Genomic DNA, 140,718 nt, shown 5'->3' on the forward strand with positions numbered 1-140,718 from the left:
AAGTGTCACTTCATGTATAAATTGGAAATCATACAAATGCCAGAAAAAGAAAACAATTTAACTCATTAGGTATTAATTTCAAAGCTGTAGGGGAGCCGGCCCCGTGGCATAGCGGTTAAGTGCGTGCACTCCGCTGCTGGTGGCCAGGGTTCAGATCCCGGGTGCGCACCGACACACTGCTTCTCAGGCCATGCTGTGGCAGCATCCCACATAAAGTGGAGGAAGATCGGCACGGATGTTAGCTTAGGGCCAGTCTTCCTCAGCAAAAAGAGGAGGATTGGCATGGATGTTAGCTCAGGGCTGATCTTCCTCACCAAAAAAAAAAAAAAAAAAGCTGTAGGGATGGAATGAATTATAAACTGTTTATGCTACTGCCACAAGGCGGCGCCACTGTAGCTGGGAAATGACCACATTCTGCATCATTATTGAGCAAATCACGCTGTTGTTAGCATGCTTTGGACTCTAGCAAAGGCTTTTCGTGACTATAGAGCTGTTCTTTTGCCATTCATTGTCATTATAAACCACTTAGAAAAGCTATGACAACATCATTCAAGGATTCACGAAGTAGAGATGCTAGTGCTGAAAAACACTCCCCCAAATCAATATCTTTGGAGTGGTTATTGGACGTGATGAAACACCACGAAGAAGACCAGCCACCTCCGTGACAGGTGGTCCTGTTAATATAGGAGAGGGCCTGCGGGCAGAGATAATGCTGCAAAGATACAAAGCAAAAGCAAAAGCAAAAATAGGGTAAAGTGGTTGTAGATTTATGAGCTGTGTGAGCGCATTTCTTTGCCCACTTTACATTCATTCCTATGGAGAAAAAAGGATCTTGGAATACAAAGTTTTGAATCATGTGAAGTTTACAGAAGGCATCCTTCCTGAAAAATGTAATTTCCCTGGACCTCCCAGCTATCCTGGCATAAATATGGCTCTTGGAGCCTGCTCCTGGAAGGGGAGTGTTGTGGGTTGAATTGTGTCCTGTGAAATAATAGACAATATATATTTAGTCTCTGTCCCTGGTTCCTGGCACGGAGCTCCTAAAACTCTTGTAATTTCCTAAGTGATAAAAGCACCAGGAACACTTTTTGTTCAAATATTTGGTTGTTGACCCTGGTTTCTGACACAAAGCTCCTAAATACTTTGGAATTTCCTGGGTGATAGGAACATCTTTTGTTCTAATAAGGTAATGCTTGGTGGGCTCCTGGATGAGGGCTGGTCACAGGAAAGAACAAATCATCAATAAAAGCTTGGAGCTTTTAGCCCTAACTCCCATCCTCCTGGAAGGGGAGAGGGACTGGAGATTGAGTTAATGATCAATCATACCTACGTCGTGAAGCCTCCATAAAAATCCCAAAAGTATGGGGTTCAGAGAGCTGCCAGGTTGGTGAACACATCGTGTGCTTGGAAAGTGGTGCACCCTAACTTCACGGGGACAGAAACTCCTGCTCACCGGACCCTTCCAGACTTCACCCTCTGTGTTTCTTCATCTGGCTGTTCATCTGTATCCTTTATTATATAATAAACCAGTAAACCCAAGTGTTTCCCTGAGTTCTGTGAGTCATTCTAGCAAATTATCAAATCCAGGGAGGAGGTCACGGGAACCTCAATTTTATAGCCAGTCAGTCAGAAGTACAGATGACAATCTGGACTTGTGATTGGTTGGGGGGGACAGTCTCATGAGACTGAGCCCTTAACCTGTGGGGTCTGCACTAACTCTAGATAGTGTTGGAATTGAATTGAGTTGTAGAACACCCAGCTGGTGTTGAAGAGAATTGCTTGGTGTGGAAAACCCATTTACTCGGTGTCAGAAGAATTGTAAATGTGAGAGTAAAGGAGAAACACACGAGTGTTTTTCCCATATGTGTCCCCTAAAAAAGAGATATTGAAGTCCTAACCCCAGTACCTCGGAACCTGACCTTATTTGGAAATAGGGTCTTTTTTTTTTTCTTAAAGATTTTCTTTTTTTTTTATAATTTTATTTATTTATTTTTCCCCCAAAGCCCCAATAGATAGTTGTATGTCATAGTTGCACATCCTTCTAGTTGCTGTATGTGGGACACGGCCTCAGCATGGCCGGAGAAGTGGTGCGTCGGTGCGCGCCAGGGATCCGAACCCAGGCCGCCAGCAGCAGAGTGCGTGCACTTAACCGCTAAGCCACGGGCCAGCCCTGGAAATAGGGTCTTTACAGAGGTCATCACGTTAAAATGAGGTCATTAGGGTGGGTCCTAATCCAGCATGACTGGTATCCTTATGAAAAAGGGAAATCTGGACACAACAACAGATGTGTGCAGAGGGAAGACGATGTGAAGAGACACAGGAGAACGCCGTGTGAAGGTTGGCGTGATGCTGCACAAGCCAATGAATATCTGGGGACACCAGAAGCTGGAAGATGCCAAAGATCCTCCCCTACAGGTTTCAGAGGGAGCACGGCCCTGCTGACACCTGGATCCAGGACTTCTGGCCTCCAGAACTGTGGGACAATACATTTCTGTTGTTCCCAGCCAGCCAGTCTGTGTTATTTTGTTATAGAAGCCCTTGGAAACTAATACAGAATGTCAGCTCAAGACCCAGAAGTATCTACCACAGTAAGGAACACAGAAACAGCAGCAAATTGCAAATTAGGCATAAGCGTGAATTTTAGGCCATAAAATAGTCATTTTTCAGTGCTTACTGTAGACAAGGCCCCTTGCTATCAGCAACACGCTATCCTTGGAAGATCATGGGCCCAGAGCTAGATCCGGACTCTATCTCTATTAGGCTGTGTGTTCTTTGGCCATTGGGCACCTCAGTTTTCTAAACTGTCAAATGGGCATAATAACCTAGTTAATCATGAGAATTAAATGAGAATGCATGTGTATGAAGATGAGCACTTGGTAAAAGGTCAATAAATGTGTGCTGTTAAGCGTTGCTATTTACAATCCCATTTCCTATTATCCCCATTTTATTTTATTTATTTATTTTTTTTGTGAGGAAGATCAGCCTTGTGCTAACATCTGCCAATCCTCCTCTTTTTTAGCTGAGGAAGACTGGCCCTGGGCTAACATCCATGCCCATCTTCCTCCACTTTATATGGGATGCTGCCACAGCATGGCTTGCCAAGTGGTGCATCAGTGCACGCCTGGGATCCGAACCAGCGAACCCCGGGCCACCACAGCGGAGTGCGCACACTTAACTGCTTGCACCACCGGGCTGGCCCCTATTCTCCCCATTTTAAATGATGATGAAATGGAGGCCCAGAGATGATATAAACCTTTTTGAGGTCACACAGCACCTTGGACATAGAGGGTGCTCAATAAATATTAATTCCTATTTAAGAGGGGTTCTTAAACATGTCACATCATTTATTATTATGCACATTTTTACAGATGAGGTAACTGAGACTCAGAGAAGCTAAATTGTCCAAGGTCACAGAGAAGTAGAAATTCCAACTCAGGTTTGCTTGCCTCCAATACCACAAGCGACATCCTAGGCAAGTTCAAAGATCGTCAATTCCAGGACTGAATGGAGCAGGATGAATACTAGCAATTGGTGGTCTAGGTTCTTTCCCACTGTTATTTCAGACAGGAGTTGTTGCCTGCAGCCTGCTGCCATTCGGGCTCTGTGCCTCAGGATAGGGCTTTGGAACATGTCCTGGCCATGGCCTCAGAAATCTTAGGTCCCAGCTCACCTGGGCCAGGTGATGATTAATGACTCAAGTCACCTCCTGAGCCTCAGGCTGCAGACAGGCCAGAGCCTCTTAGTTTGTTTGGTTTCTATCTCTACCGCACTCCAACAGGAATGTGGTGAGCTTACAAAAATACATCTAGAACATCAGTCCAGTCATGAGAAAACAAGACAAGCCCGAGTTGAGAGAAATTCAACAGATATTTGGCCGATACTCTTTTTAAAAGTGTCAAGGTCATAAAAAAAAAAAAAAAAGACTGAGAAACTATTACAGACTAAAGAGAAATAACCAAAGGCTTTGTGGGATCCTGGATAGGATCTTGGAACAGAAAAGGGCAGTAGCGGAAAAACTGGTGACATTTAAATAGAATCTTTACTTTAGATAATAGTAGTGTATCAATGTTAATTTCTTGATTCTGATAATTGTACTGTGATTAAGTAGGTATGCTAACATTAGGGGAAGCTGAGTGAGGATATAGAGAATACTATTTTTGCAAACTTTAAGTCTAATATTAGTTCTAAAAAAAAGTTTAAAAATTATATATATGTAAAAAACACTTGCTATATAAAGTATTGACCTAAGAAAAATAAATAAACAAAAAAAACCTGTAAGTAAGGGATCCATAACTTCATAAAAGGAAATACAGCTAGTGCAACAAATAAACAGTAAGTGGGTGGGGAAATAATGCAAAGTGAGGCATAAGGGCAGGAAAAATAAGATGAAGCCAAAGATAAGGCAAGGCCAGTTACAATTGTCAGAGGCTGACTTCAAATTTGGCTCTGAGCTTCCTAACAGCAAACTCCAAGAAAGAAACACGATTGGTAACATGGTTCACAACGTGTGTAAGAGAGAAAAAAAATTACACCCATACATGGGATCCTATGCAGCTCTTCAAAAATTATATTATGGAATACTTAATGATATGGGAAAATATTCATAATATATTAATGAATGAGAAAATAGCAAATCACAAAAAAGTATGTACTATATGAAAGTAGTGGGCCAGTGGATTATGCAAGCTAAAATTTGTTTTTCCTTCTGCTTGTATCAGTTTTCTATTACTGTGTAACAAGTTATGACAAATTTAGTGGTAATTACATTTATTATCTCACAGTGTCACGGGTCTGGAATCTGGGCGTAGCATGATCTTCTGCTCAGGGTTTCACAAGGCTGTAATTAAGGTGTCAGCCATATCACGGTTCTTATCTGGAACTCAGGATTCTCCTCCTAGCTCATTCAGGTTGTTGGCAGAATTCAGCTGCTTGTGGTTGTAGGACTGAAGTCCCTCTGCTTGCTAGCTGCCAGATGGGGACCACTCTCCATTCCCAGAGGCCACCCAGAGTTCCTTCCACTGTGGCCCCGTAGGCATTTCACAACGTGGATATTTGTTTTCTTCCAAGCCAGCAGGAATGCATCTCTCTGACTCTCTCCATCATGCTGGACCTCTAGACCTCCTTTTAAGAGTTCGCCTGATTAGGTCAGCCCCACCCAAAATAATCTCCCTTTTAATGAACTGAACTGATTAGGGATTACTTCTGCAAAAATCCCTTTTGCCATATAAAGTAACATAATCACAGGAATAATATCCCATCATATCCGTAGGTCTTGCCCATGCTCAAGGGGGAGTATTATACAAGGCTGTGGGTCATTGGGATACATTTTAGAATTATGCCTACCACACTGCTTATCTGCCGTTTTTTGTTTCCTTTTTATAATGCATATGGATTACTTGTAAAAGAAGGAAAAACACAATAAAAGTTATTAAAAAAATAAAAAGCAAATCAGCCTCTCATGAGAAATACAAGTACTGGGGCATAAGAGTTGTTTTTTTCATGGGTCTTCATAGAAAGGATGCTGTGTGAACCTTTGTCAGCTAAATCTCTACTGTAAAGACAGTCAGAGTTCCTCAGGGCTGTTTCTTATAACACCCTCAGTGCAGGACACTGTCTTTGTGCTAATGTGCAGTAAAAGTAATTCTGCAAGTGGCCAAAAACGACGGAGTCCAGTTTTTGGCAGAGGGGTCATAATCTAGAACTCACATGTAGCATTGAGGATAAGTTGATTTAATCTGGGGGATGAGCTGATTTATTCTGGGGTTCATAGATGTGCTTGGATGAGTCTTTCCATGAATCTCCTAAAACAATATGCAAAATTCTGTGCATGTGTGCATTCGTTTGAGGAAAGGGTCCACTGGTTGCATTGGATTCTCAATAGATTGTTTTTGACTCAAAAAAAAGGAACCATTGCTCTGCAGCAGGATTTCTTTATCTTGGCACTATTGACACTTGGGGCGGGATACTTCTTTGTTGTACGGGGTTGTCCTATGCCTTGTAGGATGTTTAACAGCATCCCTAGCCTTTTTTTTTTTTTTGTGAGGAGATCAGCCCTGTGCTAACATCTGCCAATCCTCCTCATTTTTCGCTGAGGAAGACTGGCCCTGGGCTAACATCCGTGCCCATCTTCCTCCACTTTTTTCTATATGGGACGCCGCCACAGCATGGCTTGCCAAGCAGTGCATCGGTGCACGCCCGGGATCCGAACCGGCGAACCCCGGGCCATGGCAGCGGAGCGTGTGCACCCAACCGCTTGCGCCACTGGGCCAGCCCCAACAGCATCCTTAGCCTTTAGCCATAGAGGACAGGCACACCATCTAGTTGTGACAACCAGAAAAAAAATCTCCAGACATTGCCAAATGTCCCTGGAGGGAAGGGACCTCACTTTGAGAACCACTGATCTTCTGGAAGAATGGAGGAATGAAATGTAAGTCAGGTAAGATCTGGATTAAAACAGTCCTGAATGCAAATTGCAGTTCTACCAATTACGATTTTCGGTAAATTACCTAATTTCAGCTTTATCCAAGTTCCTCATATATAAACTAGGAATATAATACAATACGTACCAAATAGGATCTTGATAAAGATCAAAAGAAATAAAGCATGCAAAATCCTTTGCAGAATACCTTAGATGGTAAGCACTTAATAAATGGTAGCTATTAATATTGTTTCCATAGTTGAGACCATAGTATTTCCTCACATTCTTCACTTATTCGTTCAATAGATATTTATTTTAACTGGTGTCTGTGTGTTAGGTCTTTTGTAACGAGCTCTATCTGAATTATTCCTTCTCAAACCCTTATCTGGTAGGTACTATTATCATCTCTGTTTATTCTTTGTGAATGGCACTTTTAATGCCAGCATAATATTCCATCACATCTATTTTAATTCTGGCCCTGGCTTCCCTTCTGAGATTCAGACCCATATGGACATCCAGGTCTGGATGTCCCCCCAGGAACATTAAATTTGGCATGTTTAGCCAATCAGCACGGTGCCTAGCACCTAGTAAGCTTTCCATAAAAGCGAGCTATTACTGGCCATCAATATCATTTTTAGCCCCTGCTGTGTGATCCACCTCCTCTTCCTACTCCTCAGTGGGTTCCCAGAGCCTCTTATTTTCTGTCAGCAGCCTTGGCCCTGGGTTAAAACCCTGATTTTTTGTCCCTGTAGGGAGACTATAGGAGAATCCAATTCTCCCTCCTGCAAGTAAGAACTGAAGCGATGAAAATGAAGACACTCCCACACCAAGCCCATATTGCCCTGAACAATCTTTTGGTGAGTAGACAGACATAATGTTCCACCACAGCAGCCCTGCTGAGCGTGCCAGCAAGTGACTCCTGGGGCCTGGCTGGTGCTTCCTGGTGCTGTAGGCGCCCATGGGGAAGAGCCAGACTTATGCTATTAGCATAGTTACAGCAAGTGTCTGCTGAGTGCTCCAGAACTGTAGTTCATATTTCTCCAGGCAGCAACAGGAGCAATTTGGAAGCCACAACCAGGGAAGCAGGGCAGTGCAGTGGTAATACCCAGTGGGATCACCCTGGGTCCCAGCTTGGCCTCTCATTATCTGGGTGACTGGGAGCAAGTGGCTCTGTCATGCTGAGCCTGTTTCTTCAGCTGTAGGGTGGGGACGATGCTAATGAGGGTTAACACTCATGGAGCCCTTACTGTTCAGTTAAAACTCATGAAATTGTCTTTATTCAATTATCTTAGAATTTATTTTTAAGTACATAAAGTTATAATCCCCCATCATACACACACGTTATAACCTTTGATGACATTTAAAAAAAATAAATGCACGTTAATGGTTCGAAAATGGAAACCACAGAGAACAAAATAAAAAATGCTTCCCTTTTTCGGCCGTTTTTGATCTACAAAAACAGCAATTTCATAGGATTCAACCTAGTATGCGCCAGCCACCGTTCTAAAGCTTTATATATATTAACTCACTTAAATTTTTCAACAACTCCATGAAGTAGGTACAATTTTTATCCCCCACCCCTTTGGTAATAATATTTCTCCTAAAGAGAGGCAGAAGGATCTGGAGGAGACTGCTGGCAACCTAAGCGGCCTCCACAACTGACTCAAAAGTTTTCGAGAAACATAGAGGTCAATAAATGTAATTAATTAAATGCCAAACAGGATTAGCCTCCGGGTGTCCGAAACACGACGTCCTGGGGCGCCACACACGGCGCGTACTCGGTCCATACAGGCCAACTCCCACGCCCCTGGACCAGTCTCTACGCGGTTTCCCAGGAAAGGCGCGCCGGGCTCCGCCGCCTCAACCAGCCTTGCTAGAGTAGGCGTACCCCTACGAACAAAAGCGTTCGGAGTGACTGCCGCTATAGCCACTCAACGCCGAGCCCAGGCCTCCGCCGCCGGTCAGAGCGGAACTTCCAATTGGTGGAGTCGTTCTGAAGAAGGCTGGACGGAGCAGGGAAAGTCCCGCCTTCCTCAGAGTTCTCAGCCAACCGTGGCGTCTGGGCGGAGGCCGCCTGTTAGGGTGCGCTGTGTGTAGCGATCTGGGGGGCCTGAGGGCGGGGCGGGGAGCAGGCCCGGGGCTGCGGGGAGGGGACGCTTCCCGCGGGTGCGCGGAGTGAGGACGGTGACAGCCACGCGCGCACGTGCGCGCCCGGCTGCGGCGCGGCCCCGAGACCTCCGTCGGCCGCTGAGAGGCGCCCGGAGTCTGGGCCGCCGCTGTCTAGGGGCTGATACACGGGCGTCCCCAGCGTCCTCGGCCCGAGTCCCGGAGCGCCGGGCCGTACCCGCCCCGTCGGTCCGCGCTCGCGTTCCCTGCCCGCGGCCGTCAGGGCCCGCCTCCCAAGTCCCCTCTCCGTTCCCGGGGCAGGGTCCTCGCGGTCCATGCTGGCCGCTGGGGGCCCGCGCCACCCAGACAGCTCCCGGGCCGGCCGGCCGGCCACCATGGTGGCTCTGAGGCCTGTGCGGCTCCTCCAGGGGGGCTAACAGGCCCAGAGCGCAGGCTTCGGGGCACGAGGGTCCCGGGCCTGAGCCCCGCGCCATGGCCGGGGCCATCGCTTCCCGCATGAGCTTCAGCTCACTCAAGAGGAAGCAGCCCAAGACGTTCACCGTGCGGATCGTTACCATGGACGCCGAGATGGAGTTCAATTGCGAGGTAACCGGCCGGCAGCCCCGACGGGCTGCGGAGAGGGGTAGCCCAGAATCCTCTCGCCGGGCCCCACCAACCCGGGCGCCCTTGCCACGGTGACAGTCGAGGTGGAAGCTTGAGGGATTCTGCTTATATCATCTCTGGGTATAGGTAGAGACTGCTAGAACCAGAAGGAACCATCTAGGCCCAAATCCTCAAATTAAAGATAATTGCTGCTTTTTTCAATTTTGGGTTTGGAAGCACTTCTTGAAGGTTTTCATTCATTGTTATTGCAAGAGGCTGGAAGCATCCGTGGTAGCGAATTCTAGTTTTCAGTGGCAGGTTCAGCTCCAGCTCTATAGAGGTTTTACTTCATTAGATAATATTATGTACCCCTGGTATTAAAAGTTGCATGTCATTTTATTGGAAAGTCTGTACTTGTTTCTCTTTTCCAAAACTTAAATTTTCTGGAAAAAAACTGTTTGAGGAATGAGATGGTGTCTGAAACTTTCTGTAGAGTTTCTATCATGATGATAAGTTATCATGTATTGAATACTTTCTAAGTGCCAGGCATTCATACATTTAATTCTCACAGCAACCCAATGAGGTAGGTACCCCAAACCATATATCTAGTAAATGGTGAAGTAAGGTTTTGAATCAAGCTCTTAGCCAATACAGTACTGCCTCTCAAGTAGTTTAGGTCCTTGCTACTCAAAGGGTGGTCTATGGATTGGCATTGGCAGCAGTGACCTAGGTGAGGGGTTGGCAAACTTTTCCTGTAAAGGGCCACATAGTAATTATTTTCAGCTTTTTGAGCTGTAGGGTATCGGTTGCAACTACTCACACCTCTTCAGCTCTACCATGTAGCACAAAAGCAGCCTTAGACAGGGTCAGCTTCCATCAGGACAGCGTGAGGAGCTCCACTGAGCTGGTCCCCTGTAAAACTGGTAAAAATTATTTGAAAAAACAGTAATTTAAACCCTCTGGAAATGGTCCTAAGGGCAAACATCAAGTGAAGAAACATCTTTTCAAGAAAATCTATCAAGGGGCCGGCCCGGTGGCATAGCGGTTAAGTGCTCACGCTCTGCTGCAGTGGCCTGGGGTCTGTAGGTTCGGATCCCAGGCGCGCACCGACGCACCGCTTGTCAAGCCATGCTGTGGCGGCGTCCCATATAAAGTAGAGGAAGATGGGCACGGATGTTAGCCCAGGGCCAGTCTTCCTCGGCAAGAAGAGGAAGATTGGCATCAGATGTTAGCTCAGGGCTGATCTTCCTCACAAAAAAAAGAAAATCTATCAAAATTTGGTAAGAAAGGTGAGAGTTTGTGGTCTTTGAACCAAGACTGCTACCACCCTCCCTGCTCCCAGCTCAGCAAGGTAGAAATTCCACTCTAGACTGCTGTAACCCAGAACACAGGGCTCCCTCTACTCCTGGCTCCCAGTCAGGTGGCTTTCTTCCCAGGAGGAGCAGGACTTCAGAGCTTCTCATCTTGCCCAAGGCTACTTGTTGCTGAGGCTAAGTCCTGGGTGTGTGAAGTTGAAAGATGGAACTTGCTTCTTCCACCCAGCTCCTACTTATGGAATGGGGGCTGTACCCTGGTGGCACACTGAGAATACTGGACCCCAGTTGTTCTTGTCCCTAACCTCAGTTTGTGAGATGGTAGTTCCAGCCAGGAGAGGCAAACTGAAAAGACTTCAGTTTAGTGTGTCCCCCATCCCCCCTTCCACCAAGGGCTCAGAGATTTTGCCTGGAGGGAGAAGCAGGCTTTAAAACCCTTGGTTTCTAATCTCTTCCCAAAGGTAGTGACTTCATTTGCAACAAAGCAGAGAAGTTTATGCTTAAGGGTACTCTCAGGAACAGTGGAGGTTTTGGTGAAAGACAATTGGGAGGACTTTTGTAGATCTAATGAAGATAACAGCCTAGACTGTAGGCTAAGTAGTTTGCAGGAGAGAATCAGGGAATAAGACAACTGGGAAGAGCCCTCTTGGCGTCAGAACAAATATCAAACACTAATTTCAGAAACTGTTTCCTCAAAAAGCCACCTTTTGATTGGATTACTTTGTAGAGCAAATTACACCCTGAGCATTGTTGAAAATAATAGAATAATATACCACAGTGAGTGGAGTTTAACAGCTGGGCATGATCAGGGAAGGAGAGGAACAGAGCCCTGCTAAAACCACTGTCATCCAGGGTGACTGTGGGCATACCCAGAGATGCACCTCCCTGAGGAGCAACAACATAGGCCTTAACACTGTATGAGGGAAATTGATTTCACTAAAACAGTCTCGCCAGTCACTAAACAAATAAACAGGCAAATAATAATAATAAGCCCTGGAGCGGGGGGGGGCAGTCCTCAGAGTTGCTATAATATGTTATCTAAAATGTCTAGTTTCCAATGAAAAATTATGAGGCATGCAAAGGAACAGGGAAGTATGATCCGTACGGTGGAAAAATCTAGCAACAGAAATTGCTTGTGAGAGCTACTAGATGTCAGATTTAACAAAAAAATTTCAAAGTATACATTATAAATATGCTCACAGAACTAAAGGAAAGCATGATTAAAGAAGTAAAGGAATATATAAAGATATTTTTTGCATCAAATAGAGAATATCAATAAAGAGATGGGAATTATAAAAAAGAGCCAAATTAAAATTCTGGAGTTGGAAAGTACAATGACTGAAATAAAAGATTCACTAGAGGGGTTCAAGTAGATTTGAACTGGCAGAAGAAAGAATCAGTGTACTTTAAGATAGATTGATAGAGATTATGCAAGCCAAAGAGTAGAGAGAAAAAAGAATGGAGAAAAATGTACAAAGCCTCAGAGAAATGTGAGAGATCATTAAGGTTACCAACATATGTGTGATGGGAATACCAGAAGGAAAGGAGAGAGAACAAATATTCAAAAAGATAGTGGCTGAAACTTCCTAAATTTATTGAAAAACAATAACCTATACATTCAGGAAGCTCGGTGAACTCCAAGGAGGATAAACACAAAGAGATTCGCAGACACGTCATATTAAAAATGCTGAAAGTCAGAGACAAGGGGGAAATCTTGAAAGCAGCAAGAGAAAAATGAGTTGGCACTTACAAGTGAACCCCAATAAGATTAACAGTTGACTTCTCAGCAGAAACTGTAGAGGCCAGAGGCAGTGGGATAACATTTTCAAAATGCTCAAAGAGAAAACTTGTCAACTAAGAAACTTTTATCCAGTACAGCTGGCTGTAGATGAAAAGGACATTTCAAAAATGAAGGTAAAATAAAGACTTTCCCAGATAAACAAAAACAGAGATTTTTTGCTTAAAGATCTACCTTACAAGAAATACTAAAGGAAATTCTTCAGGCTGAAAGCAAGTGAACTCAGATAGTAATTCAAATCCATGTGAAAAAAAACAGCATTGGTAAAGGTGATTATATAATTATAAAAGATAGTATAAATGCGTGTTTCTCTTAACTGATTTTGTGTGTGTGTGTGTGAGGAAGATCAGCCCTGAGCTAACATCCATACCAATCCTCCTCTTTTTGCTGAGGAAGATTGGCCTTGGGCTAACATCTAAGCCCATCTTCCTTTACTTTATATGGGATGCCGCCACAGCACGGCCTGACAAGCGGTGCCTTAGTGCATGCCCGGGATCCGACCCCGGGCCACCAGCAGCGGAGTGCATGCACTTAGCCGCTACATCATGGGGTCGGCCCCTCTCTTAACTGATTTAAAAAGTGATACTGTTGGGCCTATAATGTATAGAAATGTAATATATATGTAATATACTTGCCAATAATAGTGCAAAGGAGGTGGGTGGGAGCAAAGCTATAATGGGCTAAGGAAATGACTATAGATGGTAAAGTAATAACCATAACGACGTATTGTTGGGTTTGTAACCTTAATAGATGTAATATATATAACAATGATACTACAAAAAAGAGGGAAAGGGGGCCAACCCGGTGGTGTAGTGGTTAAGTTCGCGTGCTCCGCTTCAGCGTCCTGGGGTTCACGGGTCCGGATCCTGGGCGCGGACAGACATGCCGCTTGTCAAGCCATGCTGTGGCGGGGTCCCATATAAGTAGAGGAAGAGGGGCACGATGTTAGCCTGGGGCCAGTCTTCCTCAGCAAGAAGAGGAGGATTGGCAACAGATGTTAGCTCAGGGCTAGTCTTCCTCACAAAAAAAAAAAAAGAGGGAAAGAGAGTGGGGCTCTATAGGAGTAACATTTCTATATATCACTGGAATTAAGCTAGCATAAATCTGAAGCTGATTCTAATAAGTCAGGATTATATGGTAAACCCTAGAGTAACCACTTAAAAAGAAAATCTTAAATACATAGTAGAAAAATATCATTAAAGAAGTTTACATGCTTTATTAGAAAATATTCACTTAATGCAAAAGCAAGTAGTAAATGAGGACTAGAGAAACAAAAAAAGACATAAGACACATAGCAAACAAAAAGTAAAATGGCAGTTGTACACCAAATAATTAGATAAAGTAAATGAAATAGACAAACTCCTAGAAAGACGCTAACTACTAAAATTGACTCAAGAAGAAAGAGGCAATCTGAATAGACCTATAACAAGTGAAGAGAGTAAATTAGTAATAAAAATACTACCCACAATGAAAAGCCCAGGCTCCACCCAGTAGAGGTCCAGAGAGCTTCACCACTGAATTCTACCAAATATTTCAAGAGCAATTAATACCAATTCTTCACAAACTCTTCCAAAAGAATAGAAGAGGAGGGACCACTTTCTAATTCATTTTATGAGGCCAACATTACCTTGATACCAAAACCAGACAAGAAAACTAGAAACCAATATATCTTATGAATATGGAAGCAAAAGTCCATAACAAAAATACTAGCAAACTGAATCCAGCAACATATAAAAGGAATTATATACCATAATTAAGTGGGATTTATTCCAGTAATGCAAGGTTGGTTTAACATCTGAAAATCAATTAATGTATCATATCAATAGAATAAAAAACAAAAATCCACGGTCATCTCAGTTGATGCAGAAAAAGCACTTGACAAAATCCAACATCATTTTATTTATTTATTTATTTATTTATTTATTTATTTATTTATTTATTTATTTATTTATTTTTTGGTGAGGAAGACCAGCCCTCAGCTAACATCCATGCCAATCCTTCTCTTTTTGCTGAGGAAGACTGACCCTGGGCTAACATCCGTGCCCATCTTCCTCTACTTTATATGGGACGCGGCCTCAGCATGGCTGGAGAAGTGGTGCGTCAGTGCGCTCCCGGGATCCGAACCCAGGCCGCCAGTAGCAGAGTGCGCGCACTTAACCGCTAAGCCACGGGGCCTGCCCTCCAACATCATTTTATATTGAAAACACTCAACAAAAATAGGAATTAAAGGGACTTCCTCAACCCGATAAAGAGCATGTGTGGAGGCTGGCTCTGTGGTCTTGTGGTTGGGTTCGGCGCGCTCCACTTCGGCACCCTGGGTTCACTGGTTCAGATCCTGGGCGCAGACCTACATCACTTGTTGGCTATGCTGTGGCAGCAACCCACATGCAAAATAGAGGAAGATTGGCATAGATGTTAGCTCAGTGCTAATCTTCCTCAGCAAAAAAAAAAAGAAAAAAAAAGCATCTGTGAAAAACCCATAGCTAATATCATACCTAATGGTGAAAGACTGGATGCTTCCTCCATAAGATCAGGAACAAGACAAGGATGTCTACTCTTGCCACTTCTATTCAACATTGTACTGGAGGTTGTAGCCAGGATAATTAGGCAAGAGAATAAAATAAAGTCATACGTATTGGGAAGAAGAAGTAGAATTATCTCTATTCGCGGATAATGTGGTATTATATACAGACTCTGAAGGATTCCCTAAAAATTTATTAGAACTAATAAGCAAGTTCAGCAAGGTTGCAGAATACAAGATTAATATACAAAAATTAACTAATTCTATATCCGTGCAATGAACAATCTGAAAATGAAATTAAGAAAATTCTATTTACAATAGCATCAAAAAGTATAAAATACTTGGGAATAAATTTGGCAAAAGAAGTGCAAAACTTATACTCTGAAAATTATAAAACATTTTTGAAAGAAGTTAAAGATGATCTAAATAAATGGAAAAACATTCCTTGCTCATGGATCATAAGACTTAACATTGTTAAGATGACAGTATTCCCCAAGTTGATCTATACATTCAACACGATCCCTATCAGAATTCCAATTTACTTTGTAGAAACTGACGAACTGATTCTAAAATTCATATGGAATTGCAAGAGACCCAAGAAACAATCTTGAAAAAGAACAAAGTAGGAAGATGCACACTTTCTGATTTCAAAGCTTACTGCAAAACAATCATAATCAAGATAGTGTGGTACTGGTATAAAGATAGACATATAGATCAATGGAATAGAATTGAGAGTCTAGAAATAAACCCATACTTCTTTGGTTAACTGATTTATGACAAGGGTGCCAAGACCATTCTTTGGGAGAATGAATAATCTTTTCACCAATTGGTGCTGAGACAACTGGATAAGCCACATGCAAAAGAATGAAGTTGAATCCTTCCTTCACACCACATACAAAAATTAACTCACAATGGATCAAAGACCTAAATGTAAGAACTAAAACTATAATACTCTTAGAAGAAAACATAGGAATAAATCTTCATGACTTTGGATTTGGCATAGGATTCTTACATATGACACCAAAAGCATGAGCAACAAAAGAAAAAAATACATAAACTAACCTCATCAAGATAAAAAACTTTTGTGGTTTGAAGGACACCAAAAAGGTGATAAGAAAAAATATTAGTAAATCACTTATCTGATAAGGATCTTATATCTAAAATATATAAAGAACTCCTATAGCTCAGTAATAAACAGGCAAATAACTCAATTAAAAAATGGACAAAGGATCTGAATAGACATTTCTCCAAGGAAGATATAGAAATGGCCAATAAGTACATGAAAAGATGCTCAACATCAGTAGTCATCAGGGAAATACAAATCAAAATTACAATGAAATGCCACTTCACCACAATGGGAGCCAACCACTAGGATGACTAGAATAAAAAAGGCATATAATACCAAGTGTTGGCGAGAATGTGGAGAAATTGGAATCCTCATACACTGCTGATAGTAATGTAAAATGGATGGGCCGGCCCCGTGGCTTAGAGGTTGAGTGCGCGCGCTCCGCTGCTGGTGCCCCAGGTTCGGATCCCGGGCGCGCACTGTCGCACCGCTTCTCCCGCCATGCTGCGGGTGCGTCCCGCATACAGCAGCTAGTCTACTGGGGCTTTGGGGGGAAAAATAAATAAATAAATAAATACTTAATAAAAAAAAAAAAAGTAATGTAAAATGGTGTAGCCACTTTGGAAAACAGTCTGGCAGTTCCTCAAATAGTAAACATAGCGTTACCATATGACCCAGCAATTTGACTCATAGGTATTTACTCAAGAGAAGTGAAAATATAGGTCTACAGAGAAACTTGTACATGAATGTTTATAGCAGCATTATTCGTAATAGCCGAAAGGTGGAAACAACCCAGATGTCCATCAGCTGATGAGTGGGTAAACAAAATGTGGTATGTCAATACAATGGGATATTGTCTGGCAATAAAAAGGAATGAAGTACCAATACATGCTACAACATGCATGAAACTTGAGAACATTATGATAAGTGAAAGTAGCCAGTCACAAAAGACCACATATGATTCCATTCATATGCAAGTCTAGACTAGGGATATTGATAGAGATAGAAAGTAGATTTGTGGTTGCTTAGGGCTGGGAAAAGCGGGTGCGGGGATAGGGGCATGACAGCTAAAGGGTACAAGGTTTCTTTTTGAGGTGGTGAAAATGTTCTAAAATTGACTATGATGGGGCGGGCCCAGTGGCGTAGTGGTTGAGTTTGCGTGCTCCGTTTTGGTGGCCTGGGGTTCACAGGTTCAGATCCTGGGCGCTGACCTACGTACTGCTCATCAAGCCATGCTGTGGTGGTGTCCCACGTACAAAATGCAGGAAAGTGGGCACAGATGTGAGCTCAAGACCAATCTTCCTCACCAAAAAAAAAAAAAAAAAATTGTGATGTTGATTGCACAACTCTGTCAATATGCAAAAAACCATTGATATACACTTTAAATAGGTGAATTTTAAAATATGTGAATTATATCTCAATAAGGCTGTTTTTAAAAAAGCAGCCTTTGTTCAAATTAAAAATAATAGACACGACTTTGTTTCAATAAAACTTTATTTATGGACATTGAAATTTGGATTTCATATAATTTTCACAAGTGGTGAAATGTTATTAAAATTTTTTTTCAATGATTTAAAAATGTAAAAATCATTCTTAGCTCTCAAACTGCACAAAAACAAACAGTGGGTTGGTTTTGTCTTATGGGCCATATTTTGCTGACCTCTGATCTAAGTTACTATTTGATAAATGTTGTGAGGGACTGAGACTGACCGATAGGGAAAGGAATTTTGTATGATATTTCTTCAGCCATAATTTTGCCGTGAAAAATTTCTTGTTTTTTCTTCTTTAAACAGACCCCAAAGAGGATGGACAGTATTATCAGCAATAGCAGGATTTCTCAACCTTAGCACTATTGACATTTTGGCTGGATAATTCTTCGTGGTGGGGGACTGTCCTGTGCATTTTAGGATGTTTAGCAGCATCTCTGGCCTCTACCCACTACCCCACCCCAGTTGTGACAACCAAAAATGTCTTCAGACATTGTCAAGTGTCCCTGGGGGGAAATCACCCTCCCCTCCCCTTTCCTCCCTCACCCCACGACCACATAGAGAACCACTGATCTACAGAAAGGGATAATAGTAGCCATATTCAGAGAGGCAGAGTGTTATAGTGTAGAGTCTCTCAAACTTTACAAATAAATGACCTGAAGATCTTAGTAAAATGCAGATTCTCATTCTGTAGTTCTGCGGTAGGACTGAGAAATCTGCATTTCTAACAAACGCTCAAGTGATGCCAGTGCTACTGGTCCAGGGACAACACTGAGTAGTAAAGCAGTAGTAGAAAGTGCATAGGGTTTGAAGTAAGACAGACCTGAGCTTGAATTCCAGCTAAACTACTTAAAGCTTAGATAAGATACTTAAGCTCTCTGGACCTCAGTTTCCACATCAGTAAAATGGAACTAATATTACTGACCCTACAATGTTGTTATAAGAATTCATGGAATGCATAGTGCTGGGCAGAAAGGAAGGGACTAATTGGCCTAAAGTAGGAGCCTTGGGTCAACATGGGCACTGCCCTGTTGTGATTTGTCAAGCCATTGCATCTCATTGAACCTCAAATTTCCAGTAAAATACGTGTTTGTAAACGATGTTCAAATATTCTGTCGAAAGTAATGCTAGTTGGATTTAAGATCTCTGAGAAGCTGTTAGTCTTACTCTCTTGCCCTATTTTTATATTGTATGTTAATTGAGGAAGGTGCTAACGCAAGGAGATGGCAGATGCATTTTGAAAAAAAGAAGAGAAATGGTACTTGAGGAATTCTTGGCTTTATTGAGGTCAAATGTAGGTGGCTTTCTAGGAAGGACTCAATTTCAGCACCAGTGGTAGTTAACATATGAATCATATTACCTTATGCTAATAAGTTCAGACTTTTTTGCTGCAGAGATAGGGAAAAAAATCTTTCTTGCACTATTTGCTGCATTGCACAATTGGCTTGATGCTTTGGAGGATTTTTCCACTTGAAAGGTTTGATATTTGTCATTTTGAGAAAGTGGGTGCTGAAAGTAATTTGCCAGGAGGCTAAATGGTTATTTCTTATCTAGGTTGGCATTTTGCTCTGATAATTCAGTCTATCAGTAAGAAGAGCCAAATTTGAAAAATTTTCTCAAAATTGAGTTGTGAAAGATTCTAATACCATCTCATATTGAAAACAAAGCCACTTTCTCCTGTAGGTTGGCATCCTAAATGTTTTCACATACCCAAGTGGGATTATGATTGGATTAAATACCAGTGTTACAGATCATTCCAACATACAAGTGGACATGAAGTCGTCCATCACAGAAGAAACTCTTGAAAGGGGAAAACAGAAAGAACAACGCTGGTATTTTCAGTAAGATGTGAAATCCTAGACACTTCAAGATTTAGGCAAATGATTCCCTTCTAGGATGTAAACTCCAGAAGGGCAGCGGTGGTGATTTCATTGCTTGGTTGTGTATAGTAATAGTATTCTATATGAGGGCACTGAGAAACTTTTCTTCTTATTTCAGAAGAAAGACTGTTTCTGCCTTATCACTGGGCTCTCCCATGGGGTTTAAGCAGTGCCCGTGGGTGGCATGGGTGCCGCAGATCTGGGACATGGACAGTCAAGGGTGAGTGATGAAAGCAGTCATGCTGGTGAAGAAGGAAGCAGGGCATATACTGACCAGTGCTGCCGTCCCCTGGACTCCATGTCTGCTCTTTTGTGGGAGGAGGGGCTAGGGAATAGCAGTTATTGTGTGCCGGGTACCATGCTGAATGCTTTAATCACACTATCTCATTTGACACTCACAATGGAGACTCGTTTGTTTATTCATTCAGCAGATAGTTTCTGAACTATCTGGCAGTGAACACGACTTAGCAGTTATCAAGACCTATTTAGGATGTATGCTGTCTTTGGCTTCATTTTCAGAGGGGGAAATGGAGGCTTGGGCAGGGTAAATAGGCTTCTTAAAGTCCCAGTGGAGCCATTGTCTATTCCAAAAGAGAAAGAGGAGGACAGGGGCAGGTAGGTAATGGGAGAATAGGTGGGCACACCATCTAACTCAGTAATGATCAATGAGGCCAACAGTTGCTTCTTTGAACCTCACAAGGAGGCTTTCAAGTAAGTCGAGTAGGTATTAGCCCAGGCTCCAGTTTTTTGTGTGTGTGTGAGGAAGATTAGCCCTGAGCTAACATCCATGTCAATCCTCCTCTTTTTGCTGAGGAAGATTGGCCCTGGGCTAACATCCGTGCCCATCTTCCTCTGCTTTATCTGGGACACTGCCACAGCATGGCTTGACAAGTGGTGCGTCGGTCCGCGCCTGGGATCCAAACCTGCGAACCCTCGGGCCGTCAAAGCAAAGCGTGCACACTTAACCGCTGCGCCACCGGGCCGGCCCCAGGCTCCAGTTTTCTAGTTGGGGCTGTTGAGGCAGCACAGCCTAGAGGTTACAAGCATGGTCTCAGGAGCCTGATCCCTGGTTCTGCCCCTAACCAGCTGAGTGACCTTAGACAAGTTCCTTAACCCTCTCACATGCCTCTGTTTCCTCATCTGTAAGGTGGGGATTGTAATAATTCTTCCTGCACAGGGTTGTTACAGGGATTAAAATTGAGTTATTATTTCTATTGGTAAAATACTTAGGGTAGCACCTGGCACAAGGTAAGTTCCATGTAAGGGTTATCATGTAAAAGGAAAGAAATGCAGGGCTTCATCATCTGGCTCCATTTCCCAGCCTCCTGCACTTCCTCACCTACCCTCTTTGCTCTGGGCCTATTGTCGTGGTTGCTCTTTCTTGAAAGTGCCAAGCTCTTTTCACACTGCTGCCTTTGTGTAAGCTGTTCCCTTTGTCCGCAATGCTTTTCTCACTTGTCTCCTGGCGTAGGCGTTCTCCTTCTTCTAGGCTCTGCTCAAGTGTTTCCCTCCTCTTTGTGCCCAAGACCACCACATAGCTACTAAATCATGGGGCCGAGATTTGAACACAGTCATCTGTCTGCCAGTCCAGCCCTCTTTCTACTATACTATGCTACCTGAATAGGAAGCTCCGAGTAGAAAAATGAGAGAAAAAGTTAGAAACCTGGAGAGAACTTAAGTATTTGGTAAACAGGAAAAAGAAAGTAGAATTGAGATCTTTCAAAGAACTTCCTAACTCAACAACTGTTTGTCTATGGCATTATTTTATTTATTGCATTTGGTGTAAGATACTATTTCAGAACCATTTTGTGGACTTGCCAGCGGGCCTCAATTTTTGGCTGGTGAATGATGTGACTGACAGCCCCTGCCACATTGCCTCGATGTCTAATTTGTCTTTTTGAATCAAATGGACATTTTCCATAAGTGAATCCTTTTCACTTGCCATGATCTACTTGGAATTCCTTGCCTTTGACCTAAAGTGAAACTTATTTTGTAACAGTTAAGTATTTTCTAGTTGCATATTTAACATGCTGTATGGTCAGAATATTCCCTGTATTCAACCTGGTGTCTTCTCATAATATTTGGTGTGACCACACAGATAGTAATTGGTTGACCTCTCTATTCTGAGACCCTTTCATGAACCTTGGAAAGTTAATTATCTAACTTTGTTAAAGTCCACCTCCCTCTCCATCCCCCACATCCCCTGCAGTGCAGTTTTGGAGCAGCCGGTATTTAAGGCATTGGACACACAGAAAGATATTAAGAGGGAAAAGTCCTAGCTTTCCAAGGTGGTCATGATCTAGGTAGAGAAACAGGACACACATGAAAAGATAACACAAAGGGGTCTATTATGTATCAAATGAGGGTGTGTTACTGTTGAGAGAGAAAGAGGAATCACTGTGCAGTGGGGTGAATGGGGCACCCCTGCCCCAATGCCTGCCCCTGGCTGTGAAGGCAGGTTTGTGTCCACAAATGCAGGGAAAGAACATTCCTGTCGGGCTGGCCCCGTGGCTTAGCAGTTAAGTGCGCGTGCTCCGCTACTGGCGGCCCGGGTTCGGATCCCGGGCGCGCACCAACGCACCGCTTCTCTGGCCATGCTGAGGCGGCGTCCCACATACAGCAACTAGAAGGATGTGCAACTGTGACATACAACTATCTGCTGGGGCTTTGGAGAAAAAAAAAAAGGAGGAGGATTGGCAATAGATGTTAGCTCAGAGCTGGTCTTCCTCAGCAAAAAGAGGAGGATTAGCATGGATGTTAGCTCAGGGCTGATCTTCCTCACAAAAAAAAAGAACATTCCTGTCAATGGATCGGTGGATGTGGCTCGAGCAAAGGCAGTGGATGGGAATCCTGTGGTTTGAGGAGGGAGAGGGGAGAGATGTGTTTGAATTGGTAGGTTCAGGCCAGATGTTGGAGGCCCTTGAAGGCCAGATTAAGAAGCTTGTATTCATCAGATGCAATGGAGAGCTTTGAGGTTTTTACCAGGAGAGTGATTTAAAGTGGTTGGCATGCAGAATGATTTGGACTGTTTGGGAGTGGGGATGGGGAGAGATTGGAAACAAGGAACCCAATTAGAAGACAGCCGCTTTGGGCCAGGTGTTACACTGAAACCTGAACTAGCCAGGGGCTGGGACAGAACTAGACAGGTATAAGGGTCTAGTGAATCCAAAGGCCTGGGCACTAGGAGGACGACGCCAGAGATCAGGGTCTTCTGTGATCAAGAATGAGCAGAAGACCTCCTAGGCCAAAGATTCAGGAGGTACCAAGGTCCAGAGCCAGTCCTCAGGCCCCGAGGCCAGCCAAGCAGGAGGCAGTTCTTGAGTCAACCTGGCCAGAGTTGGGCTCAGGAGGTCAGTACACTTTCCTGTGTCTGGTCCTGGTGCACAGTCAGAGTGTTACTTGTGTAAAACCATTGAGAACCCTGAACTGGTGTTTGAACACCTGGCTTCTAGGCTGAGCTCCTCTGTGTGACACTGGGCACGTCTGTTCTTTCCCCCAGGCCTCAGCTCTCCATCTGAAAAATGAGAGGGAAGAACTTGATTTCAAAGGCCCTCAGCTTTTTTTTTGGTGAGAAAGATTGGCCCTGAGCTAACATCTGTTTCCAACCTTCCTCTTTTTGCTTGAGGAAGATTGTCCCTGAGCTAACAGCTGTGCCAGTCTTCCTCTATTTTGTATGTGGGACGCTGCCACAGCACAGCTTGATGAGTGGTGTGTAGGTCCACGCCCGGGATCCGAACCTGCGAACCCTGGGCCGCTGAAACGGAGTGTGTGAACTTAACCACTATGTCACCTGGCTGGTCCCGGCCCTCAGCTTTAACATCCCATTTTAGGTGATCTGGGCAGAAGAAGCTCATTGCACAACTCCCTCCTTCATATTTCCTTCTTAGGTGGGAAGTCCTCTCAAAATTTGAGCATGTAGATGTGAGAGATATCTTGTAGAGGACGGGAAGAATACTGCTTAGGGAACAAGAGCTGGCGTCCTGATAGCAGGGCTTGGTTGGCCTGGGTAAAGCCCTGCCACTGCCACCTGCTCCCCTTGGACTTACCTCGCTAAACTTCAGTTGCCACATCTGTAAAATGAGGAGAATAATAGTATTTTTCTTAGAGGATTGTTTCAAGGCATGAATGAGATGGACCTTTACAGGCACTTAGCCCAGGGCCTGACCATAGTAAGCACTTGGTAAATATTAGCTTCTTATGTTATCATGAGTTGGGAGTGTGGGAACAAAGAGGAAGAGGCTCATGCTAGAGGCACTGTGAAATTTTCTCCTTTAATCATCTCCTTCATTTTCTTTGAACCTTCTTTGGGTTATCCATGCCTTTGTAATTGTAGACCCCGTAGACTATAATTAGTTTAAACGTAATGAGCTTTACCTTACCTCTTATTCCTGTTTAGGGATCTTCTTTTTTGTAAAGTGCTATATAATTGATCTCTATTTAGCTTAATGTCCACTGTGATAACAGGATTCTTTTCTGATTTCTTTCATAGTTGATTATTCTCCATTCTTTTCTCTCTAATGTATTGTTTTGAAATGTTTCTCTTTTCTTTGTTTTGAATGACTTGAGTTATTCGTGCTAGGTTTGCATTCTTGTCCCAGAACATTTTTGGTGCTTGTTTTTTTTTATTTCAGAAGTTAAAGCGTTTGAGGTCTTAAAAATCCAGAATTGAATTTTCTCAGAACTGCTAATCTTTTTAGCCAGCTAGTGATGAGGCTTCTCTGGTTTGTTACAGGATGATGTGTTCCATCCTCCTGTCTGTGCTTTGTCTGATTTAGATTCTAAATCCACATTTTAGTATATTTTTAGCATGTAAAAATTTATTACCAAACTAGTGCTGACTTGGGGGAAAAAAATCTTTAATCAAATCTTCAGTGACCAGTGCCGGGACTGAAGGTGCTCGTCCCAGTTCAGGAATCGCTCAGCACCACTAGGTGGGGTCGGAGCACATCGTTTCTAAAGGCGTCGTCAGGCCTTTTCCTCTTCCAACTCTCACTACGGTCCTTTTTCCTTCTTGCCGCATTTGGACCTAGCTTTGGAAAATTCACAGAAACTTTCGTTAGTGAGTTATGTTACTTATGGCTTTCCCCTCCACCTTGCCAGTTTTAGCCTCCAATTTTTAGTAGTTTTGATCATTTTATTTTCAGATAAAACTGAAGCCCAGAGAAATTACTAAACTTATCTGAACTGATCTATGGTTTTAAATCCACCAACAGTATATTTATCTAGCCTCCTACTCATATTGATTTGAGATGAAATCAGTCTCATAAATTTGTTAAAGTCTTCAACCCACAGTAGTTCTCATCCATCTGCAGATATTTTTACCAGTCCTACCCACGCATACTGTACCTTCCAATGTGTTCAAGTCAGTGTCCTTATCATTGATGACCGTGAAACTTAATCAAAAGATTGAGCTAGAAAGAGAATGTTTAAAATTTCTTTCTGGGCTAGGGTCTGGGTTCTACGTGAGCTGGTTTGCATGAGTGGATTATGTTTGAGTTTTGTTGTGCTGGGAGCTTTTTTGAAGGAATGCACTTTTAAATACAAATTACAATTTTTGCAATGTCCAGGGCATGATGAATTACTCGGTTTGGTGATACTTAGTCATGGATTGTTATTTCATAGTCTGCTAGTTTTACCTCACATTTAGACATGTGAAATTTAGCTTTGTATCTATCTGCACTGAATTTACTGTTGTTTCCCATTTGTAGCTCTCTGCAGAATTTTTATTCTCAGTATTTCAAACATTTGTCATCATTGATAATTGCTGAATGTCAATAGCGTGCTAGGTGCTAAAAAGCTTCTATTTTTCAGCAGCATTGTAATTACCATTTTTGTTACATTAGAGAGTTCATTGTCATACAGTCCCCTCTTGATTATTAGAAGTAAGGAACACGATAGCAATAGCAGAACCTGAGTAAAGGAAAAGAATGTAGAAAGCACACATAAATGAAATGTTAAGTGTCATTTACACTCCTGAAAATGATTTTAAGATGTGGAATGGGATGTTAAAGGATTAAAAGAAAATTATTATAGCAATGAAAAAAGTCCTACATGGTTTATGCAAAACTGTCTCAAGCTCTAGGCTCAGAGGGTGTTAAACGTGAAAGACCACTTGACGGTTATGGCAGCTGAGACCCAGAGAGGTTAAGTGACTTTGCCAACACAGCGGGTTTGGGTGTTTTATAGCTATTTGACAAGGCCATGATTGCTCTCATGTTGTGAGGCAAATTCCAAAGACAGCGATTGTCTTCTTTACTTTTGTGGGATTGTATTGCTTTTGTAGCACCACACTGTATTGTTTCTTTTTGCTTTGTCATCTGTCAGCCGACTTTGAAGCGCCTCGTCTTTTTTTCGGAGCATCATAAAATCTGGGCATTGCAAGAGGCATAAGAGATTGACAGGCGAAGAAACTGAGGCCCAGTTGAGCTGTGTGGCTCACCCGAGGTTTTGGCTTGTGTGTGGTAGAGGGGGGTAGTTTAGGACACAGGTCCCCTCTCTGGGTTCACTGCTGCTGCCGTGACCTCTCTCCACTTCAGTAGGAAACGTGCCAAAAGCTCCACACATAAGGAATGTATTCCCCTAAAAACCTGTAATTCGTTTTGTTTTGAAAGACTTATTGGAGTTTAAAAACCTCCATTTTGTGGCTTCCCAAGGTGCTATGATTTGTTTCTTACTAGACTCTTTTGTTCTGTGGAAATTTTTCTTGGTTGATTCTTTGAGATTTAGATTTCCTTGCCAAGGTATTTTTAGAGAGAGGAAATCACTATGTGTCACCGAAGGGGGAAAACATATACCTTAAGGCCCAATTATGCAATTAGAATTTTAATAAGGAGTGTAATAAATTCTTGCTGCATTGCAATCACTACTTAGAAGACTATTCTACTCGGAAGCCTCATCTAGTTATCATCATCATTATCATCAACATCATCAGCCAACCACAAGCGTTCATGGAGTGGCCACAGATTGTGCAGCACTGGCTTGGGTTCTGGGAGAATTAAAGGGTGTGTGTGTGTGTGTGTGTGTGTGTGTGTGTGTGTGTGTAGTAGCCCTTGGCTTCAAGGAGTTTGTGATCTGCAGAACTGGAGGACAGACAGGAATCTTGGGGAAAGACAGACACCTCATTTTTCCGTGTATGTAAAGTACATACTGACTCATGTACCTGGTATTGTATGGGGGAGGGGACAGCGGTGAGATAAAGGAATGGATCTTAGGAAGGTCTGGTTATGGATAAATGGAAGCACATAGGTTTGCTGAGTTGGGAGGGTGCAGACTGGATTGTAACAAGGAGGGCAGTTGGTTGAAGGAGAGAGGAAGTAATTGGTGGAGGGCCTTGAAACCAATAATTTAAATAGATTCGGCATACTAACAGACAATTGGAAGACTGGGAGAGAAAAATTATTTGCTGTGTTTGATAATGGCAGAACCTGACAGGGCAAGAAATTAAAGTTGGAATTTTTTTGCAAAGAAGAGGTTTCAGGTTTCTGAGATTTTCCCCAGAGTTAGATAAGGGATGTAGGGGTCATGATTGGTAGGGTAGAGAAATGAATCTCTTTTTTTGCTAAAATCCTGTTTCTATTTGGAGGATCCCCTTTTCCCTCATGTTGAGAAATAATGGCTGAGTAGGAGTGGTGCATCCTTTAACTGCAACCGGAAATGGCACGATAGTTTTGCAGTTTAAGTTCATGAGACACAAGAACCTGCTTCTGTGGTATGTTGATACCACACCCTGTATCGGGGAGTGTCGGTTTTATGCTGGCATTATTGCACTTTTTTATCATCTCTGATTAACCAGAATAGATTTTAATAGAACTCATTATTCACTTCACAGAAAAATCATTTTTATAACTCTTTCCATTGTGTTTATCTTGTAAATTGAAGTATTTGGTGTCTGTTGTTTCAAAATGGACAAATAAAAGTTGTACATCTGGTTTGGATCTGGTCCATTAGCATCTTAAATTCTCCAGTCTTCTATGAATCGGTTCTTGCAGGCCAGCCGTGACTGCAAAAGTCAGTTAGGGATAAATGTTGAAGGGGAAATCACAGTCGCCCTTGGTTTTCCATTTCTGAGATAACGGTAAGCACATGTCCTGAGCCTGGGGAGGCGCACTTCCTTCTGGTGCTCTCTCTGTAAGGGAGCTGACCTTTTGACAATTCTTATGGCAAATGCTAGGGCAGCTTGTGAGCTAATTAGAAGAAGCCCTGATAAGCAAATGCTGGTGGGTTCGTTGGTTGTCTTTCATCTTCTGTGGAGAGGCAGCCAGTCAAATAGCATTCCTTGTGTGGCTGATAATCTTGTCCCCCAGACCTCAGTGAAACAGAATGCTGCTTCTCTGGTAGCTTTTTCCAGGTTTGAGTCTTCTCTGTAAAGCCGGCTTTTCTCTGTGTGTTCTGATTCTTAGGCATTTCACATATGGCAGCCAAATTCCGTTCTCTTCCTTGAGGAAAGTTGTCTTTTTCTTAGCTGTGGCCTTTTCTCCTCATGTGGCTGGTTTCTTACTCACCCTACATGGTTGTATCAGCAAGTGAGAGAGATTCGATTGTCGATGGCTGCGTGGCCCAAAGAAAGCAGTGGGAGAAATGCACTGTGAAGACGGAAAGCGAAAAACAATCATAGTTTTAAGGTTATGAGCCTAAACTTGGCCAGTTGTAAGATGACTGTTGTGGACGTTATTCATAACACTTCCCTGGTTAATAGACCCCAATCAGCCCTGTAGGTTATTGGTGCCAGTGCCTCCCACCCAGAAAAGTGCTGCATTCCAGCTACGTTCCTGCTGTGGAGGGTAAGTGCTTAGTGCTATTTACTTAAAACATTCTAGGTTGATAAATTACAATCACTTCACTCTGGGTAAAGCTCATAAATTCAGCCCCTACAAAAAATAACAAGCTGACAGCACTTAGTCCTGTTTATAAAGTTCATACACATCTATCTTTGATACAGGCACAAGTGTATATCTGTGAAATAGCACTGCAGCCTGTAAAGTAATGGGAGAGCACAGCTACAAAGCAAGAAGCATCTTCCTTCCAGACTCACTGTCATTAGCCCCATGCTTGAAGGGCATCTTGAGGACGAGGCCTGCAGAGCAGGTGCTTACTCACTGTGGAGTCCAGATTTGTGCTCCTTTCTCTCTTTCTTCCCTCTCAAATCACCTTTCGCATTTCCTCCACCTTTTTCTGTCTGCAAAATGAGCCTCTGCATCTTAGCCTCCCTCTCCTCCACTAGGCTGAGATGAGGCAAGGAGCTATACTGGTGTCGGTGGAGCAGTTTGAACACTCGGGCCAGGTGGAAGGAGATGGGTTTAAATGGATGTTGAATCAGAACCAGGAGCTGTTCTGTTTTGGGCAGTCTATTCAGGAAAAATTACAAACCCTAACAAAAAGGTCTTTAAGTAATGTAAGTGCAAAGCCTGAAAGGCTTGTGTGTGATCAGGTGTCAGAAAAGGAAATATTGTAATTAAAAAAATAAACATGAGACTCATCTCACTGGTTGTGGCTTCTTAGAGACCTGGCAGGTATTGTTATGGGATGCATGACTGCTCAGAACCAGTGCCTGAGCAACCTGCTTCCTACCCAACTGTGGAGAGTCCGAACTGTTGCACGCATGGGGCTGAAGCTGCATATGCAGTGCTGCATTGAACATTCAGTACTGCAGATAGCATAATTATGCTGCTTGTCAGATCCTAGAAAAGTGCAAAGAACATTCCTTCGCTTTGCAACAGCTTGGACCCAAGCGGCAGACATGCTGTTCCCTCTGGCTGGCATGACCTTCCTTTCTTCAGCCCCTTCACCAGAGAGATCAACCACCGGCTGGCTTTCGAGACGTAGCTCAGGCAGCATCTCCTCAGTGAAGCCCCTCACCCCCCAGACCTCAGGCTCGAGTCATATTCCCACAGCACTCTGTTCTGTTAGCATTTGCCAGGTTGCGTTTGCGTTATCCATTTACCTGTCTTCCCTGTCAGACATGAACAGGGACAGTCTCTTGTCCTGAATTCATCATTTATCTCTTGTGCCAGGCACAATGACTAGAACGTAGTGGGTGCTCAATAAATGTTTTTCAAATGAGTGATAGCGTGGTTAGCTCGATGAGAATTGATGGTGCCCTTTCTGATCTGTCATCCATCATCCATGAAGTGAGACAGGACTGGAGGCTTTAAACAGGGCCACTTAAGAATATAAGGAGAAGAGGCAGGGTTAGAATGAATAATAACTACGCTTTATTGAGTATTTACTGTGGGCCAAGCGCTGTCTTAAGCTTTTTAAATATATTAATGCACTTAATCCTTGGATCAGTCTGCTAAGACAGGTTCTGTTTATTATCCCCATTGAGAAGCACAAGGAAGTTCAATAACTTGCCCAAGGTCACACAGTGACAGCACTGAGACTCTTACCTATGTTAGATAACCATTGCCTATCTATGCCTTTTAGACTGGTTCCTGGAAAGAATTACGCCCTAATGTCCTGAGGCATCCATCTTTGGGAAAAAGGAGAAAACAGTTACTCAGATAACTTTCTATGTTCTGTGCTTCACATGAGAGAGGTAGAGATGGACAGTTGACAAAGAATTGGTTTTAGATTCTAGTTTTGGTCCTTTTGGAAGCATAGCAGTATTCTCCAGTCTATTTGCCAGTTAAACTGAACTACTATACTTTCATTTCCTACAAGGACCATCTAAGCTTTTTTGCCTCTAGTCCTTTGCGTATGCCTCTGTCTGGAATATACTTCCCTGCTCACTCCTCCTTCCCCAAGCCTAGTCTTCGCTTGGCTCCTCTTCCCCACCTGGAGAGTCAGCGTAGATGCCATTTCCCACCCCTCCAAGATAGAGGGTCCATTCCTGTGGGTCTCTACAGCCCCTGGGTGTCGCCCTGTTGTGGTACTCACAAGTGTTGTAGTGCTGACAGTCACACCTGGAGTTGATTTTTACGTGTGGGATGAGGGAGGTGATTGTCTGTTCCTGATTCATGCCCTAGACCTGCTCTGTGAGAGCAGAGACTGTCTCTTTTTTCCCCCATTTATCCCCTGCACCTCGGGTGGTGCTTGGGCACAATGTCTGTTCATCAAACATTTGTAGAAGGATGAATGGGGGTTAATTTTGCTGTAAGTTTTAGAGCCTTGGGTTTTTGAAGGCGTCAGGTCATCCGTTGGATGGCCATCGTTTGCCGTGTCTTGTGTGTATATCCTTGGCTGGGCACTGTGGGGAACAGAGAGATGACTGATGTTGCTCTTCTTCTGAAGTGCCTACAATCTATGGAGATGTTCAGATGACTTCACAGCATCAGCACAGTGCGGTGGATCGCTGATGAAACTATAAAGATGAGCATGGTCACGAACCCACGAGTCAGCCATCACCAGGGAAGCCCCATTCACAGCCCAAGACCTCCCTTCACAGGGTGTCCTGAGAACCACCTGGAGCAACTGTGACCAATGGTTCTTTTCTGTAAAGAAGTAAAAAGCCAACTTACGAGGACTAAGCAAGCCTCATACCTTTGGGGAAGGGCATGTTGAAAAGTACAACCTCATGTAGGTAAACAACATGTTGGAGGTTAAGATTTAACCAAAAAGAAAAACTTCTTAATTACTTAAAGGTAGAACATTTTCTTTTATAAATAGAGCTAAGACTTTAAGTCATATGTATGGAGGTCATCTCTACCTGGTTTCCTCAGGCACCTTAACTTATCCTGTCTAAAGCTTAATTGCTCATCTATTCCCCTGAAACTTGCTACTTCTCCTGTATTCCATATCTATTTTAGTGGAACCACCTGGTGCTCAAGCCAGAGATGCGAGCAGCCCTCTTGATTCTTTCTCCTTCAGTCCCCACCGGCATTCAGGCACCAGTTCTGTGACTCTGCCTCTTTTCCATTTCTCAGGCTTTCTCTCCCTCCCACTGCCTTCATGAAGGCAGGAGTTCGCCTCCTTTCTGTCCTTCTTGATTTCCTCCAACCCATTCTCCATCCTTTTGTCAGGTAACATTCCAGAATGCAGATCTGATCCCATCACTCCTCTGCCAAGAGTCTTCAAAGACTCCGCGGCGAGCCACCTGGCCTGCATCACACCCCATTCCCACCAGGCCCCCTCCTGAGTTCAGGCTGTCTGTTTCAGCTCTACCAGATGACTTGCAGTTCACTGTAGATATCATGATTTTCTTTTTTTTTTAGACTTATTTCCTTCTCTCCTTCATCTAACTCTCACTTGTTCTCTAAAGCCCTTTCCGACCTGGGTCCTTGCTTGAGTCTCCTGTGGGGACCGTGCTGCCACCATTTTGTGTCCTCAGTGTATAACATTGCTTGGCATGTAGGATATGCTCTGTAACACTTGTTGAAAGAATAAAAGAGAGGTAGCAGAGGCTTTAATTCACATTGAGCTGTGAAGGAGCAATATCTGGCTCTTCCAAGAATGATTTTGTTTCAGGGTGGGAGAACAGTGTTATGACACCGGTTACTTGTGGAAAAGGTGGCTGGGGAGTGCTGATGGAGAGCAAGCTGAAAGGAATCCCGCAGAGCAGGAAAAGAGGCGCTTGAGGAACTGGGTGGGGGGATGCCTACCTTAGATCACCATGAAAAAGGCCACTGTGGGCTTTAGCAGGCTGCCAAAGAATCTGTGACTGAGTTTCCTTATTTGTACAGAAAGGGGATGGGTCTACAGTAGGTAAATTACTCAGGCTCATTTCCAACTCTGACACTACGATTCTTAGAGTCGAAGTTAAAAATCTAAGTAGGGCATTCTGAATCGGTGTGAGAATTTTTCCCCCTCCTCACTTTATCGCAAGCTCCATGAGAACAAAGACATTGTCTCTTTGCATTCAATAAATATCATTTTGCACTTTAAAAACAAAGAAGTGGAAAGGAATGTAGGAAAATTGCACTGATACAATATTATGTTTGAGAATTTAAACTCCCAAATCAGGAAATTCACTCATCATTCGCTTCGCAGCTTTCATTTACATGCACTGCACATCCCACTCGCAGACAGCCCCTTGATGCCAAAGCCCGGCCCGGCCATGGCCGTGAGTTATGGCAGATTGGGAATCGTTACCTTGATCTCCTTGGCCCTTGGGTGTTTAACTTCTCCAAGTTAATGTCTGTTCTTTAGTGTTACATTACCTTGTAGCAAGGTAGTCATTTATAATTTATATACTATGTACTGCCTTAAAATAGAGACAAGAGGATAATCAGCATGCTGAAGCTTCTAGTTTTCCAAAACAACATTTCTTTAGTGAAGTCTGCCTGTAGGAATTAAAACCTGCTGTGAATTAAAAAACCCTTTGTCCTATTGTCAGACTGGGAAATGGGAGTGCCAACAAGCATTATTAAGTCTTTTTTTTTTTTTTTTGTGAGGAAGATCAGCCCTGAGCTAACATCCATGCTAATCCTCCTCTTTTTGCTGAGGAAGACCTGCTCTGAGCTAACATCTATTGCCAGTCCTCCTCCTTTTTTTTTCCCCCAAAGCCCCAGTAGATAGTTGTATGTCATAGCTGCGCATCCTTCTAGTTGCTGTATGTGGGATGCGGCCTCAGCATGGCCGGAGAAGCGGTGCGCCAGTGCGCTCCCGGGATCCGAACCCAGGCCGCCAGCAGCGGAGCGCGCGCACTTAACCGCTAAGCCACAGGGCCGGCCCTATTAAGTCTTAAAAAAGGGGAAGGAGATCATCTTTTAAAATAAAACTTTTCGGGGCCGGCCCGGTGGTGCAAGTGGTTAAGTGCACGCACTCTGCTGCAGCGGCCCAGGGTTCGCTGGTTCGGATCCCGGCCACGCACCGACGTACTGCTTGGCAAGACATGCTGTGGCGGCGTCCCATATAAAGTGGAGAAAGATGGGCATGGATGTTAGCCCAGGGCCAGTCTTCCTCAGCAAAAAGAGGAGGATTGGCAGATGTTAGCTCAGGGCTGATCTTCTTCACAAAAAAAAGAAAAAAAAGTAAATAAAACTTGTCATTTTATTTTATTCTACTTAAAGTAATTTATAAAGACCTCAACCTTTGTAGTGTTCCAGGGGCCGCAGAGAACACTACAAAGTCACAGAGAGGGGACAGGGCAGAGGTAGAAGGACATATAGGAGAAGAGGCCGCAGTGAAGGACAAAGCCGATCCATATCCCAACCACTTGTCTGCTGCGGCTTTGGTGTCCTTCCATCTAGGTTGCTACTTTGCAATTTGACTTTGACTGTAAACACGGAGAAGGGATGGGCTTTGCTGTTGAACACCTCATAGAGAACACACTGTTCATTCACATATTTTAAAAATAGAAGGCCTACTTGAAAAATCCCCTGTAGAATCAGGTTTTAGCAAAAGCCAATCAGATATTAGAGGTCTAACTTATTTTTTTCCTTCTGGCTTTTATAACAAGTGTCTGAACCCTAAATTTTTTACCATTCCCTTTCATTATGCGTCTTCAGTGTGCCAGGACATTGGGTGGAGATTTCTAATGAGGGCAGGAGAAGGATGGATGCTTCTGCAGTCTAGTGGTCTTGCTGTTCCAGTCTCGGGCGACCTTGTCTTTGAATCCCAAGATTATTCTTATTATGACCACCATCTCTGTGATGTGTCTTATGTGTTCATTAACTGTACCCAGGTGTACATTTGAATGTCCACCTGATACTTAGGGCCGTTGGATTTGGGGGGCGAGCACCAGCTAAGAGGTAGTATGGGAGCATCCTGGGTGATTTAACTTGAAAACCACAAGGTGGCAACATTTACTAAGCTGGTGGGCATTTTCTTCCACTGTTAAGATGTTGAACTTGCTTTTCCAGCTACAAGATTGAATAGGTGAAGAAAGGGCTTAGCAGCCGTTGCTTCAGGTCCTTTTGGAAGTGAGGCTATAGGATAAGCACATTGCAGTGTATTGGTGTCTATTCGTCCCCTGGGTTTAGATACCTAGAGTTTGAAATTGCTCCATGTGACTGTGGGTGCGTCGCCGCCCCTTTGGCCTCAGTTGCTCATCGTGATAGGAGAGACCTGTAATTGGATTGACTGGTCTCTAATTGTTCTTTTTCTTCATGATTTATGACTTTGGTTCCAATTTCCTCCCCTATATTGCTTTTTAAAAAAACTTCTAGTAAACCCAGTCTTTAACTTTAAAAAAACACTAGCCTTTTATCAAAGGGCAGAGTCATGATTTAAAAAAAAAGTCAACGACAAAATCTCAAGGAAATTAATGTCCCTAGAAGCTAGCCATGTCCCTGGGTTAACTCAAGAAGCTAGACTCTCCTAAATGAGAGTGCTTATTTACTAGCTTTCCTAAATTAGCTTTGGGGATATTAAGATCTGTAAGGAACTGTCCAAGGGAGGTATTGTGTGTGCTTTGCAGTGATTAAGCCATTAAGCTCTAATTGGTATTTTCCCACTCATGATTTTGTGTAGGAAGCTTTAAAATTATTTAGGAATTCTGTGCTCGTCAGCTGTCTTAGTGTCATCCCCACATTTTGGAATCTGGGAGAAGGGAGCCCAGAGAAAAGGTTTTTGTGTGAGTGGATTATGACTTTTGCTCACAATATCCTTCCCTGTTGGTTTGTTATATTGCAGATGAAGTGGAAAGGGAAGGACCTATTTGATTTGGTGTGCCGGACCCTGGGGCTTCGGGAAACCTGGTTCTTTGGACTGCAGTACACAATCAAGGACACTGTGGCCTGGCTCAAAATGGACAAGAAGGTTGGGCTGGAACTGCATGAAACCAGTGGGGCTGATGTGTACTCTGGTTTGTCCCTGAGCACATGCCTAGCTTATTTCCTCATCGTGAGGCATTACGGGTACATCGTAGAGAATGGGGCAAGTCCTGAAGTAAGTCATGCAGAAAGTGGGTCCTGGAGATGCCACAGGCTTTCTGCCCCTCACAGGCTCTCCTAGGCAGGCAGATCCAACCAGAATTAAACAGCTGCCATCCCTGGCTTCTTCACTCATTGTCACCAGGCTGATTGCTTCTGGCTTTATGCTGTTCAGTCTATTGAACCACTAGTCAGGCTTTATGAATAAAAATTACTATTATGTTATCTTTTTTTTTCGATTTATGTCTTTGAAAGATTTTCTTGGGGCTCATGCTCTTTAGGGAATTTTTTTAAAGTCTTTTTGAGAAATACCATGGCCCAACTCAATTTAATCATTAATGATCTAAGGAATAAAGAGTGCCCTGGTCCCTATGGTGAAGAAAGAATGTCCATTTTGTCCTCAAGATTTTCTGGGGCTTCTGAGCATGGTAGACAAGTCTGGGATCCCGGCAGTTCTAATGTAGCTTAGAAATGGATATTGCCTAGGGGAACTGCCCTCTGCGTGGGTTCATATGTGCACACAGGGCACACTTACCTGTTTACCTGCTACCTAACCACGAAGAAAGTGGAGAGCAGGGCCATATGCTTTTGTCAGTGACTCCTAAAAGACCCCAGAATCTCAAAGTAAGTCAATATCTAATTCTTATCCCAAATGGTACCCCCTGCAGTTACTTACCTGATTTTATTTTCTACTACAGGGCGTGATAAACAGTGAAAGCCCCCTATCTTTTACCAGTTTGACTCTAAACTCAAGTGTTCAAAGTATGTTTACATATGTGCACAGTAATCTGAATCTTCATGTTGGAATCCCCGCTGGTTATAAATTTCATATGTTAATTCCCAATGATTGTGAACATCAAAGTGCCACGGTGTGCCAATGTTAGCCAGATTGTCTTAGATCAGGTTTATTTTGAATTTCTTGGGCACTGCCACCTGGAATTTGGGCAGGAGAATAGAGAGTTATCTATCAAAGACAGCAAAACTTTCTGTGTCTTTTTGTGATTCTCAGCAAAGTAAATTTTAAATCGTACCTGAGTGTTGGCCAAATGGATAGTAGATTGGGGGCATCAGGAGCCATGGAACCTGCTGCTCAAAGGAAATAAATTATGACACATGTTAATGGAGGCTTGTAGCCTGTCACATGGCATGTTTATGTCCTGAAATGAAATTCACTCTGGAGAGCAGATGGTTCAAGCTTTTTAGTGGGTGGATGAAATTGTTAGAAGATTAAAGGCAGTGTGGTTTACTGACTGTGCTCAAGTATTTTGTGGGGCATCTCTAGAGGTTCCTTGAAACAAAGGGTTGCCACGATGGACATGTTTCACTTCTGTTGCTCAGTTAATGTTTAGATGATTTCACAAAGATCCCAGTTCATCATCTCTAAGCTCCATGCTAATGTGGATCTAAATGTTGGGAGTCAGCGGCAAGAAAAAAGAATAAAGGAAGATTCCACTACTTCAGAAAATTAAAAAACCTTCAGCCTACCCTCAAGGGTAGTGTCCAAGACCTTTGAGTTATAAATTTCTAGTTTTTAACTATCTCTGTGGCCTTGAGAACAGTTGTTCCTTAATAATCTTAGCTCCATCAGCCCTCGGGGATATTGATTAATTGGGTTCAGAAACACCATGTGAAGTGAATGTTACCTCTTGTTATAGATGGCTTTGTGAAAGCTTCAAACTGAAGAATTACAAATTTTGGGAAATGGGATGAATTTAGAGGGGAAAAATATTTATATCCTCCCTGCAAAAGGTTCTTTGATGGTGGCATGGGAGGAAGAGGTGCCAATAGAGTTGTTTGTCTTTTGCTTTGCAATTCTGCAGGTGCTGGATCATGATGTTTCAAAGGAAGAGCCGGTCACCTTTCACTTCCTGGCCAAATTTTATCCTGAGAATGCCGAGGAGGAGCTGGTTCAAGAGATCACACAACATTTATTCTTCTTGCAGGTACAGCCGTCCATGCTACCCCTAACTCTGAGAGGTCTCACCCGGGTGCGGCTGCAGAGGCAGCCTGGAGGAAGCCCTCGGAGTTGACCACAAGTGCCTTCACATTGCGAAAATGTTTCACCTCTGGAAAGTCAGTCCCTTTGGTTCTGTAATGGAAAAACTTCAGAATAGAACTATACTTGAGGGATGAGAATTGGTGTCAGATGAAGTTGCACAAATGTGATGGTGCAAGAATGGATACAAGTAGCAGCCTAACTTGAAACCTCTTTGAAGGTGGATCCTGTTTTCTTCTCACTAACTTAAAAGTACTCAGTAATTGTAAAGGAAGTCTAAAGAGAGAATCTTATAAAGAGTAGTTCTTCCAGAAATTCAAAATCTGTTCTCTAAGGCAGGACTTCAGAACTCCGTTGACACTTGGTTAATTCCATGCATGTGGAACTTCACACATCGTGCTTCTTTGTCTGTAATTATCTTGTTTCTCCCTTACTCCCTCATTAGATTGTAAGCCCCTTAAAGGCAAGGCTCATTGAGTGCACAGTAGGCATTCCATAAGTAATTGCTCAACCGAATTGAAGAAATTAGGCGATCCACAATTATAGGTTCAAAGACAGCTAGTTGACCGTCTGGGGGCACAGTGAAGGGGGGTTTAGTGTGAGGATGAAAACCCTGTCGGTTTTGCCTGTGTTCTTAGTGCCTGAGCAGAGCACTTCCCCAGTTTCATAGTGACAGTGATTGGCGCTGGAGCTGCTTGTGTGACTCAAGGTGCCCACTGTCGGTAGCAGAAGAGATTGCAGCAGGGGCGTTAATGACATGATTCCCCAGAAGTAGACATATAGTCTGTCACGTAGTCCTCCTATGATTAGTTTGAGCCTCAGATTATTGTGTTTAGTAAATATTAAGGCAAATGTAATAAAGCCCCCCAAATAATTTCTTTTACAAAGAAAATTTACAAAAAATGTGTGTGGGTGTGTGTGTATATACACACACGTGCATACATACGTATACATACATATATACATATTCTTACACCCCTAACATTTTCTGGTCAAAGGGAATCCCTTTCAGTTTTTCTGTAGTGTGACTTTTTTTTTCTTGAAAAGAAACCAAGTGATTAGGAAGTTGCGCTGCTTCAAATGAAACCATTTGATTTCCCAGGCCCCAGAATGTCCTAGCATTATAGAGATGGGTTTCTTGTAAGTACCTGGAAGCAGTGCCCATCCCTCATAAGACTTTGGCTTAATTTTCCCTCATACTGAAATATTGGAGCGTTTTCGTGGCTGAGCAATGCAAAATTTACTACTTTTATGAATCTGGTGACTGTTGACATCTGTGAAAAGAGAGTTGGCTTTCCTGCTATGTTTACTTCAGTGAGCCCCCACTTCACAAGGCTCTCTTGCCTGTATGTCTGAAATGTCACACCCCGCACCGTTCTAAGAAATTAAATGCAATGACATGTTAATTCAACATTATGGCTTAAGAATTATATTTCCTGGACCTCACGTGTACTTAAAAGTTTAATCGATCAAACTTTATTGCTTCCTTTTCCCTTAGAGCAAGCATATTGAAAGTAATGGTTTTTTTCTACAGTCATAACTCAGTGGCCTTGCTGACTTGTTGTCTTGTGTTAAGACTTGAAAGTAGACTGCATTTCCTCTAGTGCTGCGTGTACTCAGCAGGGGCCAAGGCTGCAATCACCACCAGAGTTGCTCCTGACACTTCTCGAGTTCACAGCTCTGTTCTGTCACAGTCCAGATGTCAGTCTCTGGTTTAACCATGAAGATTGTTTTTCCTCTTCAGCATCTGATCATGAACAGAAGAGATAAGGGTTTTTTATGCATAGTCATCTTACCAGGAACTTCCCAGTGACTGAACTCCCAACCTGTCTGCAGCAGTAAAAAAATTGTACCCTGTGTCAGAAAATGATTAACAGGCTGGTTTGGCAGCCCTCATTAGAACACCCTGCAGCCATCTGCTGTGACCAGCCTGCACAGCTCACTTCCACGCACACGGTGTCATGTCTCCCTTGTTGCCCCTTTCAGGTAAAGAAGCAGATTCTAGATGAGAAGATCTACTGCCCTCCCGAGGCTTCTGTGCTCCTGGCTTCCTATGCTGTCCAGGCCAAGGTAGGCTCAAAGAAGAAAAATGCATTCTTCCTGGGCATTAAATACATGTCACGGGATTGCTCCAGTCGTCTGTTTCTTTGAATTTTCCAGGCTGCAGAGAGATTTTCACCAGAAAGTGAGATGTTGTGGGACTTGTGGACTGGCGGAACCACTATCACTGTCCCAGATTCTGTATAATCTTGTGTGAGAGAGTGTGTGTGTATGTGTGTATACAAATGATAAGTGTACAGCTTGATGAATTTTCTGTGTAATCTCGTTGTGCACATGTGGTTAATACATTCACTGGACCAACCTCTTTTCTTATTAATCAGGAAAAATGAACTTATGGTCTTCAGTTTTGGCGAGACATGGCCTTTAGGTCAGAAAGGCCCAGTCCTCATTCCAAACTCATCTTCTGAGGACCAGCAGGCCCTTGTGTGGGGACCACGCCACACCCTAGAGAATACTCCGCTTCATTCATCCCTGATGAGTGTGCTAGCTGTGCTGACGGCTGGGCACTGCAGGCTCTTTTGCCCACTGAGCCCAGTTGAGCTGTCTGGTGAGCTGAAAGTCATGCACAGGGAAATCACTGCGGATTGGCAGTGGTGGAGAGGGAGACCACTGGTCTTGTGTTTTTGTCTTCTGTGTTCTTAGAAGACCAACTACAGAGACAGCCCAGGGTGCTTCATGTCCCTCAGAGATCCCACTTCGATCACATACCGCCTTCTCTTGGTCCCTCTGCTTCCTCCCTTTCACTGCAGCATAAGAAGATGTCCTCAGACTTGAGACATCTTCATTACTGTAGTTATTTTTCATAATCTTTTCAGTTATTATTTTCCTTTTTAATTAAAGGTGTCCATAAAGCCATTTCCCTGTAGTGTTATAAAAATTAATAAGATACTCCCACTTTTTTTGGTAGCTTAATACATGTTCAGATCAAAGCCAGGAAGTAATTGGCCTGTCGTTTGGAGAGAAAAAAAAAGTCCATTCATGCTGATCAGACTAACAGAAGCACCAGAATCAATTTAATCATTTGATGACTCGTCTAATATTTGCTCAGTATACACCAGGCCTGGGGAGGGGGTTGTTGACTCTGTCACAGATACAGACACTAAAGTGAGTATCCGCTGTCAGCAGTTTGCCCAAGGTCACCCGGCCAGTCTTGGGTAAAGCTAAGGGCAGAATTCATGGCTTTAGGATTGAATTTTGTGCCTCCCCTTTTCCACTGCGCAGAAAAATGAGTAATTGAGAAAACAGAAAATGGGCCTTGATTCAGCTAAAGCATATGCTTCCTTTTATGCTTTGATTAAGAATATTAATAACAGGAAAAACGTGTCCTTTCAATCAGTATCGCCCTGACAGTGATGAAGCAGTCGTTGTCACTTTCATTAAATCCGAGCCCTTCCTGGCCCAGAACCGAGTTGCTTTTTAGCAGCTTTCTCCCCAGCTGAGAGGAGACCCAGGCTCTCAAGGACACTGCCTCTCTTTGAAGGGCTTCAGTCTCAAAGGCTACATTTTCTTTGCGTGGATTTTGCGCCACAAATTCAAAGGCCACTTGTGGAAAAAAATAACTTTTCAGGGAACAAGCAGATGTTTGCTTAAACGGATTTCACTGTAGGAAAGCCCTACTAATTTGGATCCTACTAATTTAGAGATGAAAGTGATTCACAGACAGCATATGTGGTTCATATGGAGGAGGATGTTCTAACTGTTTTTTCCGGTGTAAATTTCCAGGATCTTACAAATAAAGGTAATCTATGGCTTCAAGTCTGCATTTGGGAAACTAAGGATTATTAGAACATGTTTCTAGTTTCTAGGTTAATATTAAAAGGATATCTCTGATTACAATATTAATAAGATCTTACATGCCTGTAGTTTTTTACTGTTTTGCAAAGCTCATGTATGATTATTTTGTGCAATACTCGGTGTAGTCTGTTCCGTAAGCCAAGGCTTGAGAGTATATGCCTGTTTTGCAGATGAAGAATTTAAGGCTCAGAAAGGATTGGTAATTTGTCTGTGGTCACAATACTCTATGTTAATTCTTTTGTGGAATTTTGTAGCTACCTCTTGATGTACGGGACTTGAAGCAGAACGGAACTGGAGAGCAGAGTGGGAATGAGAACCTAGGGTCTGGTCGCCTAACCCAGCACTTTGCTCTTGCCGCTCGCTGTCCAGCGGGTGAGGGAGGTCTGTGGGTAGCACGCATGGCCTCTTACTAAATTCCAGATTCATTTAATGAATGAATGGCCATGTTAATCAGACTTTTCAGTAAATCATACTGGTTCCTTCCATCATATTCAGTTTGTTTTCTTCCACAACCTTTCTGAAACAGAAAGGAACTTTAGAAGTGTGGAGGGGAAAGCGAATTGAGTTCATTAACACATGGAATGTAATTATGCACAAGTGTATTCATTACAGGATTTCAGCTGTTTGAATGATACAGACACAGTTAATTCCAAAGCATAAAGAAACAATTACCCTCGAAGTATAAATACAAATATTAATCACATGGTTCAGTTAACAAGAACCATATTTCTTGGTTGGAGTTTAAGTAATGTTTGAATCAAAAGTATGGACTGGGGTTTTTTTTTTGTCCAGTCACATGACATGCCAAACCATCTTGCAATATTTTAAGGCACCTGTTGGATTTTATATTGACAATTTGGTGTTTGAAATGTATTCTTATTAAAAATGACTGTGGGGGGGCCGGCCCCGTGGCTTAGCGGTTAAGTGCCCGCGCACCACTACTGGCGGCTCGGATTCTGATCCTGGGCGCGCACCGACACACCGCTTCTCCGGCCATGCTGAGGCGGCATCCCACATACAGCAACTAGGAGGATGTGCAGCAATGACATACAACTATCTACTGGGGCTTTGGGGAAAAAAAGGAGGAGGATTGGCAATAGATGTTAGCTCAGGGCTGGTCTTCCTCAGCAAAAACAGGAAGATTGGCATGGATGTTAGCTCAGGACTGATCTTCCTCACAAAAAAAAAAAAAAGACTTTGGGAGAGAATGGCTTGTAATTTACCAATCTTGCTGTGCTGGCCAGCAAACTTGTAGTGTTCAGAGAGAGAAAAGAATAGTGGGCGAGAGAGGCTTAGTGCTTCTCAGTACTGTTTGATGCAAATTAGGGACAGAGTGTCAAAAGGCAATTTAGTTACGAAGTTGGATATATGTACCGCAGAGGTAGAGAGTGGCAAAAGTTGAGGCTGAAGAGGTCTGCAGAGGACCAGATCATAAAGGATCTTAACTTTATGCTGTGGGTGATGCAGAGCCAGTGAAGGGTTTGTATTTTAGACAGATCCTTTTGTGGCTGTGTGAAGGACAGATTGGAGTAAGATGAGTTTGGAAATAGGGAGACCTGTTAGAAGGCTGTGATGGTCATCCTGGTGAGAGACTATGAGTTTCATGCCTCAGGCAGTGGTCAGTTAGATGGGAAGACACTGACTTAAAAATATCCAGGAGGCTAAAGTTGATATAAATGGTGCTGTACTCTGCATATGCCCCCCCCCCTTTTTGGGTTATCCTTTTACAAATTGATATTTTTTCTCAGTCAACATCAATTTTGAGATGTATCATGTTGTATGTGTAGATGTAGCTCATTGATTCTAACTGCTGTATGGTAGCTATTGATGAATAAACCCAATTTATCCATCCCCCTTCTGAGAGAGAGAGAGGTTTAGTTTCTACTTTTTCCTTATTATAAACTGAGCTTTACTGAAAATCCATTTGTATGATTCCTTGTGTACATGTGCAAAAAGCTTTTTCCCCTTAAGGTAGATTTCTAGAAGTAGAATTGCAGATATATCCCTGAATATAAAGAACTCTTAAGTTTATAAGAAAAAGACAGGAGAAAAATGGTGCAAAGGGTACTAACAACAAGCACTTTATAGAAGAGAAAACAAGAATGGTCAGTAAATACAAAAAGATGCTCAATCTCACTAGTAATCAAGAAAAAGAAAAGTTATAGCAACAATAAGGTAACATTTCAAACCCACAAGATTGACAGGGATTAGTGAATCGGATGGGAGCACTGTTTGAGCTCATTTACTTGCTGGAAGGGACTGTGAGTTGGCGTAACCTCTGGGGAGTGATGGGTGTGGTAGGGGCCAGTCAGGTAAGGAGACACAATCCCTGAGTCCCTGAAATTCCACTTCTGGGTGGCTACTCCAGAGGAACCCCTGCACAACACGCCCTTTTCACTTGAAACTGTCAGATAGACCCACCTCATCTTTTTAAACTACTGAACAGTATTTCATAGAAAGGAGGGATTGTGGTTATTTAAATACCTCTTTATTGGTAGATATTCAGGTTTGTTTTTCTTTCTGTTATTTTTCTAGAATTTAAATGGATGCAGTGACCATCCTTGAATATGCCTGTTTGGGCATATGTGAACAGTATTTCTCTATGATAGATACCAAGAAATGGCATAAATGGATTGAAGGATAAGAACATTTAAAATTTAAATAATGCTAAGTGAAAGAAGTCAGACACAAAAGACCGCATATTGTGTGATTCCATTTATGTGGAATGTCCGGAATAGGCAAATCCATAGACACAGAAAGTAGATTTAGTGGTTGCTAGGGGATGGATGGAGGAGGAAATTAGGAGTTACTGCTAATGTGTATGGGATTTCTTTTTGGAGTGATGGAAGTATTCTGGAATTAGGTAGTGATATACTAAAGTATACTTAGTATACTGAGTATACTAAAAACCACTGAAGTATATGTTTATTTATTTATTTTTAAATTTTGTTTATTTATTTAGCGTGTGTGTGTGAGGAAGATCAGCCCTCAACTAATATCCATGCCAATCCTCCTCTTTTTTGCTGAGGAAGACTGGCCCTGAGCTAATATCCGTGCCCATCTTCCTCCACTTTATATGGGACGCCACCACAGCATGGCCTGGCAAGCGGTGTGTCGGTGGGCGCCCGGGATCCGAACCTGGGGTGCCAGCAGCGGAGCGTGCACACTTAACCGCTACGCCACAGGGCCAGCCCCCTGAGATATATGTTTAAAGTGGTGAATTTTATGTATGTAAATTTTATCTAAATAAAAAAAATTAAATAGATATGACCAAATTGCCCTCCAAAAGTGTCATCCTAATTTAACTTCTAAGAATAGTGTATGAGAATACCTGTTTTTCCACATCTTCGTCAACAGTGGATGCTATCAGTCTTTTAAATTTTTGCTAATCTGACAGAAAAATAGATTTTTAAAAGTTTTCATTTCCTTGATTACCATTGGGGCTGAGCATCTTTTCTTAGATTTACTAGCCATTTGGATTTCTTTGCTCTGGGAATCAGGTGTTTACAACTTGCTCATTTTTCTACTATATTGTTATCTTTTTCTAATTAATTTATAGGAGCTTTGAATATTATGAATATTAACCTTTTATCTATTTTTTACATGTCAGACTTGTCAATATTTTTCTTTTTTTGGGTGTGTGTGAGGAAGGTCAGCCCTGAGCTAACATCCATGCTAATCCTCCTCTTTTTGCTGAGGAAGACCGGCTCTGCGCTAACATCTATTGCCAATCCTCCTTCTTTTTTTTTTTCCCCAAAGCCCCAGTAGATAGTTGTATGTCATAGTTGCACATCATTCTAGTTGCTGTATGTGGGACGCGGCCTCAGCATGGCCGGAGAAGCGGTGCGTTGGTGGGCACCCGGGATCCAAACCCGGGCCGCCAGTAGCGGAGCGCGCGCACTTAACCGCTGAGCCACGGGGCCGGCCCCTGTCAATTTTTTTCTTTTTATATTTTGGGTGACTTTTAGAATAGCTTCACCCACCTTTATTATACACATGTTCTGCTATATTTTGTTATGCTATTTTTATGGATTTTCATTCACAGGTTTAAGTCTTTAATCCATCTGGAATTTAGTGACTGGTATGTGGTAGGGATCTAACTATTTATTCTATATATGTATTGATCAAATATTAATGTTTTGTGAAATCCTATTCAGAGCATTTGGTCTAATTTTCCATATGTATAGGCAGAGGAAAGTATTTAATATCCAGAAGGAGCCTCTGTTTAACCTAAGAATTGACTCCAAGAGTTTTCTAAGTGGTGAACTTCCTCCTTGAATTTAAATTCAATTGGTTTATATCAGGGGTGGGTCCAGGTTTTGTGGGGCCTGAAGTTTATATAACTTAGGGGGTTCTTTTTAACGCAAGAAGACCAAATTATGAATATAAATTAAGTACTGGCCCATGCAGGTGCAGAGACCTGAAACCCAGGCTTCATTAGTTTCACAGTAGATCCACTCCCTGGTTATATTATGAGAATGCATCTGTACATAAAAGGATGCGAACAGCCGTCTCCATTTATGGAGTGGTCTGACTTGCTCGTATATTCACCAACTGCCACAACTGAAGGATTTTCTTCTTCTTTTCTTTTTTAAAGAGACATTTAAGTGCAGACATATACATCAAGGTGGCTTTTATGTTGTAAGTGGAGTTAGTCCAGTGGAGAAGTGCTTTCAGCAGGGTCTTTGCTGCCTCTGCATTGCTCAGATGTAACGTATTTGATCAGTGGAGTAGCTGGGAGCTCAGTGTGATAATGTGGATCATTAATTTTGCAAGCTTTTGGAACCTGAATTTACAACTTTAACTTTGCATATCTGCCTACCTTTGCGTTAGTTTGGTCAGCACTGTAGAAAGGTTTGCAAATGCAACTAACAGGGCTTTCTTTAGCAGCCTACCCCTTCAAAAATCAGAGAAGCAAACAGTGACAAGTGTCATTATAAATAATGCAGAGGGTAACAATAATGCTTGACATTCACTATGAGCCAGGCTTTATGCAAAATGCTTACCTGGATTGTCTCACTCCACACTCATCACCCGCTATGAGGCAGGCACTGTTGTGACCCTTGCTTTCCAAATGAAGAAGCTGAGGTTTAGAGAGAGGGTGCCTTACTCAAGGCTTCAGGGGATATTCCAGAGCCCCCCACTCCTTTCAAAATCCTCTAAGACCAATGCTCTGATTTGACAAATCAGAAAACAGACTGAGAGAGGTGACACGACCTGAGTTTTTGTCTTTTGACATCAGGTTGTATTGAGTGCTCTGTGTCAAGCATAGTTTTTTAAATTTTATGGGTATTATTTAATTTAATCTCCACAAGAGTCCTATAAGATGAATACTGTTATTATCCCCATTTTACAGCTGAGAAAACTGAGACAAAAATTTTCAGGGTTGTAGCTAATAAGTGAAAGAGCTGGGACTGAACCTTAAGCAGCTGGCCTCCAGAGCCAGGCTTCTCCCTATGCTCTGCAGCTGCCTCCGAGAGAGCACCGTCAAAGCTCAGACCAGTTGCTACCTTATTGCATCCCCTGGCCTTTCAGAGATCAGGAGAAACCAGCTCCTTCAAGTTAGACAGGGTTACAAAAACTGTGGCATATTTTAAATGTTTAAATTTGACTAATTCCTTTAATGCTCAAAAAACAGTACAATATAATTCTGCTATCCACAAGATAATTATGAGATTCATAAAAAATATCAATTCATGAGGCATGGTGGTATGGGAATAAGACATGATGTCAAGTTTATGATGAACATCTCCTTTCGGTCCCATGAGTGTCTGTTGGAAAACACACCAGAAATCTAACTTGAGGCTCTTTGGAAATGAGAGAGTGGGCCATGTCCTGACCCGATTTGGTGGTACATAGAGCCAGTAGCCTTGTGCATGACCGTTCTTTTGTTTTTTCAATGTTAGTAGCTAAAAGAATAAATGTTTATAGAAGATTATACCAAAATACTGAGCTTTGATCAAAAGAAAAGCCCCTGGATTCTAATTGACAAGAGATAGGCTTTGATTTTATGTTCTATATGTCTTATGGTTAGTTTCTTTTAAAAAATTCCATCATTTTTGATTATTTCCTGGTCAGATGTAAGTATTTCCTGGTCAGATGTAAGTTTTCTAGGAAAGAAAGGGGTAATTTTTCTTAAATCATAAAATAAATTTCCAAATTATTGTCCCTGAATGAACGCATTAAAATGCAGGGCCCATTTCTGGTCCCATTGGTGACTTGCTCTGTGGCTTTAGGAAAATCAGTTAACCTTTTACTCGTTTCCTTGTCTGTACAATAGGAATGACAATGTTGGCATCCGATTTTTCCAAAGCATTTTTCAGAGCCTTGAATGAAAGGTATTAAAAATATTATCTGCATTATTCCCAGCTCCCACCTAGCAGTTAGCTCCAATTACCAGCCACTTAGAAACATTTGTAGGTAGGACTCTTATCACACGTTGCTAATCACAACTTTCACCGTTGTGTGTGTTGTTTCATTTCAAAAGCTAATGTTTTGGTAGTGACTGCTTTCTTTGAGAGTTAGAAAACTCAGCCACATTTCTATACAAATGTCAAAGTCTTATTAGCGTATCACCCATCCATCACTTAGGAGATTATGCAACTCTGTTCATAGATGTAATCAGCTTTGTATTTTCATTCAAGGATAACAAACTAGCAAGGTTGAAATCTTGACTTGTCATCAGAATTGAATTGCTCCCCAGAGCTGGGAGGGAATGAGACTGAGTCAAGCCGGTTCAGAAATGGCAGTTGTCTTAAATGGCAGTTGTCTTGAGAATCTCAATCGCTTGCTCTCCCCTTCTTCTCCTTTCAGTACGGGGACTATGACCCCTCTGTTCACAAGCGGGGATTTTTGGCCCAAGAGGAATTGCTTCCAAAAAGGGTAAGAAACCAAATTCCCTGTTTGGGAAGACATAGCAGATATGTAGTCTACAAGAAAACTAATTGAAGGACTTGCAGGAATATTGGAAATATATGGCAAGAACATTACATATATTATGTAATCATTACATATTGATTACATACATTACATATTGATTACAAATATTTTGTAATCAATCTTGAGTAAAGAGTGTGGAATCTCTGTTAAGAATATTAAAACGCAAAAGTTCGTGGAATTAGTTTGGGGTTGCCAGGACTAGCATGGCCTGTAAATGATTGTTTCTTTAAAGATGGGTGAGCTGCAGTGATTCCCAGGGAGGAGTTTGGAGCAGCGTGTGTTCAGCCGGGGGAACTGAGCTGTTGGCAGCTGCGAGGGGTGGATAGTGATGGGTTGGGGGTGGGCATTGTAGTTTTTAATCCTTGGTGTTGTTCATCTTGTTCATTAGCCACGGAAGCAGGCCCTCCCTCCCTTTTGCTGCTTCCGATTTTATAGCTGCACTCATCTGTCATGTGTAATAAAGGCTTGCTCCTCACCTTTCCCTGACTTTACCTGCTCATTTGACAGCTTCTGTGCAGCGAAGGCAGCAGCGTGCACAGCCTGGCCTGGCTGCCCCGCCCAGGATTAGTGAGCACTGCTCCTGACTGAGCTCTTCCTCTGGGTCTCACAGCCCAGGAAAGAGGGGCCCCTGCCAGGCGAGGGGCACACCTGGGCCTGAGTAATGGTGCAGCTTTCCGAGTTGAGACTCAAATTGAATGATGTTTGTTTACATGTCCACCTCTGCATGTGACTGGCTCCCTGTATGTGGCTTTTTAAAAATAGCTTTGCTGTTTTGTAAAAATGATGCATAATTATAAAAATGGCAAACAGTACCAAAACTGTCTTTGTGTAGGGGTTTTTTATTTTGCTCTACTTTTTGGTAGGTAATAAATCTGTATCAAATGACTCCAGAAATGTGGGAGGAGAGAATTACAGCCTGGTACGCAGAGCACCGAGGCCGAGCCAGGTGAGGCTGCTTCGTTATTGGTTTATGTTTCTTCATGAGCTTTTTTTAAAAAACAGAACTGTAAACTAGGACGTGCTTGTTGAACAAGATGCAGTACTGACGTATAAAGAAGAAAAGGGGGGAGCTGGGAGTAATGCTGGTCTTCAATTTTGTGTGTGTCCTTTTTCTAGTGCATGTGGTATAAAGTGGGCATGATAGTTACTGCCTGTCAGGATGTGCAGACCTACTGCATTCACTGGTAATTTAGTTTCATTTTAAGAGTTCTGTTGTGTGGCAGTCCCATAGCTTTTGCTCCATTCCTCTGTTGATGGCATTTGGAGTAGCTACAGGTTTTTCACTTTTACAAAATGTTCTGCAGTGTGCAATCTTATATCGTTATATAATTGCATGAGTAGTTCTAAGGGTAGATTCTTTAGAAGAGTTGCTAAGTGAAAGGATGTGAGCATTTTGCATTTTGACAGGTGCCACCAAGTTGCCCTCCAAAAAGTTTGTACCTATTTACATACCCATCTGCAGTGTATGAGAGTATCTTTCCCGCCCTTTTCTCCCCAACGCTTGTATTTATCAATCTAATTTTTGTAATCTAAAAGGTGAAAATTTGTATTAAATATTAATTAGCATTTCCTGGATCATTTTAGGAATTGATCATCTTTTCATTAGCCTTTAAACTTTTTTCTCTTCTTTAAATCAACTTCGTCACATGCTTTTTTTTCCAATTTTTAAAAAAGTATAACATATATACCGAAAAATGGACAAGTTATAAGTATACTGCTGGATAAATTATCACGAAGTGAAAGCACCATGTAACACCAGGTGACAAAACACCGCATGACCCCCACACTCCCCCTTCTTGCTCCCCAAAGGTAACCACTCTCCTGATTTCTAACTCCATAGATTAGCGTTGCCTGTCTTAAACTTTATATAAAAGCAATGAGACAGTTTCTGTATTTTGTGTCTCACTTCCTTTACTCAGCATCATATTGTGAGATTTGGGTTTGTGGTGTGTAGTGGTAGTTTTTCCATTTTCATTGCTATGGAGAATTCCACCATATTAATAACCACAGATTATTTATGTATTCTACTATTGATGGACATTTTGATTGTCGGGTCATCTCGTGGTTTTTACTCTTAAAAATAATGTCAAACAGGGGCCGGCCCGGTGGCGCATGCTCTGCTGCAGCGGCCTGGGGATCGCCTGGTCGGATCCTGGGCGCACACTGACGCACTGCTTGTGAAGCCATGCTGTGGCGGCATCCCATATGAAGTAGAGCACGATGGGCATGGATGTTAGCCCAGGGCCAGTCTTCCTCAGCAAAAAGAGGAGGATTGGCAGATGTTAGCTCAGGGCCGATCTTCCTCACCAAAAAAAAAAAAAATGTCAAATAATTTTCCAGAGTAATTGTACCAATTTATAACAGCTTGTGTATGATTTCCAGTTGCTCCACCCGCTTGCCAGCACTTGGCATTCTTTCAGGTTAAATTTTTTAGATCCATTTGAGAGCATTTTGAGATCCAAGAGAGGGAAGAAGGCAAGGTCATAGGGAAACTTGAGTTAAAATATTTCCATACTATACCTATTCAGGAGTTTTCTGCAAGTCATTGCTGCTTCAAGAGCTTACTTTAAATTTGACTCATAACTTAGAAGTAGGTGACCTGGCTTTGGTTTTACAGCCCAGATAGCTCTTGCCCTAACCTCTAGCAACACCTGAAGAAATAACATCAGGCAGCTAGCTCTCCGATAGCTTGCAGAGAGAGTTGTTTCGTTACCAAAACCTTCTAGGTGAAGGAAGTACACGTTTATAAAGCAACAACTTAAATAAAATTTGAACATCAAAATCCATTTGAGAAAAGATGACATGCCACTTGCTTTTCTTGAATTACTTGAGACGGGTGTCACCATTTACCAAGGACAAAGCATGAAATTGAAGCTAAGAGACACTGTAATGAATCTGTTCTCTTGTTTTTTATGGGGATGGGAAATTCTGCTTGACCTTGGTGTGTTTAATAGACTCGGGGTTGGGAAGAGCTTTGCTGGTATCTACTCTGGCTTGCGTCTTCTGGCAGGTTCGAACGTTCAGCTTGGCCTGTGCCTGCCCTCCAGTGACAGTGTCTTTCATTCTTCTCACAGGGATGAAGCTGAAATGGAATATTTGAAGATAGCTCAAGACCTGGAGATGTACGGTGTGAACTACTTTGCAATCCGGGTATGTTAAACCCTCTCCAAGTTCCCTGTGTATCAACAACCTGAATCAGGAGCAGAATACTAAAATGGGTTACTTCTTCATTCCGGGGTGGTAGGCTCTTTAACGGTTCAGTGGTAAAGAAGAGAAGAGGAAGGGGAGAGGGTCTTATAGCCTCATTTTCTATTTTTGGACTTCAATTAGATCCTAGGTAATTGTGTATCAGTTGAGCCTCGGGGGACTTCGGTCTGGTCCTGTGCTCAGCAGAGACCTGTTTGAATGCTCTGAGAGTAATGTTTGATTATTTCTGGCTCTCTGAGATCTCAGCCCACAGGGAGCACCTGTAAATACTTTCTTGCCCCAGGGCACAAGGAGAGTAAAACTGCTTTTATAGATTACTGATTTGTTTGGGTGGGGACTCTTGTTCTCGCTAGCAGGCTAATTGCTTTTCTATTCAGACCATTAATAGTCCACTGTCCTCTGGGAACCCGCTGCTTCTGCACCAGACAGGCGTTTATTTTGGTCTGGCCTTTCCAGCATCTTTTTCCCAAGGGTCTGCTGCTGGATGTAGTGCAGAGGTAGCTCCTTCCAAAGGAATTCACATGATTAATATATTTCATTGCTGATTCCAGACTGTGGATAAGTAGATGTTAAAAGAACCATCCACAGAGGTCCACCTTTATTATCATAATTATGATTTTCTTTCCTTTTGGGGGTTCCTATAAATTTTGTATTGAATTTGGGTAAATTGAAACATTTTAAATATTCTAGGATAGCTTTATATTTATTTGTTTTCTAAATACAGATTTTTTAATGGATTACTTTGCATACAGTAAGGCACACTGACAAGTTATGTTATGTCCTATAGTAAACAAGTGCCTAGAAGATTTTCTATAATAATGCAGGTAATTATTTTCTAAAGTTTTATTAATTTGTATTTGCTAATTGTTTGGTTTCTTTAAGGTCAGACATTTAACACATTTCTGTGGTTTTGTGAACACAACTGTTCTTGCCCCACATGCCACCTCCTAGATTCTAGAAAAGTAGTGTTCTACAATCCTCGAAAAACAGTTTATTAGGAAATATTTCTAGAGTAGTCAGACTAAAATCTACTATTTTGTGTGTGTGTTTCTTATATTGCACAATGAATATTTTAGTGTCTTTTGTGTTCAAGTTCCTGAAATATCACCATTAACTAAGGAAGATATGTTCTTAAAACAGTTTGAAAGGGGCTGCTTGAGTCCCCACCTCTCTCTGTTTATTCTCTAGAAGTGTTGGAGTCATAATGGTAGGAGGCAGAGTGTAGACTCCCCTACCTTTTTTTTTAACTGGAAATGTTGAAATTTGTGATGGGAATATGATGTTTCTGCATTATTTATTTATGAGCAGGAGAATTTGGGGTGAAGGTAGAATCTGGTGTGGACGTATATAGTGGTTAAGTAATGCATGATTTTGTTCGATATGAGGCGTGAAGGCAGCTGTGAAAACTAGATGGCGATTGGGTGACCAAATGCCTAATAAAAAAATAAGAGATTAAAAAAATGTCAAGTCTTGGAATGAAAAAAACCTGGGATCCTTGTGTCCCAATGATGGTGGGTTAGAGGTGGCAGCATGTGTAGTTGACAAGGACAGGGATAGGAAGACAATAACATCCTCAAAGGAGGATGAAGGGAAATCACTTGGGTCATACTTCTTTTTAAAATTTAAACTAGATAGTCAGAAACGTAATGAAATATCTCGTTTTCCAAAATGTACTATAGGTTTTGAAAGTACAAAGCCTCATTTGTGTTAATGCGGTAGTATTAAGAGCTTTGCAGATGAACAGAGGAATCTCTCTCATGGTTTGATAATAGCACCTGACTTCGGAGTGTTAGAAGGAATAAAAAGATTTATCTCGGAGTGCTCACTTCTCCATCTGACGCCTGCTGTTAGATTGGTACTTCTCATCACAGTCCGACCACCGTCTCCGTTTGCAGATCTGTTTTCCTGCCCTTGAGTCTTGGTTCAATTTCCTTGTTGTCAACACGGGGTCAGATGCTGCAGGTCCTCATGCGGGGAGCTTCCTCCCACTGTCATACAAGGGCCAGACCCCAGTGCAGGCGGATGGGCCTGCAGCGCAAGGATGTGGCCTCCAGGTCCACAGCTGGGTCAGTGACATGGGGCCCCTGGCGCTCTGTCCTCTTGCTGCTTTGACTGCTGACCAGGACCGCTGTCAGAACCACCGCACACGTACAGTTAATTGGTTAAATTCTTAAACAGCTCTATTGAGGTATAATTTATATACAATTTATTTTGATATTTTTTTCTTAACAATTTATTATAAAAAGTTTCAAACATACAGGAAGATTGAAAGAATTTTACAGCGAATACCCATATATACCCACTGCCTAGATTCTATGGTTAACATTTTACTATACTTGCTTTATTACATTGAGACTACATTTTAATATAAAATAAGACCACCTGATCCCAGCACTTAGAGGTTTCTTTCTGGCAGTCCAACAGCCTTTGCTTTTAACATAAGAAACGTTTAATCCTACTGGTTTTTATTCTACATCCATGAAAACCTGGTTACTTAATTAGAGATAACAGTGCCTAGATTGCTGCTGCATTAGCCATCAAGCCAGTGACAGAAGCCTTCAGAGATCCCTCTACGGGACACGTGAGTCGCAAGAATAGTACGGTTGTGCCCCTGCCTGCCCCACTTCAGGAAGCTGGAGTCCCCCTGGGTTACAAGACAGCTGTGACTTCTGTTGGGACCTGTTGAAACTTGTCATATGTAACGGTGTGTGCCAGGTTCTTTGGGAAGCTGGATCAAATCCCAAACCTCAGCTGGAGCTGACAGAGGCTGTTCTTTATCGGATCTACAGAATAAAAAGGGCACAGAACTGCTGCTTGGAGTGGATGCTCTGGGGCTTCACATCTATGACCCTGAGAACAGGCTGACCCCCAAGATCTCCTTCCCGTGGAATGAAATCCGAAACATCTCATACAGTGACAAGGAGGTAGGACATGTCTGTACTGCAGATGCACCAGTGGTCCAGCAGAAGGACTTTCCCCATCTCTCCTTGCTGGAGCAATCCCCAGCCAGACTTCTCCTTGTTATCAATGAAATCCTTTAATTCTCAGGCTTTGGATTTTTTGGTTGTTGGTTTTTATAGTATTTACAGAACAGTATGGGTATCCTATTTTCAAATAGCCTCACTAAACCCCCCTGCTGACTAACAAGAGGCTGGGAAGTTCAACTTGTCAGTACTAAACCCCAAGGAAGAGTGAACAAACCAGAAAGTAACATTTTCTTATTGCTTGGCTTTCTATTTCTGTTGAGAAATTTTCTTTGTATTTTAAGTGTGGTATATGTTAAACCCTCTCCCTCTGTCCAGTGCTTGATACGTGTGATGGGGATATATATATATATATATATCCATATATATGTGTGTGTGTGTGTGTGTGTGTGTCTCAGCAATGATATAAGGGTATCAGGCTAACCTGCTTACAAGAATTTGAGAATAAAGTTTGAATAATTTAGGTGAACACTGTACTAGAATTCAGATATTTCTATACAGGATGGTGACCTTTCCCAAATGCTGTAATGAATGTATTCATTCATTCATTCATTCATTCATTCATTCATTCTTTGTTAATTGTAAAGGAATTGTTGAGCATCTGCTTTGTGTTAGGTTTCATAGGGGAAATAAAGATTTAGAAAATCCAGTCTCAGCCCTCAAGGAAGTTGGAGTCAGGTAACACTTCAGCTGCTGTAATGCATAACTGCAGTGGAAGGGACTGATGGTGAGGAGGATGGTGATATAGTGCTTTTTCACTTACAAGCACTTTCACCGCTTGTGATTCGGTCTTCACAAAAACACTGCTGTAAGAGGAGGGGCCCTGTTTTGGTTGTCTCTGTGTCACATCAGAAGACGGAGATGCAGAGGGATCAAGTGACCTGTGATCAGTGAGGGGAATAGCAGGGGCTGAGCTCCAGGTTCCCTGAAGCCACATTCCTGCTTTTCTGAGGGGCGCAGAGGATGAGCCCTGAGAGCACAGGGCACTGGGGAGAGAGAGCAGGCCTGGACTGTCCTCAGCGATGCGCTGGTGCCTGCACAGCCGGGACGCCGAGTGTGGAGTGGCAGGGACAGCTCATGTTGTTGTCTGCAGAGCCCCCACCCCTGAGCAGATTTCCTGTTTTCTCTTTCCTCGTAGCAACTCAAGGAAAGGAACACCAGGCCCCTGGTTTCCAACACGTGGTTGAGATCTACTCTGCCATGCTTGATGAGACAGATTGAGTTTCTTAATTCAAAACATTCTGGCTTTCAAATTTTTGTAAGGAGCCCAGGAGATGAGCATTAGGTATTTCTTTTTTAAAGTACTTCGGTTGAGGGCCGGCCCGGTGACTTGGCTGTTAAGTGCGCGCGCACCGCTGCTGGCGGCCCGGGTTTGGATCCTGGGCGCGCACCGACGCACCGCTTGTCCGGCCATCCTGAGGCCACATCCCACATGCAGCAACTGGAAGGATGTGCAGCTATGACATAGAACTATCTACTGGGGCTTTGGGGGGAAAAATAAAATTAAATTAAATTAAATAAAAAAAAATACTTCCGTTGAAAGCTCCACATGACTTAAAGCAGTAGGTGTGCCACGGTACAGCAGTTTTTCATCCCTAATTTCATAAAGTCTGTTTACTGCACATCCACATATTTGTGTGCTAAAGGTTCCCAAAACACTCGTTCTTCACAGAACCCAAGGATTAAAGTCTCCCCTAGACACAATAAACTCTCATATACCCTCTCCTGTGGCAAGGCGCCATCATGTTGCATCATGTCAATAACTCACGCTGTAAGAGGGCCCCAAGCTGACTTGACATAATAGGAAGTTGTCTTGGTAGTTATGCATGACAGCCGTGCTGTCAAAACAGAAATGTTGGTTTATTTTAAGTGATCCATTGATTCTTTGTGTGTGTGCCCTGGCATGGCACAGAGCCTGTGGTTTCCCCACTACTTGTGGTTTCCCACTGACAGCTCTGGGGTTTGACAGCAAGGCCAAAAATAAGATCACGAAATTCACAAATAGCAGCCTACACAAGAACAGTACTGCTTCTAAGTTAACTTGACCAAAAGCTAAACAAAGGATCATTTTCTGTCCTTGGTGTGCTAACTCCTTGTTGGGAAATATAACATGTGAAAGAAATATCCAAGAATATAACTTCCCAAACATTTATCTGCTTAGCAGGTCTTTCTTGGGAATGGATATCCCTTTTTATTTTGTAATCATTATTTATTTATTTATTTTTTCTCCCCAAAGCTCCAGTACATAGTTGTGTATCATAGTTGTAGAGTTGTAGCTCTTCTGTGTGGGACGCCGCCTCAGCACGGCTTGATGAGTGTTGCGTAGGTCTGTGCCCAGGATCCGAACCAGCGAACCCTGGGCCTCCAGAGCGGAATGTGCGAACTTAACCACTGCACCACTGGGCCAGCCCTGGATATCCCTTCTTAAAGTGCATCTTTGCAGTCTAGGATCTGCTGGTCTCCTCAGGAATGGTTGGGAACATCAGTTGCCATTTGTTCTTAATATGCTTCCCTGCCTAGTGGTCTGGCCCTGGTTCTCCTACTAAGCTACCACCCCATCCTTACCATTCGCTTTCTCTTCCCTTTGATTTCAGGAACTATGTTTTCCTCTTCTGCTCTAGTTTGTTCTTCTTTACACTTTACTTTCTTCCTTCTATTAACAGCTTTCATCAAATAATCCCCATGTTCAGAAATCTGGAGTGATGACTCCCTGTATGCTGTCACATCAAATCTAAACCCTTCTGACTGTCCACCCCCAGCCACCCTTGCCTTCCTCCAAGTCTAAACTCATGATATCGTCTTAGTCATCAAAGAGCTAAACAAACACGCACACAGACACTCAGGGCTCATTTCCCCGTCTCTGCCTTATTTCTATTTCTCTCCCTGTCCAGAATGCCCCTCCATCCTACCTTTTAGCTTCTCTGTCATATTCTTTGTCTAAGACCAGCTGAAGTCCCCTCCTACTACAAGACCTGCTTTGAACACCCAGGACATGAGTGATTTGTGCCACCAATGGAGTGCTACTATATGATATAATTCTTGAGTGATTGACTGTTGTTAGTCTAGTTCCAGCTGGGTTGTGAGCTTCCTGAAGGCAGGGCTGTGCCTTAGACACTGCAATGTTGGCATCAAGGTTGGGCCTGTCAAGGGTTCTTGTTTCAGGTTTCCAAGCCTAAGGTGGTGCTGAGAGTACACCTTCCAGGATCCTGAACTTCCACAGCCCCAGACGTGGCACACACAGACACTTATAATTCACCATGGTTTAGTGCCTGGGCACCAGGAAGGCAGGACAGGACTGTGCCTTGTGCTGGATCTCTGCCAGCGTGGTTGCTGCTTTTGTGGAATCTCCCAGTTGGTGGTAACATTCTAGGCTGTCAGACTGAAACTGTTCTGCTTCCTTCTTTCAGTTTACTATTAAACCATTGGATAAGAAAATTGATGTCTTCAAATTTAATTCCTCAAAGCTTCGTGTTAATAAGCTGGTAAGTTGAGACCCTGATTTTTATTACTGATAACTGTACTTCTTTTGAGAAGTTGAATGCCCTTTCTGAAAGAGTATGAGAATGACATCTTGTGAGATGACTGCTCACTTGGTACGCACTTTTCCAATAGGCCTTGAAAGACTCTTCTCTTGACTTAACCTAAAGAGTCAAACCTAAATTTTGTGATGAGGAATTGTTAAAAATTGTTTTTATTGGAGTACTTCATATATATAAAAGGATAAGTATGATTATGTATAAGGTATAAAGAATGACAAAAATAAATAGCTATGTGCCCACTACCCAGCTTTAAGAAATAGCACGCTTCCAATACTGTTGAAACCCCTCAGGTAGGCACCCTGCTGTCTCCCCTCACACCTCCCTGAGGGGGATCATTATTCTATGCTGCATGTTTATTATCCTCTTGCTTTTCATCAGAACTTGATTTCATATATGGCAAAAAAAAATATGCTATTAAGTTTTGTCTGTTTTTGAAATTTATGTATAAGTGCTGTCAACTGTATTCTTTCATTACTTGCCTTTTTCACACATTATTTTTTGAGATCTATGTTGATTCTTAAAGATATGATCCCTTCATTTTCACTGCTGTATAGTATTCCATTGTATGGATATATATATGTGTGTGTGTATTTTTTCATTCTCCTATTAATGGACATAAGTGCTTTCCACTTCTGTGCCATTTTACTTTATTTTATTTTTAATTTTATTTATTTATTTCCCCCCAAAGCCCCAGCAGATAGTTGTAGGTCATAGCTGCACATCCTTCTAGTTGCTGTATGTGGGACGCGGCCTTAGCATGGCTGGAGAAGCGGTGCATCGGTGCGCGCCCGGGATCGAACCCAGGCCGCCTGCAGCGGAGCGCGCGCACTTACCTGCTAAGCCACGGGGCCGGCCCATTTTGTGCCATTTTAAAAAGGCTGTTACGAACATTCTCGTATCTGCCTCCTGGTTCATGGGCAATAGTTTCTCTAGAGTTTAGAGCATATATACTATAGCCCTGCAAGTGCAGGGCTATAGTATATGTCCAAATTCAGGATGATGCCACATCGTTTTCCAAAGACAGTGAATTAATTTACAGATCCAACAGTAGGGGGGTGAGACTTCCTTTTGCTTTATATCCTCCACAATTGTATTATCAGCTTTTTAAATTTTTTGCCAATCTTGTGCATATAAAGTGGTATCTCAGTGTCATATTAAATTTGCATCTTTATATTTACTAATGAGGTTGAACACCTTTTTGTATGTTTATTGGCAACTCTTGTTGTCTCTTCTGTCAAATACTTATTTTATGTCTTTTAGCTATTTTTCTCTTGGGTTGGTTGTTTTCTGTATTGGTGATATCTTCTCCCAGTTTGTGGCTTATTTTTCCTCTTTTTTATAATGTTTTGACAAACAAAAAATTTTTAATTTCAATGTTGACAAATGTATATATCTTTTTCTTAATCATTGGTGGTTTTTGTGTCTTGCCATCTTTCCTTATCCTATATCATAAAGATATTCTATATTCTCTTCTAAAAGTTTCAAGGGCTTGATCTTCACATTTAAGTCTTTCATCCTTCTGGAATTGATTTGTGCATATGGTATAAGGGAGGGATATGCTTTATTTTTTCCACATGAATAACCTGTTGACCCAGCCCAACCTATTGAATGAACTTTCCTCTCCTCCCTGCTCTGCAGAGCCACCTCCTGACTTAGGAGAGGGAGGTGCATCCGGAAGACATGCTGAAGTTTCATCAATTTCTCTCTTCGCTTGTGTTTTTTGCCGCTTGGCACATCAGAGACTCCCTCATTTTGCCTGTCTCCAGAGCCGAGAGCACTCGAGGCCATTGGCGGGGCTTTGGGGTTTCCCTCCATGCTTTCCTCTTCAGATTTCCTGTTGCCCACAAGAGCCCTCAGACCAAAATGCTGTAGTGCTGGTCAGCTGATAGGCAGTGAAGTAAATTTGTGAGCTTAACACCTCTTGCCTCTGTGACCACAGATTCTCCAGCTATGTATCGGGAACCATGACCTTTTTATGAGGAGAAGGAAGGCTGATTCTTTGGAAGTTCAGCAGATGAAAGCCCAGGCCAGGGAGGAGAAGGCTAGAAAGCAGGTGAGCAAGATGTGTTGGAACTTCTGTTGTTAGCCGTCTGTGGGCTTTGGCCTGGGAGGGGAGGTAGGGAGTGGTCATGGGCTGACAGGAGTCGTTTGGCCATGGATATGCCTGCTCTTATTTTATCCCTGTTGCGTCTTTATTGGCTGATGCCCAGCTGGCGAGGTGTCAGCTCTGGAAATGAGGAGTAAACTCTAAGGCCATATCTAAAAGCAGCATGTCTAGTTATTTCTCCACTTAAGTGAATTAAGTCAAGTGTGATGAATGCAGGTTTGGGAAGAGATAGCCAAGCCTGCGTGTATCCATCCATCCATCCATCCACCTCTCGTCCATCTAGCTGGCTTTCTCTCTTTTTGCCTTCCCGTCTCCTTTGCCCGGCCTTCTCCTTTTCTAATTAGATGGTGATGGAATGCATGGCGGCATTTCAGTGCTCGCTGCTGGAATGCTAATTAGACTCCGGCCGCACTTCCTGCTGCAGGTCAGCCCAAGCCACACGTCGCCCGCAGCGGGAGGGGCGGGGAGCGCGTATCAGCAGACTGGACGGTCTGCATCATTGTTTTCTACTCACAGACCTTTTCGACTCACCGAAATCCACACAACTAATCTGAGCCTCGCTGCTGAGAATATCAATTGTGGTTTTGGATGAACCACTAGAGAGAATGGCAGCAACTGCAGTCTGCTGCCCTCAGGACTCGCAGGCCCAGAGGTGTAATAATTAGACTGTGTGCAGCTCTCTGATTTGGGTACTCCGAGACTTAGAATGAAACGTGCAGTTTGATCCAGTATGCTTTCAGCTCTCCATCTCTTTGCTTTCTGAGACGGTGGGCCATAGATGTGCTCTTTGGATGCTTTGGGGGTGATGGAACGGATTATGTTGGACAGAGAAATGGTCCTGAGCCAGCATGGGGTCATAATGGCAACTTAAAAGAAGAGCCCTCTTTGACTTCTTTTCAGGAGAGCAAAGCTTAGAAGTGAGAGATCCGAAAACGGCAAGGAGCGTGTAGGCCTTTGGGCTGTGGCAGACAGTGGCATGAGCACAGCCCAGAACTGCACTGCCTGTAGAACAGCAGAGGCCATCCCGAGCATCTGCAGACCACAGGTCAGGGGCTCCATTGGGCCTGTGGTGCAGACCCTGATCTTAGAGCCAGATGCCACACTTGGTAATGTGACGTTAGTGAATGGCTTACCTTCCAGAGCTCAGTTTTTTCATCTGTCAAGTGGAGCTAATCATACCTCTTCTCTGTCTCAGATCAAAGGACACGTTGTACCCGAAAGTCTCTGTAAGCTTAAACCACTTGGCAGACGGGAGGTCCGTTTTACTTGGGGTGGAGGTCTCAGGGAAAGTGCAATGCTGGGAACAGAAAGGAATTACCTGCACTTTTTTCAAGCAGAGAATAATGGAGCTATAGTAATCCACCTAATGGAAATCTTAATATGATGGAAATTAGAGAACAAATTGGCTAAGCTTTTCATTGACCTGCAAGAGGAAAATTGAAGAAGAATTTACGCTATTTTATTGCTTCTCTTTGCATTATTCCTTCGAGTCTCAATGCATTTGTTTTTGGCTTAGTATTTAGAAAAAGCAACAGTCATAGAAACCTTTTGTTTGGGAGAAGATTGAAGCAAGAAATAAGTAATTAAATGTGCTTTAATTATTTAAGGAAGAAAGTAGTGCAGTGGACACTTCTGGCTTCTGCTTTCTGAACTCAGTTAGTACCCTCGGATCACAGAGAATAGCACTTGTCCTGTGCTTGTGTCCCTTATTAAGCTCAGCATGTGGTCCAATTAATACAGTGATCCAGAAGGCAAGAGAGGTGGTGGCTGCTTTGTACTGGTGCCTTAAGGACGGTGGGCTGTGTTCCCTGCCTGGCTCCCTCTTGTTGCAGGCCTGGCTCAGGAGTTGCCTCTGTGTGAGGCTGTGAGAGTCTGTGCTGTGGCTGCTGCAGCTTCCCCCTGCAAAACACAATGTGTGAACTACTGATGCGTCACACATAATGATTCCATCTTCTCTGTGGGTCAGAGGCAAGAAGGGAGCTATTGTTGATGAAATGAGAGATGTGGGAGGGGTCCGTGTGGATTAGAAATGGCAAGGTGTCTCATCCACCCAGGTGAGAAAGCTCTGTGTTTCTGGGGCTCCATCTCAGGGAGAAGGAACCTGCATTGTGTCCTGTCAGCCACAGGGCAGAGTCACGTGAGGTCTCCCAACATGAAGGCGTATTGGCAAGGTAGCCGTTTCAGCACAGTGTGTGAGAATGCCTCCTTCAATCCAGTAGAGACTGGGCTTGGTTTTTTGTTGTTTGTTCATTCACCACTAGCTGTTTTTTCAGGGAGCACAGCTTTCAACTCTACAGCTGGTTTAGGACAGAGGGTGGTGGCGACAAGAATGACACTGGCTACTTAAAGTAAAGAGAAACAAGGGTCTCCAAAGGGGAGCGTTCTTGGATCCCTGTGGCACCAGAGGCCCTGAGCCCTGGGACTGACTGCTCTCGTTCCCCCGCAGATGGAGCGGCAGCGCCTCGCTCGAGAGAAGCAGATGAGGGAGGAGGCTGAACGCACAAGGGACGAGTTGGAGAGGAGGCTGCTGCAGATGAAGGAAGAAGCAACAATGGCCAACGAAGCACTGGTGATTTTTGAGGGGTCTGCGTCTCAGGAGGCTACACGGGGACTTCCTCAGTTTTCTGGAGTTAGGCCTCCTGAGGACCACGAATTAGCAACATTTGCTTTGACACTTTATATCGGCTTAAAAAAAAAATCAGTGCCTTTTCTTCCCCCTGTGTTGGCAGAAGCAGATTTGGGTTGAGTTCTTGTGCAGCCAGAATCCACTTTCACCGTGGCTGCCTCTAAAGCAGGGCTCCTCAACCTCGGCACGACAGACACCGGGGTCAGATCATCCTTTGTGGGAGGAGCTGTCCTGTGCATTGAAGGATGTTTAGCAGTGTCCCTGGCCTCTGCCCACTAGACACCAGTAGCACCACCTCACCCCCCAGTTTGTGACAATAAAAAAGGTCTCCAGACATTGTTGTATGTCCCCCAGGGGGCAAACTCTCCTCTGGTTTTGAACCGCTGATTTAAAGGGAAAGAAGAACGGTTAAGTTGGTTTTCTCCCTCATAAAGCATAAGCCTCAGCTCAGGTGGGTATGTAAAAAAGGTGCTTTCTTGTTGCTTCCCATGGATGGAACCTGAAGGGCCCTTCTGAAAAGTTGAGGGGTGTGGCATGTCATCTGTTGCCAGAGTGTCATCTGAGGGGACACTCAGTGGCAGGGCTCCCAAGGAGCCCAAGACTCTGTTTCTTGCTGACCTGAGTGTCTGAGGCCAGATCTGGGCGGGGTAACAGGGACGTGATCCCCGTTCCAGCTGACAGCACTCTTCTCCCCAGATGCGGTCTGAGGAGACGGCTGACCTGTTGGCAGAAAAAGCCCAAATCACTGAGGAGGAGGCAAAACTCCTGGCACAGAAGGCCGCAGAGGCTGAACAGGAAATGCAGCGCATCAAGGCCACAGCCATTCGCACGGAGGAAGAGAAGCGCCTGATGGAGCAGAAGGTGCTAGAGGCCGAGGTGCTGGCACTGAAGATGGCCGAGGAGTCAGAGAGGAGGTCAGAAATGGGGGGAAGGTAGGGGTCCTGGGCACTGGGGCCAGGGCAAGGGGCTGCTTGGTCCTAACCCTGCCCTGAGGCAGAGCTTGACTGCAGCTGTCCTCAGGCTGCTTCTCCATCTTCTGGGGCAAGGGAGAGGCTCCTTTGACAGGTTGGTGGGGACTGGTGCTTAATCTGGTTTGGCGGCTGGAGCCTGCAGAAGGACACAGGAACACAGTTCTCTTGTCGAGTGGACCTCTGGTCACGCGTGTGCCTTTGTGATAAGCCCCCGTCCCTCTGATGGCTGTGTTTGTAGGAAAACCTTCAAGCATGTCCACAGGCTGCTTTTAGCTGAGGAGATGTAAGAAGGCTCTTCTTACATTTAAAATATGTGGTTCTTTTCCCTTTTTGTTTAGGGGCCCTGTGGGAAGACAGCAGCTATTTACCTTTAAAGTAGAAACTAGGCACCCTCTTCCCTGCAGCTCTTCCTTGGTGCTGAGGCTCCTGAGGCAGATGGGAGGGGAGGGCCAGGATCCTCTCTATGGCCAGGAGGCCCCAGCTCACGACCAGGTTGAAGGATGGACCTGTAGTCTGTACTTTTTAAAGACTACTCTAGGCTCTGGATTGTTCTGGTCCTGCGGCCTTCAGATAAACACTGGCACATTCCCCACAGCATTTGGCTCTGTTTAAATGAACAATACCTGGGAATGTTGTCCTTGCTTGGAAGTTCTGATTTCATGTAAATGTCCCCCTTGCCCTCCACCATCCTTGTTTGCTTGGTCTGGTGCCGTCCTCAGGGTTAACCCAGGTCCCTCCTCTCTAGGTACGTAAGGGAGAAGAGGGGTCTCTTTCTTCCACCTGTCATCTTCACTGGAGCTGACAGCTACTCCTTTCCTTGCAGGGCCAAGGAGGCAGATCAGCTGAAGCAGGACCTGCAGGAAGCCCGCGAGGCCGAGCGAAGAGCCAAGCAAAAGCTCCTGGAAATCACCACCAAGCCCACATACCCGGTGAGCCTGGGTAGGGGCCACCAGCCTGCAGCTGCTCAAGACCTGATAACCTTCCCTTCCCTCCCAGCCCTTCGGTTCACCTGGCGGTGCCTTCAGGGTGACTCTTCAAGCAGACACATGGTGCAATGAGTGATGCAGAGAGCCTGCAGTTAGGGACTGGGTAGAACACCTGGTCTGCCATTTGGCCTTGGGCTAGTTAGTCACCTCTCTGATTTCAGAGGGAACAGGCAACAGGGCCTTTTCCAGCTCTGAAATGTTTTTGTTATTCTAAGTAAGTAATAGAGTCCCAAGTTATCCTCAAGAGAATTTGCTCTCTAGCGTCTCAAGGCCAAGCTGAATGTAATCTTCAACTACTGGTATATACCATATGCCATCATTGTAGTTCTGGGCAGGGACAGCCTGTGTACTCAGAGTGAACTACTGCCATGCATGAACCAGCTTCCAACCTCAATTTTGGGACAAGGAGGCCAACTTCGATTAAATAGGGTCACAGGGGCCGGCCCCGTGGCTTAGCGGTTAAGTGCGCGCGCTCCGCTGCTGGCGGCCCAGGTTCGGACCCCGGGCCGCACCGACGCACCGCTTCTCCCGCCATGCTGAGGCCACATCCCACATACAGCAACTAGCAGGATGTGCAGCTATGACATACAACTATCTACTGGGGCTTTGGGGAAAAAAGGAGGAGGATTGGCAATAGATGTTAGCTCAGAGCCCGTCTTCCTCAGCAAAAAGAGGAGGATTAGCATGGATGTTAGCTCAGGGCTGATCTTCCTCACACAAAAAAATAAATAAAAATAAATAAATAGGGTCACAAAATGAATAGAGAAGCCTCTTCTCTTCCTTTCCTCTGTGCATTCAGTTCAGCAAACATTTTTGCATACCTGTTATGTTCTATATAATACCAGGCAGATGCAGAGCCTTTGTATCGACAGGTGTACAGATGCCTAGAGGAGACCTTAGCTCAGCCTTGAGGAGCAGGAGAGGCTTAGGATGGCGCCTGAGCTGACTCTTGAAGGGAGACTAGGAACTAGCCAGGTGGGAAAGCGATGATAGGGTACAGGGTATTCTAGGCAAGTGCACCAATGTGCACTCAGCACAAATGCACGCACGGCACGTTCACACACACAACACAGACATGCACACAGTAAAGAGGTACCCAGGGCACAGAGGCATAAGCTCAGGGTTTGAGATGGAGGGAAATGTGAGCAGTTTGCTATTGTCATCTGTTCTGGTTATCTATTACCGTGTGACAAGCCACCCCAAGCCAGCCAGGTAGCTCAAAACAACCATTTGTTATTCTCTCTCATGGCTTGGTGGGTTGATTGGGCTGATGGTCCTTCCTCAGGATCTTTGAGGCTGTTGCAGGCAGATGGCAGCTGGACTGGAATCGTCCGAGGGCTCATTTGGGCTGGACACCCAAGATGTGTGTGTTTTGAAAACATACATTGCAGCAAACTTTATACATTGTTCTAACAATAAATCAATCCTGGAGGAGATCATCCATATCAGCTTTTTAATCATATTCCATTGTATGGGTGGATCATAATTCATCTAACCAGTCCCCTGTGGACGGGTGTTTAGTCTGTTTTCTTTTGCAGTTATGAACAAAACTGCTGTGAACATCTCTGAACACAAATCTTTGCATGTCCATGTGGATATAGTAGAGTAAATTCTCACAGATAGAGCTGTGGGGTCAGATTTTCCATCCTGATGGTCTCCACAGAGGTCATACCAGTGCCTGCTCTCAGGTAGTGCAGCACCTGGCACTCACCTTTCCGGACATTTTTATGATGTATAACATACATACAGAGAAGTGTCCAAATTGTAACTATACAGCGTGATGAATTTTCACAGACTTAACACACCCATGTACCCAGCACTCAGATCAGAAAACAGAATGTTGTAGTACCCCAGAAGCCCCCTCTCAGTACCACCTTTGATACCCACACAGGCAGTCTGCCTCAGGCTTGTTATTGTCTCAAGTGCATGCTCTGAGCCTCTGCTCTTTCCCAGACACTGTCCTAGACTCAGTAAAGGATCCAAGGATGAAATAGAAGCAGATCCTGCCCTCAGGAAACTTGCTAACAGTAGAAAGATGAAGACACAGCCAAAAAGGATTCTTTTACGGGGTGGCATTAGAGAAGTGCCATTGCAGAACCGGAAACACAGTGTTAATGCACAGCAAAGAAAAGAGTTGCCGTCTGGCCAAGACGGATCTAGAAAGGTTTTGGTGCGGAATCGTAGTATTTGAGAAGCACCTTGGAAGAGAGATGGAGTATAGGGAGGAGGCATGGTTTAAGCAAAGGGACAGAGATGGGACAGCAGAGTGATCCAAGGGGTAACAAATGATACATTGACGATTTTGTGAGGCAAATGGAGGAAGAAGCTGGAGGAGTAGTTTGGGGCCATATTTTAGATGACTTTCTTCTGGGATGAGAAAGTCCTCAAAACAAATCTAATTGCTTCACCCTCTGCTTCAGGCCACACTCTGGCTTGATCTTCTGAATCCAAGCCCCTCAGCATTCAGGGGAGCTCTTTATGGTCCAGTCCAGTCTCCCACCCGCCTCTCCACACTGACACTGTAGGCACTCAGCATTCTCGCCGAGCACCCTCTGCGCTGCCCAGTGCCAGCCTCTTGCCTGGCAAGCCTTCTCCTCTGGCATGTCCTCTGATGTCACCAGAAGCAGCATCTCTTCTAGCATACCTTTTCCAGCTTTCTCGGCCTCTGTTCACTCCCTGGCTACAGTGTTTACCTGTTTAATCGTGATGATCTGCAAATGCATCTGTTTACTGAACAAGACTTTCAGCTGCTCAGAGCCAGGGACCCTGTCTTGTTCTCTGCCTCTCCAGCTCCTAGCATGGGGCCCGGGTATTTCCTCGTGAAGAAGTGAGTGGGTGTTGTGTTTAGTTTGGCTGAGCGTGAAGAACAGTTAAAGGCTTGAAGGGAGAGGAATGATTTGCCTGGATTTGGGATCTTTGGGGCTGATCACCTGGCAGCAGCGAGTATAGAAAGATTAAAGAGAGGAGACACAGGGGTGACAGTTGTGACGGGAGCCCATGGTGGTACTGGGAGACAGGGCTCACACTATGCCCATTGCCTTTGCGTCTGTTGGAAGGTCAGTGCTAACACAGCAGTGCCCCTCTGTTCTTGTAGAATCAGAACCTCCTAATCGATTTCTCGTTCATAGCCCATGAACCCACTTCCAGCGCCGTTGCCTCCTGACATACCAAGCTTCAACCTCATTGGTGACAGCCTGTCTTTCGACTTCAAAGATACTGACATGAAGCGGCTTTCCATGGAGATAGAGAAAGAAAAGTACGTAGCCTCCTTCATCCTCCCCTGTGCCCTGCTTGGGCAGGCGGTGAACTAGAGTGAGTCTATCTTATCTAGGGAAAGTGGAGGGTTGCTGCAGCAGCCTGTCGCTAGCTCCTGCAAAGGTTTGCTCTGTTCTCACCCACTGGAGGAAGAATTTCCTAATCAGAAATGAAGGACAACAGACCAGCTTTCAATCTTCCAGGACAAAAATGATGCTTGATTGGTGACCTGGAGTTTATAGTGGCGCAAAAACCTCACCTAAAGTATAAGACTGATTGTCAGGGGTCCTCGAGTCAGCCAGACTGCTGTTCACATGGTAATAGAGCATGTGGTAATGTTCTAAGCTGGTCATAGAACATGTTTCCTAGTTGTGTTCTCTGGCGGCTGAGGTCTGTGGTGGTTCCTGTGTCTAGAATGAAGGTGGAGGAGAAGAAACTCAGGCTCGAGGCTGAGGAAAGCAAACAGCCAGGGCAACGCTGAGCTGAGCCAGCCCCGCTGCATGTAGTAGCACTGAGCTGAGCCCAGCACGCCCTGTTCACAGCAGCTTTTGCTGAGCTGTCTTCTTCCTTCGTTTTGTGGTCACTGGAAGTGGATCCGTGATGAAAAGGCATCCCACTGCAGAGGACGTTTAACCGAGGTCCCCTAATTCAGAGCCATAGGGAAATCGACCAGCTGTGCTGTGGCTTGCCAGAGGAGAATCACAGTAGCTGGCATGTACTGAGTGCCTCGGCACCAGGGTTTTTCAGCTTTTGTCTCATTTCATTCCCACCAGCTAACATCAGACTGACATGAAAGGTAGGTTTTAGTGTTTCCATTTATAAATGAAAACCCAGATTTAGAGCATTTAAGGAACTCACCCAGCATCCCACAGCTGATGAGGGACAGACCTGGGCGGGGGTTCAGCCTCTCGCCTTGCTGACTCTATAGCCTGTGTGCCTTCACCTTGTTTAGCACCCTGGGATAACCCTCTCGGGGAAGTGTCTTCTCAGAGCCCAGCGTGGGCAACCATGAGTCGAGCTGTGTGTCTCTTTGGGCTCGCATACTGAGGGTATAGATAAGTAGCCAGTGAGCCAGAGTCGCTGTCCGTCATATCTGCTGTCTGAGTTCCCCTTCCAGCCTTTTACCACTGTCCAGGCATAGTAAGTGTTATGTGGCTGTGATCAGGGTGAGGCCACACTCTATTCTGTGTCCTGCTTTTTTATAGTTTGTATTTTCTTACTTATGACCCATACACATGTAGCCATGGAAATTACTATAGAATGTTCCTTGGCATTTGTGTTGCATGGTTTGCCTGGCCAAGCCCTTGTAGTTGGACGCTTTGAGGGTGGTTTCCAGCTCTTCACCATCATAGATACAGTGTATCTACTTGCAGGTGGTACTGGGGGTCTTTTTCTTCCTGGTGTTGGCGGGGTGAGCTTCTGTCATCTTTAGGAGATGATGTCCCAAAACAAGTAGAGGTGTAGCCACGGCCTATCAGAAGAGGTCACTTGAATGGAGGTAATTCTTCGAGAAGGATTGAGACAAGGAGATTGTTTTGGATGCCAGGAAGCTTGTTTCATGTGTTGTTTTTTGTATAGAACTACGAGCTGTCTGTTACAACTGGTATTTGTAGAGCACTTTATGAGGGTTTACAGAGGGCTTTCCTACATAGCCCTGTGATCATTATCCCTATTTTATGGATGAAGAAACAGATTTAGTCAGAGCAGTTAAGTGACTGGCCCAAGCTGCAGGACCCATGAGTGGCAGAGTCAAGACGCGTACCCCAGGCTTCAGAGCCTGGGTCCCACACTGAGCAGCTTGTGGGTCTGGAGCATCTCAGTTCTGATATGTCTCACTATTGGCCCAAGCCGTGTATCCTCTTGCCAACAGAGTGGAGTATATGGAGAAGAGCAAGCACCTGCAGGAGCAGCTCAATGAACTCAAGACTGAGATCGAGGCCTTGAAACTCAAAGAGAGGGAGACGGCCTTGGATATTCTGCACAACGAGAACTCTGACCGGGGCGGCACCAGCAGCAAGCACAATACCATTAAAAAGGTACTAAGTCTCTTATCTTTTGCTGATCAGGACGGTCATTAATGAAATGTGACGTTGGCATCTGGTTTCCTCGGTAGCCGAATCATTAGACTATTGTCATTTTTTATGTGTACTTAGTTGAGGAAATTTTTTGACTCCTGCCAGCAAGGGAATTTAATCTGCCAGTGACTATGAACCCATTGGCTTGATGGAAGGGGAGCTTGTGTTAAAAGCTCTGATGAAATGAATCACTGTTACAGGACGGGTTTTGATCCATCATTTAGCAGTAAAGCAGTTCTGTCTTTTAGGCCAAGGGGAGTTATGCCCAGGGAGCTGCCTTACTTAATGAGAAAGCAAAATGAAAAGGAGGCTGTCGAGAATGGACTCTCCCTCTAGCCTCTTTGTGTTTTTAAGTGGCAAGGACCATGTAATTCTGTTCTTGATTTAGAAACCAAATTCTGAATTTTTAACTTTTTCATACTTAAAAGGAAGTATCTAGAAGAACATTAATGTTTTAAAAGATGACTTCATTTATGTTGCTAACAGTTCACATCTCTCTCCACTTATATTTTGAGGTTTCAGCATTTTAGAAGAAGTTAAATTCTGTACTAAATATCAGCCCCAGAGTATTCTTCTGTTATGTTGGGCAAAGCAGAAAGGTCCTCTGTTGCCAGTTGATGTCTGCTCCAAACTGATAGCCCCGGATCAGGTTAACACCTGTAAAATCGGTGTCATTAAGATAAGATGGTTCATTGAGTTTAAATAATGATCATTTAGGTATGTTTAATTTTTACTCTTTACCTTAGTCTTTAAAATGGTCTCCCAGTTTAAGGAATATCTGTTGTCAGTGGTTAAGCTGTATCTGAAAACTCTCAGGGATCGGTGTCCACCTGCCATCATTGATGGGACAGTTGGGAGCCCCGAATTCTCTCTCTTGACTCCAGTTTGTCTTGGCACCGGGTAGAGAATGCCTTTTAATAGCATAACCTAGAAGGAAAGATCTTTCCGCATTCCGCGTTCTTCTTTGCTCTGGCTTCTCTGCTTTACTGAGTTTCCCTTCCAAAACCAAATTATTAAACAGTTAGCCAAGGGGGAGCTGAAGTGAGGCCTCAGCCAGTGAGCAGAGAGGAAGACGGTGACGGGGCCAGTGAGCCAGTCAGCCCTCGGAGGAGCTGCCTCGGCCCCCACCCGGCCCCCACTGACTCGTGGGCACTGAGAGCAGCTTCATCTCTGCCCCTGCTGCAGGGAGCTGGGCCCTCAGCCACAGGCACCTGGAGTGCTGAAAGCTGGAAAGACCCGTTTCCAAGCCATAAAAACAAACAAATGAAGTCACTTGTCACAATTTCAGGCCTGTCTGAGCGTTTTGCAAATGGCACACGTGGCATTGTTGATATCACAGGCTATGTTTTTGTTTTTCTTCATTTTATTTTGCTGGTTTAGCCTCAAGCCCAAGGCAGAAGACCTATCTGCATTTGAGCCCTCAAAGTAGGTTATTCCCAGGTACTCTGTATGTGGTGATGGTACTGCCCTCTGTGATACTAACCCATGCATGAGCTTGCCTGTCTCTGTCCCTGGGCCATGCCAAGCCTTCCTGAGGGCAGGTGGCACCTGGGTACTGGCCGCAGCATGCTTTGAGTCTGAGAGCAGGCGTCTACCGTGTGGGGCCAGACCAGCCTCCAGGGGTCTGGCAGGCTGCCTCATTCTGAAGAGCATGTACACGGGGCTGTAGGACTGGTCATCCTTCACATCTCGTGTCATTGTTGGGCTGGGGAAGGTCATGGCTTCTTGTCCAGTCAGGTTTGTCTAAAAGTCCTTTGTCTTGGTGGTATACTCCTTAGGTGAATAACCCTAGCATGGAAACAGGGTAAATTTGGGTGTTTTTAAGACTGATGTCTTTAACTCAAGATCAATACCTTTCATGTGGTGGTAGCCTCTGAAGACCCATGGGCATACCTGGCAGCTTCTAAGGGGCTGCCCGTGCTCGCTCATTTTCCTTTACAGCCTCCCCCTTCTGTACACATCCATTTTCTTCTCAAGTAAAGCAAATAAATAGCACAGGGGTCCGATTTGTAGTCAGTCTCAGTGGACCATCTGTCTGTCAGCTTCAGCTGATGTCTCTGCTTCAGCTCCTGCACAGCCTGGGGCAGAGCTGTGGTTGGAGTGAACTCACGTTGGGATGGTGCGGTCGCGGGCACCCAGGAGATGGGCAGTCAGTGGTTGTTGAGTGAATTAATTGAATGATTGCTGTTTTCCTTCTGCAACAGCTCATTATTCTCCCAACATGCCTAGGCAGTGGAGAGAGTCTATTATGCCCAATAATAACATAACATCCTGCCTCTGCTCTTTGCCTAATCCCCAGTAGTACCCAAGCCAGTGAGGCCACCAACACTCGACAGTCACAGAGGACGTGTCCTTTGGAGTCCTTCCCATGGTTTCTGCTACTAGAATAAATAAGCTCATTGGAGGCTTTCTATCAAAAAGTGAGATCTGGCTTGAGATAGATCATATTTGTGCTTGTTATCCAAGCAAGAGAGGTTAGCTATTAAAGTCCCAGAAGGATCTCATTATAAGATGGATTTGAGCTGTCAGTGGTTCTAAGAACCCATGGCATGAACCCCAATTTGTGCATGACACTTTTGTTTAGCAGACTCCTGTTTCTTCAGCTTCCAGACCACACGTGGGTATTGAACACCCCAACACTGAGCTGTGCATGCTCTGAGCAGGGCAGTTATGGCCAGCATCAGAATGAGCAGGCCTGGTGGATCATCTGCTCAAGCAGTGACCTAGTGGCACTGAGAGGACCCCGGGGTGGATCTACTTTAGTTTCCTGGACTTTGTGGCTAGCACAGGGGCAAGCAGAAAATCCCTTGTTTCAGCCTGTGCTGTCAGATATTCCCTACCTGTGACTGTACTGTTCCACCTTGATGTGATTTCATCTCTCTTCTTTCTGTAATGAGTCTGAAATTTAAATTCTTCAGGGGCCTGATTTTGACCGTCAGTTCTCACTGAGCTGTTATTATAGACAAATGAGATTTGATTTGTAGTCAAATTTGTCCTGTTCCTAGAACATACACAGAAGCCTTTCTTTTTAGTGTCTTGATGTGAACTTGTTTTCAAAGCAGGCTGCCAGGCTCCAGTTAATCAAGAATTCTGATTAATCAAGGGTTAATAAAAGCATAGACTTGGCTTTTAATCGACTAGAGTCACCGCAGCCTCACTCCATTAAATAGTGGTAGTTTTTGCTACATGTGAAGTTTGATGCACTTACTATTTTCTAGCCTCTGGTGGTCCTTGTGGCCAGTGACCAGGACTGGCCACCAGCCACCTGCCTGTGCTGGGGTGGCTCTGGGGTTGTACCTGCTGCAGTCTGGGCCAGAGTCAGCCTACCTGAAGAGAAACCCCTGCAGGCTTAGAAGTGTGGGCACCTGGCTTCCATCTAGAAAGTCAGGAGGAGAGATGCAAAGGCTGGTGGTGAACTGGAGAGTTTCCAGTGTCCTGAAAGCTCATTAATCTTGGTTCAAACCAGCCTGCATTGATTTTTGTTTTGTTTTTAATGTCTTTTGATCATAGATTTCTTCAAGGAAAGAATGATTCTCCTACCTATCATGACCATGGCGTATTCCTCCTCCTTGCTTTTGGTAGTCTGCCCCCGGAGAGGTCTCAGTGTCTGACCAGACTGAGCAGTACCCTCGGGGGCTGAGTGACACTTAAGCTAATGCCAAGGGTTTACCCTGGGGTTTCCAGGGGTTACCATGTTCCCTTGGGAATGCCAAGAGGCAGTCCAGTCCAGTTAACTGAGGTTACCGCTGCCCTGCCACTTACTCTCTCTCTAATTCTTACTTTCTCTTAAGGCTCAGTGTCCTCACCTGTAAAAGGTGAATAAAAATACTCCTTACTCCCCAGGACTGCTATAAGGATTCAATGGGTTAATGCCCAGGAAACACTTGGTTCACCGTGAGAGCTCAGCAAGGGCTTAAAAATATAGAGAGAAACAAATCTGCCTGTGAGCCTGTGGCGAGGGGCGCACCACATGTATGTACACGATTTGTGATGAGCATATCCACTAATCGTGTTAATTTCCTTGTGTTTGGAGGTAAAAACTTTAAAAAGGCCAGAATTAACTTCACTGTTTCCTTCTACTATCTGATTTGGGTTTGCAAGGGTATATTTTCCTCCTCCTGCTAATCTTAACTCCCCACATTTTGTTTTTTTCCCCAATCGATAATCAGTGCAACTGGTTTGGCATTTGCATCTGAATCAGAGCGGCACTAGCGATCAAAAGATCAAACGCTGCCCTAGGGAACCTGGATTCATTTCATTCTCAGGGGGAGCGACAGCGAAGTGTGTTCCTGGCATCTGAGTCTTTTGAGTGAGAGAAAGAGGTCTGACAGTGGGGCTGGGGTGAGGAGGGCCTGCGTGTCTTGGGCTCAGGCTTCTTCCCTTCAGAGCCACAGTGCTGGTGAGGTGAGCGGTGGCCTGGTGTGGCTTAGCTGTGCAGCACTCTGGAGGTGAATGTGGGGTCCTGGAGCATGCGCCCTTCAGGGTCTTGCTTTCATCCCCTCCCAAGGGACAGATTTCACTCCCAAACCTGAGCTGGTCTGAGTGCCAGCTAACTTGTCATATGTGTGCCTGTGGTCTCCGAGGGAGCACGGGATTTCAAAGGAAATCGACAGATGAGAATCATGGAGGTCGTAGAGCTTAGAAAGCTTGTTTTATTAGTAAATGGTTTGAACCATCAAGGTCCAGCTGTGGTTTCCGCTGATGGAGGAACAGGAATGAGGAGCCTTGACGTTTATCTGAAGCTCTAGCCACCTGTCTTGGATCAGGAAGACATAAAAGTCCAATGTCATCTTCAGTTTGCACGGACTTCCCTTGGAGATGCAGGGCTGTGGAAATGAAGTAGAACACTTAAAACATCTGGGGAAGTGATAGATCACAGGGTGAGATTGAATATGTGCGGAAGGCGGCTCCTGCAATTAAAGCAAACGGCCAGAGTGTCCCTGGTGCCCTCTGGTCTGCACTGCCTGCCTGAAGAGGGCTGCTGCACAGTTCATGCTGCATGTGTGGCTACTGTGTTCAGCCCTCCCATGACCCCGGTTACGGGTCCCGAGTGGCTCTGCCTGCTTTGAAAACTGGGCGTTGTTTGTTGGAGCATCCTCTGCCCTGACATAAAAGGCAGTGCACTGGCTCCCTGGCTCCAGAACCTTCTCTTTGTTGTATTGGAACTTGGCAGAGGTGGGAGAGAGGAGAGGAAAGGGGAATGGGAGTGGGCTGGGGAGCAAGGATTAGCAAGGAGCCGCACGGGCACCAGATGTGGACATAGAGCACACAAAAGAGAAGCTCTTCCCAGGCTCTGGGAGCACAGGGAAGGCATCGGGAGGCATGGCTGGTCTCAGGGAGCGCTTCTCCTGGGTGTGACGCCTGGGCTTCTCCCTGAGGCCACTCCTACCTTACTCAAACTATGTGTCCAGGTGCCTCTTAACTGTTGAGAGCTTACCATTCTCTTCTTTTTCATAGCTCTCTAGACAGAAGATTCTACTAGCCTCTTTTCCAAAAGACCACACCCCAGTCCCTCTTTGTCCCTCTTTTTGATTGGGAGACCTCACCCGGTGAGGCAGTTGCCCTTTGGGAGGCGCTGAGGAGCCTACAAAACCTGCCTGCCCTCCTAGGATATTTTATGACCATTTGGAAGTGCCTGAGGACATTCCTGGGCCTTATTGGATGCAGTAAAACATCCCATTTGATCCCTCAGCGCTGAAGATGTGTGTCAGTGCAGCTCTCCCCCCAGCACCTGATTCGTTCCTGCAACAGTGGGAGGGAAGAGCCGGGATGCAAACTCATTCTGCGGGCGGGAGGTCCTGCTCTTATGATCCTCGCCATGATTTCCCTGCTGATATTGGTAGTTTGAAAACGCCATCAGTACATCTGCACCTTCTTCCTAAGGTGCCACTCCGAGTGCTCTGCAGCTGTCAGTTAGCCTCCGCCTGCTCAGTGAGGTGAATCAGGCCAGTTAGTCCATTTTCCAGGTGGAGGAACAGAGTAGCAAAGGGCCCTGCCAGCATCACACAGGCAGCTCGAGACACGGGCAGACATCAGTCAGGCATCTTTCTGCTGTTTTGGGTCCCTAAAGAATTAATATGCAAGGGGCCGGCCCCGTGGCTTAGTGGTTTAAGTGCGTGTGCTCCGCTGCTGGCGGCCCGGGTTCGGATCCCGGGCACGCACCGACGCTCCGCTTCTCTGGCCATGCTGAGGCCGCGTCCCACATACAGCAACTAGAAGGATGTGCAGCTGTGACATACAACTATCTACTGGGGCTTTGGGGGAAAAAATAAAGAAATAAAATTAAAAAAAAAAAGAATTAATATGCAAAAGGGACCCTTTGGGTTTTCCCTGGCAGATTTCTCTGTAGAGCAGATAAAGTAGCTAATATGAAACCGGATTTGTTAATTGGGATGGACTTGGCCTTTCATCGCACCTCTGTTTAGGGATAAATATGTGGACAGCTCTCTCCCTGTGCACATCACCAGGTGGCATTTGGGTGCAAGCTGTCACTAGCAAGACGGCGAGACGCCTCATCTGGCGAGTTTGCAGCAGCTATCCCCCTTCTCTGGCCCTGCCCCCTCGGCTCTGGTTTGGAAGGGGGGATGTTTATCACACTCCAAACCAAAGATTCTGGGGGAATTTGCTGCTGCTGGATTTGGCTGGCACCTTTCTGCTCCAGAGTCGGCTTTCTGGCTTTCTCCCGGTGGAGCCCAGCGCCAGAGAATCTGCATGTCCTTTTGTATCTGCCCCCTCCCCCGCTCCTTCATTTCAATATGTAGTGGCGGGGAGGAAGTATAACATGATTTTAGGGCTTGCATTTCAATTCCACTGCATTTTTATGGGACAAGCAGAGTCTCAGTGCCTGGAGTTATTAGGTTAGTATCTAAAATGGGTTCGGTGTTATGGGTCTTATTGTTTAAGATGAATTAGATGGCCCCCTCCCACCTTCCTTTCTTCTCCCTCGGGATGAGTGGATTGAGGCAAGGCCCCCTGAGACTAGTCGGAGGAATCCTGGCTCTCTGATTAGTTTCATTCGCTCAGCTTAATTGTAGAGCTTCCTTTCTCTCGCCATTGATAGCCGAAGTAGCTCTGTGTCCTGCCCACCCCCACACCACCCCATTTGCTTCAGGAACAAGATTATCACAATGCGGCCTTGTGAATCAATTTTCTCTATGTGCTGATGAAAGTGTAATTCATTCTTAATCAAGCAGCCTTGCTGCTGCAGGCTCTGTGCCAGAATACATTTAGTTACCCTCCCATCACTTTGGGAAACGATCCCCCCAAAAGGACTTTTAGAGGAGAGCAGGAAGGAGAGAGTTTTGGCAGCCGCCTCATGCTGTGTTTTCCCAGCAGGGGGTACTCCTGGGGATGATGCTGGAGGACCCTTGCAGCTGGAAACCTTCCAGTGCAGGGCAGGCCCGGAGGGATTGGGGGCCCCATGCTTGCACAGGTACCTCCCAGGAGTGCTGTCTCTAGACCTGGAGCCAAGGAGTGGGCAGGTGCCAGATCCTTGTGTCTCAGTGGGCTACGTGAAGTGCTCACCCCGTGAGCAGCAGCCAGTTAAGTCTGCATATTGCACGCACGCTTGGGTTAGGGAGCACCTGCTGGATACAGGTTCTTCCTAGGGTTGAGAGGAGCCAGCCTCCTGTCTTTTTCAGGAGACAGATGTGTCTCCCAAATCTGAACTAGCTCAGATTGGGTGGATGTGTCCGTTTGGTCACTCCACACACAGGTTGGGTGGCATGAGGAGGTCTAGCTCTGCCAAGTGGCTCCCTCTCCTGCCCTTTCACAGCCTGGTGGCTGTCACAAACAACTGGCAGTTTGATGGAGAAATGGGCAGGAGGAGAGGTGGCTCTGCCAGGCCTGCATCTGTTGATGCTGGGCAGGAAGAAGGGGCCAGGCCCAACAGGTGGATCAGAACCCCCATAAGATAAAAACCAAGCCATATAGTTCCGCAGCAGAGAAAGAGAAGGAAGTTTGTTTCCTCAGAATGGAGTTGGATTAGTGACAGACTTGAACAGCCGGTTCAGTCAAGAGAGAACTTAATTCCTCCTGTATTATTCACACGGCTGATTTTAATCAGATGTGAACAGACAGCTGGAAGAGAGAAGCGGGTCAGCCCAGTGCCTGATGAGCAAACTTTGTGTTCTTTTAGTCATCCTAGGGAACTGGCACGAGCACTGGGGGTGGAGGCTTTGCGCAGGGCCCATGGGGTTTATCGCGTCCTGCAGGAGCCGGCACGACAGCTAGGACTCCGTGGTTGGCCCTGGTCTGGATTCAGTGTGAATTTTGGACAGTGCATGGCAGATGTAGTCACCAGTCACATTGGGGCAGAACTCTGCCCACTTGTCCTCAGAAGGATTCAGAGAAGGTGGAGCAGATTCGGCAGGTCCCAGAATGATGCAGCCGTTGTCGGCGAAGCCCTGCTTGTCTACCGCGTCCTAAGGCTTTTCTGCTTCACCACTTACTGAAATTCAGAGGAGACCTCTTCCTGGACAACCTTGGAGATACGCCATGGCAGTATGTTTGTAGAGCCCACACCCCCTGCACTTGGGGAGTTCTCTCCCTCCAGGAGGTACTGCCCCCACCCCCCAGCAGGTCAGGCTGAGGGGCGCAGAGGGGGATTGCTGGATCACCAAAGGGAATGCAGGGTGGTGGGTGGGACTCACGAGACTGGCTTCAGTTCTCACAGTGTGCCATCGCAGGAGGGAGGGCCTTAGCCGGGTCATCTCTGTGGGCCCTTTGCTGTGCAGTGCAGAGAGAGCCAGGCCGGTCACTGAGCAAGAAGACAGACCAAACACTGACCTGGGCTTGTACACTTAGGCTGTGGGAGGGTGGTGGGGAAACCAGGACACATGTTAGCTGATTTTCATGAGTATATAAAGAAGACCCACAGAGGCAGTTTACTTTATGAAGGGCTAGCTTTGTGCCATTTCCCCTTCTCTATTATGACTACCTTCCGCCTGTAGCTGTACTGTAAATGTGACAGTCAGTGAACTTTCTAGACTCAGCAGGTGGTGAAGGATCCCACAGGTGAGGGGAGCCTGCCCAGTGGATGTGTGAGGCCAAGCAGAGGCCAGAGCACAACTGGCAGATGCTGTCAGCAGTGCCCCGAGGGGAGGATCCCCTGACCTCTCTTTAGAAAACCTCCCTGCTCCTGAGCTTCTGAGTCCCCTCCTGGAGGGAAGATGCCCAAGGCTTCCCTTTGCAGACCCTCCTCTCACTGCCTGCCTCCCTGCCTGCTCTCCAGCACGAGCACGGGAGCGCTGGCTAGCTCAGGAGGAGGACATTTTGATGTCTAAGATAAAGGGCGCTGCTGAGGTGGATGCGGGCAGAGGCTGTGGTGGTGACTGGAAGGGTTCCAGCTGCCAGTCAGCTCGTGCAGCAATTTCCTCTGACAACAGGATTCCTAATGGAATTGGAACCACCAGGAATGTACAGTATGGGTAAAAGGTGGGGGCGGTGGCAGCCAGGTCTGCCTGCAGGGCCCTGGCCGAAGGCTCCCAGTGCTCTTGGCCATGTTGGCCACCTCCGGTGGGTCTGCCTGTCCCTCTAACAGCCTAGTGCCTTTTATTATTGTTATTATTTTTTTGATGAGGAAGATTGGCCCTGAGCTAACATCTGTGCCAGTCTTCCTCTACTTTGTATATGGGATGCTACCACACCATGGCGTGATGAGCGGTGTGTAGGTTTGCCCCGGGGATCCGAACCCGTGAACCCCGGGCTGCCGAAGCCCAGAGCAAACTCAACCGCTGAGCCACCTCAACCACTGTGCCACCAGGCCAACCCCCAGCCTAGTCCATTTTAGAAGACATGGTACTCTCTCCTCTTGTCGAGGCTGTGGTGCTTTCCTCCTTCTGCACGGCCAGAGTATTTGACTTCGCTCCACACCTTTCCTTGGGCTGAGGTACAACTTCTGCTCTTGCAAGATAAGAGGTCAGGCTGAGCTGCTGCCGTGCAGCGTTGGGTAGGGGTCTGGAGGCATCCTGCCCACCTGACGAGGGCTTTGCATCCCAATGAGCACATGCTCAAGTAACTGAAATCTGGCGCTGCCAGAGCTGCCAAAACCCTCCCCTGGCACCTCGAGGGGACAGCCAGCACACGGCTTGGGTAGAGGATCCAGGAATTCTTGGAGCCAACGTTGTACAAATGGGCAGGAGGCTCTTGGAGGCCCCCTCAGCCCAGGCTTTCTGCCTGGGGAAATGGCCAGGCCTCTTGGGGGCATCTGCTCGCCCTGCCTCAGAGGCCGTGAAGGCCAACGCAGCACGTGACCCTTCCTTTGCCTGCACCCGCTTCTGGCCTGCGCTCTGTCCTGCTCCCCGACTGGAAGGAGAGGAGCCAGAGCTGGGGGAAGGGGATGACGCAGGATGCTGCTATTAGTAATAGCAGCTGTTGAGTTCTCATCACGTGCCAGGCACAGCGCTGAGCGCTTCACAGTGTTTCCCAGTTACGCTGCACTTCACCCTGTGAGGAAGGGGCCACCACCACCCCTACTTCATGGTGGGGAACTGAGGCCAGAGTGAGTAAGTGACCTGCCCAGGACCACCCAGCTGGTCAGAGGCCCAGAGAGGCTTCAGGGCAGGCGGTCTGGCTGTGCCTGTGTGTGACTCAGTGCTTGGAAGGGCTATGGGCAGGGCCCTGTCCCCTGCAGGTCACCTGTCCCCTGAGGAGCCCGCCTGAGGTCTGCTCTGGGAGTGTGGGAGAAACCTGACCGGAGACATCGGGTTTCACACCCTCTGATTTAAACTCTCCCTTAAGAGGATTTTTGTCCCAGTGCTTCTCTTTCTTCTTTATTTCCCAGTCATCGTCCTGGTTCCCGTTATCACAGAGCACGTAACTCCTGGCCCTTCTCCTCTGATTGCATTTAGGGAGAAGCCCATCCAAACTCTGCTCCCTTCTAGAGGGAGTTCCGTTTCAGTGAAGAAATGAAAGCTCTCTCCGTTCACATTAGAGTGGGGCTTTCCAAAGGGCTTCTGAAAGTGGTTCCACTGAAGAAAACAGCTCAGATGCCTCCCTGCATTCAGCTTGTTAGTCGGGAACTTCAAGGCCAAAAGATTTGGCAGGATTTAAAGAGCCGGCTCTCAAGCTGTCTCATTTTGAGCACACTGATGCCGGCTGCCTTTGATCCTGAAGTGGTCGGTTTGCAGTCTTCCTCCCCCGCCCTTTGGAGAGCCGTGGATGGTACAGAGGACTTTTTGGCTTCAGAGACTGCCAGAGGTTGAGGGAATGGGCCAGAGCATCTAGCCTGCCCCCATGGTCTAACTCCAGAGGAAAGAGGCTCAGAGAGGTCAAGGGTGTCCACTGAGGCCACACAGCAAACTGGTGACGGAGCAGAATTAGTGCCCAGGCCTTCTCAGCCCCGTGCGGAGCTTTTTCCTTTCCCACGAATCTCACCATTTTGTTATCATTTTAGCCTATAGCTTATTCACTCAACGTTGTTTGAGCTCTTACTAGGTGCAAAGCACTAAGCTAAGTGGTTTGGGGGATATGAAGATGAACAGTATGTCCCCCGTGTCTCCCTTCCCTGAAAACGCTCCTTTGCAAAGTCCCAGAGCTGCATATGGAACACACGGTCTCGTCCATGTGGTTGATTTCAGAAGTAGCGCAGGGAGCGGGGCACTGGAGGGTGCCTGTGCCAGATGCTTCTGTCTGTCGATCTCCTGGGAAATGGCCCACAGAGTCGGGGAATTGGGGTTCAGCAGTCCAGGAGGTCACAAACTCTAGTGCCTTCTCTGCCATGCCAAGAGCTTGATCCCTGATCCTCCCTCTCCATCCCACGTCTTCCCAGCCCTGTGCTTCTCAGGGCACCGTTCTCCCCGGGAAAGCCTTCCAGTTTCTGGACAGAGTACTGCCCCGTGTGCACTGTCCTCCCTGCCTGAACCAGCCCCACCTAGAAAGCCTGTTGCCTCCCAGCTCATGGATGGAAGTCCCCTCTCAGCTGCCATGGGCAAGTCTGCTTTGAGGCCACCTGGGGAACCAGGAGTGGGAGGGACAAGCTCTTTCTCATCTGACACAGGCCTGCCTTGCCTGAGGCCGTGTCACCTTGCCTCAGTGGCATCCCCAGGGCATGAGGACTGAGTTGCTTGCACTGGCAGGCTGGTCCTCTGAGCCCTGGAGGGGATGCGCACCCCAGGCTGGCACCAACGCAGACAGCATACCACAGAGGCGTCTTAGACTCTTGTAGCTGGGAATGTGAGAACTGTTAAAATGTCTGGGGATCTCCTGCCTTCTGTGAAAAGGTGACATTGATGACATCTTCTTGCTGACATGCTTCTGCCCACCGGCCATCCCTCCTGGCATGTCCTCATTTGTCACCTCCTAATTTGAGTTCTTGGGCAAATCTGGGAACTTATTTGGGATTTCCCACCAGCTTCTTGAACATCTATTTGAACTGTCTTCCCTTTCACTCCAAAGCACCTTTGAGGTTGGTCCGCAAGGCAGGAGGGCATCCTGTTGTGACAGACAGAAATCTAGTCCTTCTTTCAACCTCTTCTCTGCTTCCTTGCAGCTCACCTTGCAGAGCGCCAAGTCCCGAGTGGCCTTCTTTGAAGAGCTCTAGCAGGTGACCCAGCCACCCAGGATCTGCCACTTCTGCTGCTCCCAGCACCAGCAGGATGGGTCAGACACCGTGGGAGCCATCCGTAGGTGGGCTGGCTGGGAGCTTCCCTGGGAGCTCTGGAACTTTCCGTAGCTGAGTGGAGAGCCCAACCCCCTTCATGTGCAATTGCCTTGAACTATGACCCTACAGAGATTTCTCTGCTGGGGTTCTAGTTCTCCTGACCTGAGTCTTTACATTTTTTAAGAAGTATTTGTCTTTCCTTGTCTAATGTGGGATCCCATACTTCCTTCGTCAAAGGAACCCTGGGGTATGTGTCTTACTGTCCAGCCCTGACCCCCTCAGCCCAGGCTGGGAAGTGGTTGTAGAGGTGAAGTGCATAGGCCCCCTGGAGACCAGGAACCTGGTGCCACCACCCTCATCCCCCAGGGCTCCAGAACATTCATCTCCTCCTCTGGTGAGGAACTGGCATGCAGATAAGCATGGCCTGCCCGAGCCCAGGCCCAGAGTGGCCAGCCTGCCTGCTGCATATCATCGGAGAGCCTGCCCACGGCTCATGACAAGACAAGTGATGGGTCTTCGGCCCAGGCACCCCCGATGCAGCACTCTTGCTGCCAGCTGGTAGGAATGGGGAAGGCAGCTGTGACTGGGGGAAGACTAGGCAGAAGCTGTGATGAAGGGCTGGCTGCCAGCAGAAGGGCTGGGAGGCCAGTAGAGCCGTGTAGGAATCTGCTCCATACAGAACACTAGCTGCCCTCCTCCTGCCGCCCCAGACTAGGGTCCGGGTGGCAGGCGGGACCCACGTGTTTCTCCCACCCCCTTTTAGCCTTAGCCTCCCCTGCCTCTGGCGGGCTGGGACTCCCTAGTCATGCTGTAGTTGGCACCTGGTAGCCCGGCCATGACTGGGGGCTCCGTAGGGCTCTGAGGCCCCACAGGTACTGCTCTCTGGCCTGAACACCGAGCTCCACTGGCCCCAGCCTGCGCTGCTGATCTGAATCACCTTTCCTGCTGGCCACGTGCCAGCAAGACCCTCCTAACCCTTTATTGTACCTGGGCCTCCTTTTGCTGTTGCCCTCATCCACCAGAGGGCCCTTTATTTTGTATCCCCTTGTGGGCTGTGTGGGGTCCCTTCATGCCCTCCCCCTCCGAGCTAGTTGCAGGTGTCACAGTTGGCGCTCTGCACCGGCTGGCGCATGACTCCCCACCATGCTGGGCAGCAGCAGGTCACAGACCACCCACGGCTCACACTCGCTCCTTGGTTTGGGGCCACTTTCTTGTCCTTTCTTTTCTCCATGGCTGGTGGTGCTGCTGTGACCTACTGGGCTACTCAGATCCTTCCAGTGGGGCTGTTAGGCAGGGCAAGTGATAAGTCTTAACCCGTGAAAAGATGCCTATTACGTGAAGACGTGTGAGGGCCTGGGGTCTCCTGAGAGCAGAGGTGTCTCTGGTGATCCTGTGTGGTTCTGAAAGGCTCACAGAGATGCTGCCTTTTTCCATGGTCAGGCTGACCCAACAAACAGTGCCCCAGGCTTGCCATCACCTTCTTAGGCCACCTTGCCCCACAGAAGCCAACCCTGTGTGTCACCCCAGCCCCTTAGAACATGTAGGGTGGGACTCCACATCTGGACACTAAGCGTGGATGGCTGTGGCTGAGAGTTCCCTTGTGTCTCCCTGTCCCTCAAAGGCCTCTTCCCCTGAGCTGTGGTCTCAGTATGATGGGTGGGGAGCAGTCCTTAGGTGTTATAATGTGAGGTCTGGCTCTGGTGTTGAGGCTCTGTCTCCTCGGGCTCACCACCCATCCCTGAATTTCCACGACGAGTTCCATTCCTCCCAACCTGTAACAGTGACTGTGGGCACAGGAGCACGGTGGTGGTTTATAAAAACATTGTTGGGCTTTGTTTTTTTATTATTTAATTGCTGTGGGTATGTCTACAGTCTGGGAAATGCCAAGCCGTGTGGCCATAAGGGAGCCAGCTGGCGTCTGAGCCATGGCAAGAGCACCCTTGGGCCTGGGGAGCAGACTCGAGAGGGCCGGCAGAACCTCACTCAGCCAGCATCACTCCAGCGCTCCTTAGAGGCAAGAGCTGGCGGGTACCTCCCAAAGTCGGATAGGTGGAGAGGATGGTGGCCCTTAGAAAGGTCCTGAGCCCCACTGGAAGGAGAAAGAAGGAAAGAAGAGCTTGGTTTTCAGAGGCTTGTTCCTGTGGCTGAGATGACTGTGTTCTTTTCAAGTGAACATTTTTAGGGCATGGGAGCTTATCAAGTACGGAAGCCTCTGAACTCCATTGAAAGCAGGGCCCTGGCCGTGATTATTTCATTACATGCGTGTCTGACGGTTCTTGGGCAGAAGCACCATGCTAGTGACACTCCATGAGGCTGCGCCATTGGCCTTTAGCTGTTCCAGCACAACCTCGTTCATCCTGATCGAGGCCCCACCTCGGCCCCAGCAGCGCTCTGACCTGTACTATCTGCTCAATTATTCATGTACCCACCAGGCCCTGCTAGACAACACCCTGTGGCATTATAGGACACTTCTTGAGTGACTGTGTTTTGTAATCTCGGGGACAGGTTTCTCTCCCTCCCTCTCTTTTCTTTTTCAAATCACAACAGCAAGTCCAGAGGCTGACAACCAGCGACGGTGACTAAGTGTTGCTGCTGACAGGGCTGGGGCCTCGCAGCCCCTGGAGGGGGCAGGCCAAGCCCCTCCTGGGCTTCCAGCGAAGCACCATCTGTTTTCAAAGATGTCAAACCACACTTCTTCTCTGGGGCCCAAGTCCTGCCTCCTGTCAGGGCCGGACCATGGAAGGCTATTTTCTATTCTGGGGGATTGTTGTAATTTAAGTGATTGTTTTAATAAAAATTTTAAGCTGTAAAATGTTTGTCTTGGGCTTCCACAGTTTGCTTGTTGCTCAGGCCATTGAGGTAGCAAGACGGGCGGGGTGGTGCGGCCACCTCTTGTGGGTTCTGTGAGGAAATGGGGTCTCTGCCCTCCTTGACTGCCCCAGACTTCAACTCTAACCCCCTGTCTTTGGTAGTAAAAGGATCACCTTTTCTGGGCTGATGATAGCACCCCTTACTATGCCCTCACCTAGGAACTCCCTTCCCTCTTCCTGGGGGGCACACGGGGTCATGGAAAGGGCCCTGACCAGGTCCAGGTGCCTCCGTTTCCTCTTCACACCCTCTGACCTGAAAACTAGGGCGCAGGACTGGGCAATCCCTCCAGGCGTTTTTGCCTCATTCTGAGCTGGAGGGTGCGGGGGCCACTGGGGCCCCCGGCACTGTCTGCAGGACAAATGAGGCACAGCTGTTGTCACAGGGCCACACAACATTCGCTCTTAAAGTCGGGAACAACCCCTGCAGAGCTTATGGGTTTTGATTTTGTTTCTATGTTTTTAATCGATAAAAGTCCTTTATTAAAACCAAAACTATTACTATAGGCCAACTCTACCCCACATCACGCCGCCTAAAACATCAGAGATTCAGGTGGCACAATGTGTCATCAGGACTTCTGAGGGACCACAGTGCTGCCTGCCATGTGTCAATACATTTCAGATCTCCATTCTATAAGCCAATAAGGAACATAACGCAAAATAAAATACTGTCAAAATACACAAAATTCTCCAAAAGAGTTTGAGTTAACTATAACTAGTTTTTTATATATTTTGGAAAGATATGTTTGAAGTGGTAAATTAGAAAATTGTAAAATTTGTAAACAATATTTTGTTAGTATTAAATTCATAGAATTAGTAACTAGACTAATTTTTATTAGGTAAATAAAATATGAAACTGCTTCATTTCTTAAATGTAGATTGTTATTTTCTTTTTTTTTTTAATTTTTTTTTTTTTATAATTTTATTTATTTATTTTTCCCCCAAAGCCCCAGCAGATAGTTGTATGTCATAGTTGCACATCCTTCTAGTTGCTGTATGTGGGACGCAGCCTCAGCATGGCCGGAGAAGCGGTGCGTCGGTGCGTACCCGGGATCCGAACCCGGGCCGCCAGCAGCGGAGTGCGCACACTTAACCGCTAAGCCACGGGGCCGGCCCAAGGTTGTGTTATTTTCAGTGATTGGAAATCGTTTGATTTTCTACGTAGTGTGAGCCAGAGAAAGTACTTCATAAATACTGGTCGTTTGAAGCTGTCCAGACAATATTTTTACCTGACTTTTTCTTTTTAAAGCCAACCCCCAACCCCCAAAAGATAGTAATATGCTCACATGGATCCCAAGGCCTCCATTCAGTGGGATTAGAATTAATGATACTGCCTGGTATTTGGGGATCAGATGAGTTCTCCTCTGCTTTCTTTTAAGTTTGTTTTGACCGTGCTGTAAACTCAGAGCTGCTGGCCAGACCTGAGCACTTCATTGTGGCGTTTGCAGCCTGGTCCCATGGGATCCCTGAGTAGCTCCTTCTGGCCTCTGCTAGCACTTCGTCCTTTGCCTGTGGCCCTCGCCTGAGAGCTGAGTGCCTGGCAGCTGTTCCCAGGGCTGCCCACCCCAGAAGCCTTCGCTTTGGAGGAGCGGATGGGGAGCCACCCTCGTATAATGCCAAGTTGGCAGCAGGACTCCAGGGGGAAAGGTATTGGTTAGAAGATTGCTGCAACCATGTCTAATCCAATTTCTTGCACGTCTAGGGAAGAGAAGTCAAGCCATCCGCGTATTCTGTCTCCTCAGACAGCCCAGGCAGCCAAGATGCCTCTCCCCTCCCGGCCACGGCGGGGCTCCCTGGCAGCCTGTCATTACTGCATTACGGCAGGATGCTGCGGCCAAGGTCCCAGCTCCGCTAGGGAGTCCGGAGCTCACTCACACGGGCACAGCTCGGCCCGCTCTTCAGCACCGTGAGGACCCAAGCTGACTCAGAGGAACCCTCACTGTTCCTCTGCCGATTACCACTTGATGCCCATTTCTCACTGGGGTGGTAGCCCCAAAATAGCACCTGGTGTGTTGCCTCTGAGCTGAGGAAATCAAGACCTCTCCCGAAGTACTCCACAGTTGGAGCAGCGAGAGCCCGCCTCGCCCTCCACTAAGCTGCACTTGCTCTGGGCCACCTGGCTCCCCTTCCCTGCAGGGCCAGACGCTTTGCTTCCTGAAATCTGTTTTTCCCCTCTGTAAAGAGGGTTGACAGTAATGCCTCTGAGTACCTCTGGGATGTTGTCAGGATAACGTGAAGAATAGATGCAAAAAGTACTCAGATTTCTAAGAAAAAAGGGGTGAGAATTTGCAGCGTTATTTACAAGTAATAGAAGAAGCCCTCGTGAAGATACATGACATCTTTTCTTTGCACCCAGCCATGGGGTGGCTGAGGAAACCACATAGCTGAGGGGCACAGGGCCCTTCCTGACTTGGAGCTCAGAAAGTCCTCGGTTCATATCCCTGCTCAGCCACTTGCCAGCTGTGTGATCCTCAGCAAGTGACCTAAGCTTTGGGCACTGCAATTTCTTCATCTAAAAGAGGAGTTTTATAAGGTTTTGTGGGGATTAATAATGCCCAAAAGCTCTCAGCACAGTGCTGCTCAGGGAGGGTGGCTCTCTGGATGCTTCCTTTGGGGAAGGGGCATGTGGCGGGGGAGGGGGCAGAAGGAAGCAGAGAAAAGAGCAGTGGTGACCCAGAGGAAGCCCTGGCTCAGAGGGCCCAAGCCCGCCAGCGGCCCGCCCCCCCGTGGGCCCCATCACCTCCACCTGCACCAGTTGCTTAATGAACCTGCATCTGGCCTGTTTGTCCTTGCTGTGTTTGCCCAGTGCCAGCTGCAAAGCCCAGGAGATGATAGATAACCCAGGCTGGGGCTGCCTGGAAAGGATGTTCTGGTTTTGTCACATTAATACCCGCCGCATGGGTCAATAATTTACCGGAGGCTCAGGGTGGGAGAGGGTCTGGGTGGGCAGCACTGGGCTCTCCACTTGCAGCTCTTCCCTGAGCCCGTGGGTACCTGGGCTGTAAAAACCCAATGACAGACACCAGGGAGGCATGGCGATGACCTGATTTTCTCTTATCAGGCACAAGGAGGAAGTCCCCGTGGAGTCTTGCCCATTTCCAATATAAATAATGTAATTCCCCCGCCTGCCTGCTCCGGGAAGAAGGGGCAGCCTTTGATCTAAAGGAATTAAGTCAGTAAACAAAAGCGAAGTCTGAGGAGGTGTCTTTGCGGGCACCTGCTGTGCCGTTTACCCTGAGCAAGGAGTTAAATTCAGACCCGTGAAGTGGACCGATGGGGACAGCCGCACTCCCGCCCACATTCCCCCTGGATTTCCCTGAAGTCTGCCTTTATCCCCAGCTGAACCCCGAGCCACCTTCCTGGGGCCCCTGGCACATACCTGCCACAGCCCAGTCCACGCGTGGGGTCCCCCCTGGTCCCCAGCAATGGCCCAGCTTGGGCCCTGAGTAATTTTCAGTGGAGGACAATTCTGAGGGAAATAGGTGCAAGATCTGAGCGGTTTGGAATTGGCAGCTTGGCCGGGGGCCCTGGGATGGAGAAGGGCTCCCCCCATGGGAGGAAGGGGCCATGGCTGGCAGACACGACTGTCTGTCCCACAGAGGGCCACTGAGGTGTCCAGCCTGTACTTCAGGAGAGCGGGCCTTGGGTTGTGGTTCCTCCAGCTCCCTGCTTCCAGCTAAGTGGGCTTGAGGAAGTCCCTTCCACTCTGGGCTTCTGTGTCCTCTGCTGCAGAAGGTTGGGTTTGGACCAGAGGAACTCTGAGGCCCCTTCCAGTTCCAACAGTCTTGGAATGTCATGTTTCTAAAGGAATTCCTCAGGCTGGTCTCCCCACGCCCTGTCAAAACAGTTTCACTCTCCAGGAAGCCGAAAGAGGAGTGAGTGGCCCAGGAACCCACGGGGACAGCCATGGCCCGAGCTGGACTAACCCAGGCGCCCTGATGGACAGCCAGCCTCACCCCATCCCTTCTCCTAGCCCCACTCTCCTCTGGCACAAATTGGGGAGGGCCAGTTGTGCCAGCCCCCGAGTTAACATGAAGGCACCAGGGCAGGGGGCTGGTGTGGCCACTCGGCTTCACGGCCGCCTCCTGGGCAGCTCCTGTCAGCCCGGGTAGAGGATGGGGTGGCAGGAGCTGCACGTCAGCCAGGCCTGCTGTGACAGTTGTTCTGCCCTAAACCCCCCGGGGACCTCCCTTTGCCCACGCCCGCATCCCTCCCCCAGCCTTCCGCCCCCAGCGAGTTCCTGAGGCAGAATCTATTAAGTCCTTCATATTAGCCAGCAAAGGGGGAAACAACCCTCTTTCATCTTAACTGGAGTGAATTTGCATTAACACCTGGGGAGTTCTGTTTGCCTTGAGAAAGCACATTGCTATTCTGAGCTGCACACGCTGTGGAGTTCATCGCAGTATCCTACTTTTTTTTTTTTATTAATACGGCTTTTCTCTCCTCTTCCTCTTTTCCCATGAAAGGGGGAGAGCGGCTGGGGATACCAGGGCTCCCTCGCCTCAGGAAGGTCCCCGGAAACACTGAGAAGGGGAAGCAAGGAGCAGCTCCCAGATGGAGCGAGTGTCTTCCCCTCATGAGGCTGACTTGGGAGCTGCCACCAGGCTCCAGGGGCAGCCCCCACCCCAACCCAAACCCCAACCCCCCATTTGCCAAGCTCCGCTGTGGCCAGTCCATGCCGGGGCGTAAGGTGGAGGGGCCCCAGCAGCCACAGTGTGGAAGTCACGGCGTTACTGGTGGGCCTGACTCTGGCTGCTGTGTGTCTGCTCCGAGGGCCCTGCTCCCTACCCTCCAGAGGCAGGACTGGCTCAGCGCCCCCGCATGTCCTGTCAGGCAGTAGCTCATCGATGCAACTTAGGGTGGTCGTACCCAGGAAACGTTGGGTCTGGGACAGGTATGGGTTGGGCAGATCTTGGTTTTCTGGTCTCAGCCTTAGAGACCGAGATTCTAGAAGCAGAGAAAAGGGAAGAGGGCCCAGGAGGGAACAGTGAGCAGTGACACAACTGCCCTCCGCCCCTCTTGCCTTCTAGTCTTGCAGCAGGCCCAGCTCCTCCTTTGAGTCCAGACCTGGAATGCACATGAGCCCCTTCTCCCTCCTTCTGGCTCCATGGGCCAGGAAGGTGAGGTGGGCCAAGAGTCCAAGATAAGCAGTCGAAAAATGACACCTCTCCCCCAGGCTACCACCCCCTCCTGCCTCCTGGAGATCCCAAGAGGTGGGGAAAGGGAGGAAGATACAGGACAGGCAGAGGGGCCAGGCCCCATCTGCTCTGGGGTGGGGAGCCAGGCAGAGAAAAGGTCCCACGAGGACTGTGGGTGGCACAGCAGATCTGGAGTCAGGGGGCCATCCCCAATGCTGCTCAGAGGAGAGCCTTGGCCTCTTGAGCCTCACATTCCTCTCCCGCCCGACGGAGTCAGTTCCTGGGGACCACAGGGTTGTGATGGAGGTTGAATGGCATCACGATACCAGGTTCTGAGCTGGTGCCTGCTGCAGCGAGTTTATTAGACCAGGCCTGCCGCTGTGTGGTTATAGCTGTTTACTATTCGCTTGTTCCGACTCAGATATCAGAGGAGACAGCTCAGGGCAGCAGGGGCCATCATGGGCCAGGAGGGGCTCTCCTACAGTGCTCTCTTGCATTCATGTGCTCTGGGCAGCTGTGCCCCTCTCTGGACCACTCTGAGCTTCCCCTTCGTGAAGAGAGGGGCAGGATGTGGCTGTTGGGGGAACCCTCCCAGCACTCAGGCTCAGGCCCTTGTGAGTTGACAGCAGGAAAGGGGCTGGTGGTTGCAAGTGTCCCCAAGTAGGTGACAGCTACAGCTGGCTGGGCACAGCCCCTTGGGACTTGGAGGCGAGTCTGGGGGGTCTGGGAGTCCTGGGCTGGCATCAGCATTCCACGGGCATCCCCGAGCCCTCTGGTAGCCTGCCTGTCCCTGCCTGAGACTGGGTCCATGCCAGGTGCCACGGCTGTTCTCTCCAGTGACATTTACCAGCTGGAAAGTGGCCACCGAGACGTGAAATCAGTGCTGTCCTGAGGCTAGGCCACTTCATTAGAGCCGGCTCTGCTCCACTGGGTAAGTCAGCACAGGCCAAGCACAGCCCCCTCCCGAGCCCCCCAGCCTGTCCTGGCCTGTCCAGCCCCACTGCCTGGCTTGGGAGAGCAGGCCCCAACCCCCTACCCCAGCACTGACCCTGTCTACCTGGGGTCAGAGCCACAATGTCCCCTGAGCACCTACTCTGGCCAGGCACTGAGGAGGATGAAAATAATGATGACAGCCATCTGTGTTGGCCTTGGCACACATGGTCTGTCTCCTTAATCCTCAGCAGTCCCAGGAGGGCCACATTCACCACTCTACACACCAGGCCCCAGCTCATGGCAGCCGCCCCCACTTAGGTCCTTCCCTGGTGGCGTCGTGAGACCCCACGAGAGCCCTGTGCAGTCACCATCGCTCCCACGTGAGAGGGGAGGAGACTGAGGCTCAGAGACGCCAAGTGACTTCTCAGAGCTGGGGTTTGAACCCCATGCTACCCCTCTGCCTGGGCTCATTCTGCTCCTCAGCCTCAGAGGACAGTCCCTCCCTCCGACCCAACAGAAGGGGTGGGACAAAAATGCTCCCTTTATATTACCTAGGTGTAGCCATCTGCCCTCTGAGGGGGCTCAGCATTGGGTTCAAGCCTGGGGACATGACAGGTGTGGGAGGGCGGTCCAGGGGGAGGGTCGGATTCTGGGAGGGGAAGTCCCTCACCCCCACAGCAGAGGAGGAATGGGGATACAGGGCTGGGCTTGGTGCTGCCGGGGTGCATGTGCTGGTTCATTCACGAGCCCCCTATGCGGCAGCTCCTCACCGAGCCTGTCCCCGGCCAGGCGGTGTGGCCCTGGTTGGATGGAGAGAGCACAAGTCCTGGGTGCAGATGTGGGCTCCGCCTCCTCCCAGCTGGGGCACCCCAAGCAAGTCACCCCTTTGAGCTCCAGTTTTCAAAGCTGGAAAATGGGTCACTGATGTCTACGTTGGAAGAGTAAATGAGACAATGCTCTTAAAGTGCTCAGCTCTGTTCCTGGCATTGCACGCCCCATAACTGCCCGGGATCCCGCACCGCCAGAAGGGATGATATCCCATCACATTCTCATTTATCTACATGTTGATGCAACACCCAGCCTGGATCCACCTGTAACTTCCAGAGTGCCTGGGGCAAGCAGGTGGCCGAGACCTTCTTGTCTGATTCCTCTGTGCGCAGCACGAGGCCTGGCACAGAGTGAATGAATGAGTCTGTTTCCCCACCTGTAGAATGAGCATCTTAATGCCCAAGGATCTTGCCCCACTTCCTAGGCTGTTGCGTAATTCAGGTGAAATGATGGCTCAGAAAGCGTTTGTTTTTATAATTAAAATGTTGAGGAAAATGAGGAGGGAGGTGGTGACTTCCCAGCAAACCAGCGTGGGGGCTAGGAGAGTCGGTGCATGATGTCCCCCTGGCCTGCTGGTCAAGTCAGCTGAGCTGTAATCACTGGAGGGCCTGGTCATCACTCAGCTGCCCCCTCCCCCAGCCCCTCGGGCCCGGAGGAGCATCCGTCACCGTCTCCTTCCCCCTTGACGGCCCAGACAATTAGCCAGTCCTGCCTGAATCTGCCCGGCCCTGTCTCTTGAAGCCACCCCTGCCGCCTCCTCTGTCAATCCCGGGCTGGGCTGGTGCCGAGGCAGCAAATTCTCTCCTCTTCTGGGTGAGGGGGCACTGCTGTATCCCCACTCTACAGATGAGGCCATTGGCTCCCCAAGGCCAGAGACTCACCCAGGGTCACACAGTGAGTCCCAGAGCTGCCACTCAAATGCCAGTTGGTCTGGCCCCAGAGTCCCCACTTTTAACTTCTGCTGCCTTCCTCCAGGCCTCAGTTTCCCCCATGCACTAGAGAGCTGCAGACTTCCTGAAGGTTCCAGCCCTGAGGAGCCCTGCAGAGGGGCTGTCGCCTGCTCACCCCATCCCAGCGTCCCAGGGACAGCATGATGGATGAGGATCCCACAGGGGGCAGGTGTGACACGCCTACACACCCGCAGACTGACCATTGGGTGATGGATCTTTTCCTCCTCTCCCCTCCCCAGGGGCTCGGCTCCATCTGGTCAGGCGCAGTGCCAGACTGATGGATGGGCCACCCACCGGGCCACCCTCATGGCGGCCGCCGCCTGCATCCTCGCTGCTGGGCTCCGGGGTCAGGAGGACAGCTCTGCAGCCCCTCATTTAGTCATTCAACAAACATATTTATCAAGGGCCTACTATGTGTTGGAGCACAGAACAAGCAAGACAGGCTAGGAAACCAGCTGTTGCCCTCCAGCATGACAAATGTGGTCACGAGCAAGTAGAGGGTGGCTGTGAGAGCCGGAGGAGACCTCTGACCAGACCCAGGGACCAGGACGATGGATCTGATGAAGGCAGAGGGAGCAGCTTGTACAAAGCCCTGGAAGTGAGAAAGGGCAAGGCGTGTTCATGCAGCTGCAACAAGTTCAGGATGACCAAGGCATGGAGACGGGCTGCGGGCAGAGGGCCAGTGCAGGCCACGGAGTGGGGGAGGGCGGCCTGCCGAGGGTCTGCAGAAATTGAGGAGCAGAAGAGAGGACCCTGGTGAGGTGGGACTGGAAGAGGCAGCAAAGGGGAGGGATGTGAATGACTCTGGAAGCAATAATGGTTAGCACCAGGAGCCGGGGTGGGGAGTGACAACATTAGCCACACCTTATAGATGAGGCGACCGAGCCCAGAAGATGGGGAAGGACTTGCCCAAGCTCACGCTTGGAGAAGCAGAGCTGGGCTGGAGGCAAGGTTGTATGGGAGCCAGTGGCCCCTGGAACCCCGGCATCCAGGCCTCGTCCCCAGCCTCAGCCTGAACAGGGGCGAGAGTCCAAGGACGCCTCCCACCAGCACCACCTCATTCAGGGAGGTAGCTGTCCTCCTCGTGCTGCCACGGACGGGAGCTAGGCAAGAAATATCACATCATTAAAATGACAAATCCCTTCTCTAACTGAACTGGAAGGCCTGACTCCCTGCCTCGGGTCCCTTCAGCCCCCCTTTCCCCGGCCCTAGGCTCATCTCCCTTCCCAGACCCGCAGGAGAGCATGGCCCAGACCAGCGCCTCGTCCCCGAGATGACCTTGGGTCTCCAGCCCTCCAGCAGGGACCCGGGGGCTGGGGGTGCTCCATTCTACAGGTGATGAACCAGAGGCTCGGAGAGGGGACGAGACCCTCCTGTGGGGCTCCCTGCCCTGCAAGGGTCCTGGCCACCAGCCCCTGAGTTAGCAGCAGGGGACTGCCCCAAGTGACCCTAAAGGCCTGTCCAACCCTGGGATTCCATGTCCATGCCCTGTCCCTACTCAGAAGGACAAGTCCAGAGCCAGACTCATGTTCCAGAATACTGCCCGTGATCTGCTGCAGAGACTTTCTTCAGGGTCAATCTCGTCTCCCACCTTGGGGGGACATCTTCTTGTCTAAGCCCCACCTTGTGAGAAAGTCAGGGCAGGGGTCTTTCTCCTGAATTTACAGCCAGGAACCCCGACGGCCTTAAGCAGGCTGCTGCCCTCCTTTTCTGCATCTGACAACAGGAGGCCGATCCTGTTCCTTTTGACTGAAGCTCTGGCCAAGTTTATGCCGGGCCTGGTGGGTGTTGATGGGGCAGGTGTCTCTCCCCACACCCACCCGTACCTGTCCACATCTCATCCACACCTGCATGGATGGAGAGGCACACATGTGCAAAGTGCACACACGGAAGTGTGCAATGCATGCCCCCACGCACCTGCTCCAACTGAGCACCTGCTCTGCCCTGGCCCTGGGTTTTGGGGGCCCAGGTGTTCAGACCCCTGCATATGCATATCCATCCTGACACACACGTGTGCACACACCAGGCCGCAGATGCACAAGTCTGTGCTGACATGCCCACGTGCACCCATGCACACCCACGCCCCCTCCCCCATCCACCAGACCCATCCTGTACATCTGTGTCACATGCCCTCAGCCATTGGGAGCCCCACGTGGGATCCGGGCTCCTCTGGAGAGCAGGGCAGGTGAGCAGATGCCAGGAGACGCCGCCCGGCCCTGCAGGCAGCCCCACTTCCCAGAATGCCCCCCCATTCCACATGCCTCCTCCAGCCCAGCCAGCAAGGACAAGCCGGCCGGCCGCCCAGTGTCCTGATCTCCTTGGACGCAGACAGAGCCCACGGAGGCGTCTGGCGCATCCTGACTCGGCCGCAGCAATTGCACCGGCCCCCCTGCCCCTTTCCCTGTGCCCAGTGCTGTCCTGCCTGTCCTTCCCCACTGCAGGGCAGCTGCGCCAGCCCCCCACTCATGAGGCCATAGTGGGGAGGGGACTTTTTTTGGGAATCACTATGAGGGGTCTCCCAAGCCCTCCCACCTGACCTTGGGTGGGTCCTTCCTCTCTCAAGACCTCAGTTTTCCCATCCAGAAAATGGGAGGGAGGTGGAACTAGAAATTTGCCAAGGTCCTGTCCATCTCTGGCTGTGCGATTCTCCCCAAGGCCAGGAGGAGAATGGTCTGGGAGGGGTTAGGTGGGGAAATTCAGGGAGGAGGAAGCAGCGTTTTAGGGACAGCCCCTCCCCAGCCCAGCACCAGGCCTAACAGGGCTGGGGATTGGGTGTCAGAGCACCCTGAGTCTGGGGCTGTGTGTGGTGCGCATCCTCTCAGTTGATCCTCCCTGCTGCCTCCCAGTGGGTGCCTCATTACCATTTTACCGATGAGGAAACTGAGGACCGGAGAGATGCCATGAGGAGCCAAGAGCCCCCCAGCTCCCTGAACTTCCCTGCACTAAGGGCCATAGAGTGGGAGCCATGCCCAGGACATCTCCGGTACTCCCTGTCCTGCCCTCGGTCAGAGAGGGTGGCTTCTGGGAATGGCTGTCTCCAGAGCCAGGCACCTCCCCCTCCCCGCTCCCTGCTCCTGGCTCTGAGCCCACCCCTCAGCACTGCCCATCTATCTGCTGTCGCTTCCTGGCAGGGCCAGTGGGCCATACATCACCTGATGAAGCCCGAGGCAGCCAGCCCAGGTGGGTGGGCAGGGCGCTGCTGAGAGCTCTGGACCCTGATGCTCGGCTGGGGTACCACCCACCTCGGTGCCAATGATGGAATTTCAGGCACTGTCTCCAGCCTTGAATGGGGAGCTGGGGCCACCAGAGGAGGGGTCTCCTTGGAGTCTCAAAGCCCACCCTGGAGGTAGCCACTTCTTGTGGGGGGAGCATGAAGGAGGCAGCTGGAGACCACGAGGTGACCTGGCTGAGGGGAGTGTAGGTCAGGCTGATGACGGCGCAGGTGGAGGGCACCGAGGTGGAGCATTTCGCAGAAGGACAGAGATTTTTATCTCCTCGCCCCCTCAACCTGCTGAGTAATTTGCTGATGTAGGTCGCTGGGGCGCTGTCTTCTGACTGAGCTACTGCTGGAGGGTGTGACCCAGGCTCACAGCCAGGGGTGGCTACCACCCCCACCCCACGTCAGCCTCCTGCCCACCTCTACCCACACCTCCCACACCCTGCCCTCATCTCCCAGGGCTGTCTCTGTAGGGAGCCTCCAGTTCTCCATTCATTCATTCATCCAACTATGTATGAACATCTGCTGAATGTCACAACACTAGGGATGCAGCAGAGAACAAAATCCAACACCAGGCAAGAAAGGAAAGTCCACAGGGTGTTATGTTGTGGTAACTGCAATCCAGGACAATAAAGCAGGGCAGTGGGAGAACAGGCATCATTTATATTTTTGTGGTTTTTGATTTTTTAAGCTAGGGTGGCCAGGGAGGGCCCTTTGGGAAGGTGGCTTTTGAGTAAAGGCCTCAAGGAGTGAGCAATGAAGATGTCTAGGGGGAGAGCATTCCTAGCAGACAGCACAGCAAGTGCAAAGGCCCTGAGGCCAGGAGCAGGCAGGGGCCAGGTGAGGCAGCTGGAGCAGGTGAGCAAGGGGAGGAGGTGAGGGCAGAGAGGTGAGCAGGGAGATATTCCAGGCCCCTTGGTGACTTGGCTCTCCCTTGGAATAAGGTTATGCCATTGGAAGGCTGGGAGAGGACCAAGCCTCAGTTTAGGAGAGTGACCAGTGGAAGGTTAGGGGACCAATGGGAGGGGCATGAGACAGACGGCTCTGTCCACGGTCTGTCTTCCCTTCCTCCCTCCCTCCCTTTTCTTTTTTCTTTCTTTCTTTTTTTCCTTCATTAATTAATCCATCAAATATTTACTGAGTGCCAGGCATAGTTCTAGCCTTTTGTGAATTAAATCCAAAGGACACTCCGCCCTGCTTCTCTCAACAAGGCACCTTACAATGTGTGCCCCGCGTGCCTGGGGTGGGGGCCGGGCCCCCCTCAGCCCCTCTCCATGCTCCATGCCTGTGTGCCTCCTCACAAAGATACAAAGTGGCAGCTGTGTGTGCACGGAAAACTCACCAAGTGTTGGTGTTCAGGGCTGGTGAGCCTCCCACGCACGTATGAGACCAGCGTGGAGCACACACAAGGATGTCTCCTCCCCTCTCTGGGCCTCAGTTTCCTCATCTGAGAAATGAGCAGGGTGAGAGGACCAAGGACCCCTTCCTATTCTAAAATGAGGACACTTTGTGGTTCCCCAGAGTCCCGGGGGCTAGAAGTCAAGGGCTCGGGGCTGTGCTTCCACTTGTGCAGGCAGGGACATCGGTGCATATAGTGAGCCCACAGGCGAGGCTGCACAGAGCCGTGTGAGCCTGTGTGAGCACAGTGGACATGCGTGTGAGGACACAGGGAGGGGCTGGGCTTGTGGGAGCCCTTCTACCCCGTTCTATGGGGAACTGGGCTCTGAGCTTTGGGGTCCCTTTGTGTAGTGCTCTCCAAGGCCTCGTCCTCCCAACATGATGGGACCCCAGGTCTGGGAGGGCTGCATATAAATCCCTGGCTGGAGCCCCCCTCCCGCTGCTGCCCCAGGAGCCCTGCTTGGAAGGAGCAGCAGAAGAGCAGGAGGTCCTAGTGGTGACCTGGCCCCAGGCTGGAAAGGGGCCCTGCCTGCTACTCCCTGCCCCTGGCCCCACATGGGCCCCCAGTTCACCCCGGCCCCCCACAGCTCTTCTAATTACACAGCCATAAAGCACAAATCTCTAACGATCCAATTAGTAACGGCATTACTGCTCTGTCCAGGATTAAAATTACCAATTAAACTGCTGTCGATTTTATCATCACTTAGGCTAGACATGACCCGGGCACTGTGGGCCACAGGGGCCCGTTAGCGGGCCCTTGGGCAGGGGGCCGGCTGGGGCCGGGGCTGCAGGCCTAGCTCAGCCCTGGAGAATAGTGACTCACAAGGAAATCCCTCCACCCACCACCCCTGGCTTCCTGGTGCACCAGCCCCGTCCCCCAACATCGGGGACTCCGAAGGCTCACAGCCCAGTTCCTTATAGAACCGGTGGCAGCCGGGGTAGGGAGGCTGTCACAAGACCAGCCCCTCCCTAAGCAGCGCCTCCAGTCTGGGCCTCCTGCACATTCCCCTCATTAAAACTCACCTGTTCCATGGCCCAGTCTCTCATGCCAGGCTAATCTGCTCAGCTGAGCCCTGGGACGAGAGGCCATGGCTGCTCATCTGAAAGCCTGGCCCCCACTTCTCCTGCCCCGATCTCTCTGCCACCACAGCGCCCTCTGCCCACAGGCTCAAGGTGCCATCTTTACACAATGTCCCACTGTGTGTATGAGGGGGGCACCACTCTGATGGGCTGCTCACAGGTCAGCACTGTCCGTCTATAGGTGACATGCAGGTGCCCCCTTTGGGGACCCTCAGTGCCTCACCTCAAAACAGAGGAGATCTTGGAGCACAAAGCCAGAGACCAGTGAATGGCCAAGTTCTGGCCCTGCCGCTGGGGGTTGAGCTCCCCATCCCTGGAGGTGTGCAAACACAGGCTGCACCCAGGCTACATGATGGCAGATGGAGGCAGCAGCTCACGCATGGGGAAGGCTAAGTATTGGGCTAGATGACTGAATCCAGGTAAATAATTTGGTTCTCCTGAGACACAATTTGAGACGTCAGGGTCTGAGAACCCTTTGGGGGAGCCAGAGGGTTCAGTCCCCGGATCTTCATCCTTTGCCCTGGAGGAGCTTCCACAAAACGAGAGGGGCAGGGGCAGGGGCAGGGGAGCGGGTGGCAGAAGGGGTCTGGGCAGCTGGAGACAGAGAGGCAGGCACCAACCGGAAAACTCAGTCCAAGGGGTGTGCTAAAGGTTGCTGATCTGTGGCATCGCGAGGACCCCTCTGCAACACCACGGGAACAGTAATGGTGAATGTGCTCTGCCCTGGACCCTGGGCTCAGTGCCTGCTGTCCTTCCTCTTTCCATGCTCACCCTGAGAAACAGGTGCCCTTATCCCCAGGTGAGGCACCAAGACTCTGAGGTCCAACAACTCGCCCAAAGTCACACAGTTTCTCTCTCAGGTCTGACCCCAGAGGACATGCTCGTGCCCCCTGGAGTGGGCAGGGTGTGCCAGATGAGGCCGCAGAGCCCACCTCAAGGGTCTGCACATTTCAGCACCTGTGTAGCTCCTAGTTCAAATGGAAGTTTACTCACAAGGTCTTTATGTCACACAGGGAGATGCAGAGAGGAGGGGGCAAGCCCCTGGGGACTGCAGGGTCCCAGCCTCACCCTGCTCCAGAGGTGACAAGATCCTGTAAGGAGAGGCAACATCCCCCGACTCCCCACCCTAGGCTGATGCCTGGGTGGCCGGAGATGGGGCCTCTTCAGGGGAAGCAGCCGCCCTGGGCAGGTCGGTCAAGCATCTCGTCAGAGGCAACAGACTGAGGCAGGGAGCTGGGAGCCCAGAGCAATTAGGAGCTGCCTCGTGCCTTGTCTCCTGCCAGCTGCCACAGCTGTCACTCAGGAAGTGGGCCTGGAGCAGGGGCTGGGCCCGAGGTACGCATGATCCTCCTCTCAGCCAGCAGCCTGGCCAGATCCTGGGGGAGACCAGGGCCCAGAGGGGACCAAGGATAGAGATCTCTATCATTTCTTGGGTGGGACATGCCTAAGTTCCTCTTGTCCCTTCCCAGACTCTGTTTCCCCCACCAGGCCTTCTTCCCATGGAGCAGTGGTTCTAAGCCTGGCTGCACCATGGAAGCTCCTGGGGGAATTTTAAAATATGCCCTTGCCCAGGCCCCCGCCCAGCCCGGTGGGGGCAGACTCTCTGGGGTAGGGAGGCTGGGTGAGAGCCTGTGTCTGTCTCTCCCGGGCTAGATTTTTGCACTTATTGACATCAAACCCTGCCCTGAGCACTAAAAACTTCTCTGCTCCTTCTGGCCATGCCTCCCTCTGCCTTCTAGATCATTCCTGGGCTCAGGGGAGTCCAGGGGCTGGAGAGGGAACTCGAAAGGTCCAGCCTCTCAGCAACATGTCCCAGCACTGTGTGTGCCAAGGACAGAGGCACTAGGCACTGTCACCTTTGTCATCTCATCAGATCTCAGCAACGCTCGTTGTGTGGCATCAACCCCATTTTACAAGGGAGGAAACTGAGGCAGGACCGTTGCCACACTCAGGGCACAGAACGAGTAACAGCAGTCAGGCTTCATTCTGGCCACACTGGACTTCGGGTCCAGTGCTCCTTTTCCATCACCAAGTTGCTTCTCAAGGAGCCACAAATTCAAGGACCTGTCTCCTTTGCCCCATTTCCCCCTCATGGACTCTGTCTCCTGCTCTGTCCTGTCTGCCCCTGTCACCTACAGGATGTGGACACCTGAGAGCTCAGAGCAGGTGCCCAGGGCAGGGTGGGATCAGAGCAGACAGGGGCCTCTGGGTTCCGGCCCACACCTCTCCTGGCTGGGTCTGCCTCTGCAAGTCTATAAATTCCATTATTCATCAAGTGACTGGGTGAGTTTGCCCAGACAATGAATATTTTATTCACCTCCAGACACTGTCCCCAGCGGGTTCTTGGAACAATATTGTTCCCTAGCCGAGGAGCAGAGGCCAGAGCCTCTGCCCTCCCTGAACACCCCCTCCCCACCAGCACCTCCCTGCCTCCCCCAACAGGACCCCCAGCTTGGGCAGGGCTGCGGTCAGTGGTCCTGGAATGACCTTGAGCTTGGCACTTGCCTTCCCTCCACTTTGATATCCTCCTCTGGACAATGGGTTCATTTATTGCCTTGTCAGGCTCTCCGGGGTCACTCTGCAAGTTCGCTCTATGCGACTGGGCCCTGGGCTTTGCTGGGAGCTCTCCCCGGTGCTGAACAATGGTGGCGAGAGGACGCAGGGCTCGGAGGGGTGGTCTCTGGCCAGGGAGAGCCGGGAGCAGGCTGGTTTTGAGAAGAGAGGGCTCCAGTCTCCAGCAGGGAGGCATCCAGCCTCTGGACAGGGTGGTCCCCACTTCTCTCCCCTTGCTTTCCTGCCCTTTGATGAATTCTCCCAAAGTCACAGGTGGGTCACCTCTCCTGGTGTCTCCAGCACATTGAGCCAAGGACTAGTGGGCGAAGCCCGTGGAGACCTCTCTCAGGAGGGCCCCACGAGTCTCCCAGTGGCACCCCAGGGAGTGCAGTGTGGTGGCAGCAGCACCTTCCCAGATGGGGGAGCGACAGACATAATTCACACCTTGCGATCATGCCATCTGCTCCCCTGTGACGTGCAGAGGAGAGGACGGGGCTGCAGTGCCGAAGGGTGGGTGGGCTGGTGGGCGTTTGTTTGTCCATTCATTCATTCATTCATTTGCTCATTCATCCATTTGGCAGATGTTCATCCAGCCCCTGCCACCTTCCCAAGCCCAATCTAGTCCAGTGACAGACAGGCTTTGGATCTGGGGGATGCAGACCCAGACCCTGCCCTCCAGAGCTGAGGGTGGTCCTTTCACACCTCTGAGTTTTTGCCCACCCTGGCTTCTCCTCCTGGAGTTCCCTGGACTCGTAGTAAGAGCCACCAGGCTCCGTGCACTGAGCACTTCAAGCGCAGGATCTAAGCATTCACTCTGGGGGCTGGATGTACTCCTATTTAATAGGTGAGTGAGCCGAGGCTCAGAGAGGCGCGCGCGGACACCCAAAGGCACACAGACAGCTCTGGGTTCTCCACGCAGAACTCTTACTGCTCATGGCACTGCCTCCCCCTCCCCAAGTCAGTGACTTTTCAAGCCCTGCCGACATGTCCTTCCTCTGTAAATGTGCCCCCACCCACTGCCCTTTGGCAGTGAGCCAGCCGCGCAGCCTCAGCCATGTTGCCCAGCCCTCTGGTGTTTGCTCTGTGAGCCCCAGGTGGGAGCAGCTCCCCCCATCCTCTGACTCCCGGCCTGGCTTGCTCGCAGGACCTGGCACCCAGGGGCTGCCCAGTGACCCGGGGTCCACAGCGGTGGAGGGCCAAGGAGGTCGATGATGGTACTCAGAGGAGCACTCCTCTGAGCCTGGAAGGGTAGGGAGAGATCAGCATGGTCCAGGGCCTGGGCACTGGAGCCCCTGCCTCTACTTTCCCCCAGCTCCTGCCTTGGGCTCGAACCCCAGTCCTGCCTCATATGGCTGTATGACCCAACCTGGTCCCTTCAGCTCCCCGGGCAGGGGTGCCCTCGACCCTGGATGGCGGCAAGGCCAAACCACTTTCAGAGGTTCGGGGTCTCCATGCAGGTCAAATGCACAGCCAGGTGTAGCCCAGGTACCCACCGGCAGATACAGAAGAGGGAGCAGGTGCAGCAGGTAGCATATAGAAGCCCCCTGGGCCCACAGCCAGCTCCGTGGGCCGTGGCTTTGCAGCAGGGGAGAGGACAGGGCCTGGCCTGAGTCACCAGGGGACTGGGGTGTCAGGGATGGCCCAAGCAGTGAGGGGCACCACAACCTTGGGGCTATAATCCCCAGGGGTCCTGTCCCTTTGGCCTGGTGGGAGCCTGCCCCAAGGAGCCTGGCCACAAGGTGGAAGGCCTGACCCCTTGGTCACAGACAAAGGCCGAGGTCTGGAGGGAGGCCCGTGTCTGCACAGACATCCACACTCTCCCTAGTGAGTGAGCTAGGTAGGCCCACCCACTTGATCTTTACTTCATTTACTCAGAGACTGTTTCTGCCCCATCCTTTGAAAATTCTCCACCTGGGCAGCAAAACCGGGAGCCGCAGGGGACACAGCAGGAGCTGCCCCTCTGTCAGGCAAGTGCCAGCATGCTCTGCCACAGCCTCTCGGGAAGTCACCAGGAGCTGGGTCTCCCACTGGCCCCTCAGCAGGCTCCAGCCCACCCTCCCTTGGCGCAGGGGTCCTGATTTAGAACCGGCTGGCCTGAGCTGGCGCAGCCCGGCTGCTCAGTAAACACCAAAGGAGTAAACTGCTGCGGCTTATGTCTCAATCAATACGTAGCAGCTATAATTATTATTAATTCATATTCCTCAGGGGGGATTTTCATGCTAATAGGAAACTCCCAAGAGGCACAGGGAGGCAGGCACTGCCAGGCACCTCTCATATGTCATTCACATCACTTCATCCTCATCACTGCCTGGGAGGTGGCATTGCTACCCCACTTCATAAGGGGGAAACCGAGGATCCAGCAGGTTCAGGGAGGTGACTGAGGTCCCATGGCAGTAGGAGGTGGTGGACGTAGGAGCCCCAGGTCCACCTGGCCCTGAGTTCTGGGTTCTTCCCTCCCCACTCCTCTCTCTACCAGAAGACCTGAGGGAGCTCAAAGCACTCAGTTCCAATGGTGCATCGTCAGGCCAGGGCACAGGTGGATGAGGAGGGCTTCGGGGTGGGGTTTTCTGGGGCCTCTCACATTCCCAGGTCCTAATGGGCACCCGGCTGGCCCATAGAGGCTGGGGTGACGGACAGACAAACCGCTGGAGTCCTTCCTGGCTCCTCTGAAGAATGTGGACACTGCTGGGAATCCTCTACAGAACTGTGCCCCAGAAGTGCTGGGGCCCAGGAGTGGCCAGGGCTGGCATCTCTCCCTGAGCCCCCTCTGGCTAGGCCCCAAGGTAGGGTTGTGATTAATCAGTGACAAAAGCAGAAGCAAGCAGAAAAACGTAATCAACTTGGGAAGGGCAGGACCAGGCAGGGCTGTGGCAATCAGCTTTCCCGCTGGGGCCAACCGCTGATTGGACTAAAGGGGGCAGGGAGGTGGTTCCAAAGGGGCCTCCAGGGGCAAGGCCCACAGCTGGGGCATGGAGAGGCCAGAGGGTCAACTGTGCCCCCATAAATATGCATGCACATCTGTGCTCACAGGCTCACTCCACTCCAGCCCAAGGGCCTGCACACCACCCACCACCTGCCCACAGGCTCCTGCCCTCCCTTCCCCGGCCAGCTCACAACCTTAGCACACACAGGTGTCTACACACTCCTAACACACGTCCATCTGCAATGTGGACTCGAAAACACCCGTACACATCCTCATGGACAACAGACGTGTACACACATGCTGCTCCCACGAACACCTGCCCCTCACCCTGACTCACACACGTGCCCTGGGGCCTGGGAGAGCCCTGCACACACATTAGGTCTAACCTGCAGCCATGGAAACTGACAGGCTCTCACACCAGTCCTTGCAGGCACCCAGCCACCTCTCTGTCCCTCTGCCCTGGGGGTCATGAGACAGACCCTGGCTCCTCTTCTGCAGGCTGAGTGGTGGGAGCTTGGGAAGGAGCCATGACTGGGGCTCCACCAGCCGGGGCAAGGTCAGCTGTGAAGTCTCCATCACAGGGCAGGAGCCTGCCCTGTCTCCAGCTCGCGCCTGCCGCCTCTACCCTATGACCTTGATCAACGCCCTTCTCTCTCAGCCTCAGTTTCCCCACCTTGGAGCTTTCCTGGCACCAACACTGTGTGATTCTCCTCGAGGACCCAGGCGCCTGGGGCCGACCTCACCTCGCAGCAAGGTCTTAGGTCCTCAGTTCCTTGCTCTCTGTTCCGGGGCGGGGGACGGGGAGGGCCAAGGGGCAGGAAGGAGGGGCCCCACCCCCACCCCATCCCACCCCGCCTTGGTCCTGGTGGCTGCGGACTTGGGGCAGGGGGCGGGTGATCCTCCGCAGGCGGAAGAGGGAATCCGGGGCGAAGGGGAGAAGGAGCTCCCGGCGGGCTTGGGCGGCCGCGCAGGGGCCAGCGGCGGGAAGGGGCGGGGGGGTGGGGGGAGCGCGGAGGGGGCGGGCGAGCGGCGGGCGGGGGAGGGGGGAGCGCAGCCAGCGCGGCACAGAACGAGCGAGCGAGCGAGCGAGCTGGAGAGGCGGCGGGAGCCGGAGCGGCGGGCCGGGCGGCCGCGCCGGCGAGCGGACGAGCGGGCGGCGGGCAGCGCGGAGCGCGGAGCGCGCGGGGCAGCGAGGAGCGGGCACGGCGGGCGCAGCGCGCGGCGGCCGGAGCAGAGAGGCCCCAGCGGCGCCCCCTCCGCCTCCCCTGCGGGACCCCGGCCGGGAGCCCGACGAGGGAGGGAGCGGCATGGACCGGCCGCCCCGGGCGCGGGGGCGCTAGGCCCCCGGAGGGGCGTCCCTCGCCTTGCCGCCGCCGGGCTGCCCTCCGCAGCCGCGCGCCCCGCCTGCTCCAGCCGCCCCCGGGGCCGCCGCCGGCCCATGAGCCCTGACCTCAAAGTTTGCGGCGGGCGGACGGGCGCGGAGCCTCCAAGATGCCGTTCCACCCGGTGACGGCGGCGTTGATGTACCGGGGCATCTACACTGTGCCCAACCTGCTGTCGGAGCAGCGCCCCGTGGACATCCCTGAAGACGAGCTGGAGGGTGAGTGCCCCGCCGGGACCCCAGCCTGCCGGCCCTCCTACCTGTGCGCCCAGGTGAAGCGCGGGCTAGGGGCGCAGGCGGCGGGGTGCTGTCCGCAGGTGCCGGCTGCCAGGTGGGTGCTCCAGCGAGCAGCTGCGCGGGGAGGCAGGACCTGCTCGTACCCCTGGGCGCCGCGGTAGGGGTCGCCAAGGCAGAGGGGCGGCCCAGCCCCTGCCCGCGTGGTCCCTCGCGCTGCGGAAACTTGCCGGGCCCCGCAGCAGGGTCACGGGGCCGCGCAGTCCGCGGTGACGGTGCGGCAACGCGGCGGGTTGGGGTGGGGGTCCGAGCTGGGCCCCCAGCGCCGGCCGGGCCGGAGCACCCGCATCCTGATCCCCTCCGCGGCGCCTGCCCGCGGCTCTGCGCTCGCATTGACATTCCGCTCGTGTCGCTTTTAAAATCCAATCTGCTCCGAGAGCCGGAGAAGGGGAGAGGGCGACGGCCCTGCTCTTGCCGGCTGCCGGGCTGCCCCTAGCCCCTCCTGCGGCCGTAGCACCTTACCCACAGCCCTGCGGGGACCCCCAGCCCGGAGCGCTGGGAAGGCGGCCCGGGAGGTGGTGGCGACAACAAGTGGCCAGATTGGGCGGCTTGATCACGATAACCAAGCCTGGAAGGGAAATGCAGAGAGGCTGGGACCCAAATCTGTGCCCCCCGGAGTCCCTCCGCCTCTCGGCTTGAATGGGGACCTTAGGCAGTGGGCGAGGCGAGGTGAGAGCGGAGGGCAGGGGCTGGGGTCCCTGGAGGGAGGAATCTGGGGAGCAGTGAGAACCCTGGGGCCTGCGAGCAATTTCCCTACTGGGCTGGGGGCAGGTGCTCAGGTCTCCCCTCCCCCCAAACCTCCTGTGGCCCCATATGGAGTGGAGTGGGGGCCTCTGGGCTGGTGGGAGTCTTGGCACCTTGGGATCTGCTTGTCTGCTGTTGAGGGAGGGGCAGAGATGGCCCAGAGGCTGGGCCTCTCTTCCAGTATCTTGGGTCCAGGGGTCTCTGAGATCTGGGGCTCATCTCCGCCTGGGGGGTGGGGTGGGGCGGGTGCAGCTGAGACACCAGCGCAGTCAGGGATGATGGTGTGAGCACAAGGGAAGACAAGGAGAAAGGTCTTCCCTCATCCCCAAGCCCTGGAGGTGGCAGATCTTGGAGGAGTCCAGCGGGGTCAGGGGGATGATCAAGAGGGAGAAGGCAGCTCCCGCTCCCCCCACTGCACCATAGACTGTGAGCCACTGCTCCTCACCAAGTCCCGCTGAGAGGCCCCAGAGGCTGGGAGAGCCGTGGAGACGGGGTCTGGTGTCTGATGCGGGCAGGACAGATGGATCCGTGCCTTCGCTGGGTCTCTGGCCTTCAACCCCAAATCCCAAGTCCCTGCCCTGTCTGGGCCGAAGCCCAGGAACCACAGCCTTGTCCAAGGCCTGGGGAAAGGAGTGGGTACCATGAGGGGAGAGAGGGCAGAGGATGGGGCATAGGTCGTCTCTTCCCCACCGTTGTCTCCTCCTGCTCTGAGTCACCCCAAACCTCCTGCCCGTGTTCCCCTCCATGGGCCCTCGTCCATCCCTTCCTCCTGGCCACTTGGGTAGGGGTCAACACTGTCCCCCCACACCCCAGGCAGCTTCCACTTCATTCCTTCCCCTTGCTCCCAGCACCCCACCATGACTGCAGCAGCCCTGCTACGGGCCTCACTTGGTCCCTCCTTTCTCCATCTCCTAGCCCTGGAGTGCAGACCCCAAGGAGGATAAGAAGCTGAGAGGAGGCTGGGATGCAGGGGTGAGCGGGGCACAGGGCGGGCAGTGCAGGGGCAAGGAGGCCGCAGGCTTCCCTTGGGCCGCCTGGCAGACAAGCTGGCAAGAGCCCAGCAGCGTTAGTCACCAGCCACACCAAACGCACTCCATGCTTTTTTCCGTCCCCTTCTCATGGGCCCTGAGGAGCAGAGGGGCCTGGCACAGGGGGCATCTGAAGGGCAGGGCCCTCCCTGGGGCGGGCAGGAGGGGATCATGGAGCAAGCAGATGCCTGGCTGGCCCAGCCCATCTCTCGGCCCACAGGCAGCTACAGATGAGGGCAAGAAGTCCTCCATGACTGAGTCTCTTCTTGGCTGTAGGCAGCCCAAAAGCCCTCCTCCTAGGAAACCGAGTCTCTGCAGGCGCTGGTGGTCCTTGAGTGCCAGGGCTGGGTGGATAGGGTGACCATCCCTGGCACAGATTCCCCCTCCTTCCCCTCCACCTCCCCAGTGCCCCATTAGCACTCCTGCCCCAGGGCAGTCTGGGTAAGACCCAGGTCTTTTGCTAGGAGGACGCCCACTGGTGGGGGCCGCATGTGCAGAGAAGAGGGAGCCCGGCAGCTTGGGATGAAATGCTGTAGACAGTACATGCCTGCCGCAGAAATCCAAGGGGTGGTTAGTCCAAGGGGGAGGAGGACCAGGAAGGGAGGTGGAGAGCATGGGGCAGCGGTGGGTTTGAGTCTCTGCACCCTCAACTTGTGGAGTGACCTTGGGCAATCACTTGCCTTGGTTTCTCCATCTGTCAGAGGGGGTTGGCATTGCCCCTTCCCAAGGCTGCTGGTGACAAAGGATGTGATGGAAGTGCTCAGCACAGGGCCTGGCATGCAGTGGGGGTTCGGGGACCTGGACACAGCAGCAGGGGAGGCCAGACATGGGGGCCCTGCAGGGGTAAGAGCCTGCCGTGTGGAGGAATCGGTGAAGGTCCACGAGGCAGGGACGCAGGGTGCGCAGGAGACTGGGCTAGAAAGGCAGGCTGGGGGATGGGCTGGGTGGACGGGGCCTTGAAGGTCTGGCAGAGGCACCTGGGGACCTGGGCCTGGGGAGCCATGGATGGCAGTTGGCAGGGTAGATGTGGCTGGGCAGAGCTGGCCTGGGCCCACCTGCCCACCGTGAGGCGGAGGTGCGGGCTCTCCCAGATTCTCCCTGTACCCACTCCCTGACTACACACACAGCAGAGACCCCCAGGGCCTGCAGGAACACTGAGGCTGGCCCCAGTGGCATCAGCGGACTTGAACGCCTGAGGGTGGGAATGGGAGCAGCCATAAGCCCTGGCCCAGCTCTGGCCAGAGAGAGGAGGAAGGAGACAGACAGACAAGCAGACAGCCACCAGAGCAGGGTTCTGGGGTTGGCACTTGGCCTGCTCAGTTGGACAGTGGAGCCTGCATTGAGAGTGGCCAAATGGGGGCATCCAGAGTGTGGGGGGCAGAGGAGTCCCCTTTCTTGTCCCTGTTCCTTGCAAGCCACCTCTGTGCAGGCCAGAAACTCAGGAAGGCCACAGTGGTGGGGTGTGGGGCCAGTGCTGCTGAGAGCAGCAGTCTCTGCAAAGGACAGACACTGCCCCCTCGCTGAGTGACCTCCAGCCCGGCCACCCCTCTCTGGATTCCGGCTCCTTGACAGAGTGCTGGCGTCCCTTGGGGCCTGTTGGGGACTCAGGCCCCTCACCGCATGCCAGTGAGGGGTTTGTGGGTGTCAGGCTGGAGGTGGCAGGTGGGGGACAGTGTCAGTCTGGAAACCTGGAGGCCCTGCCAGCTCTTTGCCGGGCAAGGTGTCCCCTTGCCAACATGGAGCACGGCAGGCTTCTCCCAGCCTCATGGGGCAGGAACAGAGTGAGGCTTTCGGGAAAACACGCCCTGTTGGAATGTGTGGATGGCCGCGGCAGGGAAATCATGACACCCACCCAACTCAGGGAGCCCACAGGAGAGTCCAGGCCTCAGCCATGGGACAAGAGTCATGTTCCCATTTCACAGACAAGGCACTTGAGGCTCAGAGAGGAAGTGCCTTGCCCAGGTCACTGAGCAGCAGAGCCAGACTCCAAGCCCAGGCCCCCAGGTCCCGGCACCAGCCAACAGGAAGGCCGGCCTGGGGCTCCGAGCTCGCCTAGTCCTCCTTCTCCTTCTGGCTCTGCTGTCTGGGACGTTCTGATTTACAGTATGCTGTTCTGAGCTAGCCTGGCCTGGCCGAGCACTTATACACTTGAGTGTCTTATTCCATCATCCCCGCAGCCCCATTGTACAGGTGAGCAGACACCAGCTCAAGGTCACCCAGCCAGGATGTAGAGAGCTGGGGTTTGAACCTGAGTCTGTGTGACTTAGAGCTGACTCTCTGGGGAGAAGGTGGTCCCCGAACTTGGCCTCGGGAGTCAGCTGGGCCTGGGGCAGGGCTCCCAGCATGAGCGAAGGCAGAGCAAGACTGAGGTGTGAGCTGTGTGTGCCGGGAGGGGTGGCCAAAGGAACACATGGACGCGGAGGTGGCAGTCTCTGGATTTATCTAGTGCTCTTGGGAGGTTAGTCTGGCCTGAGAAATGGCTATGGGGTCCATGGGCTGCCTCCAGGCCTGTCACCTGCCCACATACCCCACAATTCACCTGCCCTCCACTGACTCCTGCCTAGCATAGTGCGTTTCCTCAGGGCTTCCTGAAGGGGGTCGGGGGCTCCACCTGAAGCAGCCCTGGGCTCTGGGAGCCACACCTGGCCCCTGCCAGGTGGGAGGGACAGCCTGGACCCCAGCTCATTGCAGGGGATGGGGCCAGCACTCACTGCGGCCCCACTGTGGGTCCAGGGTTTTGCCCTCCCACCTTGAGATCTCCCAAATGGGCCTCTACAGAAGAGGAAACTGAGGGCCCAGATAGCTGGGGTGCCTGACCCTGGGGTCCCCCTTCCCCAAACCAGCCCTTGACCTGGGGATCTAAGGATGGTTCTCCCACCCCTGCCCTCAGATTGATCCCCCTCTTTGGTGGTGGCCCATAGGAGGGTGGGGGTGGGGTCCCTGGGGGCTGAACAGGGGAACGGGCAGCATCCTCAGCCCCGCTCATGCTTCTTGCCTGGTTGGGGATGGAAAACAAATGTTTTGCCTTTACTAGGATTGTTTATAAACTAAGAGTAAATGGGCTCAGAGCGATGGCCTCCCCCCAAGTGGTGCCTGACCTTTGCTCAGCTCCTTTCTCTGTGTGCTCCAGATGGGGGGTTCCCCAAATCAGTCATTCATTCATTTAACCATTTATTCAGCAAATGTTTATGCTTGAATGACAGGCACTGTTCCAGGTAACAGGATGCAGCCGTGAGCAACACCGACCTGGTCCCTGCTCTCATGGTACCCGTAGTTCACACTCCGGTGTGGTCAGTGCAAGGATGGAGGAAGAGCGGGGTCTGGGGGAGCCCAGTGGAGGGCCACAGTCAGCCCAGGGGCGGAGAGGGCACCAGGGAGGTGATGCCGTCCGTGCTGGGAACTGAGGATGCATCCGAGCTCACCGTGGTCAAGGGAAGAGCATTCCGGGTGAAGGAGCCACATGTTCAAAGGCCCAGAGGTGGAGCAACCTGGTGCCCACCAGCACGAAAGGGCCCCTAGGGCTGGAGTTCAGGACACCTGAGGTGGGCAGAGCCTCTGGCTGGGTCGGGAGGCAACAGCGCCAGCCAGAAACCAGAAACCCGAGAGTGTGTGTGTGTGGAAGGCGGGGCACAGGGTGTGCCTGGTTGCACGTCAGTGCCTTCATCTCTACCCAGAGACTCCCAGGCACTGGAATCCCCTCAGCAGCCTCCATAACTGCCAGGCCTCTGCTCACACACCTCTGGTCATGGGGAGCTCACTGCCTCCTCAGTGACCCAGGAAATCTCTAGGTGGAGTTCCCAGAGTCCAGGGTTTACAGATTTCCCATCCCAGCTGCTCTTCTTTTCCAAGGGGCCGCTGGCTAGAAGACCAAATTCTCAGGCCCTGGCTGGGATAGGTAGGGGGAGGCCTAGAGTCAGAGGGTCTGGGCGCCCAGGCAATGCAGCTGCGGCCCACTGTCTCTGTCTTGACCTGCATACCAGCCGGTCTAACTTCCAGGCCTTGGGTGCAGACACCAGGTGGCAAGAGCCTGATGAAGTTTGGGGGCCTCAGCCCAGCGGGATCAGGGAATGACCCCACGGCGCAGGATCCCACAGTCAGTCTCAGGGGTTCACAGACCCCTCAGGCCAGGCCCAGGGCCAGCCTAACTCCTGTCCCTACCAGAAACAGCCCTGACCCCACATTGACCTTGGGCTGGCTACCTTACCTCTCCACGCCTCAGTTTCCAGATCTGCAGTGTGGAGCATCTCATCTGTCTCTGCTTCCAAACACACACACACTCCTCTCAGCCTGCCAAAGACCCACCCAGGGGAACAGCTTAGGCAAAGGCCAGGAGGCTGGTAGGTGAACTGAACAAGGGGATCCCAGGGAGCTGGAGCAGAGAGGGTGTGAGTGGATGGAAATTCCCTCCCCCCTCAAAGGAAAATGCTCTTGAGGGCTCTTCTTGGGCCAAGTAACAAGTAACGGAGAGCAGGCAGAGAAACAGAAGTAGAGCAAAGGTGAGCAGGGAGAGGTTATGACCCCTCGACAGTTCCTGGACTCCTTGGTGAAACCTCTGCCGTCTCCACATCATTGCTGCCCATTTTACTATGGCTAAGACTGAGGCTGGCGCAAGGTGACTTGTTCGTTCCCTGGCTCCCACCCAGTGCTTTGCTCCCCACCCCCGGGTCACCCGGGTCCTCAGGCCTCAGTCTCCTCCTCTGTACAAGGGGCGACAACCCCCACATCTGAGGCAGCCTGGGCTTTCTAGGGCCCCTCCATCCAGCCTCTGTCTTCCCCCAGACCTTGGGCTCCCGGAGGCAGTCTGTGCCTAGCTCTCAGCCCATCAGCCTGGAGTCACGACTGCCTCATGTGGCTGCCGTTAATGAGTGCTGGCCAGTTAATGAGCTGAGCTGAGCTGAGCCCAGGGGAGGAAGTGTGAGATGGGGATGAGGGGGCGAGGGGATGGAAGGAGTGAGAAGTGGGCAGGGAAGCCTTTGGCAGCTCACGGAGGCTACCAGCTGCCTGGCCCCGGCATCCTTCCCTGCACAGTGGGACCCATGGTACCCACCACACGAGGTCGTTATGAGCACGAGCACGCTGGGAGAGGCTGTGGGAACCTGGCACGCTGAGGCTGAGACCCCAGGGACGGTCTGCCACTGCTGCAGGCCTGGGCACACCTTTGCTGCCCTGCTCGGCCAGCCCTGCAGGCTGCGCTCTGTGGTGGCATCTTGGGCCACCCGCCAGTTGTCTTCTCCACGCTGCGCTCAGGCTGCGGGTTCCAGGATCCTGGGGGTCTGGGAAATGGGGTGTCGGGGAAAGGAGTGAGTCCTAACTTGCTCTGCTTCCCCCACAGAGATCCGTGAGGCCTTCAAAGTCTTTGACCGTGACGGCAATGGCTTCATCTCCAAGCAGGAGCTAGGCACCGCCATGCGCTCCCTGGGCTACATGCCCAACGAGGTGGAGCTGGAGGTTATCATCCAGCGGCTGGACATGGATGGTGAGCACCGCTCCTGCCTCAGTGTCCTCACCCCTCACCTGGGGGACCAGGGCTGGGGCCTGAGCCACTGAGGCTGAGCTCACCCTGGGCATCTCCCTCCCCCCCACTTCCACCCACCTCTGAGCCCATGACAGTTTGCAGCAGGATCTGGCCCCATTTCTCAGCCAGGAGAATCGAGGCCAGAGAGAATGTGACAGCTCCAGCCACATCCAAGGGTCGGAGGGTCTGCCCCTGTCACCCTGTGTTCCAAGAAAATTTTCAAGTACAGAAAAGTAGAAAGGATATACTAAATAACCCAGTTTCCACCACCCAAAATAAAACCATTAATTTTGTTGTATTGGCCCCGTGGCATTTTATTAAGGAAAAACTTGTAAGAGCTAGTGATGCCCAGTGCCCTCCTCTTGCGCCCCCTTGGCCTCCTCTCCACCCAGAGAGCAGGTGGTGGCCTGGGTGGGCTGCCTCCCATCCTGAGCCTCGTATGCTCTCCGTGTGGTGGGGAGGACGTCGGCCCCCAGACCCCCACCACTGCTGGGAAGCCATGACAGGCTCTGAGTGAAATGTGAGGGTCTCCATGTGTGCCCCCTCAGGGCCCACCCACTACACTCCACCTCTACCTCGTCAGATGGGGCCTCGTCACACTTGGTGGCTTCAGCATCAGCCTAGAGCTTGGCACGTGTTAGGTGGCCCTGAAATTGACTCGAGGCTCTGAGAATCTGAGGGGACCTGCCGAGGCCCTACAGCGGCCCAAGGTGCCCGGTTGCAGCCCCACTTGCTGATTGGAACTGGGCCCACTCTAGGTGATGGCCAAGTGGACTTCGAGGAGTTTGTGACCCTCCTGGGACCCAAGCTTTCCACCTCGGGGATCCCAGAGAAGTTCCACGGCACTGACTTTGACACTGTCTTCTGGAAGGTATGCCCTGGCTGCTTGGGACTCAGGGCTGTGCACACCGTGAAGGGCTGCACTGGGGTCAGTGAATGGCTGGGCCCACACTTTAAAGGGGAGATGACCACTCCAGGCTTCTGTCCACTGGATGTCTTGTCTCCCAGAGGGGCATGGGCTCCCTGGGGGAGGCTGGTGTTGGTCAAGGACTCAGGGAATGGAGGATCTGGAGGCCGGTCGCTGGGCTTATGTGGCTGCCTGTGCTGGGTGGGGACTGTGGTGGTGGTGGTGGTGGCCAGAGCACCGTGTCTCCCCCCACCCAAGTGTGACATGCAGAAGCTGACCGTGGACGAGCTGAAGCGGCTGCTCTACGACACCTTCTGCGAGCACCTGTCCATGAAGGACATTGAGAACATCATCATGACGGAGGAGGAGAGCCACCTGGGCACGGCAGAGGAGTGCCCCGTGGACGTGGAGAGTGAGTGATGACCCTGGGAACCACGGGCGGGCCAGCTGCTTGAGCAGGGGAGGAACCCGGGGTTTGCAGAGGGGGCTGGGGGCCTCCTTGCCTGCCCCAAGCCTCGTGCCCCTTTGTGCCCCATGGGACGAGCCATGTGCGCAAGTGCAGGCGGCTCCTGATTCCATCGCTTTGCTGTCCCCTTGTGTCTCTTCGGCACTCCCTCGTGGTGGCTGCAGCCTGCTCCAACCAGCAGATCCGCCAGACGTGCGTGCGCAAGAGTCTCATCTGCGCCTTTGCCATCGCCTTCATCATCAGCGTCATGCTCATCGCAGCCAACCAGGTGCTGCGCAGCGGCATGAAATAGGCACCTGCTGTCCGCGCGTGGTGCACGGGGCTGCTCCACACCCCCCCCGCCGCCTGCAGTTCTCTCCTTCAGCCAGGCCCCCGGGCCACCACCACGGGTACTTCAGGGCCTGGATGTCTGGTGACCCCACCCCACCCGCCCCACAGGCCTTGCATGGAGCTGTGGCCAGGCTGTGGAGGGCCTGGTGGTGGCTCTGAGGACGGCCCCCAGCCCACCTGCAGCCTGCCCGTGCGCCACCCTGGCCTGTATGTAGCACTAGCTCTTCCCGCTGTCCAGGGGCTCCTGGGGAGTCAAGGAGGAACCGGTACAGGGCCAAGCACTGCTGCGGTCCCTGAGACAGGAGGGGGCAGGGCCCTGTGCCCACGCCACACAGCTGACTCGACCCTGGTCCCTGAGGTTTGCCCAGGGCCATGGGTGGCGGGGGGGCGGGGGGGAGGGGCAGGCGGTGTGAGGCCGGGGTCTCCTGGGCCCTACTCCCTGGCATGGCCTGAGGAGGCCTTTTGCTGAGTCCCTTCCTCTGACCCTCCTTCAAACCCAGCCTTCCTCCACGCACCCACTGGGGCCAGAGAATCAGCCCATTTCACAGGAGAGGAGCCTGAGGCTCAGAGGGCCCCCAGATTTGGCCTCAGTTCCCCCATCAACAGGGATTTTCAGGAAGGGCAGAAGCTCATGGAGGATGGGGCATCTGAGGTGGCTCTGTAGCCACCTCACCCTCTGGGGCCCCCCACCAGAGGCCTAGTGACCTGAGGGCCACATTGCCCACCACCACCCCAGCACAGAATCTAGAACTGGAGTGCAGTTGAGGAAGGAGGCAGAGCTGGGACCTGGAGGCTCCAAATCACCTGAGCAGCCTGTGTGATCTCCTGGCCGGCAAGGGGGCTCCTCCAGGGCAGAAGCCTTGGGAGGGCCCCTGGGCCAAGGGGCTGGCGCAGCCCAGCGCTGTCAGTGCCAGGAAGCTCAGCCAGGCCACTGTCTCAAGCCCAGGGCCTGTCCTCCTGGGTCGCCCACTTCTCTACACCACCCAGATCGGAGACCCAGCTTGCATCCCTGCCCCAGTTGTACCATCTCACACTCGGGCACCGGCTCAGCATGGGCAGACGTGGGACTGGGATGGCAGCCCGTGTCCTCAAGCTCCCCTCCACAGATATGGAGCTACATCTCACCTGGGTGACAGTCACAGCCTCACTAGCCACCTGCTGCCCGGCTGTGCTGGGCCTCTGCCGGCCCCCAAGGGAGAAGGGCAGCAAGCACGGGTCACCCTGCAGAGGACCTCAACTTGCTCCAGCCTTGCCCATCTCCGACCAGGGGCCAGAGCACGGGGCTGAGGGCCCCGGGCAAGAGGGAAGTGCAGCCACACCACTGTGGTGACAGACTTTCTTTATAAACATCCAGAAGGAAGTTTTCTCACCCATCTTCTCAAGATGTCCCATGAGGGAGGGAGGGGGAGCTGCCTGGCACAGAGCCAGGACCAGGGCTGCACCTGCTGGGGGACTCCTGGACCTCAGCGAGGCCAGACCAGGTGGATAGTTTTAGAGGCTCCATGGGGTGCAGCAGGAAGGGGGCTCGGCCTCCCCAGTAGGGGCCCTTATCTTTATTGTGATTGACTCCAGAGCTGACCAGATGTAGACAAGGGGCTCAGCCCCACTGGACGCTGGGCTGCAGGGGCCATCCCCCGGGTGGGGGTGCCCGCAGGGATGGAGGCAGCTCCTGGACTGGTGGCCAGCCCACAGGGTACTGGAAGATGGTGGCTCTGATGGGTTCAGCCCTAGAAAGAAGGGAAAGGTAGAGAGTGAGAGTCGGGCACGGCCCAGGCCCATGCTGCAGCACCACCCCCGGCTTACCCTCCCCACCACCCCGGCTGTGGGGAGGGTCAGCTGCCTGCAAGACCTTTCTGGAAGGCAGAGCCTCAAAAACATGCAGACCCTTTGAGCCAGCAACCTCACCTCTAGGAACCGAGTCCAAGGAAATAGCAGGATTGTGGGCAGAGATTGAGCTACGAGAAATGGCAATAACCTAAGAGTCCACCTGTGGGGGATCAAATAAATATATATGCACGTCCACAGCAGAGAATGCTATGCAGCCTGCGTAAAAATTAAGGCAGACTTATATGTACTGATGAGGAAAAGTGTCATGATGTACTGTGTAAGGAGAAAAAGCAGCTTATAAAATAATGTATATAGCATGATACTATTTTTGTTTAAAGATATATAACATATATAAATGCATAAAAAAAACCTGGAAGACAGCAAAATGTTAACAGTGGTTCTATCTGAATGCAATTATGGTTGATTTTTTTACTTCTTTCTACCTTTCAAGAAAAGTTTTACAAGCACGCAAGCCTTTGAAATCAGAAAAAAATATTGTCAAAACTTTTTTTTAAAAGCCTCATTTCTCATGCTACTCACTGTCCTTCCCCTTAAGGTCCACGGCCTCTGGAGCCACCTCCTGGGAGCTCAGGGCCTGTAGGGAGCACCCACCCTGAGTGCCTAGCCTGGGGCTGCCCTGTCCTAAGGGAGCCGACTGAGGCCCGGGGAGGCGCAGAGGCAGCCTTTCCCCACCAACTGCTCCACATCCCAATCCTTCTAGACTTGACCCCCAACTCAGGCTGCCGCTCCAGGGCTGCACTGCCTCCTCAGGCTACAGAGCATTTTGAACTCGCCTGGAAGCTCGTGTCTCCCCTCTGGGAGAGACCAGGGGGTAGAGGTGGGATCCATCTGTCCCCCTGGGGCTGGGCCTGGCGCAGGGAGGCCACCCTGTGAATGTCTGCTGAAGACAAACAGCAATGCTGAGCGCTCTTACTGACCAGGCACTACTCTGGGCCCGACACCATGGCCTAGAGAAACCTCAAGAATCCTTGTGCAAAGCCCATTTTACAGATGAGGCAACCGAGGTGCCCGGAGTCAGTCACGTGCCAGGTGACACAGTCTGGGGATGGGCGATGGGGGACTGGAATGCACCCTGTACTCCAGACATTGGCCCCCCCGCTTCAGCCCCAGGAGCACCCCACCCCACTCCACCCCCAGGCTCAGCTCTCAGTGAAGGTGAGGCCCTGTCAGCTCCTGGAGGGCTCAGGGCCCCAGTGGCCAGCCCTCTGCAGAAAGGGAAAGTCCTGGGCCTTCTGTGAGAGGTTTGGAGAGGCCTCAGGCCTCCAAGGTAGAGGCTGGGGGCTGGGGTCAGGAGCCCGGGGACCCACCCAGCCTGCGCCTTTCGGGGCCTGACCCGCTGTACAGAGCCGACCTGAAGACCAGGCAGGCTGAGGCACAACCTCAGGGGCCTCGTGCTGTGTGAGGCCAGGGAAATCCCCTGCTCGGCTGCTGGCTGCCTCCTGGAAAGCACAGAAAGTGGCTCTCAGCATGATTTATGACCCTGGGGAGATTTCATAAACTCTGCCAGCCACAGAGAAAGGTGGGAGTGGGGGGGCTCCACAGTTGCTGGAAGGGAGAGCCCCAGCTGCCAGCCAAGCCTGAGCTCCCTACAGGGCCAGGGTGAATGTAAGTCTCCCCTACAGAGGGTGTGCTCCTGGGGAGCCCCTTCCCATGAGCCTCAAACCCTTCCTCTAGAAGATGGGGCAGATTCCTGGGCATCTGGGGCCCAGTGGCCCTGCACGCCCTGAGGCCTCCCACCAGGAGGAGGGCATCCCCACGTGTGCTCTCAGACACTGGCACGTTCCCTGGGCCCCAGAGCCCTCAGAGCATACCCCTCGAGCTTCGCACAGAGCAGACGAGACACTGAGGGGCACGTGTGGCAGGGCTCTGCTCGTGGCTCCTCTCATGGCCTGTTTGCCCCGGGAACAAGGACAGGAGCAGCTCTCGTTTCTCCCCGGCCATGGTCCTGATCAGAAGGAAAGCCTTAGGGAGGCACCTGGGCTGGACAGGGGCACTGGCTCAGCGAGGGGTGCAAAGGGGGAGATTAAGAGGGATAAAGTCACAATCTGAAGAGCCAACAATGGAGAGCAGGGACAAGCACTGTCCTCGCCAGGGGATTAGTCTGCGTGTCTGAGGTCGGCCTCTCCCTCCCCGCTGGCTGCTCTTGGCAGATGCCTCAGGGTCAGTCTGCTGAGGGGGATGGCACGATGTGCCAGGCTGGGGCCCCACAGAGCCTCCATTTCCTCTTTTACAGGATGGCTGGCCGGCTCACTTTGAGGGCTCTGTGGGGCCTATGGGGTCAGAGCCCTCAGGTGTGGGTGGCCCCAGGTGGACCAGGCAACCATGTGTGCTCTGTGTCCTGGGGGAAGGGAGAGGAGCCACCAGACTGGTCCCCACAGTGGGCCCATGACATTACCACCTGGAGAATAGTCCTCCAGGCTTGGGACCCTGCTCCCCCAAACGCTCTCTCATGCAGTCAACATGTGGGCCAGCGCCAGGCCCAAATGACAATATGAGCTCAAGGCCGTGAGGGGGAGGCTGGCGGGGGGGCGGGGGCGGCGGATGCTGGAAGGGGAGATGTCTTAGTTAAAGCTTGAAGGATGAGTCTGACTTTGCCAGGCAAAGAGGTGGGGAGGCAGTTCCAGGCAGAGGAAAGAGCATTCCCAGGGTGCCCCAAAATCAGAAACGCCCACCACATCTAAGAAGCCACCAAGCATCCAGCAGGACTGACACAGAAGCCAGATGGGAGAGGTGAGAAGGTGACCCCCAGGGGCTGCGGAGGCGGCAGGGAAGTTGCCCTGGCCCTGTGAGCTGGGCTGCGGAGTCTGGGCTCCCCCGAGGTGGAGGAAGCCTAAGAGGGTTTAAGTAGAGGCCCGGCGGGGAGTGTTTTACAAGCTGGTTGGGGCTGTTGTGTGGAGGACGATGAACTGGAGGAGCAGAGGGGAGGTGGGAGACCAGAAAGGGCTGCTGTGGCCATCTAAGAGAGCGGGGAGGTTGAAGGGCACAGAGGGCACTGTTTCTGCAAGGCTGCCTCGGGGGTGGGAGACTCAGGGAACAGAGCGAGGCAGCCCGGGGTTTGAATCCACCTCCCCTCACTCTGCAGGGTGGGGGCCACGGATGCAGGGGCAGAGCCCACAGCTCACAGACCGCAGGATACAGGCGTCATTTTTCAGGAGCCCAGCCTGCAGGGAGCGGGCTGAGGAAGACCTAGGCAGCCACGGCCAAAGCAATAAATGTTCACCTCCCTTCCAACAACCCCTTTTTCTCAAGGCTGGACAGGCCTGCTCTGCTCAGAGAGTAATTCATTTTGGCTCCGAGCCCTCAGCAGACAGGTGGACAGGAGGGTGGGCACAGAGAACATGTGGTTATGTGAAAGCAGGTCCCCTGGGGGGTGGCCAGAGGGACAGGGGCCTGGGGGACAGGTACAGATCCCCTAGAGCCTCGGGTGGTCCCCAGTTGCAGGTTCTCTTCCAGAAACAGCAGGGAGGAGAGTGGCCAGGGGAGCACAGGAGTGAGCGCAGAGTACAGCCGGGACCGCAGCGGCTGCTCCAAGGAGCAGGGCAGCGCGGAGCTCTCTGGGTGCTTCCACCCGGCCCTAGTGCTCTGACGCACGGGCTGAAGAAGCCTGGGGTGCTGGACACGGATCCCTGGGCGATGCCAGGCCCAAGGGGCGCACCCACATGACCAAAATCACAACCACTTTAGACAGGATGAGGTGGAAGGGACGTCACACTCCAACATTTCAGTCATGTCTGTACTACAAATTTTCAAGGTAGGGGGGCAAAAACTGGGCACAGATATAAAACAAAGGTAAAAAACAAAAGTTAATTTTAAAATAGCTTAATGATCTCTCTTCATTGGGGCACAGAGAAGGCAAGACGCTTGGCCTCCACTTCCTGATAGAGCCACGAAGGAAGTCCTGACCCCAAAGACCATCTGACCAGGCTCCCTAGGCCCAGGCCAAGCTGCTGGCCCATAAGGCCACACCACAGAGATAATCGGGTCTGAAGCCCCATTGCACGATGGGGAAAACAAGGTGGCCCAGGGTGGGGCAACTTGTACAAAGTCATAGGCAGCTCACAAGCACATTCTGTAGCCTCTTCCTCCCTTCTCTCTCCTTCAGTACCTGGGGGAAGAGCCCAGGGACCTTGGCTGAAAGAGGAGGACCTGGGAGGGCACACAGCACACACCTCAGGGCCCCTGACACAGGGTGCTCACCATACAAGAGATGAAGGGCGCCTGGTCCGCCTCTGAGCATCCTGAATGCTGGGCCCAGGCAGCAGCCCCCTTTTCAGGGAGGCAGTGGGACAGTGACAAAGAGCCTGTCACCCCTGTGCAATTCCAACTCTGCTTCTTCCTAGCCGTGTGCCCTGGGGCAAGTCACACCCTCCTGTGAGCCCCCGATTCCCCCACTGCAGGGTCAGGTCAACATGCCTATCTGGCAGGGCCCTAGAGGGGCCTCAGTAACCATAGTCAGGCCCCTCCCTCTGGCAATGGACTTGGTGATAGGGAGTCAACTCGGCTTGGTCTCCCCTTGAGCCGGCAAAGGCTCCAATAAGGGAGGAGCCACCAATGGAGGGGGTCAGGGCCCCGGAAAAGGCACTTTTAAATGCATACCCCTCAGCCTTTGGTGAGGACCTGGGCACCCAAGAGTCCCTCATGTGGCTCCTCCCTCAGGGAGCTCTGGGTAGCAGAGCAGGTCCGTGTCTGGTGCCTGGGCCTGGGCAGTTCATGGAGACTGCTCAGCTTCAGGTCAGGGCAGGCTGGCTGGGGTCTTTGTTCCCAGAGGGCACAGGAGGAGGGGACCCATGGAGCTTGTACCTGCTGCTTGGGGCTGAGCTCAGCCGCTTGGCTCTCTTCTCCAGCCAGTCCTCCAGATGGCCCTCGGGGATCTCAGCAATGTCTAGTGGCCACTCCCTGGCCCGCCTCTCCTCTGTGGGGATAGGGAGACAGAGACCAGTGAGGGGCACGCTCACTCCTGCCTGAACCCCACCCGCCCACAAGGCAGCAGCAACCTTCCTGAGGGGCGCAGGCAGGGAGACTGGGAGCAGAGCCTCAGGCCTGACCCCATCATGCTGCCACCTCCCCAGGCCCGCCCCTCTGGACCTCACTCTGCTTCCCCATTAAGTGGAGACAAAAGAGTGGTTGACTCCCAAGCTTTCTCGAGCCGGACACAGGATAATGCACATAGAGAGCCTGGCCCTCGGGAAAAGTCCAAATCTGGGGTACAGGGAGGCCGCGTGGGCTGCAGAACGAGGCAGAGCAGGGTTTGAATCTTGGCTCAGCCACTTGCCAGTTCTCTGATCCTAGAGAAGGAGCCTCAGCTTTCCTGATTTTTCTTTTCCTAAAATGTCCTACAAAAACCTTTGCTGATTGAATTAAAACTGAGCAATGGATGGAGTTCAAACAAGCCACGTGCGAGAGTGTGATGGGGTCAGAGTCTCTGGAGGGCCTGGGACCAGAGGAAAACAATCCAACTCATGGAGCAACGCATACTCCGGGCCAGGCCCTGGGCTAGCATTGCACACGTGTCATCTCACTTCATTTCATGAGCGGTCACGTTCGACAGGTCAGGGTGCTCCTCCAAGAGGCTGAGCCATGTGCTAAGGTCACAGGGGCTGTGGCTGAGCCAGGACTGTAGGAGCTGCCAGCTGGGGGCGCGCCTCTGCTCCCAGCCCCCTCGGGCCTCTCCCTGCCTCACCAGGTGTCTCTAGCTCCCACTGGCCTGTGTTCTCCCCACCACCGGCCAACCGTCCCCTAGAGCCCACGGCCAAGGAAGAGGGAGAGATATGGCCACTGCCAGGACTCGCTGGATAGGCCCATGGGCCTTGCTTCCGCCCTGGGAAAGCTCCTGGAAACCCTGTGTTTGTGCCATGGCTGCGGCCACACGGCCATCAGTATCCTGGGGCAGGGCATTGCCTGCAGGGTCTCACTGGCCAGAGGGGAGTGAGGCCCAGGGGGGACGAGGGCAAAGGCCAGGCTGCCCCAGACACCTGCTGGCTGGCCCAACGCTACCCGGATGAGGGAAGAGTGAGTGGCAGCACCCTGGGAGACCGGAGTTGGCCTCTAACTTGCTGGGGGCTCAGATGAGGCCCTTCTGCCTGAGTGCTGGCCTCAGTTTCTCCATCTGTTCAATGAGGGGCTACATGCGAAGATCGATAAAGACTAAGTGGGAACTTCCTCATTCTCTAATTGGAGAAGTGAGAAGTGCATTTCCCAACGGCAGACATGCTAGTTTCCAGGGGAAGCTGAACTTGCTCCTCCCTGGAATCACCAGGCCTGAGAATCCTGAGGGCAGCGAAGGCGATCTCTGCATCCCCGCGTCCCCAGAGCACAGCAGGGGATCCGCCAGGAGCTGAGTAGGGGCTCCATGTTGTTGCCTGACTGAGGGAAGGAGGGCCCGCAGACATATATGAATGAATGCCAGGCTAGCAGCAGGGCCCTGGGGTGGGGTGCACCCTTAGGGCTCCTGGGCAGGAAGTCCTGCATGTCACTTTAAACCCAGCACGGGACATGGCCAGGAGCTTGCTCAGGCACTCATGCCTGGGGTGGTTAGGAAGCAGTTCCTGACACCCGCCCTATCACCTCAGGCAGTCCTCAGCCTACCCCACACAGCAGCCACAAAACGGGGAGGTGGGGAGGCACAGGGCAGCTTCCCCAGCCCCAGATCCTGCACCCTCCAGCAGCCGGCACCCGCCCCCACCCAGGGTCTCCACGGAAACACACCCTCCACCTGGATGCTCAGCTCCTGCAGGTCTCGCTCCGACATGTGGGAAAATCTGCAGTTGGAGCCAAAGTCACACTGGCCTGCAACAAGAAAAGAGTTACTTGCTGCTCCCAAGGACCCCCACCGTGTGCTGAGGGGCACCCTGATGAGGGGTGGTTGGAGCTTTAGGGGCAGGGCTGTAGGCCTAAAGACTAGCCACCCCACCTCTAAAGAAAAACTAGGACTCTCTCTGGCCCTGCCCACACGAGCAGCCAGAACCACCTGTCTGGTCCATGCTCACGACCCTTCCCTGGCTAGGGATCAAACCCCACTGACGTCTTTCGTGATTGGGTTGCACAAGCCTCTGCAGGCTTGTCTCTTGTTACCAACCCCTGGCCCCCAGCCCCTGTTCCCCAGCCTCAGTGAACCACGGGTGGGTCCCTGAAAGGGTCATGCTTCCTCTCTCCACTCCAGGCCATTGCACATGCTATGCCCTCCGCCAGGTGCCCTGCCCACCCCTCTGGCTTGCATGAGCAGCTGGACTGCTCTCCAGAAAGGCTTTTAATGGCAGCTTTGTCAAGGAGGTACCCAAGTCTGGGGTGGCTTTCCAAATCCCAACCAAGGAGACCAAAATGCACCTCAAAATAACAGGAGACTGGAGGTGTCCTAAGCCAGCAAAACCTACCAGTGGCCTGTTCACATCAAGGTGAAGTCTGTGGGGAAGCCCATGATCTGCAGGCCTGGTGCTCATTCTAGAGGCAGCTCTGTCTCCTGAGGGGAGCATGGCTGTTCACCCAGCTTCCGTAGGTCAATAGCAGTACCTCCCCCCAGTGTTAAGCTCCCTTACACACCATGTTAATCATCCTGGTTTTCCTCTTTGCCTTGGCTGCTAGGAAGCTCAGGGCCAAACCCTTAGAGAACATACAAGACCTCAAGGCAAGTATAGAGGATACTAATCATTCTACTGGCTTTGTCTCATTTTTCCTATCCTTATTTTCATTTATCTTTGGTTCCTTCACTTACTGAGGTTTTTCTCTCTTAGAACTGTATGCATCTTTATTAGCTGGGTATTGAGCAGTCAAATCAACACCTAGCATCTTTGTTTCTAATTCTGAGCCTCCTCAGCATTGTCAGAGCTATTATGGTCTCCAGCCCTGCCTGCTGGGAGGCAGGGCACAGCGGAGGTCAGGCTCCCAGGCTAACTCAAGCAGCCAGTCTATTACACCCAACAGTGACTCCCGGATTTACCTGCAATCTCCCAGCACTTGCTTGTTCTGGGTGAGCCAATAAAATCACATTCCAGGTCTGAAGAGCTTAGGACCAGGCCCTGGAAGTCCTAAGCCACAATCCCTGGGAAGGCCCCGATGGACCAGTCGGCTGATGCACCAAGGCCATAAAGTGGGCTTAGGATGGTGGCTGGGGCTGGGGGAGAGGCTCTGCAGAGGCCCACGCAGGCCAGACTGGGCATGCTGGTCCCTGGGGGTACTGGAGCTGAGCAGAGCCCTTTACCTGTCAGTAGAAACTTCCTGCAGGGCCGCTTGTTCTGCTCATCCAGCAAGATGGCAGCTGCATCTGCGAGGTGAGAGGGGCTGGGTTCAGACTTCAGCTGCACACAGGCACTTCTGATCACTGAGGTCAGTTGTGAGGAAAGGAAAGAGTTTCCCATCCATGGAGGAGTATAAGCAGGGGACAACCACAGGCGGGGATGCTGGGCGGAGGGATCCCAGCTTCAGGTGACCTCAACCCTGCCACCTGACCCAGACCCAGACCCAGCCAAGGGCAAGACCAGGATTTAGGTCAGAGGCTTTTGACTTTGCACAATGGAATCACCTTGCAAGTTAAAAAAAATTCCTGGTACCATGAGACCTCTCTGTGCTGTCTTTGCAACGTCTTGTAAACCTACAATTATTTCAAAATAAAAAGCTAAAAAGCCCACCAGTAAACCCGAGGGCCCAGGCATGGCTCCACAGCCCTCCGTTCCCCTCCTTACACCAGCTCCAGGCTCTCAGAGCCAGACCAGCCGCCAGCCTCAACAAGACGTTGCGACACTCATTCTGGATATGATCCTTAACCCTGGTTTCCTCTGATTTTTCCTACTTTTATTTTCACCATATATTTACGGTTTACATTTTGTATGCTTCTTGGTAGGCAAAAAATCAATCAGTTAAAATCTATAAGTGAGGGCCGGCCCCGTGGCTTGGTGGTTAAGTGCACGTGCTCCGATGCTGGTGGCCCGGGTTCAGATCCCGGGCGCGCACCGAGGCACCACTTCTCCGTCCATCCTGAGGCCGAGTCCCACATACAGCAACTAGAAGGATGTGCAGCTATGACAAACAACTATCTACTGGGGCTTTGGGGGGAAAAAATAAATAAATAAAATCTTTAAAATCTGTAAGTGAGTAAGACGTGTGAGGAAGGTGCCCTGACTTAGCCCTTGAAGTTGCCCTGGAGGAGAGGCGAGGCCAGGCCTGGGCTGAGCACCTTCCCATTTTGTTCCTCCAACACTTTTCCTAGAGGCCGCTGCGGTAAAGGACAGACCGTGGACTTCTGAGTCCAGGTACACATGACTACAGGCAAGCTGCTTAATCTCTCCGAGTCTCAGTTTCCCCATATGTAAAATGGGAGGAAAACTCTCACCTGGTAGGGCTGCTGTGAAAATTTCATAAGATAACGGATGGAGAGCACTTGGCAGAGGGGGCTGGTGGTTCCTCCTCTGGCCAGTGGCACGTGAGAATCGCTGGGAAGGTGGGATTGGGAGCGGCCTTGGCATCGTGTTCCCCACGTGAGGCTAACGTGCAGCCAGGACTGAGAACGTCGGTAGTGGATGCTCAACAAATGGGAGCGGTTCTTATTTCATTTCCTCCTCACAAACCCACTGACAGTGCCAACATCCCCATTTTGCAGAGGGGAAAACTGAGGTTCAGATAGGGGAAGTGATCTGCCCAAGGGCACACAGCAAGAAGCGGCTCTGCCAGGTTTGAACCCTGGAGTGTGAATCTAAAGCCTCTGCCCTTTCCCCTGTGGTTGCTGATCTCCTGGTGGCTGGGTGAGTAGCCAACTCTGATGAGGGCTCCTCCCCTCCCCAGGGCAGGGCAGCTGGGGGCTGGGGTGGGGTGGGCTGCTTGGGTCAGGAGTTGGTTACCAGAGGACTCACTCCAGGGGTGACCAGGCGGAGCGGGGGTGGAGCCTCCAGGGTGGGGAGGGGGCCATCTGTCAGCACTGGGCTTGTCAGACTCAGCCCACTCAGCTCCTGACACAGACCTTCCCAGGGGTGGAGGGCTGGGGAGGGCATGTGGACATTGCCTAGGGTCCCCTTGGGGGTAGGACAGCTGAGGCTGGCAGGGGGCCTGAGCCCAAGTCCTAGACAAGGGGCCCTGGTGGGGACTCAGTGTGGGAGAGGAGTTCCAGGCTGCCCAGCATCCGGTGGGTGGTTCTCAACCCCAGCCACATGGCAGACTCACGGGGCAGCTTTTAAAATACACGGATGCCCGAGCCCACCCTTCTCAGCTTCTGCTTTAATTCATCTGAGGGAGAGAGCAGGAGAATTGCTAAAAGCTCCTCAGTGACTCTGAAGGGCACCCAGGGTTGAGAACCCCCGGCCCAGGCCCTGCACAAAGAAGCCCATGCTCCTCCGCCCGGAGTTCAAGGCTCCTCGTGATCTGACCCCATTGGTCCTTCTCGCTTCATCTCCCAAAATGAACAGCTGCCCCGGTGCCCTGTGTTTGTTTGCTCATTCATTTAGACGTTCATCTAACAAACATTTACTGAGCACGTCCTGGGTGCCAGGCACCACGCCAGGATGAGGATTTAGTGGAGAACAAGTCAGACCCAGTTCTTCCTTCCACTCCAACAGGCACACTAAGCCACGTGGATATAAACGTGTAAACAGCTAGCGTGCAGCCAAATGACCTGACCTGGCCCTGAGGTCGGGGAGGGCACTCCCGAGGACCTGCTGCCTGAGCTGAGTTCTGAGATGGGAGGACCAGGCCGGGGGCAGGGAGGACAGCTGGGGGCTGGGGTGGGGTGGGACGAGCATGCCCACCAAGGGGACAGTACTTGCAGTGGCCAGCATAGCCAGAGCTCAGAGGGAGAGGTTGGCAGGGCATGGAGGCCTGGGCAGGACAGGGGTTCCACCCGGAACACATTGTTGTAACTGGGCATGAGGCCGCTTAGGAGAGGGGCCCTGCTTTATTCCCCTGTGAGTCTTCAGAGCCTATCTGGGAGCCAAGGACATGCTCAGTGGCGCTGAGCGTTGTCTGAATGAATGAGCCCATGAGATGAAGGGCCTGAGGCCAATCCTTTTGTGGATCCGTAGGCACGTTCCTACTTAGTGAACCCTCACGTGCCATACAGTCATCATGAGAATACTGAGCCCGTCACCCCCACCTAGGAGGTGGGTACTGTTGTTATGGCTGTTTTACACACAACGAAATTAGGGTCACACTGTTAGTGAGTGACACCTTGGGACTGACACCCAGGCAGCCTAGCTCCAGGACCTGTGCCGGTCCCAGCCATGGCAGATGGATGGTCAACCATTCCTAGGGCTAAGGGACTTGTCCAAGGCCATGAAGCTGGGAGCAGAGCGGGTGTCGAGTCCTAGCCCAGGCTGGGTACCACGTGCCTCCCCACAGCCTGCGCTGTGCGGCTACTCAGGTAAGCTGGAGCCTGGGGAAGCCTCTTGAGGAAGTGGCAAAAGCTTGTACGCCAGCTTGAGGACCCCTGGTGAGTAATCCACCACTCTGGATTTCAAAGTCACCACCTGTAAGTGGGGACCCCCAGCCCACCCAGCCTCCCTCGCAGAGCTGTTTCAAGGACTGAATGTGGCTGGGGATGTGAGAGGATGCTAGGAATGCAGGATCCCCGGGAAGGGGCTCATGGCGCCCACTGTTTCATCTCTTCTGTAAGTAACACAACAGCCGCTGCCGATCAGCCCTGGACCCGAGGACTCTGCTGTTCTCAGCTGAGAACCTGGGACCAGGAGCAAACACCAAGCTGATCTTGAGGCCCAGATCCATGCCAGATCACAGCACCCCACTGGATTGGGGGGATGGGAGCCTCTGCCTGACACCGGGGTCAGAGGCCTCCCAGGCACCTAGGAGACCCCTCTGCCCCTACTCCTGGCCCCTCACAACCACAGCCATGCCTGGCCTGCTGGCCGCCCCCCTCACCCAAGCCTCTGAGCCTGAGCTTCCTCATCTGAAAGGGGGAGAGTCTAGGAGAGCTTTGACAATACCATGCCTGGGCCCCAAACCTGCCTCTGGGGATGGGGTCAGGGGACGAGCACTTTTTATTTCAAGGTCTCCAGGTGATCCTAACTCGAAGGGTTGAGATCCACTGCCTTAGAGAAATACTGAGAAAAGCGAATGACAAACCATGGAAGGCACCTGGCATGCAGCAGGCACTCAATAAAGCTCACTCCCTTCTTGTGAATTCTGAATCTCAGACCAGGGAATGAACTCTGTCCCCTTCTCCTTCCTTCCCAGCTGCTGGGACTCAGTTTCTTCCTTCCACTCTGGGCCCTGTCTCAGAGTCCTGCTCCCCAGCTTGTGGAGCGTGGGCCCCGCCCAGTTCATTCCAGGAGCTCCGGGCCCACCCCCGCCCCACACCAAGCTCCCTCTTAGCTCTGGCTCCTGGCTGGCCACCGCGGCAGGTCGCTATTCTTTAGCATATATGCCTAATGACAGCAGCAGCACCTTCCCTACAGTGAGTGCCTCCCGGGTGCCAGGCCCTGCGCTGGGGCTTACGGCCTTAGCTCACTCTCGGTCCAGCCGCACCTGCTCTGAGAAGCCTTTCCCAGAAGAGCCCTCCCTCCGGCAGCCCCGGTTATTCATTCATCCAGCCAGTCATTTCAACAGCCATTTACCGCACCCCACTGCTCACGCAGCAGTCAGTCATCACCGCCAAGTGTGGCTCTGGTCACACTGGCCGCTGCCTAAAGCCCTTCAATCACTGCCCTCTGCCCTCAGGTCAACCCACCCCCTTACTGTGATCCTCCTGCACCATCCGGCCCCTGCCCTGTCGCCAGCTTCAGCCCCCACCATCCTCCTCCTCTCCCGCTGCGTCCAGCCACACCCTCTCTTCTGCTCCGAGGGCACCTGGGGCATTGCTCATGTGCCTGCTCTGGCATGCCCCCTGCCCAAAATGGTGTGGCTGGCTTTTCCCTACCTTTCAGCTTTGGCTCAAACATCACCTCCTCAGAGAGGCCTTCTTCCTGGCCACAGTGTCCCCAGAGCAGGCAGGCGGAGCTCTGGGGCAAGATTGCCGGGGAAAGGAGCTCACGTTCCAGCCTGCCCCTGCGAGGGCCCGTCTGCCCCTAGGAGCCGGTGGCCCAGGCCTCGTCTCTTTTGCTCCTCAAAATGCCCAGAGCAGGACCGTCGCTGGCCCACGGTGCTTCACTGTCTGATGATAAGGAAAGTCAGAGAGCAGGGCTCCGTCAGCCCGGCTGCCACCCACCTCGGAACATGTCGTACCAGACCTTCTTGGCCTTGAGGTGCTGCAGCCCATTCAGGTGCTTCTTGCGGTTGTGGAGGTTGTCCTGGAAGGAGCGGTCACAGTAGTCGCAGAAGTAACGCTTCCCCATGGCCACCTGCGCCAGGGGCTGCTGCTGCCTGGGAAGCCACACAGCACTCAGTCAGAGCACAGAGGAAACGCCTCACACCAAGGCCCCGGGCACGCCAGCCCACTAAGCACTCCAAGGGCCAGGCCTGCGCGGGGTAAGGAAGGCTCTGCTCACACGCGCCACCTCATTTAAACCCCACGACAGCCCGTGAGGAACTATGCGGGCGATGATTACGGCCTGAGAGGCCTCATGCCAGACTGGGCTTTTAACAATTCTGGTGCCCAGCTTCTACCCCAGGCCAGAGAAAGCAGAACCTCAGTGGGTGAGACCCGGTATCAGTGGTTTTTAAAGCTCCCCAGGGAATTCTCATATGTAGCCAGGCTGGAGAACCACCACTTCACGCCCTCTGGCTGCCCCCAGCCCCCACCCGACTTCTGACCTCCTCTCTCCTGTTCACTCCAATCCAGCCACACAGACCTCCTCTCTGTTCCTCACATACGCCAGGCACACGCCCATCTCACCTCCCAGCCTGTCCCTGCTGTTCCCTCTGCCTCGATGCTCTCCCCCATACCTGACACGCTTGCGTACTCAGCTCCTTCAGTCTTTGCTCAAATACTTCTCAGTAATCTCCCATGACTGCTTTATTTAAAATTGCAGAACCCTCCACCCTCCACTTAGCTTTCCCCACTCCCTGCTTCACTTTTATCACTCTTGAAGTAATAAGTTACTTGTTCTGTTTATTATCTTTTCCCCTCAACAGGAATATAAATCCACGCGGGCTGGGATATTTTTGTTTCGTTTATTGCTGAAGCCCCAACACTCAAAGTAATGTATGGTACAGAGTAGGCAACCAAATATTTGTTGAATAAATGAATTAATACGTATTTTCCTCATGGGACAACTGAGGTTCAGAGAGAGGGAGTGATTTGCCCAAGGTCACACACACTGGTAAACAGAAGGCAAACTCAGGCCCCCTAAAACCCTACTGCCAGGTGCCCCTTCTTCCACAGCCAGCTCAACGCTTAGAGAAGCCAGCGGACTCAGGCAGAAATGCAAATGGCTTGCCAAGGAGATTAGCTAAACTCTAAGGTGGCAGGTCCCCAACCAATCACAGAGGGAAACAAGAATGTTTCAGGGTCTTAAGACCCTTAAGTCATGGTGATCACAGCTGTCACTCCTGACCCAGGAGATCTGCAGCCCAAGGTAGGTGGCGATTCTGTGACTCTCATGGCCAGTCCTTGGTCCCCTAGTTTGGTGCACAAGACCAGAGGAGGAATGGGTCCACTTGAGGCCATCGAGTAGGATCTGCAAAGGCTGAGCCCAGACCAGCCCCTCACCCTTCAGGTCCTATGCTCTGACCCTTCACTTCACAGAGCAGGTTCCTGAGGCCCAGAGGACAAAGGGCAGTGACTTCCCCAAGGTCACGAGGTAGCAGCCCAGGCCATCAGCGAAAGCCCCAGACTCCCAGGATCTGGCAAAGGTAAAGCTGGCCTTCACTCACAGGGCAGACAGATGGGAAATGCATCTTGGGAAGAAGAGACTGGGGAGAGGCGCAGAGACAAACAAGCCCCTGGACAGTGCAGGCAGCCACCGAGTCGATGGAGAAAGCCGCTCCTGCGGCAGACGGGGACGGCGGCCATTCAGTCAAGGGCTGTAATGGGAGCAGGAACAGACAGTCACTCAAAATGAAAACGTATAAAACCTCTCTTCTCCCATTACTGCTGAGAAACCGCATCCAGACACATGGACTTGATATATTAAATTTGGCAGCTCTAATACACCCCGTCTTGCCAATAAACTTATAGGAATTGGATTGAAACGGTAAGAGATGAACATTTAACGTCCGAGTGCTTAACCAAGCCATTCACGAAGCTTGAAGCTCTGAGGAGCTGCTGCATCTGGAAAGTAATGAAGAGCGGAGGAGCAGAGGGAGGGGTGTCCCTTGGGAAGACTGAGATGGAACAGTAGCTCTGCAGCACACTCAGCTGGACAAAACCACACAGGGCCCGAGCAGCTGGCTGTGTGACCTTGGGCAAGTCACTTTCCCCCTCTAGGTCTCTACCTTCACTGTAGGAACACGAGGCGGTGGGTCTGACAGGTTGCCTGATTGCTTGGGGAGTGGTACGCAGAAGTTTGCTAATCCAAATAAATTTTTTTTGTGTGTGTGAGGAAGATCAGCCCTGAGCTAACATCCATGCTAATCATCCTCTTTTTGCTGAGGAAGACCGGCTCTGAGCTAACATCTATTGCCAATCCTCCTTTTTCTCCCCCAAAGCCTCAGTAGCTAGTTGTATGTCATAGTTGCACATCCTTCTAGTTGCTGTATGTGGGACGCGGCCTCAGCATGGCCGGAGAAGCGGTGAGTCGGTACACGCCCGGGATCCGAACCCCGGGCCGCCAGTAGTGGAGTGTGCGCACTTAACCGCTAAGCCACGGGGCCGGCCCCAAATAAATTATTAATAATAGAGTAATAGCAATACAAACGACACTAATAACATCCAGCATTGAGCAAGCACTTAACAAATGTTACCTATTATCTGATTTATTAAGCACCTATCATGTGGTGGCACTGGGCTAAAAGCTTTATACGCATCATCTCATTTAATTCTCAGGACAACCTGTGAGGTGGGGCCCAGTACACCTTTTCAGATGAGGGCACTGAGGCTCCGATAAGTGAAGTGACTTAGCCAAGGTCAGGCTGCTAGAGAGCAGCCAAGCCAGGCTTCGAATCCAGGCAAGATGGCTCTAGAACCCACACTCCCAATAACTCGTGAAAGTCTCCTGCCAACAAATCATACTGACATGGCCCCTTTGAACCTGAGAAATATGTATTATAATCCCATTTATGAACGAGGAAACCAAGGCTCACAGAGGTGCTGTGAGGTCCCCAGGTCACACATCCAGGAAGGGCAGAGCAGGTCTCAGGGCACCTCCCACCAGCCCACCAGGAAATCAAGACCACTCGCCCCTCCTCCCGCCTGCTCTGCAACACCCTGACCCAAATGACAAGCCCCTCGGGGCTGGGATGCGCGCGTGCGCGTGTGTGTGCGTGTGTGTGTGTGTGTGTGTGTCTGTTTTCCTCTCTGTGGCGTGCACACACACACTGTGGGGGCAAACCAGCCTCAGCTGAGGGCCACAGCAGCCATACTACCCACCATACCTTCCTCTGCCCACCCTGGCCACCCCCCCGTCCGGCACAGGGGAAGTGCTCAGCCATCCGGGATGGGTCAATGGACCCCACGTTCTAGTCCCAGCTCTCCCAGGTGAGGCTGTGGCTCCGTCACTTGCCCTCTCTGGGCCTCAGTTTCCCCCTGTGTGAAGTGGGCAGCAGGTAGCTAGACCAGGTGATCTCTAAGGGCCCCTCCAGACCATCCAGTGCTAAATCCAGGTGCCACTGCTTTCTAACTCTGTGATCTTGGGCAATTAACTTCTGGCCTCAGTTTCCTCCCGTAAGAACTGGGAAAATAACAGTGCCCATGTCAGGGTTGCTGTGAGACTCAGATCATCCACACACACACTTAGCACAGAGCCTGGCCCACAGGAGGCCCTCAGGAAACGCTGGCCGTCATCACCGTCATTATTATTGGCCTTTGAAGAGCCTGTATTTCAGAAAACACAGGCTCAGAATAAGGAAGAGGATGCCGGTGCCCAAGTGACCTCTGGGGTCAGCTGGTCTGTATTAGAGATGAGGAAAGTGAGGCCAGGAGAGGGGAAGTGAGCTGCCCAAAGTACACGGCACAAGGCAGAGGTGGGGCCGGAACCTCAGCCCTCACGGCAGGGCCCAGACCCCTGCCCTGCAGAGCCCCCACTGCCCGGGGATGGTGTCAGGGCAGCAGACCAGCTCCAGGGGAGCCGGCGCTTCCCTCCTCCTTCACAGGCCTGTCCCCATGGAGGCAGAGGCCCTGTTCCCGGGCAGGAGCAGACCTTCAGCAAGGTAACCTCACCCAGGCGTCACCCAGGTGTGAACTTCTAGGGCTCCTGACCCAACTGCCTCCCGCTCCAGCGCCTTAGCGCACGTTAGGAAAAGGAGGGGCTGCAGAATCCTCTGGACAAACACAGCAGCCGAGCCAGACACACAACTTGGCAAGCGGAGCATATTCCACTCCGACTCACCCTCAGCCAGGCGTCCTTGCACAAGGGACACCCTGCACCACTGCACTTGGCAGCCCTGAGTGGGAGGTCAGGGAAGGGGGGTGGGGACAGCCAGACGTCTCTGACACCAGCATGGCGTGCTGACTAAGCCGGCCCTCTCTGCCATGATTCATCCTCATCCTCTGAGGCTGGCGTGCTCGGCAGCGTGAGCGAGGCCCTGTCCGAAACACAGAATGATCAGGCCCCACTCCCTCCCTGGGAACACAGGTGGTGCCACCCACTCACTCCCAGGGACCAGGTCCACGCAGCCAACAGCATCTGCTGTCTCCCTGGAGCTTAGCCAGGTGACAGGGCGGCTCCTTGTGGCCAAGGGGCAGCAGGCAAGGCTAGTGGGACAGCCCTCTGCGGCCACACGGGTATGGGTTCGAATCCCAGCTCTGCCACTTACCAGCTGGGTGACCTCTGGAAAGTTATTTCATGTCCCTGAGTCTGTACTTTGCTATAAAACAGCGACCCCCACCTCTGCTGTGGATTTACCACGGTAGTAGTATATAAAGATGCCTAGCATATAGTTAGTGCTCAAAGAATGGAGGCTGTTACTGTTGTTACCATATCATCCAGGCTGCTCACTCCCTCACCCACCTGGCGAGCACATCTTGACCACCTGATTTAAAATGGCAGCCAAACTCGTAGCCGCAGACACTTCCACCTCCCCTACAACCTGCTCTGTTTTCCACAGCTTGTCTCACCATCTCACACACTGTCATGACTGACTGTCCTGTGAGCCTGCCTCCCCACTAGAATACAGGCTCCATGAGGGCGGAGTGCTGTCTGCTGCACCCCAGTACCCACAACAGGGGCTCGCACACGTAACTGCCTCCTGCCCTCCGTTCACCAATAGCTACTCCCAGGCCCTCTTCTTGAGCTTGAATCTGGGGATGAGGATGAGGATGGGCAGAGAAGAGAGACACATAATGCCCTAAAGGCAGGTCTCCTGCCACCACCACCCTCCCCGCAGGACTTAAACCACACCTGGCCATCCCCCGGCCCCTGACTTCAGTCCTCTGGGCTCAAGGAAAAGATTACCAACGAGTTGAGACACTGTGGGTGGAGGAGGGGAGAAAAGAGAATGGGGGTGGCAGGGGTGAGGGAAGACAGCTTCAGATTCAACTCCTGCATGCTGGGCACCTGGCTTTCATTCTCTTGTTTAATCCTCAGAGACCCTCTGAGTAGACAGCAAGGTGTCCGTTTCACAGATGAGGAAACAGGCTCAGAAATACTCCTAAATACTCAAAGCCATGGCCAGGAGACACACTGGTGATGATAACTTCTCATCAGCATGAGGGCTGCCTGTGGGCCGGTGGCACTGAGGACCCCCATGCACCCTCTCGGGGAGCCCTCACCATGACGCTGTGAAGCCATGTGCCCGAGACCCCGCAACCAAGGCACATCAGAGCCAGCATTCACACTGGGGTCAGGCTGACCCCAGAACCCTTTCTCTCCCCACCCCACTACTCTGCTGTGAGGCTGTCATGGGGCAGACATTTGTGCTTCATCGATATTCTTGGTTCCTTTCATCGTGTGTATCTCAGGCACAAAGTTGGCTTTGGGACAGGGCTAAAATAAGCCAGCAGCTTGGCTGTGGCCAGGGGCTGGGATGTGCACTGTAATTATCCAGGATTTGTGCTCGCCACATGCTGCCCTCAAGCTCACCTGTCATTTCTTCTAATTATGGCACTGCCAGACCCTAGGTAAACAGCAAACTGCAGCCAGAGGACGCTTTATTGCATGCCCACCAGGAGCACGGCAATGTCCCAGTGCCTCATACGCTTGCAGTCTGGAATCTGTGGCATCAGAAGTGCCCTATGGGGGTGGCCCGCAGACTGCCTGCTCAGGACCCAGCTCCAGCAGAAGTGCCAAGAAGATCCAGATGCCTCCCCTGATAGGAGCCAACATGTTAGGGGTCTCCCCCAGATGCCTGGTGTTTTGTAGCAACCACCCAGCTTTCTCATCCTGACCTCGTTCATATGGTCCATCCCTTGGGGTGAGGCACATCATATAAAGTCCCAGCAGTACAAGGGAGTGGGGGCCCCGTCCACAGCAGTTTCTAACTCGGCAGGTCTAGGAGAGGGCCAGGACCTAAGGAGGCTCTGATGCAGAGTCCACAGACCACACTCGGAGAAATGCTGGTCTAAGGTGGCAGATGACGGACTGAAGAACAGAGAAGGCGAGAGCTTGCCCCAAGTCACACAGACTGCCCAATCCAATACTGACTCTAATCATTCAACCCAGGTCTGAATCCCATCCCTGCCAATTTCAGACTGTGAAACTCTCAGCAAACCCTCTGAGCCTCATCTGGAAGACAAGGGTAATAGTATCATTTCATAAGATTACCATGAGGATTAAATCATGCATGCCAGGTGCTCAGCACAGTGCCTGGCATGCCAGTGGTGCTCAATACACATTTGTGGATGTGGCGGCCAGCCTCCACGGCCCCCAGCGATCCCACCTCCTGGTGTTCGCACCTTGTGTTGTTCCCTCCCAAGCTGTATCAGTAGTGGTCCATGTGACTAAGACAATAGAGCAGAGGTGACAGCATGTCACTTAATAAAAGACACCGTGGCTTCCATCCTGGTGTCTCCCTTCCTCTAATCACTTGCTCCAGGGGAAGCCGGCTGCCATATTGTTAGCAGCCCTGTGGGGAGGCCCACGTAGCAAGGAACTGAGGCCTCCTGCTAACAGCCATGCCCCTTGGGAGCAGACCCTCCAGCCCCAGTCAAGCCTTCAGACGAGTGCAGCCCTGGCTGACAGCTTGACTGCAACCTCATGGGAGACTCTGTGACAGTACCACCCAGCTAAGCCACTCCCACATTCCCAACCTTCAGAAACTATATGAGATGATGTTTGTGGTATTAAGTCACTAAGTTTTGGGGTAATTTATTATACAGCAGTAGCTAACTAATACAGTGGAATAAAGGAAAAACTAAATCACTTCACAGTCTGTGATGGCCACAGGTACAAAGTGCCCCATATCCCAAAACACTCCTGAGTCAAGTCAAAAGGGACCCTCTCCCCCACTCACACATGCAAACCCTAAAGTTCCACAGGTCCCTTTACAGTCATTCATTCATTCAGCAGCCAAACATTTGCTGAGTACTTCCTCTCTGCCAGACTGGGGTTCATACCTCATGACACAGAGTCCCTGATATCACAAGAAGGTGCACTGCGTGTTTGCTGGGGGTGGCTGACAGATGCGTCCCCAGTAACAGTACAAGGTATCAACCTCTGTGCTGGGGACACCAAGGAGGGGCACCCGCATCCAACAGGGAATTTCTCCAAGGATGATTTCAAAGATCTCAGTACCAAGGTCGTCACTGCAATATATCTCATTCTGAAAGTCCAACAGTAAGAACAGCTGACAGTTATCCATTGCTCACCACATGCCAGGCAGGCTGCTCAGGGTCCCGTGTGGGGTGGGAGTCGGGGTTCAATGACATGATGCACAAAGCCTGTTATCCTCATCTTACCCTAAAAAAACTGTGGGCAGAGGGAGCCCACAGCTGGCAAAGAGCAAGTGTAGGGCATGAGCCACATCTGCACACTGGAGTAACACGTAGCCATTAAAAATCAAGTCAAGGGCCAGCCCCAGTGACGTAGTGGCTAAGTTCGGTGTGCTCTGCTTCGGTGGCCCGGGTTCAGATCCCTGGCGCGGACCTACACCACTCATCTATTAGTGGTCATGCTGTGGCAGCAGCTCACATACAAAAAGGAAAAAAGATTAAGGTTGGCACTGGATGTTAGCTCAGGGAGAACTTTCCTCAACAACAACAAAAAAATCAAGTCAAAGGAAACGATTCCCTCACGTGGATAAATGTTCACTCCATATTGCTAAATGCAAAATGGCTTGTGATCACAGCAGTGCGTACAATATGATACCAGTTTTTTAAGGAGAAAGAACCTCCCTCCCAACACACACACACAAACACTAGAGCAGACATAATATTTACTGTCGTTATGTCTGGATAATAGGAGTATATGTGCGATTTTTTTTTCCATTTTGTGTTTTTCTATGTTTCTCTGTTTCTACATTTAGCATATGTTGTTTTTAAATTTTCCAAAAAAATTCCCTTCAAAGGAGTAGAAGATTTGTCAGGAAGGAATGAAGTCCTATTCCTTCTCCCTTAGGAGCTGCTGTGGATGGTTCCAGTGATCTGGTTCACCTGGATGAACCAGCTACGGGTGGTGGTGAACAAGATCCAGAGTAGACGTTACTCTCAGTCCCTGGCTGAAGGCCAACAGGGTGCACCCTGATTCCAAGCAGACCTGGCCAAAGGAAGGTTGGCTGAACCCGAATCTGGGCTCCAGGGAGCTGCAGGCTGGAGACACAGTTTCTCATCAGATAGTTGCAGGTCCCAGGAGGCCAGAGTTTCCAAAGAGGAAAGGTAAAAATAGTCTGCAGGAGGCTCCTGAAACAGATTCCCGGACTCAGAATTGCCTCTGCCTCCCCCGTCTTCTGCCCCTAGTCTGGGTTCCAAATACCATCTGACCCTCTGTCACCACTGTCACTGCTGCCCAAGTCAGGTCTCACCCCCTCGCACCTGAACCAGCCTCCTCAGTTCACCGTGGGCAGCATCAAATCAACCCTCTTAAAACAACTCCTGTTCAAACTTTTCCATGGATCCTGGTGGGGAGCTTACTAAAAATGAAGTCTCTTGGGTCAGCTCTCCAGGAATTCAGAGTCAGCAGATCTGGAGGGGGGCCCAGAAATTTGCATTTTAACCAGTGAGTCTAGTACCCGCTAAAAAACAAAGCCTGGGGGAAGGAGCTTCTCCTGCCCACTGATCTCTCCACTCTCTGCATCCCAGAGGCAGCCTCTGCTGGGGACAGTCCCTCTGGGTAGACACAGCCCCCAGATTCGTATCCCAGTCAGAAATCGGTCTGATTGTGAATAACCTCAGCTCACTGAAATGTTAACCTTAACTTGATTGGAATGCTAAGCACAATTCATTAGAGTGGATAAAGCTGTTTCTTAGTGGCTAAGTGTCCTGTCACACTCCAGGAAAGTTTTTTTTTATTTTTATTTTTATAATTTTATTTATTTTTTTCCCCCCAAAGCCCCAGTAGATAGTTGTATGTCATAGCTGCACATCCTTCTAGTTGCTGTATGTGGGACGCGGCCTCAGCATGGCCAGAGAAGCGGTGCGTCGGTGCGCGCCTGGGGTTCCGAACCCGGGTGGCCAGCAAGCAGAGCGCGTGCACTTAACCGCTAAGCCACGGGGCCCGCCCTCCAGGAAAGTTTAGAATTGAACATAGAGGTAGTAGAATAAATCAAACTCATTGTATTAATGTTCTTGTCCTAAGTTTAGTAATAATCAGTGTGTACTTGGTATTTGAAAGTATCTGTAACATTGAAAAGAATTCGACATGTTGAATATATAACAGAAAAGCATTGTGATTTCAAGTTAAAATCTATAATTATGTAATTGATAAAATATATGTCAGTAATTGATACTAGATTTGTGATTTTAAGTCGAGAGGTTAGCAATGGTTGGAAACCCTGGCTGCATATTAGAATCACCCGGGGTGCTGTAAAAGCTACTAAGGGTGCCCCCCATATCCTAATTCCATGTCAGAGATGGAGCCTGTATTTTTTTTTTTCAGCTCCCCAGACTGTGAACAGCTGACATAAGAGAATTTGACTACGACTGTTACAAGTACTGAACCGTTGGGCCAGCCCTGATGGCCTCGCAGTTAAAGTTAGGCAGCCTCCGCTTTGGCACCCTGGGTTCAGTTCCCGAGCATGGAATCACACCACTCACCTGTCAGTAGCCATGCTGTGGCCACAGCTTACATAGAAGAACTACAAGGACCTGTAACTAGAATATACAACTATGTACTGGGGCTTTGGAGAGGGGAAAAAAAAAGTATTGAACTGTTTACAAGAACTTGAAATTCATTATGTTTATAAGTTTAATTTATTAGATTTTCTAGCAACTTTAAGTATTCTGGGGAAATTATGCTTGTTAGGTTATGTATCTTAAGTACTTAAAAAGAAAATCACATATATTAAATTTATAAGTGGAGTCAAATGTGTAAGGGAATGTAATTAAGCTGGTAATAGGGTTGAATGTTTAAAGAACTTTAGTTTGTTCAACTTGAGTTCAAACATTAACCAAGAGAAAAGTTACAATTATTTTTCTTATTTTTCTAGATTTATGTATAGAATAATTTCTAAGTTGAAATCGGTGGCTTAAAGAAAATTAGGTTTTTAACAATTGTTGCTCCAAAATGAGAACTAAAAAACCAAAAAAAACCCCAAATAAAACAAGCCACACCTTCACTCCCTGTGGTCTTCCCTACCCATCCCACCTAAAATAATTCCTCCCTCCTCAGAACTTCCCATCAGCCAGATTTGCTGTTGGTCCCATGGGCTAGTGGTTAAGTTTGGTGCATTCCACTTCAGCGGTCCGGGTTTGGTTCCCAGGCACAGATCTACAACACTCATTGGCAGCCATGCTGTGGCAGTGATCCCCATACAAACTAGAGGAAGACTGGCAACAGATGTTAGCTCAGGGCAAATCTTCCTCACAAAAAAAAAACAAAAAAAAAGATTCCCAGCAACTTCATAACTTTCTGCTCCAAGGGGCTACCAGGATGCTTTGCAAATAGAAAATAACCCCAGAAGGGATAACTCATCATGGAGGTAGAGCATCACATTTTTCCTCCCAGACCCCTAATCAGGCATTACTGTTGCTTTGAGGAGTCAGAGGCAGATCCAGGCCTTTAATCCAGTTCCTGGTTTTCAATGCCACACCTATGCTGATAGCTTTTATCTCTGGCTCAGACCTCTCCTCTGGACTCCAGATCCAAATCTCCATTTGCCTCAGACATCTCCACTTG

The 140,718-nt window shown here is 50.1% G+C and overlaps 3 protein-coding genes across 10 annotated transcripts in view; 2 read left to right on the plus strand and 1 right to left on the minus strand.

Moving 5' to 3' along the window:
* Positions 1 to 8,610: 8,610 nt before the first annotated feature.
* NF2 (NF2, moesin-ezrin-radixin like (MERLIN) tumor suppressor) lies at positions 8,611 to 87,471 on the plus strand. 6 transcript variants are annotated; one of them, XM_058531742.1, is made up of 17 exons: positions 8,612 to 9,130; positions 34,703 to 34,828; positions 36,762 to 36,884; positions 38,924 to 39,007; positions 47,606 to 47,674; positions 48,595 to 48,677; positions 50,806 to 50,881; positions 53,728 to 53,862; positions 57,330 to 57,404; positions 59,401 to 59,514; positions 62,015 to 62,137; positions 62,891 to 63,108; positions 63,989 to 64,094; positions 67,280 to 67,407; positions 69,277 to 69,442; positions 70,862 to 70,906; positions 86,652 to 86,676. In XM_058531742.1, the coding sequence occupies exons 1-16, from the start codon at positions 9,017 to 9,019 to the stop codon at positions 70,895 to 70,897; spliced, it is 1,776 nt and encodes a 591-aa protein (XP_058387725.1). In that variant the 5' UTR covers positions 8,612 to 9,016; the 3' UTR covers positions 70,898 to 70,906; positions 86,652 to 86,676. The 6 variants fall into 6 exon arrangements, with proteins under 6 accessions (XP_058387722.1, XP_058387726.1, XP_058387725.1 ...); XM_058531741.1 differs by lacking the exon at positions 86,652 to 86,676 and adding an exon at positions 81,972 to 82,037; XM_058531739.1 differs by lacking the exon at positions 70,862 to 70,906 and having other exon boundaries at positions 8,611 to 9,130; positions 86,652 to 87,471.
* A 17,981-nt stretch (positions 87,472 to 105,452) lies between these two features.
* Positions 105,453 to 115,012, plus strand: CABP7 (calcium binding protein 7). Of its 3 annotated transcripts, XM_058531747.1 has the most exons (5): positions 105,453 to 105,569; positions 112,749 to 112,892; positions 113,690 to 113,802; positions 114,097 to 114,250; positions 114,469 to 115,012. In XM_058531747.1, the coding sequence occupies exons 1-5, from the start codon at positions 105,461 to 105,463 to the stop codon at positions 114,594 to 114,596; spliced, it is 648 nt and encodes a 215-aa protein (XP_058387730.1). In that variant the 5' UTR covers positions 105,453 to 105,460; the 3' UTR covers positions 114,597 to 115,012. The 3 variants fall into 3 exon arrangements, with proteins under 3 accessions (XP_058387730.1, XP_058387728.1, XP_058387729.1); XM_058531745.1 differs by having other exon boundaries at positions 113,690 to 114,250; XM_058531746.1 differs by lacking the exon at positions 105,453 to 105,569 and adding an exon at positions 110,446 to 110,958 and having other exon boundaries at positions 113,690 to 114,250.
* Positions 115,013 to 115,044: 32 nt separating this feature from the next.
* The window catches only part of ZMAT5 (zinc finger matrin-type 5), a 26,874-nt gene continuing 1,200 nt past the window's right edge, over positions 115,045 to 140,718 (minus strand). The window contains exons 2-6 of the mRNA XM_058531749.1: positions 129,621 to 129,775; positions 124,677 to 124,739; positions 123,188 to 123,268; positions 121,283 to 121,394; positions 115,045 to 116,361 (exon numbers count right to left, since the gene is read on the minus strand). Coding sequence (XP_058387732.1) covers positions 116,232 to 116,361; positions 121,283 to 121,394; positions 123,188 to 123,268; positions 124,677 to 124,739; positions 129,621 to 129,747 — 513 coding nt within the window. The 5' untranslated portion in view covers positions 129,748 to 129,775 and the 3' untranslated portion in view covers positions 115,045 to 116,231. The remainder of the gene's footprint in view (positions 116,362 to 121,282; positions 121,395 to 123,187; positions 123,269 to 124,676; positions 124,740 to 129,620; positions 129,776 to 140,718) is intronic.

Source organism: Diceros bicornis, chromosome 35, assembly GCF_020826845.1.
Source record: "Diceros bicornis minor isolate mBicDic1 chromosome 35, mDicBic1.mat.cur, whole genome shotgun sequence".
Lineage (NCBI taxonomy): Eukaryota > Metazoa > Chordata > Mammalia > Perissodactyla > Rhinocerotidae > Diceros > Diceros bicornis.

Bases quoted from the DNA above. Each gene is read 5' to 3' on its own strand.
- NF2 (XM_058531739.1), top strand. From the start codon at position 9,017: ATGGCCGGGGCCATCGCTTCCCGCATGAGCTTCAGCTCACTCAAGAGG. The intron at 47,675-48,594 runs GTAAGAAACCAA...ACTTTTTGGTAG, and splicing joins AGGAATTGCTTCCAAAAAGG to GTAATAAATCTGTATCAAAT. The intron at 62,138-62,890 runs GTGATTTTTGAG...TCTTCTCCCCAG, and splicing joins CAATGGCCAACGAAGCACTG to ATGCGGTCTGAGGAGACGGC.
- CABP7 (XM_058531745.1), top strand. From the start codon at position 105,461: ATGCCGTTCCACCCGGTGACGGCGGCGTTGATGTACCGGGGCATCTAC. The intron at 105,570-112,748 runs GTGAGTGCCCCG...CTTCCCCCACAG, and splicing joins CCCTGAAGACGAGCTGGAGG to AGATCCGTGAGGCCTTCAAA. The intron at 114,251-114,468 runs GTGAGTGATGAC...TGGTGGCTGCAG, and splicing joins GTGCCCCGTGGACGTGGAGA to CCTGCTCCAACCAGCAGATC.